At 43.3% G+C, this 144179-nt stretch overlaps 3 protein-coding genes and 1 non-coding gene across 8 annotated transcripts; 1 reads left to right on the top strand and 3 right to left on the bottom strand.

Moving 5' to 3' along the window:
- Positions 1 to 37425: 37425 nt before the first annotated feature.
- Positions 37426 to 39417, top strand: DLX2 (distal-less homeobox 2). The gene is made up of 3 exons (XM_026490613.2): positions 37426 to 37822; positions 38326 to 38510; positions 39001 to 39417. Exons 1-3 carry the CDS (start codon positions 37426 to 37428, stop codon positions 39415 to 39417), a joined length of 999 nt encoding a protein of 332 aa, XP_026346398.2.
- Positions 39418 to 51298: 11881 nt separating this feature from the next.
- DLX1 (distal-less homeobox 1) lies at positions 51299 to 54680 on the bottom strand. 2 transcript variants are annotated; one of them, XM_057316605.1, is made up of 4 exons: positions 53978 to 54674; positions 53100 to 53299; positions 52437 to 52517; positions 51299 to 51922 (listed from the first exon to the last, which is right to left on the bottom strand). In XM_057316605.1, the coding sequence occupies exons 1-3, from the start codon at positions 54288 to 54290 to the stop codon at positions 52449 to 52451; spliced, it is 582 nt and encodes a 193-aa protein (XP_057172588.1). In that variant the 5' UTR covers positions 54291 to 54674; the 3' UTR covers positions 51299 to 51922; positions 52437 to 52448. The 2 variants fall into 2 exon arrangements, with proteins under 2 accessions (XP_057172588.1, XP_057172583.1); XM_057316600.1 differs by having other exon boundaries at positions 51299 to 53299; positions 53978 to 54680.
- A 4565-nt stretch (positions 54681 to 59245) lies between these two features.
- On the bottom strand, positions 59246 to 143885 carry METAP1D (methionyl aminopeptidase type 1D, mitochondrial). 4 transcript variants are annotated; one of them, XM_048214241.2, is made up of 11 exons: positions 143798 to 143832; positions 87414 to 87524; positions 76752 to 76909; positions 74584 to 74733; positions 72989 to 73137; positions 72373 to 72415; positions 68850 to 69013; positions 62117 to 62214; positions 60769 to 60816; positions 59776 to 59854; positions 59246 to 59645 (listed from the first exon to the last, which is right to left on the bottom strand). In XM_048214241.2, exons 2-11 carry the CDS (start codon positions 87460 to 87462, stop codon positions 59567 to 59569), a joined length of 1017 nt encoding a protein of 338 aa, XP_048070198.1. In that variant the 5' UTR covers positions 87463 to 87524; positions 143798 to 143832; the 3' UTR covers positions 59246 to 59566. The 4 variants fall into 4 exon arrangements, with proteins under 4 accessions (XP_048070198.1, XP_026348342.1, XP_057174577.1 ...); XM_026492557.4 differs by lacking the exon at positions 87414 to 87524 and having other exon boundaries at positions 143798 to 143885; XM_057318594.1 differs by lacking the exons at positions 87414 to 87524; positions 143798 to 143832 and adding an exon at positions 123862 to 124033.
- LOC113250958 (U6 spliceosomal RNA) lies at positions 142864 to 142970 on the bottom strand. The gene has a single exon (XR_003314281.2). It is a non-coding gene; the product is annotated as a U6 spliceosomal RNA (small nuclear RNA).
- Positions 143886 to 144179: the final 294 nt, after the last annotated feature.

Below are 144179 nucleotides of genomic sequence, written 5' to 3'. Positions count from 1 at the left end.
CCTGCCCGCCCTCTTGTCACACTCGGATGTCTTGGCTACTTATCCGTTCCTCACTACCAGCTGTGGTTCCCACCACAACAACCAAATTTGGCAACCGGCCTTTGGACTGGCTCCTCAGGTCACATCCATGTCTAGTTAAGGCTGACCCTTTGGATTTGATGACCTAGACACTGGCCCCACCCGGGCTCAAATCTGGCCCCCCCAAACTTCGGTCTTGGTGTTGCTCGTGGACTCCCACCTCTGGTAGGACACACCTCACCCCTGGGGTAGTCATGCCAAAGATACACACGTCATGCAGTCCCCAGCCCCATCCATCCCAAGTAGTAAAACAGATTAATATTCAGTTTTCTCAATAAAGTAGCACAAATCAAAAATGCAGTTGCAAGTAAAGAGTCAGAATGGACTGTGTGGTCGCACCGTTTGAATCCAGCTAAACGAGCAGAAGACAATGATCTTTCCTGCAACCGAGCATCATTTCCTGCCCTCTTCCTGTAAATCCCCCCATGTATCCCCTCTTTGGCAGCCCCTCAATCTCTTATCTCCTGGTGTTCAGAGAGCTCTCTCTTTTCAATATGTTTCTCATTGTCTTCCATCTCCCTTTCTTCCCTCCATCTCTCTTTCATCCTTACCTAACCAATACATAAAACTGGTTAAAATAAATACCGTAGGTTTATCTTATGTATTGAATTTCTTCATTCAACTTGGAGTCCTAAGAAGAGCATTTGTCAGAATTTACAGGGGTGATTTCCTATAAAATTTTTCTATAAGACTGATGTTTCCATTCTCCAGCTAAACACTCTCTTAATGCTTACCTTCTGGATTATGGTGTTTATTATGGGTTGGACTGGACGCCCCCAAAAGGATATGTTGACGTCCTAACTCTTGGTACCCGTGAAAGTGATCTTACCTGGAAATAGGGTCTTTGCAAGTGAAATCAAGCTTTAAGGCAAGGTCATTTGGAGTTGCATGGGTCCCCTAATCCAGTACGACTGATATCCTCATAAGAGGGAAGAGTCACAAAGACAGAGACACAGAGGAAGAAGACAGCCGCATGACAATGGAGGTAGACTGGGGTAGTGCGTTTAGAAGCCGAGGAGTATCAAGGATTGTCAGGAAGAAACACCAGAAGCCAGAAGAGGCAAGGAAGCTTTCTTCACTACAAGTTTCAGAAGGAGTGCAGCTCTGCCAACACCTTGATTTGACCTTTCTGTCTTCCAGACGATATGAAACAATCCACTGATTTTCTTCTAAGCCAGCACGTGGTGCTACCTTGTTATAGCATGAACAGGAAACTAATACAGTGTCTCTCAAAGGCACTCAGTTGTTGTTTTGGGTTTTTTATACGCTTGGGGCTTTCTCAAGAATTATTATGGACCCTGGTTATTCACTCCTGATTTATTTTCAGATCAGGGAAGTGGATTATTTATATATCTCAGAAAGAAATGTAACTAAAATTTGTTGTAAGTTGATTTTATTTTCCTGTGAATGTGTGTGCTCAGTAGCAATGAGCATATCTAGTGCTCGGGCCATGGCTTAAAAACGTCATTCCTCATATGGATCCTTTGATAAAATCCTGACTCCAAGTCTGGAATAGGGAAAATACAAGTGAGCCTGCAACATTTCGTTGCACCAGAAAGCAAGGAAGGGCTCAAAGACTAACCAAGACTTGCCAAAAGGCTGGGGGGGGAGGCACCCTGAAAGGGCTCCTGCTACCTAAATTTGGTACAACTTGAGCAACAAATAGAATAATGGAGTAATGATGATAATGGATTATAACACAATGAAATGTTTTTGAAAAACAATCCATGGTCCATGGTCTTGATGATGAGAGAGAGAGAAATTTTCCTTACAGAGCAATATCAACTAATAAATATAGGAGTGATACAGGATTAAAAAATGACCACTTTTCGGGGCACCTGGGTGGCTCAGTTGGTTAAGTGACCGACTCTGGATTTCGGCTCAGGTCACGATCTCAGGGTTATGAGATCGAGCCCCGCCTTGGACTCCACACTGGGCATGGAGCCTGCTAAAGATTCTCTCTCCGGGGCACCTGGCTGGACCTGTCGGTTGGGCATCCTACTCTTGGTTTGGGCTCAGGATGGGATCTCCGGGTTGTCGGATTGACCCCGAGTTGGCTCCACACTTGATGGGGAGTCTGCTTGGGATTCTCTGCCTCCCCCTCACCCACTGCCCCTCCCCCCAACATGGGTGCAGGTGCTCACTCTCGCTATCAAAAGAAAAAAAAAAAAAAAAAGACTGCTTTGGAACCAGTGATGTAATCATCATTTCAAGCAATGACTAGAACTACAGGGGGCAGTATACTCACATGGACTCAACGTGTGACTACACAGAGGATTTACTCACTATAACCGGGAAATGGAGAGATATGGGGGACACCTCACTAACTGGCAGGTGACTGAGTGACAATACATTATGTGTCTACTTGTATGATGCAAAAAAGAGACACGCAATCTCACCTATGCAGTATTTTTGCCTAAAATGTTTCCCTAAAAATGATGAAGAGCAAACAGATCAATACAGGGTATGACACATTTTGCACAACAGCTGGCCTGGTCTCTTCCAAACTCCAGTGTCATGAAAATGGGAACTGGGCAATTATTCTATAAAGACCAAATATGTTGTAAGCAAATATAATGCATGAATCTTGATTGATCCCAGATTGAAAAAAAAAAGTTATAAAAAGACATTTGGGGGAAAATTGAATACAAAGTATACATAATAGTTATTGTTACTTTTCTTAGGTATGATCATGGTATTGTGGTTACATGGGGGAAATGTCACTGTTCTCAAGAGAAAGTCAAGTGTCCCAACATCTACAACATTCAAATGTTAACAATCAGTAAATCTAGGTGAAGGATGGGTAGGTGTCAATTGCATTAACCTTCAACTTTCTTGTTGATTTGAAATGTTTCAACTAAAATGTAGGTGGTGGAGACTGGAATATGGTCTCGATGGTTTTCTCATTCCCTCCGTGATCCTGGACCGCAAAGCATTCCCCATGTCTTTGTAAATTATCTTTTGTTTCAAATGCCTTCTACTCTGACCCTCCTGAAACACTTGAAGTCAAACACACACCTGTTCCAAGCAAAGCATTGTTTCCACTGCCCGAAAGTGCACGGGGCTGTCCTCTTCACAGCTGTACCACTGCGAGCACTTTTCTGCTTTAGCACCTCACATGTTTGTTATTTTCTCATAGCTGTGTGCAGCTTTAAGAATCTGTCGCTGTCTCTTTGTGACTTAAAGATGAATCATTCTCCCAGTCACTAAAGAAAAAGATACCATATGACTTCCTCATTGCCGTAGAGCAAGAAGGAGCCACTCCCAGAGCCCTGGCTCAGATCACTGGTGGATTCCAGGAGTGGCTTCTGAAGTTTCTAGCGGATGCCAAGTGTCTTGGGAACACCATGGGGCTGAAAATTGAGACTCCCCTTGGAAAGTCCTTCCATCTCTCAGGGCTTCAGTTTCATTAGTTAAAGGGAATGATTGGAAAGAATGCGTTTAAAGTTCCCTTCAAACTCCAACCGTTTATCATTCAAGTCCCTGCTTCCTGGAACGTATCGATTGCGGCCCAGGAGGCAAAGCCAAGGGTGAGTCCTGCTCCTTGAGAACAATCCTCAAATTCTTGGGTGCTCCCACAATGAAGGAACACTCTCAGCTCTTCTCCCAGCAAGCCGGAAACATTTTTTTTTAAGACCTAACCCACCGCCACACCTGGCCTATTCTTACCTTCCTTCTGAAAACAAATGTGTCGGTTGGCAACTTGTGAAGCCTCAGAAGAAGAATTAATTCCATATGTCCTTAGCATGCTATATAAAGAGAGCATCAAAGGAGGACACTCTGTGCGGAATATGGTTATCCGCTTCCTTTATTCTCCAAAGCTGACTGTTGTCTGTTAGCGATGGGCCCCTTGGAAAATTCTGACAGGGCAAAGGAAAGAAGATGATGGAGGATAGGGCAGAAACTGCAGAGGAAATCCATGAACTTTCATCCAGGGTGTGAACAGGGGGGGATAAAGAAGATGAAAAGTTTAAGAGATCGGTAATAAATGCAGAAGAAAAAAACATGCTAGAAAACGGTGTACTGAAGACTGATTCATCCCCACATTCAGTTCAACACCCTTGTGCTTCAACGGCATTTTCTATCCTGTTCACTTTTCTAAGAAGAAGGCAAAAACATTTAAACTACATCCTTCCCTGGTTGACCATTCAAGCCAAGCAGTGGCTCACAAAACTGATAGCTCAGTCGAGAACCTGTTGCACTCCTATGATTGACTACAGAGTTTAAACGTGGCCAGCTCGAAGCCCAGAAGTGGACCTGCCCCACCTCTAGGGAACACAGGCCAAACAGAACTCTCTGGTCTTTTGCATGACTTTTGTAAGAATGTATTTAAACAAAGTAAAAAGTGGGGCGCCTGGGTGGCTCAGTCAGTTAAGCATCTGCTTTCACCTCAGGTCGTGATCCCAGGGTCCTGGGATCCCTGCTTAGTGGGGAGTCTGCTTCTCCCACTGCCTCTATTCCTCCCTCTGCCCCTCTCTCTGCCCCTCCCCTTGCTCGAGCTCTTTCTCGCTGTCTCTCTAAAATAAACAAATAAAATATTTTAAAAAGTAAACAAATAAAGTAAAAAGAAAAGAAAAAAGATTTCCTTTTAAAGGAAAGAATGTAGTCTGCAGGGAACTCTGACCTCCATCACCGAGAACCGAGGCGATTTATTGGTACCCGGTTTACATATTTTCCTAGTTAAATTAGATCGATCGTTCATTGCTTATTTAACAAATTTGCTATAGTCAATGTATTTGTAGTAAAGACAAGTTTAAGCGCTTTAGAGACCTGAACCGGAGTCTGTCGGGAAGAGCTCCCACAGAAGTCAAAGGTAAAGGCCACTTCCCCTGAATGTTTACTGTGAGCTGTATTTATGCAAATATTTGTTTTGTTTCTTCTTTTATCCTCTATCTCTTCCACTCAAATGTAAATTCCATAAAGATGGGGACCATATCTGTGTTTTTCACTATTGAAACTCCAGCCCACAGGGCATAGCGCAAATGCAGTAAGTAGTTATTGAAGGAAGATATAGAGAATGTTTGTAATCCGAAAACGAACAAAGCATGGTATGGTTCCCCATTAAGTCACATCTTTTTTTTTTAAATAAAAGCTCAGATTTTTTTTACATAGGGATTTTTTTTTTTAACACGGAATCTTTACATAGATCCCTTAGCACATTCTCACGAAGGTCACTCCTGAATATTTTGTGAGCTTTGTTTCTAAAAATAGTGTCTCTCTCTCTCTCTCTCTCATTATACTTTAAAGCCCATCAATGCCAGTATGTGGGAAAGCTTTTGATTTGAGTATATCTATCCTGCTTGCAGCCAACATACTAAACTCTCTTATTAAATCCAAGAGTTGGGGTTCATTTTGTTTGATTCTCTTAGTAGGCTAGGTATAAAATCGTATCATCTGCAAATAATAAAATTTTGTCTTTTCCTTTCCAATGATCTAAATCTTGTTTCTGTTTCATCTTTAATTGCACTAGCTACAAACTGGGAAAGACATCAAATGATAATGGTAGTGGTGGGCGTTCTCTAATCCACTCCTCGTTCTAATGAGAAGCCTCTGGTGTTTCCTCGTTCTGATTTTCACAACTGGAGCCCTGCAAACCCTCATGTGCCCACTTCCTTTCACTTTACTCTTCTAACAGACCACTTAAAATGATCCTAACGTAAAAATGTAAGTCTTAGTAACACCAGGGTGGTTAGCTCTTCAAAGAAGTGTCCTTTCTGTCCCTAAGGCACAACGTAAGGACCTTTTTCTGCCTCCGTTAACCGCACGCGCGCACTCACAAGGCAGGTGTAGCACGCGCAGTCACGCCAGGCCGTCCGGGCTGCGGAGGGGGTGGGGCGAGGCTGATGCCCCAGGGGCCCGAGCACAGCACCGCACTTGCAGCTAGGGCAGCCCTGCTGCTGAGGCCCCGGGGAGCCAGCGCCCTTGGCAGACGTGCACATTCTCATGCTGAGTCCGGCAGAGTGAGACAAACAAACGGAGAATGACTGTGTTTGTCCTAATCAGCCTAAGAAGTGAACGTTGTATTGAAATGATACAAAAAGAATTACTTCTGCTATTGCTCTAGACCACGATGCTGCTGAATTCTGGGTCTTTCCTTGGTCCACCCACCCATCTGTGATTGAGCAAATTCTTCTGTCCCTTCTACTTGCTTCAAAGCAGATTGGAACTGGAAGCCATTTTAGAATTTGTGGAGAGACACTGCCCTTCTCTGGTCTCAGACGTCCTCCCTCCCGCAGACCTCTCCTCCTTTTCAGAATGAAACTCTTCCATTGTCCACAATAGCTAAACTGCGGAAGGAGTCAAGATGCCCTTCAACTGATGAATGGATAAAGAAGATGTGGTCCATATACACAATGGAATATTACTCAGCCATCAGAAAGAACGATTACCCAACATTTGCAGCAACATGGATGGGACTGGAGGAGATTATGCTAAGTGAAATAAGTCAAGCAGAGAAAGACAATTACCATATGGTTTCCCTCATTTGTGGAACATAAGGAATAGCAGGGAGATCGGTAGGAGAAGGAAGGGAAGAATGAAGGGGGGTAAACAGAAGGGGGAATGAACCACAAGAGACTATGGACTCTGGGAAACAAACTGAGGGTTTCAGAGGGGAGGGGGTGGGGGGATGGGCTAGACCGGTGATGGGTATTAAGGAGGGCACGTATTGCATGGAGCACTGGGTGTTATACACAAACAATGAATCATTGAACACTACATCAAAAACTAATGATGTACTGTATGGTGACTAACATAATAAAAATTTTAAAAAAGAAAAAGAAAAAAAAGAAAGAACCTCTTCCACTAGCTGCCTCCAGGTGATGAGGACCGTGGACACAAATACAGAGGAATAATCAGCAGGTGCAAGGGCATCAGGACCTCAGTGTATGGACTTGATGTGCCGCCTGGGCAAGGAGGGCTTCCCCCGAGAACCGCATTTTCTACAGGCCTTCATCCAAGCTCTGGTGCCATCAGAGCAGCCATAGAGGATTGGTGTCACTGCCACCTCTCTAGGTGAGAGACTACCCCTAAGGGATCCATTATGGGGAAGAGACCTGGCAGGTGGTTGACAACAGCAGGTATATTTCCCCTTCCACCAACCTTTGGCACCAGCTCTACTGCCAAAACCCTAACCCACGTTTGAGTAACTCAGAACCTTCCTTCGGCCCTCCTAGCTGCCTCCATGGCTACGGCACCCTGTTTAGCAAGGGGAGGCAAGAGTGCGTGCACATCCGCACTGGTGCTCATGGATTGGGAGCAGGAAAGCGGCTGCCTTTGTTCCCCTCACCACACCCCTGCCGCTGCCCCTCTCACCCCTCAGAGGAAGTCTGCAGCAAATGGCTGAATCAAGCTATATTCCAGAGCCAGCCCTAATCCCAACTGTTGTAATGTTTGCCCTCAGTTCTATGTCTCATTCCCTGTTTGGCTTCACTCCAGTCTCCAGTTCTGACCAGCACCTACTCCTAATGCCCAGCTCAGCAATCCAAGCCTCGGCCTTACGCTAATATTAGGAGTTGTAGCTAACACACACACACATACACACACATATATTTAATCTTTACAGCGATTCTCTAAAGTAGGTACTATTATTATCCCCCCTCTTTTACAGATGAGAAAACTGAGGCTCCAGGAGATTAGATGACTCCCAAGGCCACATAGCCTATAAAGAGCAGAGCTGAGATTTTTTTTTTTTAAAGATTTTATTTATTTATTCGACAGAGATAGAGACAGCCAGCGAGAGAGGGAACACAAGCAGGGGGAGTGGGAGAGGAAGAAGCAGGCTCATAGCGGAGGAGCCTGATGTGGGGCTCGATCCCAGAACACCGGGATCACGCCCTGAGCCGAAGGCAGATGCTTTACCGCTGTGCCACCCAGGTGCCCCAGAGCTGAGATTTGAACCCAGAATCTGCAGTTCTAACCTCTGAGCTTGTACCCACGCTGAAAGTTCTAGCCTGCTGTTCCCAGTCCACCCCCAGACTCTCCAGCTCTGATGGCAATCTGAGCCACTTGACAATACAGCTGAGCCCCATGGCCTGCCGCCCCAAGTTAGAAGGCAGAGTATGCCCACCCCATGTTGCATCATAGGCTCTCCTGACATACCCTTGCCCCTCCTACGGACAACAGAGCCCAAGTCAATGGGAGGTCAATACTGAGCCAGGTCAAGATGGTCAGCTCATGGAAGCCCAAGGAAACTCAGGCATCAAAGCATCCCAGTTGCTAATTAAAATGAGTTCCAGATATCCAGAACATAACCATGGCACCCTTCCAGAAGTGCCCACCTTCCAGAACTGCAGACGACGCTGTCCCATCAAAAGCATTCCTGTGTCTGGAATTGCCTGTGAAATCCAAGGAGTGAGCACTGGAAGAAGGCAGCTGTGGGAGCACTGAAGGCCTGAAGGTGAGAAAGTCCCCAGGAGAGAGGCCTTCACTTCCCCAGCAAGGAGCAGCGCTGGAAACCACCCATGGCCATTGTGGCAGAACCCCAGGCATTGACTTCTCTGAGCTGTGTGCTGGTGACTCCAGCTGCTGTTCTACAGCCTTCTGGACCAAATTCTGCTGCCCTACTTTATGTGGCTCTCCCCACAAACAGGTCTAATTTTATCCACACACTGATTCAGCATCCCTCAGCCCCATCCTGTTCCTATCCCCCATCTCCATGCTTCCAGCCACCTCCCTAAGCACTTCCTAAGGTATTCATCATTGTCGATTATTATTCATAGTCAGATGAACAATTTGTTTGGAATTTACAGCAACCAAGCTAACTCATTTAGTTCTTATATTCATAAGCTCCTTTTAGTTCTTTGAGGTGGCTATTTTACCCATTTTATAGATGGGGAAACTAAATCCAAAGCTCAATTGCCTTGAGGCAAGCCACTGACCTAATCACTTTCGGAGGGCTGTATAGCCAAGATTCAGAAAGTATTTTGTATTGAGATCAAGATAACTTTACTTTTGGAATTGTTGGGAAGGCAAAACAAAAGGTACCCGCTGGTTCCTCTGGCCTTTGAGTCACCAGCTTAAGATTCTTGAGTTCAGTAACAGAGATCAGCCTGGTTCTGGGGGTCCATGCTCTTAACACCTAGATATTCCACTTCTCTATGATTCCCTTTCTTCCTGTTGAGCCCGTCAGCTCTAAATTGAGTTGTGTGGGGAAATAGGCAAAGAATCAGTATCAAAGAGTCCCCAGCATAACCCAGAGGAGAATTCCCACTAACCTACCCGCAATACAGGTAACTCAGGTCCAAGACAGAACCTTGTGCAATAGTCCCCCCTTATTTGTGGGGGATGTGTTCCAAGCCCCTCCCGTGGATGCCTGAAGCTGCAGATAATTCCAAACCCTATATATACTATGTTTTTTCTTATACTACATACCTACGATGAAGTTTAATTTATAAGTTAGGCACAGTAGGAGATGAACAAAAATAATAAAATAGAACTATAACGGTATACTGCAATAAAAATTATGTGAATGTGGGGCGCCTGGGTGGTGCAGTCGTTAAGTGTCTGCCTTCAGCTCAGGGTGTGATCCCAACATTCTGGGATTGAGCCCCACATCAGGCTCCTCCACTAGGAGCCTGCTTCTTCCTCTCCCACTCCCCCTGCTTGTGTTCCCTCTCTCGCTGGCTGTCTCTCTCTGTCAAATAAATAAATAAAATCTTTAAAAATAAAAAATAAAAAAAGTTATGTGAATGTGGTTTCTCTCCCACTCTTTTGCTCTCAAAATATCTTATTGAACTGTCCTCACCCTTCTTCTTGTGATGAGGGGAGATGATAATACGTCTGTGTGAGGAGATGAAGTGAGGAAGGCGAGAGGTAGTATTAGGCTGCTACGGACCTTCCGATGCTACCTCAGGAGGATACCTGCTTCCAGACCGCAGCTGACTGCAGGTAACAAACCCCGAGCAGTGAGACCAGGGATAGGGGGCACTACTGGAGACCTAAACTTATGCATGATGGGGGGGGGGAGGATCCCGATTCTTAAATCACAATATGGAACATTTCCAAAGGGAGGCAAATTTGCTTTATTTTGTTGTTGTTGTTGTTGTTTTTGAGAGAGAGGGTGTGCGTGTGGGAGCATGAGTGGGGGGTGGGGAGGAACAGAAGGAGAGGGAGAGAGAGAATCCGAAACAGGCTCCACGCCCAGCGCAGAGCCCAGTACAGGACTCAATCTCATTATCCTGAGATCCGACCTGACCCGAAATCAAGAATTCCGTGCTTAACCAACTGAGCCACCCAGGCACCCCTGCAAAACTTGCTTTAAAAATTAAAAAAGAGGGGCACCTGGGTGGCTCAGTTGGTTAAGCGTCTGCCTTCGACTTAGGTCATGATCTTGGGTCCTGGGATGGAGCTCTGTGTTGATCTTCCTGCTTAGCCCCTCTCCCTCTGCTGTTCCCCCTGCTTGTGCTCACTTGCTCTCTCTCTCTCCTCTCTGTCAAATAAATAAATAAATAAAATCTTTTTTAAAAAATTTAAAATTAAAAAAGAAAAGCACAAAATGCCATCAGAGTCATTTTGTGTCTACTACAGTATCTCATTAAGACAATGCTTTCCAGCCACATTCAGTGGGCAGGTTTGGGGGGGGGGGGACAACAGCAAAGGACAAACATGAAACATGTTCTAACCTAGGGGCCATGGAATCTTTGCTGGGTTTCAGGGGGTCCATGCAATCTTGGAAGTTCATTCAAAATTTTGTGTATTTGTGCCTTTTTCTGGAAAGAAGTTTCAGAGCTATCACCAAGAAGCCTATCACTCACGAAAAAAACAACACTAAAAACACAAACTTAATTGTAGATATAAATATATTCTATAGGGGCGCCTGGGTGGCTCAGTGGTTAAGCATCTGCCTTCGGCTCAGGGCGTGATCCTGGCGTTCTGGGATCGAGCCCCACATCAGGCTCCTCCACTGGAAGCCTGCTTCTTCCTCTCCCACTCCCCCTGCTTGTGTTCCCTCTCTCGCTGGCTGTCTCTATCTCTGTCAAATGAATAAATAAAATCTTTTTTAAAAAATAAATAAATAATAAATAAATATCTTCTATAATCCAAAAGTATTTTCTCAAACCCAACTGCCCCTTCCTCCTGAAAATTGTGACTCCTTCCCCACTGGTACCAGAGAGTTGCTGGGGCTCCAGGAACTCAGTGCCACCAGGCTTGGCAGCCCAGCTAGTAATTCCTATGATTCCTGTGCCTGCCTAGCGATGCTGGAGACCCTTCCTCAATGGAAGGCCAGGTATGCTCCCATAGCACCCTAATTAAGCCAAATGGGGAACATTCAAAATAGCTGAAAGGGAGAGAGCATGGAAAACAAACATCCAGTCCCCAAGAGAACACAGCTCAAGTAAGCTGCGGAATTCCTGAGGGAAGGCTGGAAGGGCTGAAAGGCTGGAATCACTCAGGGAAGCAGATGAGATTTCTGAAGGTTAGGAAGGAAAAGCATATTACATGGGCTGGGCTTGCAGGTGTAACAAGCACAGATCAGAGGCAGGAACAGATTAAAGCAGCAGAGATGTGGGGAAGGAACAGATGGACTGGTCCAGGGCCAGGGCGGAAATGAAAGGCAAGATGAAGGCCATATCATCAAGCATCACTGAGAGATGAGGCTTGAACTTTTATATGGAAGGTGTCACAGATTGGGCAGATTTCAATGGGGAAGAAGACCATGTGACTAGGCTCTAAAGGAGAGGACTGGGAAGTGGGGTTTAAATGATAGAAAATAGAAGAGAGATATGATTACTGAGAAGATAAATTGGCCAGCACACGGAGGGTCAGGTATTAATTTTGAAGGCACATGGTAGACGAATGGACCAGTCAGCAAGGGGCGTACAAGACCAGATGCAGGTGTGGATATACGGGGTGACTCGGGTCAAAGGAAATTGAGGGACCCTCCCCATGCATGCTTGGGGTCCACCTCTGCAGAGGTCTTCCCTCAGCTCTAGCAACTGACTTTTAATGTAGAATTATTGTGAGTACCCGTGATGGTCCCAACATCCATCTCTGCCAACACTTCATCTCATACCTTTTAAGAAAAGTTTAACTGAGTAGCCAGGATTAAAGAAAAATATAAATTACAGCACAAGAAAGCCAGAAAATGACCAATAGCTTCCTAGTCCATTCTGGAATCAGTTCTACACCCTGAGCTTGGTGTGCATTCTTTTCCTTAATTTGTTGTTGTAGGAAATTGTGAAATCCCAACATCCTAACGACCATCAGTAAATGACCGGTTACATAAATTCTGTTTTATCTATACCCTGGGATATTATGCTGCTACTTAAAGGAAAGAACAGCATCCCGTTGTGCTAACATGAAAAAGTGCTCAAAATTCCATCTGGGAGGGGGGCGCCTGGGTGGCTCAGTCATTAAGCGTCTGCCTTCAGCTCAGGGTGTGATCCCAGAGTCCTGGGATCGAGCCCCACATCAGGCTCCTCCACTGGGAGCCTGCTTCTTCCTCTCCCACTCCCCCTGCCTGTGTTCCCTCTCTCGCTGGCTGTCTCTCTGTTAAATAAATAAATAAAATCTTTTTAAAAAAACAAAATTCCATCTGGGGAAAGAAAAATAAGTTGGAGATCGTACATATAATACAATTCCACTTGTTAAAAAGAATTATAAATCCCATAATAAAAAGAGTTCTTGATATTCATCCAACCATCCATCCATTCATTCAAGAAACATTTATTAAGCGTCTTCTATGTATCAAAATCCCTACCGCTACAGAATTCTATTCCAGTGGGGGAGATGGATAATAAACAAGAGAGCTCAGCCAAAGTTATGGGTGCCATGTAAAAAGGGCTAGGGGTAAAAAGAAATCAGGGGAGGGGAACAGAAGTGTGGGACAGGTACGATTCCTGATACCACCATCAGGTTCAGGAGACCTCCTGGAGGTGTACTGCAGTAAAGAGTGGAAGGAGGTAACGGGAGAGTCAGGCTGCTGTCTTGAGGGGGCGAAGGCTGTGAGGCTGGAGCATGCCTAGAGGGCTCGGGCTGGTGGGGAGGAGAGTTGGGGGAGCAAGCAGAAGTCCAAGTCCGGGGTAATAGAGCCTTACAGACAGGATAAGAATACTGCTTTCACTCAAAGTGAGGTGAATACACATGCAAAGAAAAGCTTCTAGAAAGATATTAATAGTGGTTAATTGAGAAATGGGATTCAAAATAGGAGTGAAAAGCCTTTTTAATTTTCACGTTATGAACGTTCATACGGGTTTTAAATTTTATTATGAGTATCTATGCCTTTTATCATTAATTTCTAAACTAGTTCAAATTGCAAGATGTCTTTTTAATATTGAAAATCATTATTCCATTAAATACTTAAATTCAATGAATTTGCTACTTTTAGAATATTCGATGTTTTCTTAGATTCTGTATTTGTCTTTTGGCATCCATTCATCACAGGATCCGTTATAGTAACTCTATTTTATTTTCTGTATTCTTGATACTCTGGTATTTGGGAGCCACACAGACTCAGAGAGAGACTGCCCCTTCCAGGGCTACTAATTCCTAACGATAATAACAGCTTGCCAAAGAGCACACCTTTCATATGCAAAGCAACCAATCCCTGAGTCTGTATCCCCAACTAGTTCCTAGTCTAACTCACGAAACCAGGCCACTGTCTCCACGGCCCTAAGTCAAACCCAAGGCCACATATTAGGCAATTTGGGACAGGCTCTATGCCCCAAGGCCCAACGGAATTATTCAAACTAGCCAGTCCTTAACTGCTTTCTCTGCCCTAACTTGCCTTTCCCCAGAAACCCCAGTAAAGGCTGTGGCCTCATGACTTCCCCTCCCTCCTGTCTTCTGCCTGCAGATCATCCTCGTGTTGGGGGCGGGGGGGGGGGGGAGCTGTGTACTGTTGTATAAAAGCTTCCTTTAGTGGCATGGGCCTCTCAGGTTTACCACTCAGTCACACCAACATAAATTAAACCCTGGGCATCATAATTTTAGAATATGCAGCTATATACCTTTAAAAATTCCAGAAATAGGGGATAAGCCACCATTTCGTTTTGTTTTTCATTTTAACTGTTGGATTAACTCATTCCCCAGCTCATTCAGACCTCAGCCTATGTCTTTGAAAAATGGGAAATGAAGACCACTGAAAACCACGAAGGAACAAAACTGCAAATCTGAAGTTTTTTAGTGACTGCTGAGCAGACTAGTACCTGTTCAAAAAGAAAAAAATCCCATCTTACCGCCACACTCAACGGTTGCTGTAGGTAGAAAGGCCTTGGAAATACAAAGCCAAAGGGTGCATGTGGTTTTGAATTTGAGGAAGTCTGTAGGAAAAGCCAGGATGGGGCTTTCAGCTAGATCTGAAGAGGGGTGGATCACAGAAGAGCACCTGCTACAGCCCTCAAAATTTTACAGAACAGAGATTGCGATGCCTAATTTGAGGTGTCAGAGTAGAGACTGCATTTTTATACAAAGGAAAGATTTGGAGCAGAAGTCATTGGAAACCTAAGAGAACCTAAAAGATGAACCAAATGTAAATCAGAAAAGGTGTATGAATGGGCGATTTACAAGTGTTTGTTGACTGGGGTCAATCTTTGAAAAAACAGTCATAAAATGCAAATCACAAGTTTGTATTAGGGAGGGGTCTGCAAATTTCTGGAAAGAGCCAGATGGTAAATACTTGTAAGCCATACTGTGTCTGTCACATCAACCCAACCCCGCCATGATAGCACAAAAGTAAGCACAGATAGTACATAAATGAATGAGCTTATGTGTCAGTGAAACCATACTGATGGGCACTGAAATTTGAATTTCACGTAATTGTCATGTCTCACAAAATACTATTCATGCTTCGATTTTTTCCAACCACTTGAAAATGTAAAAACCATCCTTAGATCCCGAGCTGTAGTTTGCTAGCTCCTGACTTAGGGACTAGAGTTTAGAAGGTTTATAAAGGTCTATAGAAGGAAAAACATGTTGGGCTTCGGTTCTTGTTCTGAACCTGCTGGTGTGGGGAATCTTGCAAAACTCCTTGACAAGGAGGTCCTATACCTCATTACTCTTAATCCTGAGTCTGTCCTGGTGTACCCAGTCCTCGCTCTCCCTCTGACTCATCAAAAAGTGTCCTAACCCTCTTTTCTCGGGTTGCTGTGGGTTTCCACTGTGTGTTAGGTCAATGTTACATCTTTAAGCTAAAGCAACATCAAGGTGGGCTTATTTATGAGCCATTAGAGAATTTTTTAGATTTGGGATCCCAAAAAGGCTTTAAAAGTATTTTATCCAGGGTCACCTGGGTGGCTCAATCAGTTTGGCGTCCAACTCTTGGTTTCAGCTCAGGTCATGATGTCATGGGTCGTGGGATCAAGCCCCACATGGGGCTCTGGGCTCAGTGTGGTGTCTGCTGGAGATTCTCTCCCTCAGCCCCTCCCCTACAGGCACACATGCGCGCTCTCTCTCTCTCTCTCTCATAAATAAATCTTTAAAAAATTATCTGATCCAATTCCTGTATTTTAGGAACTAAATAAACAAAGAGTCAGAGGGGATAAATGGCTTGCCCAAGGTCACCCATTTCATTGCAAGCAGATCTAGGACTAGAACCCACAGTTCCAACATCTTCATGTTCCCATGTTTCCACTCTACTACCTTCATTTGTATCCTTAGAAAAAAATTATGATGCTTGCTATGGGATATGGGTGGTGGTGGGAAGGGCTGGAGGTGGAGATATTGTAAACAATTAAACTCTTTTTAAAAAGAACATAAAACAGAATGCCATTACCACATCCATAGAATTTTTTGTACTGTTAGGTCCCAAATATAGTTTGAGGGAGAAATCATAAATCTCAGGTAGAAGGTGAGAGATGAGAAGTATTTGCAGGGGATCCTCCAATATACTCCTTCACTAAGCACTGCCTACACACTAATAATAATAATAATAATAATAATAATAATGTCTTCCACAGAGGTATTCTACAACATAGATATTCTACAGTAGTTCTCAAAGTGTGGTCCAGGAACCCACAGACATCCCAAAACCTTTCAGAGCCTTCACAAGATCAAAACTATTTTCATAATAAAACCAAGATATTGTTTGCCTTTTTCACTCTCAATCTCTCAAAAACAGCAAAGTTTTCCAGAGGCCACATGGCACACAATATCATAATAGAGTGAATGCCACAGTAGATATAATAATCCTGGGGTGCCTGGGTGGCTCAGTCCTTAAGCGTCTGCCTTCAGCTCAAGTCATGATCCCCGGGTCCTGGGATCGAGCCCCTCATTGGGCTCCCTGCTCAGCAGGAAGCCTGCTTCTCCCTCTGCCACTCCCCCTGCTTGTGTTTCCTCTCTCACTGTGAATCTCTCTGTCAAATAAATAAATAAAATCTCAAAAAAAAAAAAAGAATCCAGCTGTCTTCTATCAAGTGAAACATAAAAGAGATTTGCAAAGATGTAAAACAATATCACCCTTCTCACTATTTTTTTTTTTGTTTTGGAAAATATTGTTCTTTTTCTGACAAATATATTATTTGTAGTAACATCTGATGGATTTATTATTTTTAATGAATTAAATATTTTTAAACTTTTTAGTTTTATTTTCTAATACAATAAATATCAATAAATAAACAAGTGGCTTTTTTAAAGGATTTTATTTATTTATTTATTTGTTTGTTTGTTTATTTATTTCTCATCTATCTATTTGTTTGAGAGAGAGAGCCAGCGAGAGACAGCACGAGCAGGGGAACAGGCAGAAGGAGAAGCAGACCCCCGGCTGAGCAGGGAGCCCAATGGGGGGCTAGATCCCAGGACCCTGGGATCATGACCTGAGCCGAAGGCAGACACTAAACCAACTGAACCACCAAGGCAGCCCTGGGGCAGGGAATTTAAATGAGGTCCTCCCTCCTAAGGAGAACATCACAGGGAAAGAGAGAAACACTCAGGGCAAAACTCATACCCCAGGCATGAGTATAGCTCCAAGGAAAGCAAGTATTTTAAAAAGCCACCTTCAGAGGCCTCCTACTGTGGGCAGAACACAGGAGCTATGAAAAGAACACTTAGCTCCTGCCCAAGACACCTGCCCAGGTATCTACCTGTGTCTTACCAATCGATAAGTACACGATTCTCCCTTAAAAAGCCCCCAGAAGCACTCGAAGGGAGCAATACTAAATGTGGACCCCGTCATTTGAGCCTGAGCCCAACTACCTTGATCTCTTATAGCAAACAGTTCTTAAAGACAGAAATCAGCAGATACATACCGACGAATGATTTATTCCACCTCTTATTTCTCTACATTGAACACTTTTTTAAATTTTTTTTAAATCTTTTTTTAAAAAAGGAAAAAGGAAAAAAAAGCAGGGGTGTGGTGGAGCCTGGGTGGCTCAGCCAGTAAAGCACCTAACTCTTGATTGCAGCTCAGATCATGATCTCATGGTCCTGGGATCGAGCCCTGCAATGGGCCGCACTCAATGGGGAGTCTGCTTGAGGATTCTCTCTCTCCCTCTGCCCCTCCCTCTGCTCATATCTCTCTCTCTCCAATAAATAAATAAATAATAAAATCTGTTGTACAGATGTACACTACAATAACTTTGGAACACAGTTTCGAATTATTTACTAAAGTATCAAATACACATATCCTACGATCTAACAATTCCATGTCTCATTCCATATTCAATAGAAATGCATATATGTGCACCAAGAGACATGCAGAACATTCTTCACAGAAATGAAGACAACCCAATGTCCCTTAATAATACAATGGATAAATTATGATATTTTTACATATGGAATATTACACAGCAGGGAACATGAACGAATTGTAGCTACACATACTACATGGATGAATCTTACAAACATGAAGGTGAGCAAAAAAGACACATAAAGGAATACGTTCTGTGGTGTTAAATCATTATGTACTATCTTGGTATATTTTAATAAAAGATTGAGTGCTGAATGAGAAAAAATTCCTACCAAGCTGGGAAACCTAATGTAGCACAGAGTCTAGGCTCTGAGAAACAACACTAGGGGGTTAAGAAATGGGGTGAGTCACTTGAAAACTGAAAGACTAAGATCTTTCCATACTGATATTGGGCAAACAAAGCCTCATAGTGTTGCTGATTGGCCGTAGATATGCAGAATTGTGAGCTAAGTAAAAGGCCTGGGCTGGCTGGCAGAGGTCCCTGTACACATGGGATTACAGCTCCAACTTCAAGGTTATGGCTCGGATGCCCCTGTGGCATGTATGATATGCCACCCTGGGGACCGTCCTACCCAGCCAGGCTCATGCTGGTGTCAGCAAGCAAGGTAGTCAAGTCAGTGTTTATTAGTATTTTTCTATTTGTGTATAGAATTCAAAAACAGGCAAAACGTTAAAAATCAAAGAAGTGATAATCATAAAAATCAGGATAATTGTTACCTAGGTGGAAGGGGGAAGTTGAGAAGGAGGTGAGCAGGGTAGGACACATGAAAGGGGTGCTGGGGGTAACAGCAGAGTTCTATCACTTGATGTGGGTGGTGTTTTCATGGCTTTTTATAATTATACTTACTTTAAAATTATTCATCATACCCTGTGTTTTATGCACTTTTCTCTGTGTGTTATCATTCACAATAAAGGTTTAAAATAAACAAATCAACTTCATTTTATATAACTATAGAAGTCTGTCTGGAATTATTAGACTTGTAATAAGTGTATTAATACAGCGTAATTTTTGCATGAAGGTATCAGTTGAAAATGGAAGCCATCTATTTCTCACTGGGCAAATTATCATATGCTATTTTAAAGTCTCCTGCGTATTGATTTAAATACAGATGAGCTGTAGAATAAGTATGTTTAACACACTATTCTAAAATGGTGACACTGGGTTCGAAGGTATTCCAAGAGCATTCTAAGAACGACTTTTAAAAGTGCTGTATTATAACTAATGTTTAACTTGGATCCTCTCCATTTTGCTAAGCTTTACACCAATTGAGCTAAGGTTTACAGGCCATAAAAAGCAATCAGAACGAATTGTGACATTCTCAAAATATTAGAAAACTAGTGCTCTGGAGATCATACTCTAAAAGTTGGCTCAAGCAAATTCCAATATGCAAATGTATGCTTTAAAATTAAGCTTCATTAAAATGCACTTACGAATTTAAGTGGAGGCTGATTTTATAACCACATTTGGAATTTAGATTCTTACTACTTTAAAACCAATGCTATGTAAACATGAAAATTAAGTAATCAAATGATGCTTTGCCCTCCTTTTACAACAACTTCACTTGAAACGATTGATATACTTCAGGATATAAACCCTCAGAACACCCCAGTGAGGAAATGGAACCCCTCGGCTTGAGCGATGCACTTGGCCCAAGTCAAAAGCAGACTCCCTTGATCCCATGAAGATCACTGGCTCAGGAAACCTCGAGAAGGCCTTCTGCAGCTCATCCCAGCAGCCTTTCCCAGGCCCGAACAGGCCCTCCGCATTCTCCTGTCCGTGCCTGCCAGCCCCCGGAATTGGCTTACATTCTCAGAGCATGCCCCTCCTAGCCCTCCAGGTCCTCTCTCCCCCAGTTTGGCTGCAAAAGGGCCTCTCATCTCCCCAGCACCTCTCATTACAGACCCAGTTTGAGAAAAGGACAGAGCATGATAAAAGAACAGGACACAGATATTAATAACACTGGCCCAGCATGTAATGCAGTCCACACCCCTCAAAAACCTGACAGGGAAGTGTCATTAGACCCTCATTATACAGAGAAGAAAATCAAAGCCTGGACAACCTGTAAAATCTGCTTGAGGTCACACAGCTAACAGAGTGGAACCCAGCTAAGCCAGGCCTTGGTAATCGACTTCCCTGCCTCTTTGCAGACGCGGTGTCTTCGACTGCTCCACTCGGTGGTTCAGAGCTAGGGCTTTGGGTCAGACAGTCCACGCTGGAGTCTCAGGTCTATCACTTCCAAGCTGTGTGACCTCAGATGGATTGCTTAATCTCTCTGGTTTCAGTTCTCTAAGACAAAGCTCAGTGAATGGTAGCCATTACTATTTCATTCTCAGATGCTAATTTCGAGTGTAGACAGACCTCTGTTCTCAAACTTTCCTTTGCCTAAGGATCACCTCAGGGAACCAGTTAAAAGTAGATCTCTCCTCTGCCCTGGGAACCGCTGAGCCAGGTCCAAGAAGCACCACTTTAATGGTTTAACAAGAGTCCTAGAGATTCTGAGGCAGAGAGCCAAGATTCAGCAAAGAGCAACCAAGTGCTTCTATCCTCCATACACATCTGTACATACATTTGTTTCTCTCAGGGAAACTCTGGCTCTAAGAACTTGAGGTCTTTCTTCTGAAATAAATGCCACTCCATATGTGCCTTCTGGCTGGTGGCTTTCAAACATTTAGACCATAATCACAATAAGGAAACCATTTTACGTAGTAACTAAACACACACACACACACACACACACACAGACACGCATAAATTTTCCACGAAATAAGGTCTTCACTGTGCATATTGCATTTTCATTCTTTTTTTTTTAATCTTTTAATGCTAGGCACAACTTCCAATTTCATATCACAACCCCAAAAATAAGTTGCAACCAATAAATGAGCTGCAATCAGGAAAGACCAATAAACACTAGATGAATAAATAGAAAATCTAAGCAAAGAAACAAAACTATAGAAAGGTACCAAATAGAAATTGTAGCACTGAAAAAAATATGTATAGGAAATAAAAACTGCACTTAATGGACAGATTGAAATGGCAGAAGAGTCCAGAAACTGGAAATTATTCAGATTGAAAAGCATAGAGAAGAAAATTGAAGAGTCTCAGACACCTGAAAATAATATCACACAATCTCACATACACATAATGAGAACTCCAGAATGACCAAAAAGAGAGAAAGAAGCCAAAACTGTCAGAAATAATGGCTTCAAAGTTCCCTAATTTGGTGAAAGACATAAATGCAAGAAGATTCAGGAAGATTGAGCAAAACCCACGCAGGAGAAATAAAAACACACCTAGGCATAGCAAACTACTAAAAATCAAAGATAAAGAGAAGAATGTTTAAAGCAGCCACAGAGGGTGCCAGGGTGGCTCAGACGGTCGAGCGTTTGCCTTCAGCTCAAGCCATGATCTTCAGGTCCTGGGTTCAAGTCCCACCTGGGGCTCCCAGCCCAGCAGGGAACCTGCTTCTCCCTCTCCCTCTGCCTTTTCCCCTACTCATGCTCTCTCTCTGTATCTCTCTGTCTCGAATGAATAAATAAGATCTTACAAAAAATAAATAAATAAATAATAAAGCAGCCAGAGAAAAATGACTCATTACTACAATGATATATTTAATAGCTAACTTCTCATCTGAAACAATGGAGGCCAGAAGGTAGTGATGCAACACCTTTAAAGTGTCTAAAGAATAAAAAAAACTTCCAACTCAAGGGGCACCTTGGTGGCTCAGTCTGTTAAGCTCCCGACTCTTGGTTTTAGCTCAGGTCATGATCTCAAGGTAGTGGGACCGAGCTTCATATGGGGCTCTGCACTCAGTATGAAGACCGCTTCAGATTCTTTCTCCCTCTCCCTCTGCCCCCTCCTCGCTCATGCTCTCCTCTCTCTCAAATAAATAAAATCTTTAAAAAAAAAAACAAAAAACCTTCCAATTCGAAATTCTATATCCAGCCAAAATATCCTACAAGAATGAAAGGAAATAGAAATGTTTTCATATAAATGACAACTAAAAGAATTCACCAATAGAACTATACCACAAGGAATGCTAATGAAGAAAATTCAGGTGGAAGACAAATAATACCAGATGGAAATTCAGATCTTTAAGGAGAAATAGAGAGCACCAGAAAGAATAAATATGTGGATAAATATAAAAGACTTATTTTTTCTCTTAATTTATTTAAGTACATCTGACTATTTAAAGAAAAATTATATCAAAGTATTGTGGTATTTATAGCATATTTATAATAATGCATATGACAACTATAGCATAAAGCAAGAAGCAACAAACTTTCTCTATAAGGGGTCCAGATGGGGAATATTTTAAGTTCTATAAACCATGTGGTCTCTGTTGCAACTACTCAACTCTGCCATCATCATATGAAAGCAGACATAGACAACATGTAAATGAATGGGTATAGTTGTACTGCAATTAAACAAAAGCAGGTACAGGGCAAGATTTGGCCTAAAAGCCACATTTTGTCGACCTCTGGCATAAAGGATTGGGGTCAGTGAAACTGTATGGTTGCAAAATGTTTACATTTTATGTGAACTGGTACCATAACTCTAAGTAGACGCTAAAAACTTAAGGATTTATATTGTAATCCCCACAGCAACCATTTGAAACAAAACTTTAAAGAAAAATAACTAAAAGCCAATATAAAAAATAAAATGAAATTCCAAAAAATGCCCAATTGACTTACCAGAACACAGTGAGGGGGGTCCCTGGCTGGCTTAGTCAGTAGGGTATGCAACTCTTGATTTCAGGGTCATAAGTTCAAGCTCCACGTTGGGTGTAGAACTTATTTTTTAAAAAGTGAAAAAATAAAAACAGAGAACAATAACAAAAACTTTTTAAACTCATAGAACCAATAGGGAAAAAATTGTAAAAGGATAGACTTAAATCTAAATCTATCAATAATTTATATTAAAAATAAATGAACCAAATACTCCAATTAGAAGGCAGAGATTATCAGACTCAAACAAAAAAGTAAGACCCAACTATATGCTTCCTACAAGAGACACATTTGTACCAATTATCAATATATTGCCTCCCAGCCCCATATTCATATTTTATTGCAGGCTCTGTACAAATGGAGCTAGGCCTTTTAAATATCTTCTCTTTGCCACCTGGCACAATATTAAGCTTTGCAGAAACAGTGCAGGAAAAGAGGATTTTCCTTCCTGGTTAGAGTGCTTTCTCAGCAGATACCCAGCACTATCAACTTCTCTAGGGCCCAGTTTTTGCAATGCACAGTGGTCAGCAGCACACAGCAACCAGCAGCTTTTCCAGGACTTCCTGGGCAGTTTCATAGCAGAAATTACTGCCAGCGAGATACCTGCTGCATGAATAACTTTCCTCAACACCCCAGAGGGCAAGTTTCTGGCAATTTCCAGAGAGTAGATTTCCAGCAAGTTCTGTCAATGCAGCACCACACTGATTTCATGGCCATTCTGTAAGCCATGGCTCCACACTCTCCAACGAAGTCTAGCCCTCAGCTTTGGCAAGTGGGTGGGAATTATTAGGAGGAGGGAGAAGCTCTTCCTTGGGCACCCTATCTCAGCCTTAAGGCTAGTGGCTGACACTAACATCTGCTGTTCTTATATTCTTTAGAATTTTGTTCACTTCTTATTAGTTGATTTCTCATTTTCCCAATCCCCAATTTTACTTAAAAATTCTTTATATTAAACTTTCCTGGTTGAAATTACTATATAGTTTGTCTCCTGTCTCACTGATATGGCACTTCTAATATAAAGACGTAGGTTTGGGGCATCTGGGTGGTTCAGTCAGTTGGGCATCAGACTCTTGATTTCCACTCAAGTCATGATCTTGGGGTTGTGGGATCAAACCCTGTGATGGGCTCCATGCTGGGCATGGAGCCTGCTCTGAATTCTCTCTCTTCCTCTCCCTCTGCCCCTCCAACTCCCTGCTACCCTGCTAGCACACACATGTGCACTTCCCTCTCCAAAAAAAAAAAAAAAAAAAAACAAGTTTTTTAAAAATGTAAAAGGAAAATACCCTACAAACAATAATCATAAAAAGAGCTGAACTGCCTTTATTACTATCCTATTTGGTAGTCTTTAAGACAGAGTATTACCAGAAACATAGGTATATAACCAATAGCAATCATTATTAAAGATTTTCACACCCTTCTCTCAGTAATTATCAAAATGAGACCAAAAAAAAGTAAAAACATAGAAGTTCTCAACAATTCTATCAGCCACCTTAATTGGAATTTTAGAACATTTACTCAACGACTACAGAATGTGTGTTTTCTCAAGCACATAAATCACACTCACAGAAACAGACCATACATGGGCCATAAAACAAGTCTCAATAAACCTCAAAAGACTAGAATCCTACAGAGTATGTTTTCTGACCACAATGGAATTAAATTAGAAATGCATGCTGAACATATTTTTCTCTGAATTACTCAAGACTCATTATTCTGAATATTAACAATTTACCAGATCCATCAGGGCCTAATCAAACTGTGTTGGGACATTCTCCCCATGTCAATTAGCTGTGTTTGATGGTATCTATCAGCTTTTTTTTTTTAATATAATGATTTGAGTTTTCTTTTCTTTTCTTTTAAGATTTTATGTATTTATTTGACAGAGAGAAAGCACAGCAGGGGAGCTGTAGGCAGAGGGGGAGGGAGAAACAGGCCTCCCACAGAGCAGGGAGCCCACCTCGGGGCTTGATCCCAGAAACCTGGGATCATGGCCTAAACTGAAGGCAGATGCTTAACCGACTGAGCCACCCAGGCACCCCAATATCTATCAGCTTTTGGTAGTTTTTCTATTCCTATCCCTGACTATCAGTTTCCTTTTACTTTGTTTTCCTTTCATCTTGAGAAACTTTGAACTCCTATTTCCATTTGTAAAATGAAAAAGGACAGAGGTGCCTGGGCGGCTCAGTTGGTTAAGCATCTGCGTTTGGCTCGGGACATGATCTCAGGGCCCTGGGATCGAGCCCTATGTCGGGCTCTTTGCTCAGCAGGGAGCCTGCTTCTCTCTCTTCCTCTGCCTTCTGCTCCCCCTGCTTGTACTCTCTCTCTCTGTGTCAAATGAATAAATAATATCTTCTAAAAAAATAAAATTGAAATTAAAAAAAGAAAATGAACATTATATTTTCCTAGTAGTTTGTAAGGATTAAAATTAAGTAATTTATTGCATTAGTATCTGTCATTCAATCACTCAATAAATATTAGATAATCACACACACACACACACACACATACACACACACAATTATATGCCAAATTTATCTGCAGGCCTTACCTCTCTTCCAAGAGCCAAATGATACCTGATATTTCTGCTCGTATATCTCATAGGCATTGTGGTAGACGGATTGCAAAAGTGTCCCAATTCTTTATCCCTTCCTATAACCATGTCCTTTGCAATGTGACTTTGTAGTTCTTCCTACCACAGGGTGGAATTTACTCAGGGTGACCAGTCATTCCAATTTGCCCAGAACTGAGGAGTTTCCTGGGACACAGGGCTTAGAGTGCTAAAACCAGAAAAGTCATGAACAAACCAGGATGAATTGGTCATGCTAATTCTACTTTCCCTTTTGAATCTGGGCTGGTCTTGTGACTTTGGCCAACAGAATGCAGTGGAAATAACAGTGTGCAAATCCCAAGCTTAGATCTCAAGAGGCATAGTGAGGTTTTCCTCTTTCTCAGAACCCTGCCACTGCTATATGAACAAGCACAGGTCAGCCTCCTGGATGATGAGAGACATGTGGCCCAGTCACTCTGCTTGCCCCAGCTGCCAGTCATGTGAGTAAGCCATTCCAGACAAGCCAGCTTCCAACTGACCACTCAGCCCTACACAGACACATGAGCAAGCTTATGCAAGATCAGCTGAACCTGGCCCCAATCACCTGACTCCTAGACTTATAAACAATAATAAATGTTTATTGTTTGAAGCTAACAACTTTTGGGGTAGTTTGTTATAGCTAACTGATAGAGATACCTCAAAGTCAGCATGTTTAAAACTAAACTCAGAGTTGATCATTATGTGACATGATGAAGGTGATAACTATTGCTAAAATGGTAATCATATTACAATAAATAATGTGTCAAATCAACATGTTATACACCTTAAATGTACACATTATATGTCAAATACATTTTAATAAAAAGGGTATGACTGTATTCCAATAAATCTGTATTTAAAAAGTGAAATTCATACTGTTCTCCCCAGCTCCAAGGTCCTCTGTCTTGATAAAGAGTACCACCATCCATTCAGTTCTTTATGCCAAAGACCTAGGAGTCAGCCTTGAAACCTCCTTCTTCTTCGCCCTCACCAAATTCTATTAATTCTACTGCCCAAATATTTCTGGAATCCACTCACTTCTCAACATTTTCCCTCTCTCCGCCTAGATTAAGCCGCCATCACACAGCACCTAAACTATAGGGAAAAAATTACCTAGCTTATCTCCCCACATCCATTCTCATCCCTTCTACAGTCCATTCTCCAGACAACAAAATGTTCTTTTTAAAAAAGAAAGAGAAGAGAGGGGGCAAAAAAACAAAAACAAAAAAACTGTGGGAAAGACCCTGTTAAGAAGATGAAAAGACGGCCCGGTGCCGGCTGCTCTTTCCAGGGGGAGGAGAGGGAAAAAAAAAAAAAAAAAAGAAGAAGAAGAAGAAGAAGAAGATGAAAAGACAAGCCACAATGGGAGAAAATATTTGCAAATAACACGTCCAACAAAGACTCTCAAAATTCAACAGCAAAAAATGAAAACAATCCAGTTAGAATATGGGCAAAAGATGCGAAGAGACATTTCACCAAAAAAGATGTGCGTGTAGCAAATAAGCCCGTGAAAAGATGTCCAACATCCTTCGCTGTTAGGAATATGGGAACTAAAACCACAAAGAGATACCACTATACACCCATCAGAGTGGCTAACATTTTTAAAAAATGGCAGCAGGAAATGCTGGTGAGGATGCCGAGAAACCAGATTTGTACCTTGCTGGTGAGAACACGAGATGGCACAGGCACTCTGGCAAACAGCCCGGCAGTGTATTAGTTCGCCAGGGCTGCCATCACAAAGCATCACAGACTGAGTGGCTTAAACAACAGAAATTTATTTTCTTACAATTCCAGAGGCTAGGAGTCTGAGATCAAGGTGAGGGTAAAATTGGTTTCTTTTTTTTTTTTCACAGCTTTATTGAGATATAATTGACATACAACACTGTGTAAATTAAACATATACAATGTGTTGATTTGATACCTATTGCAAAATGACTACCCCCGGCCCCATGTTGGCCAACATCTCCATCACACAGTTGTTTCTTCTAAGGCCTCTTTCCTGGCTTACAAATAGCCATCTCTTCCCTCTGTGTGTGTGTGTGTGTGTGTGTGTGTGTGTGTGTGTGTCCTAATCTCCTCTTTTTATAGGGATACGGTGATATTGGATTAGGGCTCACCATGATAACCTCATTTTAATTTAATTACCACTTTAAATGCCCAATTTCCTAGTACATTAACATTTTCTGATACTGGGGATTGGGGCTTCAACATATGAATTTGGATTGGGGGCAGAATGCAGCTCATACCAGAAAGTTACTTTTAAAATTAAACATATAACTACCATATCACCAGGCACCTGGGTGGCTCAGTCAGTTAAAGCACCTACCTTCAGCTCAAGGTCATGGTCCCAGGGTCTGGGATCGAGCCCCACATTGGGCTCCTTGCTCAGCCTGCAGTCTACTTCTCCCTCTGCCTGCCATTCCTCCTGCTTGTACTCTCTCTCTGTCAAATAAATAAATAAAATCTCAAAAAAAAAAAAAACCCACGTAAAAAAATATAACTACCCTGTGACCCATCAACTGCACTCCTGAGTATATATTCCAGAGAAACAAAGACTTATGTTAACACAAAAACCTATACATAGATGTTCACAGCAACTTCACTCATAATATCCAAGATCTGACAACGCAGATGTCCTTCAGCAGGTGAGTGGCTAAACAAAGTCTGGTACAAATATGGCATGGACTACTACTCAGCAATTAAAAAAAAAAGGATTAAACTACTGATACACACAATCTAGAAGAAGCTCCAGAGAATTGTGCTGAGAGAAAAAAGCCAATCCCAAAATCTTTCATATCATGTGATTCCATTTATATAACATTACTGAAATGACAAACATTATAGGAATGGAGAACAGATTAGTGGTTGCTGGGGCAAGGGGACGGTGGAGTGGGAGCTAAGTGGATGTGGTTTTGAAAGCGCAGCACAAAGAATCTGTGGTGATAGAAATAGTCAGCATCTTGACTGTATCAATGTCAATCTCCTGGCTGTGATTTATACTATGACTTTTTAAAACATTGCCATTGGGGAAAACTGAGCGTGGAGCGCCTGGGTGGGTTAAGTGTCCGTCTTCCGCTCAGGTTGTGATCTCGGGTCCTGGGATCGAGCCCTGTGTTGGGAGCCCTGCTCAGGTGGGGAGGCTGCTTCTCCCTCTCCCTCTGCCCCCCTCCCTGCTTGTGAGTGCACACACTCTCGCTCTCAAATAAATAAATAAATAAATAAAATCTTTTTAAAAAAACTAGTAAAGTACAAAAGATGTTTTTCCATTATTTCTTACGACTGCATGTCAATTTATGATTATCTCAATACAAGAAATTTAATTTTTTTTAATGTTTTAAACCTTTCGATTTTACCATTGTTCTTATCCCAAAACCCTATTAGGTCCCATGATCTAGCACCTGCCTACCTTGCACCCCTGTCTTGTAGACTCTTCTCACTCACTGTGGGTCAACTCAGCTGGCCTTCTTCCAGGTCTTCAAATGTGTCTTTCAGACTCTGAACTCTGCACATGCTACTCTTTCTTCCTGTAATGCTCTTCTCTCTCCTTTTAACCCAGCTAACTCTAATTGATCCTTCAAGTCTCTTTTCATTCGGTCACTCACAGGTGATGAGGATCTGGCACTCAGGATACCCATGGTCTATACTAATAGAGTTTAGAGCATTTGCTTTTCTGGCTCTGGGTTCCTTTTGAAGTTTGTTTTCCCTTTTGCTATCCCAAAACTTTAGTAAAACCTTGTTTAAACATCTCAGAATCCCCCTAGCTGTTCTTTGGGTTATGATCCTAAGAAGGCCAGATGGTCAAAGTACCAAAAGTGTAATGGAAAAGAGTGTACTGGAATCCTCCACTGAGCTCAGCTGGGGCAGATAATTACATAGGGAGAAATGCTCAAGGTAACTGTTAAGACACAACAGTTGAGGCTGTGAAGTCTAGCTGCCACTTTTTTTTTTAAAGATTTATTTATTTATTTATTAGACAGAGAGAGACAGCCAGCAAGAGAGGGAACACAAGCAGGGGGAGTGGGAGAGGAAGAAGCAGGCTCATAGCGGAGGAGCCTGATGTGGGGCTCAATCCCATAACACGGGGATCACACCCTGAGCCGAAGGCAGACGCTTAACCGCTGTGCCACCCAGGCGCCCCTAGCTGCCACTTCTTTCACAAGATGTCTCCCTTTGTGGAGAGTGTCAGGGTTTGGATATTTATGTTATAATGAAGTTCTGTTTTGTTTTATTTAATAAACAAACAACACTTTCCTTGTACTAACATGTACAACGTGTTGGCTCTACTCTGAATTAGGATGATGTTGATGAAGACCGTGAATGACCACTGGGTGTCGTCGAAGTCTTATACACGGCAACAGTCTTGGTTGGCATGGCTCCTTAGTGGTCTATCTTTTCTGGAAGGTGGAGATAATTTGTGCTCAGCTCTAAATGGAACCAAAGCACATTATCAATCTAGAACTTAGCTGTGTGGTGACATGGGCCAGGAGAATATAGCTGAGGACTGGAAAATAAGCAAAAAATAATGTCTTGAAATCATCCAAAACAACATCCCAAAGTCCTTTCACTTGTATTTGTATACTTTCTTCAAAGTATTAGGACAGCTATCTGGGCCCTGTTAGTGGGAAATCTACTGTTTTGTTTTGTGTTTCTATTTTAAATTATTTCATTATTAGTACTTTTAGCCTTTATATTGCCTTTACCTTGGCTCATCCTATTAGGTACGGGTACAGACTAGTTTAGGTACGGGTACAGACTATAGTAGGAAGTGGGCTTATCCCCTCGTGACAACTCTAAGCATAATAAGCATGTGTCCTAAGGCAAGAGTGACACTGACATGGAAGGGAGCGCCCCACATGGCCAGGTGACAAACCTCTGCAACATGTCACCTTTTAGGAAATACATATGATTTGGGCTTAGACCTGCCAGAACCTCACTAACGATCATTTCAAGACTTGTGTTCCTGGGGCACCTGGGTGGCTCAGTTCATTAGGCGTTTGCCTTCGGCTCCAGTCATGGTCCTGGGGTCCTGGGATCAAGCCCCCATTGGGCTCCCTGCTCAGTGCAGAGCCTGCTTCTCCCTCTCCTACTCCCCCTGCTTGTGTACTCCCTCTCTCTCTATGTCAAATAAATAAATAAAATCTTGGGGGCGCCTGGGTGGCTCAGTCTTTAAGCATCTGCCTTCAGCCCAGGGCGTGATCCTGGCGTTCTGGGATCGAGCCCCACATCAGGCTTCTCTGCTGGGAGGCTGCTTCTTCCTCTCCCACTTCCCCTGCTTGTGTTCCCTCTCTTGCTGGCTGTCTCTCTCTGTCAAATAAATAAATAAAATCTTTGAAAATAAATAAATAAATAAATAAATAAATAAATAAATAAATAAAATCTTGAAAAAAAAAAAAGATTTGTGTTCCTAATGACAACCACCAGCTGTGCTAAAACCTATTTCTATCCATGGGCTGAATGCACCTAGGAATCAAATCATTTGAGTTCTATGCTCACCTCCCAATAGAAAGTCTGATTTTCACAGACAAAAGACATTCTGGATTTTTTTCTATGCTTTGCTGACAAAGTCATCATCTTCTGACTCGAAGGTCATATTAGTTTTAGTAGTTAAGCTTATGTATCTCCAATGTGATGATGCAAGGCCATGATAGAATTTGCTGCAGTCCCAAGTTAAGCATTCTATTAGGTGACTCCAAAGAAAGCATTTGTTTTTTTTTAAATATAGATACCAAAATTCAGTAGCTTAAAATATCAGAAGTTTATTTCTTGGTCCGGTAACCTTCCAAGACAAGTGTTGGAGATTCCCCTAAGTGACTCCCTAGGGCCACATCATCCGCATAGCTGGGGCTGGTTCCCTCCAGTGGATGGGGAAAAAGATCAGGGAGGAGTCTCAATGCTGTGTTAAAGGTTCCATCCTAGGAGTGGCACACATGACTTCCGCTCAAGTTCCATTCATTGCCTCGAACTGAATCACATCATTAATACCTAACTGCAAGGGAAGCTGGGAAATGGTGGTCTAGCTGTGTTCTCCCAAAAATCAGATTTCTAGAGGCAGCACTTGGTCCACAAGTATCCATTACTAGTTCAAATCATGAAGTTTTACTCTGATTAAACATTAAATTGAGGCACAGAGCAGTAAATTTTCCCAAGATCATACAGCTAACAAATGGCCAAGTTAGGATTTAAGCCTAGAGTCTCTACTTTTAACCACTCTACTATACTTCTAATACTCTTTGATTCTCTAACAACCACTCTGCATTACTTTGCAATTTTTTAACAATATTTTTTTAATTAAAAAAAGGATGCAAGGAGCCAGGGATAGCTAACCAGAGGGACAATTTCCTATGAATAATTTGCAGGGCTCCTCCCCACCCCTACCCCCTCTGCATTTTCAGAGAGGTGAGCAGAAGCAGCCTGGGTATGCCGCACGTGGAAACCGCCCAAGACCTCACATAGTGGCACTCTGCCCAGCGGACTGCAAGAGGTTAGGGCACTGCTGCATGGGTTAGAAGCTACTTTAGAACCTTTCCTAAATTCAGTGCTGCAGGCAGCCTCACCAGCACCTGACCTCTTCCCAAAGCGCCTGGACCACGCATTGCCGCCCTCTCCCCTCTCCCCGCCCCCCCGCCCCCGCCCCAGGCCCGGATCCCCTGCTAGCTCTGGTCCACTGGAGCCTGGAGGCCACATCTGCTCTCAGCGCCTGGAGAAGGCTTTCTCTCACTGGAGAAGAAAGTGAGCAAACACCCTTGCCTTGGCCTCTTAACACCTGTGGAGTCCAGGTCAGAGAATGCTGAGTTCTCCAGATAAATGAGGCAGCAGTCAAGAAAACATGTAATGGTATGTTCCCAGGCAGTAATCCCATGATGGGGGTACTGTTATTATTACCAGCATTCTACAGAGGCAAACAATGAAGCACAGAAAAATTAAGTCCTTTTCCAAAGGCCAGACAGAAACCAGTGGTTCACCTCAGCGGAATCTGGCTCCTACTCCACGCGTGAACACATCCTCTTTGCAAGCCTATGAATTGGCCCAACTCTAGTGGGTGAAGAAGTAGCATGGGGCGGGGTAGGGGGAGGGGAAAGGGAGTGGAGAGAAAGGAATCCGTGTACCCAAAAGTTTCAAAGCGTTCCTTACAAGTTCTCCCCGTTTGGTGGGGTTTGTGTGTGGATAGGAGTGCGCGCCCCCGCACGCTTTAACCACTCAACAGACAAAGTAAAAGGGACCTGACTAGGATCTAAGACCTGGAAGGCAAAAGGAAAATTTGGTTCTGAAAGTTCCAGAAGTGTGCCATAACTGACAACCGAGCGCTGTGAGCCTCAGGCGGTGAGGTTTCACCCTCCTCCGCTCTTTTGGGAGGGGCTGAGGTTTCAACCTGACAGCCTGGAGCCACACGCGAGGACAGAAGGTTCCAGCACGAAGCCGTGCTCCCTTCCCGGCTCCTGGACGCAGCCCGGGAGCGCCCCGCACCTGGCGGGCTGGCGCCCAAAGGTTCCCTGGGGCGTCGGGCGGTGCAACCAGTGCGGGGAGCTGAGGCTGGGAGTAGGGGTGGAGAAGGTCGGGGATTGTTTTCTCCCAGGTTGGAGGAGGAATCTTGCGGTGAGCCATTTGCACACCTCCCTGTCCCTTACGCAAAGTAAGTGCTGCTCTAAGTGCAGAGTGCCCATGCCGGCGGTCTCAGTGTTTGTCCTGGGGCGGGGTGGGGGTTGTAACTTATTCCGTCAGTGTTCGTGGCCCTCACCACCTGGACACCGGGGTCTGGCAGCTTTTAACCAACGAAGGAGTATGCGTTTCCCTCTCCCACTGCTGCTTGCCCACCTGAGCTCTTAGTAACCAGGCCTGTGAGCTCGGACTCAAAGGTGAGGCCACCGGCTTAGCACCTCAGAGTCTCGACCCATGCTGAGTACCCTCAAGGGCCAGGAACCCTAGCTTTTGTTCTCTTTAACCTTTGAGTAGTCTATAAAGTGAAATGAGCCTGGGCGGGGGGAGGGGGGCCGGTAAGACCGAGAAGGCAGAGGCTAAATTGGGTCTGAAAATTCTAGAAGCACGCTGAACTAAAAATTCAGCACTATAACTTCCCTCGGAAAGCCCATGGCTGTGAACATCGAGTATCGCCTTATTCCCATTCAAGTCCTTTTGGTTTACTCACACTAGCAGATGGAAAGGTATTCCTCGGCAGCAGCGGAAACAGCAGGGTCTCGGGTTGAAGAGCAGGGCCAGGCGGCGCCTGCCTTCAGCCCTCAGTCCCTCACGGTTGACCCTGGAATCTGTTTCAGGATCTTCCCAGGGCCGCCCATCGATCTCTCCCGCTCAATGCCCGCGCTCCTGCTAGTCCCTGGGAGAAAACTCTCCTTCCAGTGGGCTCCTGGGGCTGGAGGGGTGCGTTGGAAACTGTCAGTACCCCCTTCCCACCTGCCCCATGGCGCTCAAAGCACCTGGCCCAGGAAAAATGGGGTAGTGCGGCCTTCCCCCATGAGCCCCAGTCCAAAAATCCAGCGCGAAGTGCCAGCAGCCTTGCCCAGACCTGAGTTTGAATGATGACTCTGCTGGGTGTCCCAGAAAGTTTTCTCGAGGTCCCCACATCAACAGTGGGTGTGTTTCCATTACGCCCTCTTGCGGAGTTTACACAAGAAAAAAAAAGGGGTCCAAGTACGCAGACCCCGGAGTCAGAGACGCCATCTGCTTAAGAAGGGCCAAAGGGGCTGGGAGGAAGCTGACTGCACCCCAAATCCCTGGAGGTTCTGTTAGGGATTGGGGATCCTGGGAGCAAGTTGAGAACACTAGCAATGTGAAAGGATTGGGCAAAAGTTGTCCCCAAGAAGACACAATGGCCAATGAGGAAGGGACAAGAGCAGGCCAGTATGGTCCTGGAAAGGTGGAGATGGGAGGCTCTTATAAACTTCTAACCTCTCCCAACATCTTTGAGTTCTAGAAGGAACCCAAAAGAGATTCAAAAGCTCAGATTCCTAGAGCTACTAGGGGGACGAAAACACAAAAGAATGCCTCTAGGACCAATGGCCAGAAACCAAGTCCCCGGGAAAGTGCAAAGTGGGGACAAGGGGCAGTCCCGCAAGAGTGCATGTGACACCCCCTCCCCCCAGGAGAGTAGGCTAGTGTAAATGAGCCTATCCCTCTGTGCATGAAAGGCACCCCACCTGCCTACCCCTCGCTCCCTCCCCACAGGGGGCATCCTCTCCCCCACTGAATCCCTCAGTGTAATGGAGGATGCCCAATGGTAGAGGGGAGGCAGTGCCCAGCCCTGCCTGGGGAAGCCCAGGCCAGCGGTAGGTCAGGGGCTGAAAACAAGGCGTCGCAAACCTGTTCTCCAGCTAGTTTACCAAGGCTTAGAGTAAATACCCTGTGATTTGTGCTACAGCAACAGAGAAAGGAGGGGTACCTGACTCAGAGAATGTCCTTTCTACCATCGACCTTCAGTGTTCCTCTGTAGAATGGAAATGATGATTCTGTCCATATCTGCTAAGGGTTACCTCGAGGCTATCATGGGAGGACACGGTGGGACTCCGTGACCAGATAAAGCGCAGCAGCAACAACCTGATGGGCACGGGATTCGTCGGGAATGTCTTAGCGATGAGACTGGGACTAGGAGGCCAGAGCAGAAACACTGAGCTCCCCTACTTCCCCCATTCTTCTCTAGTTCTCAGCAGAGTAAAAGAATGCCTCCACGGAGCAAGAAAACCAAAAGCAGAAAAGGGGAAGGAGAGCGCTCTGAGGCCGAGGAGGGAGTGTGCCATGAAGTGTTCCCCTAAACTCGGTCTGAACGCCCCTTCACCCTGCTCAGATCACTGTGGAGAGGGGTGCCCCTCTGCTCTGAATAGTGGACAAATGTGTCCATCCTCTAGGGTACTGTCTCCCTGACTTTAAACCAAAATGAGGAAATCATTAGGATATTGTGATGTGGTGACCAGATCATTTGGGCAAACCCAGCTTTGTGCCTGGGTTATCAGATTTAATATTTCAAGTCTTTACTTTATTCTCCAAATGCAGTTTTAAGTTCTGCTTCTCTGGTTCCCTCGCTCTTGCTCTCTCTCCTTGCTCATTGCCTCTGGCCTTTTCTCCCACATACAAATACAGTCCCTTGTTTTCTAGTTAAAGGGAAACTGGAGCCATATTTCCTTCCAGGAAGATGCCATTCTCCAGATCTCAGCTGACCTAGACTTCAGGCTATTAATGAAGGTTCTCATAGATAACAAAATACAACAAACTTGCCACCATGAAAAAGCCAAGAGGACATGCTTGGAATGGGAACAAAGGAGCAGAGAGAAGGCAAAACCAGGGCAATTGTCTCTTTTATACATTTTCAGGGGGGAAATTTCTAAATCAGACCAAAGCAGCTACCACTGTGGTGACAGAAAGACTCGGAATCTGGAGTCAAGACACCAAAAGGCAATATTGATTAAATATCTAGAGGTTAGCTTTGTAACTGGGGCCCACAAAGCAGCAGGCTGAGCACGGCGGCAAAGCAATGCAGTCCCAAGCATTTCTCACTAGTTCACCAGCCTCCATCAAGAGCCTTCCTTAACCAAAAGGAAGGCTGGGAACTAAATCCAGGCAGATTTGAGGGTGGATTACCTTCTTCATTATTCCGTAGAGAGTGAGCTGTGTGTGGATGCTGGAGTTTTAATTACACACTTGCTTTTTCTGGGGAAGAAGACCAAGATCATATTTTTCAAAGTATCAACTTGTTTTCCATTAGGCAGCTGTTGAAACAAGTTCTTTCAGCGACATGTTATGTCTTTAGGAAGGGGTGCTTCAGATGGCTCGCACTAGCACAATTTTGTGGCTTTTAATTACTATTTTGCTCTTTTGGGGGGTTTCAGAGACTGGCGCCTCAGCGTGATTAGACCGTCTACTGGGCCCGCTGCAACCATGCACACCTCCAGCAGGTGGCGCCACAAGGCAAGCACTGCCGCGGGAACCGCGGTCTTGGAGAGTCCAGTAAAGGCGAGTGTCCCTCAACTCCGGACCACGGTCCCCAACCACTAGGAAATACTGATGTGGAGGAAGTCGCCAATTCAGATTTAAAAGAAGAAATTGCCGTGACAGTACGAAATAGGGTCCTAAACTGAATGAACTGTAAAATAGGGTTATGTGCTTGAGATAAAACTTTTTTCTATTTGTTTCTGAAAGTTTACCAAGACTTCTAGTATCGAGACGACTCTCTCACCTAAGTATTATTCCACTTCTTTGTCGTAAACATACAGAATTTAGAATTAGAACGAACGTTGAAGACCATCTGGTCAAGCATTCCAACCTAGACAGGAAATAACCGGGATCGCTTTTCTCCTGTCAATTAACCACCAAATATACATAATTGCTCGAAGTGTCGCCCTATCAGGAAAGTACAAGGGAAAAAAATGGTTTCAAATATATCATTAGTAATAATACTTTTGAATTTATATAGCTTTTCTCACAAGTAACAAGAAAGAAATCGTTTAAACATTATCTAATTAATTGCCTAATATTCCTGTGGGTTGGTTAGGAAGTATGTGGAAGTAGGTATTATTATACGAGTTTTATGGATAATTTAAATCAATTGACTTTGTCAAGTGCCGAGTGACTGACAAGAGTAACCGCCAGACACTTCGAGGAAAAGCGGAGCTAGCCCTGGCCCGACTCTCGGCACCGCTTTGATTAATGTATGAACGCTGACCTCGGACAGGAAGATACGAATCATTGGAACTGGCTGGCGCCTGTACACAGAATGGGATGGGAGACCCCATGTCTTCTTCCTCTGAGACGAAATGCCAGTCTCCGTCTTCACGCCTTCAGTCCTACTGCTGCCGGCCGCCCTGACTCCCCACCGCGCCCCTTCCCCAATCCCTCGGCTCGCCGCTCACATTCAGCAGCGGCCTGTCTGCGCCCGCAACCACAGCAGCCGCAGCGCCCGCCCTGTGACACCAGCCCCCCGGCCGGGCGTACCCGAGCGCCTGTGGCCCCGCGGCCCGGCGCTTGGGATTGGCTGTTGCTAGGTGACGTCGCCTGCGCTCACGTGACGAGTGTTAAATGCCCACCCTGCCCGAACCCGCCCCGCAGACAATCGTAAGGCCGCTCCGGGCTGCTCACCTGCTCCCGCCTCCCGGAGCCCTGGCCTGGCCCCGCCACCCCTGCCCCCTCCACGGCCCGCCCCCCGCCCGAGCCAGCGGTGGGCAAGAAGCCGAGCGGGTAGAGAGGCGGAGAGAGGATGCGGCCGGCGGCAGCTGTCCCGAGCAGTGCACGGTGATCGCCTCCCCCGGAGGAGGAGTTGCCCAGACCGTTGCCACATTTCTTGTTTTCCTCCCCACCCTCTCTCACCCCCCGTAATTACATTGGCTGCCGGAGGGGACAGGGAGAGACGGAGGAGGCGCCTCGCTTCCCCCCTAGCGCCCGCCACCCCTGCTCTTTCCCGTCCCGGGCCAGGATGACTGGAGTCTTTGACAGTCTGGTGGCTGATATGCACTCAACCCAGATCACGGCCTCCAGCACGTACCACCAGCACCAGCAGCCCCCAAGCGGCGGCGGCGCTGGCCCCGGCGGCAGCAACGGCAGCAGCCTCCACAAGCCCCAGGAGTCGCCCACGCTCCCGGTGTCCACAGCTACCGACAGCAGCTACTACACCAACCAGCAGCACCCGGCGGGCGGCGGCGGCGGCAGTGGGGGCTCGCCCTACGCGCACATGGGTTCCTACCAGTACCACGCCAGCGGCCTCAACAACGTCCCTTATTCCGCCAAGAGCGGCTACGACCTGGGCTACACCGCCGCCTACACCTCCTACGCACCCTACGGGACCAGTTCTTCCCCGGCCAACAACGAACCTGGTATGCACAAGGCTGGCGTCAAGGGGGACAAGTCAGTCTAGTTACTGGGATGGGTGGGATAAAATTGTTTGGGGCGGGGATCCATCCGGAACCCTTGCCGTTTACACTGTCTGCTCCCTGCCCGCCCTGCGCCTTTTACCTTTCTCAACCACCAATCTGCCGAGGGTCACTGGGTACGTCCCTCGGTGCTCGGCTGGTGGGACCGGTTGGCTTTGGGGGGCTGAGGAGGCGCGCGGTGCATGCTTCACGGTAACCTCATTTCCTTACCACCTGCTCCTCCTTTCTCTCCGGTTGGCTCCTTCTTCCCATTCCCGGAGAATCCAGCTCCCGGGTTCGATAGCGGCGCGAGTCCGCACTTAGCGACGTTCCCTCTGAGCGCCCCGCTGCGTCTCCGAGAAGCCGCTTCCCGGCTCAGGCCAAGTCCCACGCCAGGCCCTTACGCCCAGCGGGAACTGTTTGGGGCCCCCTGATTGCGCTGTTCTCACGATTGCTTTGCGTTGCAGAGAAAGAGGACCTCGAGCCTGAAATTCGGATAGTGAATGGGAAGCCAAAGAAAGTCCGGAAACCCCGCACCATCTACTCCAGTTTCCAGCTGGCGGCCCTTCAGAGGCGTTTCCAAAAGACTCAGTACCTGGCACTCCCCGAGCGAGCGGAGCTGGCGGCGTCTCTGGGCCTCACCCAGACTCAGGTGAGTCTCCCGGCCTGGAGGGGAAGAGGAGCGCGCTGGCCCGGGATAGCTGGAAAGCAGGCGGGGTCAGGACGACGTTTTAAAAAGTATTTTTAAAGTAATTTAAAGGATTACGAGGCCCGCGCCTTGGGGGGCCTAAACTTCTACGCCTGAAGCTGAAATCCCCCAGGGCGCCGCCGCGTGTGAGAAAACGAAAGGACCGGGGTGGGCAGAAATCCGCTTCCACATAGGCTTTCCGCGCGATACTGATTAAGCGGGTAAAATAATTGGCCCTCCTGACCCTCTCCCGCTGTCACGATCACCACGGTGCACCCACACCAGCTGTCTCCGACTTTCTGAGATTACCTCCCAGTAGAGTGGAAGCCGGCCCAGCCTCCAAGGCCTCGCCACGTGATCCGCTTACCTGCCCAGCGTGCTTTCTACCCCTCCTCCCCTCCCCTGCCCCAGATCCAGGTTCTTCCACTAACGCTTGGGTCCCTTTTCCACAAAGGTCAAAATCTGGTTCCAGAACCGCCGGTCCAAGTTCAAGAAGATGTGGAAAAGCGGTGAGATCCCTTCGGAACAGCACCCCGGGGCCAGCACCTCGCCACCTTGTGCTTCGCCGCCGGTGTCGGCGCCGGCCTCCTGGGACTTCAGCGCGCCGCAGCGGATGGGGAGCGGCGGTGGCCCGGGCAGCGGCGGCAGTGGCGCGGGCAGCTCGGGCTCCAGCCCGAGCAGCGCGGCCTCGGCTTTCCTGGGCAACTACCCGTGGTACCACCAGGCCTCGGGCCCTGCCTCACACCTGCAGGCCGCCGCGCCGCTGCTGCACCCAACGCAGACCCCGCAGCCGCACCACCACCACCACCACCACCACCACCACCACCATGGCGGCGGGGGCGCCCCGGTGAGCGCGGGGACGATTTTCTAACCCGAGGGAGACTACGCCAGAGACTGAGAGAGCAGAGACCGGTGATCCTCAGTGCTCGCCCCAAGAGCCAGAGGGTCCCTCCAACCGGCCCGCAGACGCCTCCCACCCTCAGGGAGGAGCGGCCCGTGATGGCCTGCCACGGGCCCTGCTCCCTCGCGCGGCCACCGAGCGGCCAGGAACTGGAAGGTTCTTGGAGGCACCCCCTCCCCCCCGCCCTCGGCAGGGCCGCCTGCCTTGGCCGCCTTGGCCGCCTGAGCCCCGCCTCGGACATGCCTCCCCTCCCCTCCGCGCCCCGCGAGGCGGTCGGGCGCCTTCCTCGCCGCGGGCCATGAGCTGAGTCCAGGGAGGGACGCCTCCCCCGCCCGCGAGCCTTCCTGGGTGCTCTGAGGCTCCTTTCTCCGTGCCCACCCCCAGGCCCAGCTCCAGTCGGCTGGGCTGATTGACCTCCCCGGCCTGCGCGCCCTCCCCCACACGCCCCCGTGACCCGGGCGGCCCGCCGCTTTTTTTCTGCCCTGCTGTCTCCAGCCTTTGGAGCCCCACTCTGCCCCGCCTTAGATCTCCCCCAGGAACGCTCCCTTAGCTCTCTCCTCATCCATCACCAGTGGAGTTTTTTTATTTTTATTTTTTTAAAAGTTTAGGTGCCTTTGCGGATGACCTCATTTTGACGTTGGGGAAAAAATGATTTTTTAATATGTGGACACTGCAAAAAATGTGTTTAAATTATCTTTTTTAAAACCTATTCAGGATTATTAGGCTGGACTTCGACATAGAGTTTGTAAATAAAGGTGTCTGTGCAGATTTTCCCACTGATTTATTTGTATAAAAATACTTGTCTTTTCAGACTTTTTTTGTAACCCCCACTTGTGAAAACTGCGGTTTAGCAGTGACCTCAGCAACCCCTCCATTTTATTTTTCCCTTTGAAAATTTTCTCAGTTAAACTAAGCTACTGATTTGGTTTTGTTTTATCTTATCCTAACGTCTTTGTTCTTGAAATGAAAGGTATTTTGGGGTTATTTATTATGAAAACAACATGCTCTTAATGTTGATTTTACAATATGAAGAGATTATTTAAATAAATTATTGTTTTCATTGGATGTGTGCGCTTGTTCCTTGGTGTCATGACCTGGAACCTCGAGCCTCTGCCCGGGCGGGGAACCTGGCCAGCCAAGAGTGACATTTACATCTTTCAGAGGCTTCGAGAACGGTGAGGCGCGGCCAGGCGAGAACAGGCGCGCTCCGCGCGGGCCTCCCCGAAATGTTCACGCTCTGCGGGCACTCGAGTCTCGGCGCGGGGTTTGCCAGCTCGAGGCGCGGTGAGTGACTCAGCGCCGGGGCGGCTGCAGCCTCCGCCCGCCGTGCCCCTCCAGCGCCGGCGCCACTGCCCTGCGCCTGGGCGGTCTCTGCCGCCCCCGCACCCGTGCTGTTGGCCAGGCAGTGCTTCCGAGCCACAGCGGGGGACCTGCAGTCGCAGCCTGAGCGCTGCCCAGGCCGGGGTCAGACCCCTACGTTGGACCCTTCCCTCTGTTTGCCCTGTGGCCCTTCTGGGGCTGGCTGAGCTGAGAACTCAGTGAGTCACCCCGGTCCTCGGGAAACTCGGTTGGCTGCTCTGGAATGTAGGGCGACCCCGGCACACAGGGCTGCGCTAACACACATACAATCACACACTGACTCTTACAGTTACATCTATACTATCGCATACTCTCATTCACGCACACACCGTGACACACTCCTGCGTCACACACATAACACTGACAAAAATTCATGCACGCGCATCTTCTTGTACTCTGACACACACACCCACATAAGCACACTCATGCATACAGGCACATTCACACAGAGACTGCTGCACATCACGGTGGAGTGGCACCCTTCCACCACGCATTCTCCGAGGGGAAAGGCCCACACACCATTCAGCTCTGCCTTCCACTTTGGGTCCCACCCAACCAGCTTCAGCTTCCAGTTTGGGAAGTGACCTTACTTTCGGTCGTTCTCTGCAAAGGCCAGGGGCAGGTGGGTAATGCAGGCCTGAACTAAAAGTCCCTTTCCTTCAAAGCACTGAGGCCTACAACAAAACCATCTTAGTTTTAGTCACTGACTCTGTGACTTTGGGTACCCACCTTAACCTCTCTGTGCTGCAGTTTGCAGATCTATAAGATAGGAGAAATAGTGACAGCTATCTCAGAGTTTTTGTGAGCATATGATGAGACAATGATGTGACAGTGCCTGGCATATGGTAAGCACTCACTTTTGCTATTAGCAGTACATCGTTTTATCCCAATGCCCCCCAAACAGGGAGGCTTTACTCTTGGCTCCGATTATGAGGCCCAGAGCTACCCAGAGGCCTTCCCGGCTTCATGTGGAAGAGCAGCGCTCTAGAGCTGAGAGAGCTCAGCTCCAGGCCCTTCTTGCATGAGAAACTGAACCTCAGCCATCCGCTCTGAAGGGACCAGCCTCTACTGGAGAGGAAATTAGGGGCAGGCCGAAGAGCCCTGCTAGCCTCTCCTCTAGGATGACTATTCAGGCCATCCTTGTGCGTCTTCAGATCACCTCTGCCAAAAAGCAGACACGAGATGGGGGTGACTTTCTAGGTGCAGTGGCATCATCCTGAGAAAAATCCTGTCTTTTCTGGCCAGTTTGGAGGCCTGCACGGAGTCTAGCTTACAACAGAGTGTGGTCAGGGAGTGAGGCTCTGGGAAGGACAGGGAGGCTACAAATCCAGTGTTCATTCCCATTCCTACATTGTTTTCCCAGGCTAGGATAGGCCTGAGCTGAAGCTCATTGACCCCGTCATTCTAACTTCTCTAAGCAGCCGCTGCCTAGCAGACCCCCATTCCTGCTCTCCCTCCCCCCAGCTCCAAATTCCGTGGTTTTCTTTGAGTGCCAGTAGCTGGTGCCAGCCTTTCTCCCGCGGTTGAATGTGCCCTCCCCTCCTTTGCGCGCATTCCCCTCCCCCTCCTGAAACCAGCGAGGAGAGACGGGGCAGTAAATTGGCTGGTGTCGAGGATCTGCAGCAGACAAGATGATTAAGAGGCCTACGCTGGAGCGCCCGGGGCAGGGAATGTCAGCCCAAGTTGGAATCACGCAACAGGCCTTGGCATGAGCGAGCCTGGGAGCCGGGAGGGCGGGCGGCCCCAGCTCCGGGGTGGGCCGAGGCCCCACAGACTCGCTGGAGTCACCGAACCTGGCACCCGGCGGCGGCGGGGTCGCGCCAGGCCACGGCGCGTCTTTCCCCGGGAAGCCCGCGAAGCAGAGAGCAGGAGGGTACCGGGGCCAGAGGAAGGGGGCGTTTCCGCAGACCCGGAGAAGGGCAAAGAGATGCGAGAGCGAGGATGCGCCCAGGTCCCAGAATTGAGGGGGCGGGGAGGGGGAGGAGTGAGCGAGGGGACAAACAAAGCCCGGCTGGGGGAGGCAGGGGCCGGCTCCAGCCCCGCCGGGGGCAAGGAGCTGGCAAGTCTTTCTCACAGTCTCACGGCCCGCCGAGAGACGCGGAGCCCTGTGATCAGCCCGCCGCCGCGCAGACACGCTCCCCCCGCGCGGGACTGCGCTCCCCAAAGCGCGAATGAAAAATGGAAATGGGAAGCCGCGATCTCGGCTCCCTACACTGGGAAACCAGTCGCGCTCGGAACACACATAAATCTTCATTGTAATCCCCTTCCATTTGCTCGCGTGAAATATCAGGCCAGAGACAGGATGTGACAAGCGCTGGGAAACAGGGGGAGGGAAGCCGAAGAGTGAGGGGTGCCCGGCCCTCTCCGTTCCACCCCCTGGCAGGGTTGCTCAGAACTCTGGCAGAGCGCTAGTATTGAGTTCCAATTCCCGAGGCTGGCAGCCTGGGCGCGCCCTCTTCCACATCTCCTCCCATTCCCGCCCCCCCTCCCCGCAGCGCGCGCAGGGCTGCAGGACACCCAGCCCCGGGTGCTCCGCGGGGCGTAGACACACCCCCCTTCCCGCTGCCCCGAATTCCCGCCGCCCGCCCCGCGGCTCCCGGGCTGGGGAGAGCAGAGAAGAAAGGGAACGGATCCCGGGCCTAATCAGCGCGGCTGCAATGTGGGACCGTTTAGGAGGTTTCCCCCTCGGCTTTCTTTCAGGATTACTTGTGAAAATTGTGAATATCCGTCCTGTGTAAGAATTTCCGAGACTGGTGGGGCGAGTTTGGGGGAAGTATCAGGTTTGATGGGGGCGGAGAGAGCGCAGCAAAACTGGAGCTTTGTTTACAAACAGTTCAGCGGTAGAAGGGGGTAGGAGGGAAAGAGGGGTAAAGGGAGGAGTGCAGATGTGTTGGAATGGTCCCCTCCAGTGTTAGAAGCCCCTCGAAGGGGAAAGATGTTGGGGACCAGAAAGCCCCCTTGCCTTTAAAAAAAAAAAAGTCGCACACTGACGGTAAAACCTAGGAGCAACTACCCCACTCCCACGCAGCCCACCCCCGCGTCCCTGTTCCAAGCACTAGCTCAAAAGTCAAAAGCCGCTCCTTTCCCGCCAAGGAGCAGCGACCACCAGTGCCTTAAACCTGTTTAGGATCAGAAACCTCCTTGAGAATGAAGCTACGGATCCTCTCTTCCTCCTAAAATACCTCCCTTGCATTCGAATTTGGGGTCCCCAGAAGCCAGGGGGTGGGGCGTGATGATCCTGAGGTTCCAGTTACGAGCGCCCCTGGCCCTGTCCGACCAGGCTTTCCGGAGACTGGTGCGCTCTGGCAGGGTCATGACACCCAAAACAGCCCCAGAGAAACCTCCCTCTGCCTGGACCTCCTTCCCCACCTGGGATCTGCCCAGCGTGCCTTTCCTGCTGCCCCGCCCCCTCCCTCCTTAGACACACCAGCAGGGGCGGATGCCGAGGCCCCAATGCGCTCCGAGGCCCCCCTGGCGGGAGTTCCCCTCGCAGGGACGGGTTTGGCAGTGATTGCCACATTACAAGATGTTACATTCCGCCCTGGGGCCTGGGGCCGGGCGGGGCGGGGGAGACAATATGTTTCATGAAAAGAAAGAGCAGGCAGGTCTTGGAAGAGCAGCCACTCGGAGCCTCCACGTGAGAACACAGGCACAGTCTCTAGAGACCTTTCTTCCAGGGGCCGCCTCTGGCTCCGACTCCGACTGTTCACTGGTCCTCAGGGTCGGGCCAGACCGCAAACACTGCTGAGTCTCAGCGATTTGCGGGCAGTGTGGCAGCGCTCCGGCGATTGTCCGGAGGCCGTTTGCGGGATCCTCAGGAGCCCTGGCGCCACAGGCTGCGTCCCGGGTCGGATCCCGCCAGCAGGATTTGGGGCAGGGGAGAGCTAAGATCAGGTGTGCAGCCCGGGAAGGTGGAGAATTCTCAGCGACGTGGGCCAAGCGGGGTCTGCAGGACAGAGGATTAGAACTTAGGGGACGGAGAAGAGGCGAGAGGGAGGGAAGGACTGGAGTTGGAGAGCGCGGGGTGATCCCAGGGGGCAGACTTGGGCCCGTACGGCGCAAACATGGCGGGCTTCCCACACTCCCGTTCCTGCCCTCCTTTTGGTGGTGCAGGAATCTCAGACACCCTAGAAATGAAAACGTCGCTCACGGAACAATGGGGATTTCTGGCCCTGGAACTCGACCGAGTCTAGGATGCTGCGAGAGGTGGCCGCACACCGGGTGGATTCTCCCGCCCGTAGCCGCCGCTTTGCCCCCTCCTCCGGGGCAGCCCCCGCCCCGCCCCATCCCTCCGCGGCCCTGGCCTCAGCTTCTTAAAGTCGCAGGGTGTCTCAGCGCTTGAGAGAAGCGCCGCCCAAGTGGGGAGTGAGTGTTTCTGGGGGGCGCTATCTCGGGATGTTGGAGACCAAAGAATGGCATAGGGGACCGTGGGGTGGGCTTCTTCCCTCCTCATCCCAAACCCTCCAAACAGCAGGCTCGTATTCACATCAACTTCTCAATCCGACCGCTGCTCCTGCACCCCACTCCCCGCCTCCCACCCCCTGGCCTGCAAATTCCAGGGCCCAAAAGGGCTGCACTGTGAAGGGGGTTTGCGAGAATCTGGGAAATGGGCCGAAGGAAGGGTGGTAGAAATGGAAATAAGAAAGGACGGAGTGTCGGGATGAGGGTGCAGGAGGTCCAGCTCAGTCACTTTATTAATAGTTGCCGCATTTAAGGTGGGGGCCCGGGGCTTCCGTCTCATCCAAACCGGGAAAAGCAGGCACGCGGGGAAAGGGATTCTCTTCTCGACATGTTCACGAGGAGAACAGTGAAAATTTGCCTTAGGTGGCCAATTTTCTCATTTGCCCCTATTAAAAGAAAGAGCCCAAGAAATTCAATTAAAGCCACCCTGGCCAAGGCGCTATTTGAGGCATGAATGTCTCCCCTAAAGCTGCAGCAATCATGTGGCATTAGACACTTCCGGAATCCTATAGCCAACCTGAAAAATCCCAGACCCCCTTTTTCCCTAATTTTTGCTCTGATCTGTAATTTTATCCACATTTGCACTAGTTTGAGCATTCTGGCTCTCCCATCTGAAAGCCTGCAATTACTATATAATTCTTCGCAATTTCAGATGTCCTAATATGGACTGTAATTTTTGCGCAAGACAATTTCCTGCTATTTCAAGCATCAACATTGTCAAAGTTGTATGTACATAATAAATGGGAATATCAATGCATAGTTTTTAGCATAACATCTTGACTCCTCGATAATTATATCCGTTCGGAGCCTACGCAGAATTAGCCTGAATTGCATGGTAACTGCTGCTGCTTTAAAATTTTTAAAAATTACTCATAATTTTCCCAAAGATTACCAAGATCTCGAGTGCACAATGTCATCAGCGTAATGAAGAGTAAACATTTATGCTAATAATCTGCAATTTTTTTCATCAGCTATAAAGACAGAGGCTATATAGCCGAAAATTTCAGTCCTATTCTGCAAGCGCAGCGCTGCTAAAAGCCTGCCGCGCTCGGAGGCGCCTGGTCCTGGAGACCTCTTTCCACTCTTTACTCTCAGGATAGGAGGATGGGGCTGGGGGATTCTTTTTGGTTTTCTGGTTTTGCTTCGATCTGGTTTGGTCGGTTTTGTATTTCTTATTTTTCTTTTTTTTTTCTTTCTTTTTTTTTTTCCTTTTTTGCCTTTTCTTTCCTGTCATTCTCCCAGCCAAATGCCGCCTTCGACCCTTTTGATTTGCTCTAGCAAAGATTGTGTCCAGATTATCTGAAATTGACACTGAAGAAGGTAAGGGTGGAAACTGGTTTCATTTTTCAGAGGGTTGGAAGGCTGCGCTGCGCCCGCCGCGGCGGCTCCCGCTCCGGGAGTAGGAGGGTGGGGGAGTGATTATGTATGCACCAGCTAATTCTTCCATCAAAACTTCTTGTCAGCGATGTCAGGATTATTTTTTTTCCTTTTTATAAAAACACTTGATGTTTCAGGAAGTGTTAATCCCTGAAGGTTGGGGGATGAGGGCGGGGGTAGCAAAGGAGTGGGTGTGGGTGACAGGTTTCTTGAGCCTGGGGAAGGCACCCTTTAGAGCCGTTTGCCTGTCTACACTGGAGTTGGGGTCTGCTGTGGAGCTGGGGACCGAAGGAGGGTTTCTTTGAGTCATGGGAGGGAGAGACCCTTACCCTCCGTACTGCATTTGATGGAGGTGCCTATGGCTTGTGCGGGATGAGGAGCAGAAAAGTTCGCTTCAGCCTGTGATTTCAGGATGTTTACCCCAGATGGTGGCTTGACAAAACCCAGATAATTCTGAAATCAGTTTTTAAAAGATAAAGAATGAAAGAGATAGATAACTGGATAAAAAAAGAGTACAACCGGGGACCTGGGTTGCTTCTTTCCTCTCAAATTTTCTTGGGATCGAGTATCTCAGGTTCTATATCCAGCACCCAGACCTACCTTTCCATAGGTGACAGAAATGGACAATTTCTTCAAGAGGAGATATTTAGTTAATTTCTCCACCAAATAATTCTAAGAATAAATTCATATTTCTGTTCATATAGATAGAGGAATTTTAAAACTTTTTGTAGCTCTTAAAACTAGCGCAGAATAGGGAAGGCTGAAGAGCCATCTGACCCAGCCCAGGTTCAGATCCCAAAAAGAAAGAAATAAAAATAAAACCTAATAATCAATGAAGGAAAGCTGTGAACTATAAACACATTTCCAATTTCATATTTTTAAAATATAGCCTAGATTTAGAAACTGGATTCTTGCACAACTAGACTACTACTTGCAGGACCACTCAGTCCCAGGCTAATGAAAGCCAAGACCAGTGAGAAGGGGGCTGGGGATTGTTGCTTGTGCCCCTACACCCCCCACCCCTGCCCCTTTTAGAGCTAGTGTGTATGAGAGAAGATATTAAAGAGGTATCTGTTGTTTGGCAATTTTGCTAAGTCTGTCTTCACTACTTCGATGCTGTGCATTTGCTAATTTGGAGGCCTGGCCATTGACAAGCTTGCTCCATACACCTGCAAGCAATTTGCCGGCTCCGGTACCAGAGAATTGCAGAGATGGCAGCTCGCACCTATTTGATTTTTTTTCCCTTTTCTCAATGCACAGCAAATTTGGCTTTCAGTGCGTTATCTCTTTTGTTAATGCAAAAAGATTCCCTGGGCGAAAAAATTGCTCATAATTACCAGAGAGATGGGGAAACTGCATTAGAATAAATAAACCTGAAATTACTGTAATTATGTTGTGTTTGATGGGCCCGGCTTGTAATCAAGAAGAGAATACAGTGAAATGATGCTGACCCTCTTGGGTTTGCAGCTGTACGCGCACTTTGGGGTCTTTTTTTGCAGAAAAGAGTCATTTTGATAATCATTAAGCTGTGTGTAACCTATTTCAGAAGTGTTTTAAAATGAGGTTCACATTTTTTGAACAAGGGGAAAAAAAATCCCAAAATTGCATTTTGCCATTACAGACTCATACATAAGGAAAGGTTGTGTTTTCTAAGTGACAATTGTTAAGACATAATATTCGAAATCAGTATTTAATCATTATAATGAGGTATTGTTTAAATATAACCACCTTTAGATTATTCATAGTTTAATTAATATACTCATTATGAAAATCTTTGAATCAGATATTTGATGAACTACTTGTCAGTAACAAGGCAGCATTAATTAGGCCTATATTGAGATTAACATTTTTTAAAAGTGCAACCGCTTATAATTATAATAGAGCCTAACTAAAGACCGCCTTCGTTGAGCTAAAACTAATAATTTCTCTATTTGAACTGTTAGCAAGAGATTATTAAATTAGTATAAGCTAATATCTCAAAATATTAAAATCCGATTGACCAAACAGATTTTGCCTGTGGCTTCAGGCGCTGAGCCCTGGCTGCCGCACCGGAGTTGAACGTGTGAAAGCAACCCACCAAAACCTCCCCTCTTGCAAAGTCACAACTCCTGGGAAAACCAAATCCGGGAAGGTCCCTACCCCGGCGGCGGAATCCAGCCTGGGAAATCCTGTTCCCTCTCAGCTTTGAGATCCGTCCGCTCCCGCCTCCGAGATTTGATCTCCCCCATTTGCCTTCCGGGTTCTGGAGACCTGCGGGAGAGGAAAAGTCCTAATCCCAGGCCCTGAAGGGGCCTCGAGGTCCCCGGCTCCATCCCCCACTCTTTCCCCAGCTCCCTCCATCACCGCCCCTCCACCACTTCCCCTCCCCTTCCCAAAGGGCGTCAGAAGAGCCTGGAGCATCTGCTCTTTCACCAGCACCAATTGAAAAATGGGTGCTTGTCACAACACAGATCACTGCCTTCCCCGCTTTGCTCCCCACCGCGCGCTGCAAAGGGCCCCCCAAAGGCGGAGGCCAGTCCGCAGGAAGCAGTGTCGCAAGGCGAATGAGAGGGAAGCGGGAATCGCTCAAAGCAGTCGGTCGGGGCCCGCAGCTTCCCCGAGCTTCCTCCGCTCGGCTGTGGGGTCTGGGGTTGAGGTTGGGGTGAGACGCCCGGCACCGGGTGGAGGGAGCCAGGCTGGTTCTAGTTGCTCGGAGTCCACTTTCTCCTGGAGAGAATTCATCAGAGCGTTCCACTGGAGGAGCCCCCTTACCGACCTGGCCTCAGGGCCGTCGGGCTACGGTGGGGGGTCTTGACTCGGCCAGCTCCTGGGTTCCAAGGAGTCAGCGAGCCCTCCTGCCCCTCCCTTGGCATTTCCATCTGAGGCGCGGAGAGAAGCTGGGGATCATTAGGAGGGAAGGGGCTTCTCGTTGTGGACGGGCCCGACGGGTGGGAGTGACTGTGGAGGGGCCCAGGTGGCGCCTTGGGAGTGTCCCCCGGAGCTCACTGATTGACTGGGTGTAGCCTGACAGCAGAGTCCTTCCGGCCCCTTTCCGGTGTCTGGCCGCGTCTTTTCCGCGTCGGGATCGAGCGCCCTGCGGGCAAGCGAAAGCCGGAAGGCCAGATCTCGGCGGTGGCGAGGGGCAAAGCCCGGCGTCTCTGCTTTCAGCCCTCTAGGCTTCCGGCGAGGTAACGGGCTGTGGGGTGGCGCTCACGTCTCCCATGCCCAAAGCCTTTGAGCTCAGCTTTCATCTCCCAGCCAGCTTTCACAGTCCCTTTGGTTCCTGAGACCCGGCTCTGTCACGCAGCACCTGTTCCTGATCCCCCCCCCTTCCAAGGACCCTTGCCAGACAGTCGCTGCCCACCCTTCTAACCCAGGTAGGGATCAGACCCCTTGGGGATCAGAAGCAGAGCAAGATGAACGGGCCCAGCGGCTCGGGAGGGCCTCGCCCGTTATTCTGGTTCTGTCTGGAGCCGGGAGTCGCTACCTCTGCATTATCTGTCCCCAGAGGTGGAGGCCCGGCCCAGCCCACAGCACCCCTTCACACAGCACACCAGACAGCAGTTCTTTCTCGAAACCATAATTTTACTGTTTCAAAGAAACTTTATAACTTATTTACAAAGTTCTTTTTCCCAAGATACAAAGCAATAAGTTAACATTCTCAATATAAAACTAAACTTTGACATAGAGAACACAAAACACAGTTGATTTCAATTGATCACATTTTCCAAATTTCACAAGTAAAATGTCAAGATTCCCATTTCACAAAGCATCAGGCTTTACAGCCACACACAACAGAACGGAAAAAAGCTAAGCTTGTGCAACATGTTTACGGAACAATAATAATAACAATAATACTTAACAACAATAATAATATGTACAGCGATTAGATCCTGCACTGGAGACTGGGCGTCCAGGGTGCTGCCTGGCATTATTCTGTGGTCGAGCCTCTGGGGATTAATGCTGCTTTTGTCTTACTTTAAAGCTCACTGGCTTTAGGGCGCTCGTTTATGCCTGCCTGTTTTCTCTTCACTGCCCATCGGTCCTCTCGTGCTCCCCAAGCAGGGAATTAGGATTTTTCTTCTTGTCCAGGCAAAGCGACCAAGGGTTTTTCCCGAGATGAGAAAATTGTGTTGGCTTCATTTCTTTTTTTTTCTTTTAAAAATAGTACGGAACATGTAAAAATGCAAAGCATTAGGTTCCAACCTCTCCATACCAGCCAAGTACAAAAGTTACTGTATTAAGTTAAAAATCACCAGGTCCTCCTTGTTCGTTTTTCCGGGTGTGTTTGAAGTAATCGGTACTTTCGGACCATGCGCTCCTTGCGCTCCACAGAACTGCGACCTGGCCAACATTCACCATCAGGCGAAGTCCATTTCTCAATAAATAAAACCCCCTCCCTCCAATTTCCCCCAATTCCCGACCGAGCTACACAGATGGTTAGGCAGGCCCAGGAGAAGGTCAGAAAGGACAAAACGTCCCAGCATGCGGAACTGGGCGGCCCGGCGGACCGAGCCTCTTCCGACCTGGTGACTTTTTGCAGAGGCCGCAGAATGAGGACAGCGGACAGACGAGGACCTCGACTTCGTCAGCGCACAGATACAGAGCGAAAGGAGACAAGAGACAGACAGAACAGAAAAAAAGCTTTTGCTTTTTCTACATTGTTTTTTGTGGGTTTTTTTTTTTTTCTTCTTTCTTCCTGATAGTCCCACACAGCTGAGGGTCGGCGAGTCGGGTCCATCTGGCTCCTCTTGCTGCTCTGGCTGTCTCGGGAGGTTGTGCCTGCGTTCGGAGACCGCTGTCTGCTGTCACCGCGCGGCCTAGGCCGGGGCGAGGGCGAGGGCGTGGGCGCCGCGAAGTCGCCAGTCCAGACCGCGCGGGACTCCAAGGAGGTGGCGGGCGTCCTGCCTTCGCTGTTCCTTCTTCTTTGCCCCTGGGGCCTTCTGTAGGCCCAGGGCTTGCGGACGGGGTGGATGGACCGGGAGGCGGGAGGGGCCCGGGCCAGGGGAGACGGGAAGGAGGCGGGAGGGTGAGGGCGGCAACCTCACATGAGTTGGGGTTGCTGCATAGCTTCTTGGTGCGCCGAGGGGTACCACGACGTGTAGCTGGGGATGTAGGAACCCGCGCTGCCGCCTGAGCCCTTCCCAGATGAGGAGCTGGGGTTCCAGCCAGGCGGCACTGGCGGGGAGCCGGCAGACAGCGCCCGGCCGTTGGCCAGCGCGCTACCCTCCAGAGCCGCCCCGCCCTGCTTCATCAGTTTCTTGAACTTGGAACGCTTGTTCTGGAACCAGATCTTGACCTGCAAGAGCGGACAATAATGTGACTCGGCTAGGTCCATTGTGCCTACCCTGGTCGTCGGGGAGATGAGGGGGCCGTGGGACAGTGGAGAAAGGATCCCCTTCGCCGCCCTGCGCTACTGGGCAGCTCCCTGCTGGAGGAGCAGAGCCCCACCACCACTTATAAGAACCAAGGCCTCGAGGCCAGGCTGCCAGCCGCTGTTTGCCCGCAGAGGCAGCTCTCAGAAAGCCAAGGGGGCGTGGTGGTGAGGAGTTAGGGGAGATCCAGGCCTTCGCTTGTCAGGGACTCAGCCCGACCCTGGCAATCGTCTGGGGGAAGAAGCAGCGCCTGCACACCATCGAGTCTTCAAGTCCAATATGAACATCAATAAAAGAATCGAGTGGAGGGAAGGAGTGGAGGAAATTTATTTGCAATGCCACCTGCTTTCTCTTTGCTCCATCCTTTCTGCCCTTGAGTGAGTTGGGGGCTGAGTGAGGAGGCCAAAAGGTTTTGTTAAACTTTTCATTTGGACTTACATCAACCTTTCCTTAGTGTCTGTTTGCTCTCCCCAGCTCTGCTCCAAATCCCGGCCCAGACGTTGGAAACCTGCGCCAGTCCTGATCAGAAAGCCCATGGGATCCCCAGAGTCTTAGAGCAATCCGGGAAGGAAGGTCCCATTCCTCCTCCAGGGTCTGGGACTTGGGAGGTGAGAAGGCGGAGGAAAGGATTTCCCCTTACCCCAACCCGGTGAGAAGGAGGAGGAGGGAGACAGAGGCTCCGGCCCAGGCCCTAAGCGATTAGCCACACACTTTAAAGGCAAAGAAGGGATTAAGCCCAGCGTCTATTGTTCCAGTTGTTCGGGCACGTGTGACCTCAGAGTCCCCAAACAAAACGTCTAGGGAAATCCTTCCGCGCCCTAATCAGATTGTCCAAGGAGTGAGGGCCGGGCGGCAGGCAGCGCCGAGTACAGAGTGCAGCGACAGAGCCAGGGCAGAGAGAACTGGGGAGGAAGGAGAGACGCAGGGAGAGCCGGGGGGTGGGACGGGGACACACACACACACACACACACACACACACACACACACACACACACACACACACACAATCTCCGACCCAGAGGCCCAGAGAGCGAGAAATGAAGCTCCGGGCGCAGGCCGGCCGCGGGAAGCCCGCTTGGCAGAGGGGCAGCTGCAAGGTACCTGCGTCTGCGTGAGTCCCAAGGAGGCCGCGAGCTCCGCCCTCTCGGGCAGAGCTAGGTACTGAGTTTGCTGGAACCTCCGGTTCAAAGCCTGCAACTGCAAACTGGAATAAATCGTCCTGGGTTTGCGGATCTTTTTCCCCTTGCCATTGAAGCGCACTTCACCGCCTTCCACCACCGTGCTCTTCTCGGAGTCAGCCCCTGGAGGGACAGCAGAAGCGGGGGCTGCTGTTAATGCAGGGACAGCCTTTAGTGCGGGGAGCCGAGGGCGAGTGGCAATCAAGGGGTGGCAGAGGCTGGGCCGAGAGAGAACGCTCAAGAAACTCCGAAAGCCAGGGAAGTGTCCCGTAAAGTCCGAGGGCCGGACCCGGGCCGCTGCAGGCGGACTGGGGCAGTTCCCAGGCGTGCAGTTCCTGCCTTTGCAGAGAAAGTTTGCTATTTTTGCAGGCGGTAGTTGAGGTTTAATTACCCTTAATTGCATACATTGTTTATAGCGCTACGCAATAAATAATTACTGAGACTAATACGTGCACATGTGGGTTTCTGTTTTCCAAAGGGGCATTGTGTGCTCGGCGCACAGAGCCGCCCAGAGGCCCAGACAGTGCCAGGGGACGCTCTCGGATTTATTCTTTGCTGGATAGATGTGAGTTGGGTGGAATTTTTTAAAAAATTTTTTCTTTGCTATGACAAGGATCCATACATAGATTGATAGCCGAAACCTCCATTACTCCGGCGCCCTCCCCACCCCCACCTCTCTCTCCTCCTCTCCCTCCTCTCTCTCTCTCTTCCTCCCCCCCTTCCTCCCTCCCTTCCTCCCTCCTTCTGTCCCGCTCTCCCTTCGTACCCTTTCCTCTCCCTCTCCGTGGCGGGCGCACGTACCTGGGTCCTCCAGGCGGCTCTGGGCGAGGCTGGCGCTGCCCGGGTAGGACTGCACCGAACTGATGTAGGGGCTGGACGCGTGGCTGCTGACCGAGTTGACGTAGGGGTAGCCCAGCGGTCGGGAGAAAGACGAGGCCGAGCTGTAGGCGCCGTCGGGCTGCGAATGGCCCGCCGAGTGTAAACAGTGCATGGAGTAGTGCCCGTGGGACATGGGAGAAGGAGACATTTGCTGGTTGGGTGGCCCAAACTCCATAAACACCGCCTTGCCCGACACGGGGCTGTTGAGACTTTCTGGCATGGTGGTCATGGTCATCTCTTCTCGCGGGGTCTGGGTGTGGGTCTCTCTCTCTCCTCTGCTTCCCTTTTGGGGGTCTCTGTGTTTCTCAGGACAGGAAGGAACCCAATTTAAGCGGAACAGGGGTTTTCACTTTCCATTCATAAGAAAATGGAGTTTGTCTCTTTGAAAAGTCTAAGCATGATGCTGCCGAGCTCCCCAAACTCGCTTCAAAGCTTTGACTCAGCCAAGGTCATAAATATTCATGAGCTGGCGGAGCTGATTGGTCCGCTGTCTTGCATAATCACCGGGGATTGGTCCGAGGCGCTCCGGCTCCGCTGGACTAGAGCGGGAGAGGTGGCCCGGCCTCGGGAGAAACGCGTCCACACTTCCCGGCCGGGGCTCCTCTGCAACAGAGCGCGCCGTGCGGAGCGCACAATGGGCTGCAGCGCCCGCTCCGGGACCTCAGCGGCCCGTGGCTCTTCAGCCTCCCGCCTCCCCGGCGCGCCTTACTTCCCAGAAACCCACCAGCGGTTCGGCGCAGCCGCCCTCCCCCCACTACTGTCCCCACCCTCCGCCCGCCCCCAACACCGGGACAGGGGCACCGCTTCTCCTAGCCGCCGTCACCCGGTCCAGCGCTCAGCGTGGGCGGCTCTGGAGCCCTGCCGCGGCCTCGGAGCGCGAAGTCGGGCACTGGGGTGGGGTGGGGGGCACCGGAGGCGGCCAACAGAGCGCTGTCCTCTTGAGAGTCGTGCGCCTAGCGCAGCGCTCTCGTTGGCGGCGCCTCCCTGGCCTGGGTCCGCTCTGCCACATCCCTGGGGTCGGGTTTGGGGCCCTCCGGACAAACTCACTCACTCGGCCGCCGCGCCGCCGCCGCCGCTCCCTGGGGCCCGCTCGCATTGCTCCAGGCCCAGCTGGCCACTCCAGCTCGAGGCTGCACCGGTCTGATCAAAGCAGAGCGCGCGGAGAGCCAGGAACCCGCGCTTCTCCTCCCAGGAAAGGCGGCCGCACCGCCCCCTCCCCCCAACACACACCCCCTCTTTCCCTCCCAACCTTCCTCCGCCTCCTCCTCCCCTCCACTCCCTCTGCGCCGAAAGCCCTGGACTCACTCGCCCCAAGGGCGAGGCGCAGAGTGGAGCCGAGGAGCCGGCGGGCTCAGTTCGGCTTGAGCCTCAGATACCAGGTGGTCATTTTCCGGCCTCCTGGGGTCTGGCAAGAGTACCCGGGGTTTAGGAGTCCTGCGGACCACCGAAACCCGCCGCAAAACCAGGCCAGTGGTAGGCACGCAGATCTGGTTACAGACACGTCTCTCATTGTCGCCCCGGATCCTCCTCATCTCCAGTGGTCAAAGCGAGCGCCACTGGGCCTGGGGGCAGGGCTGGCAAAAGCTGCCACGGCGCCTTCTATCTTCTGGGGCGCTAGGTACAGAAAAGCGCACAAAAGCCCCCCGCCGCCGCCACCACACAGCCACCCCCACGAGGCGTGGCGCGCACCACGCTGTCTGCGAGGGGCTGTTGGTTCCCCATCCCGCCAGCCCCACGGTGAATCCCAAATTACTTTGTTAGGTAATTAGAAAGTGTTGATAATTATTTCTTTCATAATTTAGCGGTGTGACGGGAACGGGGAAATGATCTTGTGAAAGTTCACACGTGCAGATGTATTAGTTACTGATTCATTTGATTAAATGGTAGTCTCAAGTGCTCGGATCCGCAGCTGAAGGCGCCCCATTAGCATAACACTGATGTTTAATTTTCATACGCATAATTAGCCATATATTTAACACTAATAGCAACATGCAGCCTTTCAGCGTTAAACAGCCCGGGATTTGATCTGGCCTGAGCTGAACCTTCGGCGATGCACCTTCCCCTGTCTGGGGTGCGCAATGAGCACAGGACAAACCTCTGTAATCAAGCACATTTGGGCAGAGGGAACACCAATAAAAATGAACATTCAAAACAAATTACATCGGTGCTGTCGTTACAGATATTAGTGGAAGGGGCTTCTCTCTTTTTTAACTTCTGTAGCCGCAGCTGCTGCCGGCGGAATTCCTCTCCTTTGGTTTAAGGGCATGATATTGGGGGTAGCAATATTTCAGGCAGCGTGGTTGGAGCAAAAAGAAAAACAAAAACAAAACAAAACAATCTTTCAAACCAATAACTGGTTTGCCAACGTTTAAAAAGATTTCCCCCCCCTTAATCACCGAACCACAGGGTGATGCTTTGTAGCAACAACCAGCTAATGACTCCGCCACCAGACTACTCCTGGAGCCGCTCAACTCCTCTTGATTTCCGTGTTGCACTTGTGGTTTTAATTGCTCCTTCCTAGCTCCCGGTTCGGGGTGTGGAGTGCGGTGCGGTGCGCCCTGCACAGCAGCACGCATGCCGCCCTGGCCCCTGGTCTCTTGCGCGCACCTCTAGCGGGCCCTGCCCACGTAAGTGATCGCCGCGGCTGGCGCCGGCTCGGGGTTGGGACCGAGGGAAGTGGCTGTTGACTTCTGGCGCTCAGGGCTACACGTGAGGAAAACCGACGGCTGGGCGGCCCATGGGCCAGTTTATTCCAGAGAACTGTAAGGTGGGGGAAGGCGAGAGAGGCGGCCGCGGCTCGCGACCGTCTACGGGGCTCTCTGTCCACATCTGGAAGGGGGAATCCAAGCCTTTCCAGTGCAGGGGACCGGGCTGGCTCCGTGGAACAAAGGACTCGCACGCGCCCCCTCAGGAAACGGTTTCAGAGCCTTGTTTATTTTAGAAATGAATTATATGTGGGTGAGGGAGTGTCTACACTCGGGAATTATTTCTTAGCCCTAGAGAAGCAGGTCGGGGAGGGGCGGCTGAGCCGGGGTTCTCGGGCGCTGAGACACCCGGCCTTGAGTAGCTTCGCAGTGAGCGATCTTATCTCCACTCTGTGAGCCCGGAGTGAATCCCTCCCACACACCCCACCCCACCGCACCCCACCCCCACTGCTAAGACGACACCTGTTCTGAAACGTTGGTTTGCTTAGATCTTTGCCTGTCCCAACTCTGACAGGAAACAAAACTCTCGCATTTATCCTGAGAGTCCCGGATTCCGAGTAGAACCCGTGGGAGACAGCGCAGGACCCGAGTCTGGTGGTGGTAGCCGTAGCCACGCGTGGCCTGAAACCTCGGCGGCCCCGGGTGTGGTTTGGGTCCAGTTCAGCTGAAAGGTGGCGGTGGTGGTGCACAAAGTATTTTAAAATCTGCTTTCTAACTTCAACTTCAAAGCATGTTGAACGGAGTTCGTTCTGAATCAAGTTTGTTTCCTATGGAGCTGCCGATACTGGCTGGTGCTGGTGTATATACATACATGTGTGTATAATGTTTAAACGAGCCTTAGTTACTTTAATAAATAGGATTATAAACCTGTCCCATAAATACTTCCACCTCAGAATAATTGCTGCACAAACAGCATGTTATCCCAGTGGTTGGTAAAACCCTGTGGTCCTAATGAAATTATTCTTGGGGAACTTGGAGTAAACTGATCCGTAGATAAGATAAGCAGCTTACCGTTGCATTCTGATTGCTGTAGGAGAGAAGCGAAATCATTCTCTGGCAAACGCCTTCCAAGGCCATCTGGGCCAGGTTCCTTCCTAGAGAATCGGATTGTTCAGGAGCAGCCAGTCTCAGTCTCTAGGCCTTTGCTTGGCCAATATCTCAAACACCCTGAAAAGTTTTTCTATGGTCCTTGTAAATCTTCAACCCCTCCCTCACCTTTTCCAGCTCTCAGATCCACTTGAATTGGAATCGCCTCTGTCCAAATTCTCCATCCCTGAGCACGGAGAAAGTGAGCTGGAAGGGTAGGAGGATGCCCAAGAGAATCCGAGTCCAGGGAAAACCTTGAACTAGCCACTTTTCCAAGTGTACTTATTGGCCTGTTTCCCATCTCTTCTCCCACCAGTCTGTGTCACAAAGACAACTGCCTCTTGGGTCCTGATCACAGAGACCACCTGTCATGGCAACTACAGGTGCTTGCATTTCCCTGGTGCTCTCCAGCCCAAGCTATATTTAGTGGGCGGCAACTTTGTAAAACCCGCTTCAGTAGAAACAAAAGTTAGCACAACCCCTGGCTGCCCGGACACCCTCAGCGAACTTGTTTCTAAAACCATGATCAGAGGGGGTCTATTCTCTATGTGGCCTACTAGACGCCCAATACCTCTTCACCTGAGCCCAGGTCTGAACAGGTGCTCAGGGGGAGGTAATGAGTGCTGAGGAAGGGAGGGTATTCCGATCAGAAATGGGTCTTTGGGAAATGCAGAATGTCGGTGGTTGGATTTTCTGCTTCTGAAGCAGGTGAAGCTGCAGGCTTGCCGGCTTCAATCCCAGCTAACTTGGCTCTTGCCCTCAAAAGTTTCCATATCTCCCCCTGCTAGAATCCTCTGGGTCTCCAGCAGGAGAGCGCAGTCCAGAGGGGACCAATATGGGGACAGGTCGGCTTAGGAGCTAGACAGATGAGCTGGACACTGTTCACATATGGACGGGGGGGGGCAATGTTCTAATTTCTAGTGCAACAGACTGTGTGTGTGTGTGTGTGTGTGTGTGTGTGTGTGTGCGCGCGCGCGTGTGTGATGGAGGGGTGAGAGGATCCTTCAAAAGTAACCTCAGGGATGGCCGCTTGGGGCAGGATGAGGGATGTGAGGAGGAGCCACAGGGGCCGGGGAAAGTCATGTTTGTGGACTGCTAAAGCACTGTAGAGGCCAGACCCAGGGTTCAGGGGCAAGGAAATAGCTGTAACCAACCCCACCGTTTGTGGGCTAATCTTTTCATCACAAAGCAGCTATGAGGGGGAAAGAACTGGAAGGGCTACTGCCAATGTGGGATCCACAAGGGGGAAAGAAGAGACTTTTAAAAAATTCCCATCTAACATCTAGGCTCATTCTTTCCCCCACGCGCCCATGTGAAAAGTTCAGAGGCTCAAAAATTAACCACCTACCCTCTCCCTCTAGTAACTGTCAGAGACACAAGGACCACAGACACAATGGGCTTAGGAGGGGAACGCCTTTTACTTGGGCAGTCAAGACAAGGGAAAGAGAAAACAATGCATCTCTAGAAATCCCTCTTCTTCCAAACGAGGGCGCCCCCCCAATCTCCCCTCCCCCCATCTCTCTGAAGCCGCGCGGCCAAGGCATGGCTTGAGATCTGAGTTCCCAACTGCCCCCAATCCCCACCGGGTTTTTCTAAGACTAGAAGCTAGGTTGGTTACTGCGTGACCTCCCGTTCGCCTGTGTCTTCTAAAAGTTCTCCAGCTGGATTTCAGCAATTCAGGATAAAAAGCGCCTGGCCTCTGCGACCTACGGGCGGCTCCTCAGGCCTCGTGGGGCAGTTTGGTCAGGATCTGCACGCCCCCCGACGTGATGAGAACTGTGTGCTCGAACTGGGCGGACCTGAAACACACACGGCGGCGGTAAGAACGCGCGAGAGCGCCGGCGGGGCGGGGAGCAGCAGCTCGGAGAGCCGTCGGACCAACCTTCCCTTCCCATATCGTTTAAAAGCAACGGCACAGAAAGCAAACACCTTTGATTGTCCAGGGAGACCACAGTCCAGGCATCTTCCAGGACTTTAAATTCCGGGGATCCCTCAGTTATGATTGGCTCTGTAAGACGGAAAATATTTACTGCAGTGATCTAATCAGATTCCTGTCAAATATTGTTTCAGCTGATTATGAAAAAAGAGTAAGAAGGTTCTCCTCCCCTCCCCCCAAAAGCTTCCCCCTCGGGTTCCTGTTGTCATCTCACAAGGGCTGATAATTGATGTTGCTTACATAGTCGACTACAAACTAAACAGTAGGAAGAGGAAACACTACCGCATTAAAAAAATGTATGAAGTTGCCTAGTTCGTAATTTTTTTGAGAAAAAAGGGCATTTTAATCAAGCCTTAATTAGGACCCCGTGGATAATAACCACCCAAACACCAGTCCCTCTTATAAATACCAGTCAGTTTTTAAAAATATTTGAATTTTTAAAACATGCTTAAAATGTTCATTAATCAGCAAATAACAATTTTCTTATTTCACTCTAATTACTTCTCCATTAAGTACCACAGTCAGAAATATGATGCCTTTAGGGTCTTAGATGATTGGAATTTGGGGGCGATACCAATCACATGATCAGCCAGGAATGGGCCGCCAGACAGTACATATCACTTGCTGACAGGGAGCAAGGGACATGATCAATTCTAGTTACTGGGTGTTACTGAAAAAAACAAACCAAAACCAAAACAAAACAAAAAACCCAAAAACAAACCAAAACAAAAAAAACCCAAACACCACATTATGCTGGTAACAGAATTAGAGGTTGGATGGCTGTCGTCTCCTAAATGTGTCGGTAAGTATCTGATTTAGGAAGATGGGGCTCGAGGATATTATTTAATCAGATTTGCTATGCATCTGAATTATTTCATTACGCTGATTGGCTTTATTATTCCTTCACGGGACTGCCTGGCCTAGGCCAGCACTGCTGTCTCCATCCAGGGAGCCATGGCTCTCTGAATGCGAGCTTGGGCACTGACCTATGGTGAACGCCATTCCTTCTTCCATGAGTAGATCACTGTCATTTGCTGCAAAACAAAAAATATGGGGTGGGGGGAGTGAGAAATGGAGAGAAAGAGAGAAACAGAATTAGAGGGGCAGGATTGCTCAAAAAAACTTGGTCATTTTATTTTTTTCTTTTAGGGTAGAAGGAAGGATGGAGATTTCTAGAATCCTGGTAGTGGCTATCACCAAGGGGTTATACACAGTGGTTCTGAGCTTTAGCCTTTGCATTTTCTTTGCTTGGGATCAAGGCCCCTGAGAAGGGTGCACCAAGGCCTAGCAGAGGCAGCTGGGGTGTTTTAGACACCTGTTGCATGTTTTAGACAACCTCCACAGTCCCCTGGCCACTTGCTTCCAGGTCTCCTGGCTTCACTGGTTCGTAGGCCCTGCCTGCCACCCCAAAGAGAAAGACATCTTGGGGAACTGATACAAAGGGAAGACAGCCCCTTGGGGTGCAGATTAAAGTAGGAGGCTAGGACAGTGGTGACTTGAAATAATTCCTAGTGTTGGTGCAGGGTGGGGCACACATCTGACATACTCTGCACTCCTGCCTAGACCTCTTCTGAGCTGCTTCAGGTGGGGCTCTTCGGTGCAAAAGGAATTCTGACATGCTGGGTCCCTGGGGATCTTCCAGGGAATGGGTTCTTGGCAGTATTTCCTCTAGGGACTGCTCTCACCCCAAGCACACAGGTCAAGGTCCAACTTTCCTTCAGTCCCTGTCCAGGTGTGCAGCCCCCATTGGGGGCACTCTATAGAACTGCCTCCTACCCTAACCACTGCTTCTGGCCCACCCTCGCCTTCTCATTGTAGGGTGCACACCCAGGCAGTAAAAAGCAGGAGGTCCTGGGGAAGGAATACAAGGGTGGGTACAATCTAGAAATCACTAAAGAGTACATGCTGCTAAATACGTCAGCTGTCAACGCTGTGTAGGATGTAATGAAGTTTAACCACAACAGTCAGCAGTTAGAGAAGGGGGTAGAAAAAGAAAAACAAAACAGTCATATGTGCATGCTGCTGGGACATTGATGCAGTGGCATTTTGTTTTCAGTAACTTTTTCTAGACAAATATCCCTTGTGCCTTCAAGCCATCACCCTTCAGGGGAAGACAAAAAGCGAAATAAACCCTATTCTGAGATTGAAACTGCTGGGCTCTAATCCAGTAACATGGTAATGTGCTGGTTACAATTAAGTAACTCCCCCCCCATACACACACATGCATACACACAAAAGGATGATCATATGAATTCAAAGTCAGAGGAACATCAGGACCAAAACTGCCTTATTCCGAGTACGTTCAATAAATAGCTCGCAAATCAACCTCCTTACCATGATGCCAAATTTCTGGATGTCCATGAAAGTAAGATCCTATCCCATGTCCCACAAAATGTGGACAGACGTGCAAACCGTTCTGATGAGTTATATGGCTTTAAAAGTGACCAAACAAAATATTTAATTAAATTAGGTAAGTTTTTAATGGACATTTAGATAAAGTCACTTTAAAATAGTCTCTGAAAGAGAAAAAATCAGTTATATTTAGAGTCAGATGATAACATTAACGTTTTCATTATTCTGGAATAATTAAATTTTTTGCCATTGCATGCAACAACTCCCTTTGGATAAATGAAGAAAACAGGTATGTATCTAACACAGTAGTTTGCTTCATTTACCTTAATACAGCATTCAGACAAGGCCACTTTTAGACAACAGATGAGTGCACACGCACACATATACCGATCTGTATGCATCACCAAGATACAGGTGCATAGAATGCAGTTCACAAAAACTTGCCTGGTTTGTATAAAGTTGCACAAAAAACCATGCAAATTACTACTGATTTGGGAAATGAACAGAGAAATAAAAATGCAATCTAGAAATGTGACCTCCTACTTTTATAGTTCCCTTATTCTGGCGTATTTCAAAACATTATACATTTTAGAAGCAGACACACCCATACAAAAGGTCAAATCGTGTTGTCAATATTCGTGAAATACTCCAAAACTTTGCGATCATTTGGGATTTCCACTCAAGACATATGTCATTAACAAAATCACACAGAATGCTTTTTAATCACCATGATGCTTAAGAGAAGCTAGTATTGTGATTCCTAATTCTTAATACTTTATTAGTTCTTTCTACATGCAAATGTACTGGGTTCCATGTATTCCATATAAATGAAGTCTGGCATATAGAATCCAACCCTAAAATCTTCACCTACAAAGTTAAGAAGTTATTTTTGAAATAAGGTGAACATACTCATTTCTAGGGGCACCAGAAAGAACATACAAACCATGAACAATTTATATTTTCATGTGGATGAGGGGAATAGTGCCCTAACCCTAACCATACAATGGATCAGGATTTACAGGACTACTATTTAAATTCTTATCAAAGTCAAAGTTCTTAGACCCCAAACTAGAGTTTCCAACAGACCGTGGGTTTAGTTGAACACGAACTCAAAGGCAGCATCTCTACGAGCATTCATGTCAATACACTTATCTCTGAATATGTTTAACTTTCCTCTCCAGGCCTGCAAGATACCTTCCCTTAGACCAGGATGTCACCATAAATAGCAGGTGGACAGCCTCTCATTCAGATTTAATTTTCATGTAACCGATAGCGCAGAAATAGGTAAGCTACGCATGTGTCGATGACAGGAATAACAAGTCAGCAGTTTTCTCTCTTAAAGTTGTACTTTATAGTTACAGTTATCTCTGTGCATCTTTGCAGTTGGGGCAGGAGGTATAAAAACTTTTTCAAGGTGTTTCTATTTGCACCACACAATTTCTGAGTAAAAACTGAAAATAGAGAGTGGATAGAGGGTGGAAGAGAGATGATTAGATAAGATGATAATGATCTAGACTTTTTTTTTTTTTACAAGAATGGGTTCTACCTAAACCTGTAAATTATGTGACTTCAGTCCCAACAAACCTCAATGATTCTACGAACATTCAATATAAACTGTTCTCCTATTTTCTTTCCTTAAAAGAAAAAAAAAAAACCACCCTAGGATCTAACTGATTGGCAGGCATCACGGCTACATCTTAAATGTGTGTTACAATGGCAATCTTCATTTTAATTTCTGATGAGAGGAGAGGAAGAAAGCCCACTCTGAAAAAACACTCGGGGTCCCTCCGCCATCACACCTCTCATTCCTCTTCATAAAAGAGGCTGTGCAGTTACAAGGTGCCTAAAGATATTTGAGTGCATTCTCCTACAACAATTTACTGCCTGGATCCTGCTGGAACTTATGGTTACAGGAGTATCATAGAATGTATGTGTCATGAATGCAAAGGTCAGGATTTCACAGCCGGGTGGAAGGAGGAAAAGCACAGGACAAATTTCGCTCAGGTCCTTGGCTGAGCACCCATCTCAATGCTTGATTCCCAGGAGCTAAGTATATATTTCTGTCTGCATCTCAGGGTATTTCCCTTTTGGATTTGTAGTGAGCTTTTTAATGCATACTTGCTGGGACTAAATGGGATCAAATCTCACTAATGTTCTTAATTACTATTTAAAATCATGCCCCTTCTACTATTTTGGAATATATGGGAAGCACAAGATTATTTGCCCTGATTCTAGGGTTTTGCAAGTCTAACTTCGTAAGAGACAATCCGAGTGACCTGTAGTAGCCAATTCCACTCGAACATGGAAGCAAGTGGTGGTAACCCTGTCTGTGGCATGGGAAGGTGGGGCATGTGTGCTTCTCTTAACTGGTGTGGTGAGGGAGATGGAAACAGCTGGATGGTCGCTCCCCAGCACCAGCCGTCACAGGGCCAGGACCCCTTCTGAGCACGAGGGTCTTCTTGCCCTGGACATTCCCACTCAGGAGATCTGCCTTCTTTCTGCTGAAACCCACCAAAAAGAATTCTCCTGGTATTCGCCGTTCTGTTCTGATTTTCTCTAACTAAAAATCCTCTCAGACAGTACAACACTTAGCCATGAGCCTGAGTGCACTTATGATTTGAAGTCACAGGGACTATTTGGGGAGGGAGAAGAGGGGAGAGGAAGAAGAAGGTGTACAAATGTAGTTTCTGAACTTACTCTGGAATCATACTATTTGTGCAGTTCCTGTTTCAGTTACCGTTCCTCCCTTAAGGAATTTCATCTTGTGACCGTTTTCTTCCATTTAATTACCTTTCCTGAGGTAGTTTTCCTCGATTGAAGTATTGTGTAGATAAATTAAAATTCTTAATACATTTCAACTACATTTTGTGACTAAGAATACATTCCCCAAGAGGGCAGAGGAGTACTATGTTTAAGTGCATACTCTCCTCAAGAAATAAAAATGCACATGGAAATAGTTTATCACCATTTTTACATGAATTCTATAAACAGCCCTAATTTCCAAACGGTCCCATCTCTAATTAAATGGCCCCTGATTTTCCAAGTTCGGTCTTACCAGATTTTAATTTTAAACGGTAATCTTTGAATGAAGGAATGCACAAGTCCAAGGATTCATTCTAAGGACGAGGAATGTTTAAGTACAATTAGTAATATTTTTAAAGCCAACAACTGTTTTCCAAAAGAGTGGTACATTTTTTTGTTTCAAGCTGGATCACAAATTACTGTATTTTTCTTACAATAGTGCTGAACTTTTATTTGAGGTTTTCTGTTTCCGAAAAGCAGACATGATGGATTGAAATAAAAGATAATTTATTGCAGTGCTTACTTTCATGTGCAGAGAGAAGCAGTGTAATTGTAATTTACAGTAGCTGTCAAGAAAAATCCATCACAGATGACATTAAAATGACTTATTTTGCCTGAGCCACTTATTGTTTAAATGTGCATAATCTAATAGAAAGAGATTATTTTTAAAAATCTGCTTTATAGTCTTCTAAATTAATATCAAAACATATACTTATGAATTAAACATTAAAAACCATTTATTGATACTTTCATCATGACATTTACAACTATAAGTTTAAATTATTTTTTATTGAACTGTCACATATTTGGGATGCATGAATCTACACATTCACGATATTCTCATATGTACAGATCATATCATCTAGAGATAATTTGAATATACAGCTTTAGAAATAATTTAAAGCAAATGGAGGTACAGCGAGCATAATAACACTGTAATCTAAAGATCACTAGCCATCCCTCATGAAGCAAAAGGGCACACAGAGAACTCTTTTCATTAAACTATTGTAGCCAATACTTCTTCAGAGGTACCCTCCTACCCTTACAGGCTTCAGAGAATTTCAAAATTTCCTATAAAGATCACTAGGTTTTTGGTAACATACTACTAATAAAAGAAGCTTGAATGTTCTTTTCATGGTGTATCAGTAGAGGGAGGCTATGCAAAAGATGGTGAATATCTTAAAATAAATGAGACTGAGTTGAAAGATGTTTGTAAACCTTCAGTCTGTAATGATTCCAAGTACTTTTGGCTTAAAGGTGGAGCTTGTTTGTTTATTTACTCCCTTGAGATTTTGCCTGAATAAGAAAGGGCAAAATAATAGAGGTCCGGAAATACCGCCTTAACACTGGTTAGTCCCCGGTGGCAGACAGAAACCATCTAAATAATGAAATGTATCAGGCTCCAAGTAAAAACTTCATTGTCTTTTATTTTTCACATAGTTTTGTAAGTGTAGCTGTTGGGACTGATCCGGTTTTGAAAGCAGCTTGTACATGCAAATTCATACTCTTCGAAACTGACCTTTGTGTCCAGATAGCTAAAATCCAATGTCACTTTCAATTCTACTCTTCTTCTTCTTCTTTTTTTTACGTAGCTAGAATTAATGTAGTGAATATGTAATGAAATGCATTATCCTGCATGGAGATTTATCAGATTTTCCGACTGAATGCTATGCTTTGCTAGTACTAGCTGGAGTTCACCTGCATGTTGGTGTGGCGTGTGGCTCTTTTTTGTAAAGAGTTAAGTCGTACACAAAAAAAGGGAACAAAGGTCAGCACCCAGCCGCCACTTGAATGTGAGATTTTTCTTTTTATTCCCCTTGATGTATACTAGGCTCTGTGTTATTAGTCTTAATGATGGAAAATTGTAGTGTTGATACAAATCTTTTTTTCAAAGTAGTAGGCGGGAGCTCCATTTGTTAGTAAGTTTTTTTGTGACTAAAAGCCACGGAAAGTACATTTATGTAGCAGTAAAAGGCCTAGATGCTCTTTCCATAGCAGAGCTAATTATTCCTACTGTGACCTTACTGATCTAGCCTGTTCCTAGCACATCTCATCTGCACGCCTGTTCCTCTGTGTAGATGGTGTCAGAGAATATGAAAAACCCTATAATGAAACCATTTTCATGATGGAGAAAGGCTACTGGAGTTGCACTTGCTACAAAGAGGCTCAATTATATGAGTAATTGTGATAATTTTCTACATTCATAGCCTTCAATGGGGAAAAAAGAATGAGAGCCACAAAGGAAAATTACTTTAACAAGAAAGTACAGAGAGTAAAAATGGAAGAAGAGACAAAAAGGGGAAAAAATAACCAGAAAAAAAGTTTAAAAAATAGATCTGGAGGGAGGAATAGCGAGACAGGGAGAACAACAGAAATGCTCAAAAGCCCATGTGCAGCTGTGTTGCACAATTAAATTGAATTTTTTTTTCTGCAGTTGATGAATGTGACTACTGCAAATGTGCCTCTGTAGTTAGCTATCATTTGTTGTTCCGTGACAGGAAAAGGATAATTACCTCTCAGAGAGAATCAAAGGCTGACATGCCCTTTAGACACAGCCATGAATGCAGAGCTCGATAGAATGCTTGAATAAGAATCTAGTGTTCTCTGCCCCCTTCTACTGAAGAATAAATTTTGTTAAAATGCAAGAGCACCACCAGTAAATTTGTTGAACCCTAGGTGTTCAAAAATATGAGATCCATCTATCGACTCATCCCATTTGCAAAAATAAAACTGCATTTTGAATTCATTTCTATTATATTCATGGACAGTAAGATAGTGAGATATGCATTAAATTTCTTTTCCCAGTAGGGGTCTGATTCAACATTTCCTATGAAAGAACAGAGAGACACTATCCTTTTTTCCCAGGCTAGTTAGCCTATAATTTAAAACTGTCAAAAACACAATTTTGTTCAAAGTCTTCAATAAAAGCTTCTCAGATATAACCCAAAGAGATTTTACTAAAGTTTGATTCAGACATTGTTACAATATTTTTAAAGCCATAAATACATTTAACTGATATTTTACTGCCTTTTTTTCTTAAAGTATTTGAGGGCTTACGAAGAAAAAAGGCAGCATCTTTTCAAGGTGACTAAGCCTTCCATCCTTTAGACAAACGGGAAGTATTCAATGGTTCCTATTAATGAGAACACTACTTTAAAAGGTACTGATGTGATCATCTTTAATAAAATGTATTACTTTTGAATGAAAACACATATTCTGCGTGTCTACTTCAAAACAGTTATGGGGGTAAAAAAAAAAAAAAAAAAAAGACCTAAAAGTAGGTAACAGATCACGGGGAAAAGTCTTGAATTCAGAAAATACATATACACTCAAAAAGCAAGCACAGAATACTGTTTGGAAAATAAACAACGGTTTACAGGAAAAAATGAACCAGACAAGAAAAGGACATAAGCTCACCCTTTCGGCCTGTTTGCTAATCCACTAATTTGAAAGGTAATTTGAAAAATTGCTTGAGGCCATTTTTTTTAAAATCTTTGTATCACAGGAATATGTTTCACTTCATTCCTTTATAAAATTTAGCTTTTCTCCTGTTTCATTATCCAAGAGTTGGGATGCTTACCCCCTTCTTAGGTACTTTCTTCCATGTTTGGTGTGATTTTGAGTAAAGGAACACTACAGACCAATATGTCAAGCTAAAACTAAAGCAGTCATATAAATATTGCTTGCCGCTCCTCTAAGTTTCCTGCTGACCCTAGTATAATTCACTGTTTTAAAATCTCTCTCTCTTTTTTTAAACCCAGGGAACAACATTGCAGCTTGGCAGTTCACATACTGGTATCAGACTGAAATGATGGTTCTGAATCATAAAACATGTCATCAACTTTATACCAAGCCACCAATAACCTTTGTACCATTTGCCAACCCTCCCTTTACTTGTCAGTGTAAGGCTTACCTGATTGTGTTTCCAATTACAGAGAAGGGAGCCCCCGCTCTGCAAGCTGCAATTGCTTCATCTCTACACCTCCTGGCAACCTCCACTAACTTTTTACCACATTCATCCACATTGCCCACCAAAAACGTTTCAGAGGTGTCTCCATGGTAGCCATTGTAATAGACCTAAACACAGGCAAACATTTTAAAATACGTCCTGGTTTAAAAATGTACTCTCCGAAAGTATATATTATGTTCATTTATGTATTTAGTAGACTCATACGTTTCACCCTTCCAGAACCACTCTCGTTTCCCTACAAAAAAAAAAAAAAAAAAAAAAAAAAAGGCTATGCTAAAGCCTTACAGAAATTAAAAAGATGAAGCCATAAGATGATATTACAAAATTTAAAAATAAATATGTAGCTAGCATGGCTATTTCAGCATTATGATTAGCAATGCTAGTATAATGTTCTGATTCCTCATTTTATTTCTGAGAAGACAAAACTACACACGCATAAATTAGTGACCAAAGACACTGACCCACAATTACTACAATAGCTCTAGAGAACCCGGAAGTATTTAACATAGTGAAAAGTTTCTTCAGTGTCATGAAGATACTTGATCTTTTATTTGCCAATTCTACATTTGGAAGTGATAGACAATAATAAGAAGAAATAAAATAGACATGTCAGTATTAAACAGTAGGAGAATTTCATTCCAAGAACTGAAGTGGCTCAATATGGGAATGAAATATGTTAGGGAAAGATCCTCTCTGGAAGGGAAACCTTAGTCAAATGTTCCAGATAGCAGAATGTCAATAGAAAACACTATACATGAGGTTTTTAAAGGATTAAAACATAACAAAATAGGCTTAAGAATAAAATACAGAAAATACAATTTCATCAGTTGCCAATGATTCAGCAGGCCCTATAGGATCTTGAAAGACACAAGATTCATTATAAAAATCAATAATTAACAAACACTATAATGAATATAGAAGGTGGAAGGGGCTGGTTGAATCCTGATGCTTAGATATAGCATGGAATTTGCTATTTTGCATAAATTTGACCTATGTAGTTATTTTTCACATTTCTCTTTCTCATGAAGCAGAATGCAGAAACTTATAAAAAAAGATATTTATCTCAGCTTTCTATTTTAATACTGAGTTAATGTCTTAAATCTGTGTACTATTCTGCACTAGAACAATATTCTACTACACTCTTTAAGGGAGGCAGGAAAAGTCTTTATTCAGTCTTCACTTTATAAGTCAGAAACCTGAAGCATAAACAGGGTAACTGGTCTAAGGTCAGTGGCCAAAATACAGAGGTAGGTCCAGATGGATTACTGGCTTCTAATCAAATGTTTTCTCTACTATGTCAAATGACCTTAATTACCTTGCAACAGAGTAGTATTTTATACATTTTTTTCCATTTGCAATCCAAGAAAGTACAAGTTTGATTTTATACACAAATATATTACAGTTACTAATATAAGTGTAATTGTTTTAAAAATGTATAATTCAGTGTTTATGTAACTGTTATTTAAGTAAAAAATATTTTTAAAAATCTTTATTTGCCTTTTTATATTACTTTTTGCTAGCTTTCAAAAGGACTATGTGAACGTTTCAATATATATGGGAGTAACAATACTTCTGAAAGTCTATGACATTATCTATAATTAGGGTTTATGCTCACAAAGTATTCTTGTTTTGTACTTCATTTATTAAACAAATATTTATTGAGCAACTACTCTAGGCATCTCACAGTCTGTTTTTTTAACATTCAACTTTCAAGGGGGAAAGAAGTGTTTTCTTCTGATATATACTAGATGTAAACAATGACAAAATGCGTAACGAGTATTTTCTGATAAAATTACAGGATCTGATAATGGAGTCTTTCACTTAATAACATACCTCACAAGAAATATAATTTGTGGGGAGGGGTAAAAAAAGAAATATAATGTATTAAGATAGTAACCAATATGTTTTCTTGACTCTCATATTTCTAGACATTTGAAGTATTTCACCTTGCTTTACGAGTTTTGTAATTGTAAAATATTTGAATGTTAAAAATTTATTTAAAGTCTTCAGGAAACAGAAAAGGCACGGAATATTCTCTTTGATGCGTTGGGAGCAGTAGGAAAGCGTGTGCTGATTTCATTCAAAGCAGCAATATTTTATTAGGGGGTGATTAGGTGAGATAATAAATGTAAAACCCCCAAATCAGTTACAATTCAAAAGAAAAGTGTATCAGGAAAAATACTTTATTTCAGGTATACTTCATAAAATATCTCCTCCTACATGATTCTGAGTGGGAAAGATAAACCAACAGAATATATGTGGAGCAAATGTTCAAGTACTCTAAGTAGGACAAAATGATATATGAAAGAGTAGCAGCAATAAAGGAATCGTTGGCTATGTCACCATCCAAACCGATATGAAGCAAATAGGGTGCGTTAATTTAAACAACTAAACATTTGGCTGAACTCAACTATCGGATGCCAATTTCCACCTCATTCCCACACCTACCTAAGTTCATGGTCTAGATACAAAATAACTATTATGGAAAATATTTCCTCCTTCATAGAAGCTATACTCCTTGAATGTGGTCTATCTCAACTAGTTCTCATCAGATGGTTAAATTTTACTTATTTATTGAAAACTTACTTATTAATCATTAGATGTATACAATTTATTTACAGTCTACATAATCCAAAGGGACCATTACAAACTTTTTTAGTAAAACGAACTGCCAAAAGCGCAAACAAGCCAAGTCTGAGAAAAGTGAAAGGCTCAGGGAATTAGAAAAGGTGAGAGCTTGCACAATTTGAAGTTCCCACGTGAAATCACTTTGGGTTGTTATTTAAAAGAAAGGCTGTTAACCATTTGGTAAAAAGTTAGGTTCAGAGAGAAAACCACTCTGCTCGTATGCTCCAAGTTCAAGGCTCTCTATACCCTCTATGCCGCAAATGGAACACGACGTTACCTTCAGGGATTTTAATCAATCTAAGGAACACTGCTAGCAAAAGAGTTGCTGTCCAAATAGACTGACACACACAGGCCAATGTAGCCCCTAATGACAGAGTAAGATAATGACAGGCCCCACTCAAAATCAGCAGGAAGAGGAAGATCAATCTTGGCAGAGTGAAGGAAAAATGCTGGCTTTCTTCGCGTTAGCTCATCTCATACATATCTAGCTTCAGCAGCTGCCCAGTGCTGTGGTGCTCTCTGCATTAACCACACAGTGGATCAATAACAATTACACCTTCTCAAAAACATGACACATAGCAGGATTGGGCTGACATTTCACTTAGGCCAACATTGATCTCAGTGCATCTGATTCCAGCCCTAAATTCAAGGCAGGCCTGGGTTTCCTTGGAATAAACACGGAGTTAAAGACAAAAAAGGAAACCAGCTGCTTGCGTCTGGGTCTAGAAGTAAACAGCACTTCCCTTGGTGCAGCTCGCATTTTCAATCCACAATTCTTCCTGGTGCTACCAGCAATTCTGAAGTTGATCAAAGACTATTTTTTATATTATTTACTCACCGTGACATCAATGTTGATAATATCTCCATCCTGAAGAGGTCGACTGAAACGTAAACAGAATAAAAGTGGTGATAGACAGATCTCAATAAGAGGAATGTAAAAATAAATACCTAAGACTATCACAAAGCCAGTGAATTGCAATGATAATCTGGAGTGGAAGAGGAATAAATGGAAAAAACTACATCTGATCTTTATGTTAGTCATGTCCAATTTTATAAGAAATACAGAATATGAACACATTGCCATTGTTTAAAAATCTATGAAAAATTCTTTAAAAAATGTACTTATCAGTTACCTTAATTTTGCAAAGAGCTGAAACAATAGTTGATAACCTATTTTGCCTACGTTTGGATTTCTACCACTTACATGGTTAAATGCTAAGAAGGTAAGAGAAATATTAAATGAACAATGACCTTTTTGGATTACGCACCACTGTAACAAACATTAAATTATGTCTACTTAGAAGCAAAACACTTCAAAATTTTTGTCTTACCATAATCAACTCACAAGTTTGCAGGTGGCTTTCAATTAAGCTAGTGTCTTTCAACATGTGTTATAGATCTTAGTCTCATGTTTTAGTTTCCAAAGGAACAATATGTTATTAAGCAATAAATACCTGTCAGGAATACCATGACATAGCACGTTGTTTACAGAGGTACAAACAGATTTTGGAAAACCTCCATAGCCTAGAGGTGAGGGATAAGCATCATGACTGATGATTTCCTGATGGACAAGAGCATCTATCTCTTCGGTTGTCATGTCAACCTAAAATATTAAATAAAGAAATTGTGCAGCCACAGTTGAAGACATTTCCTGCCCTCGCCGACCACGTCTATAGCTACAGCACTTTCAGATGAGACGGTACAGATTTACTGATAAACTTGTGATACAACATTTTAATTAATGGTGATTAACATTCAATATTTAAATTGTGCCTTTTTGACAATTGTTTGGGTAGATGATGGTGTTATGGGCTGTTAGGAAATGGAAATTGTAAGCCCTAAGACCCCTTAAATTATCTGTGAGTCATTAAATGACATGACTCCTTTTGAGCCTGAACACTTCACAAATATGTTCTTAGGCGATTCCTTCCTCTTCCTCAGGGGTTAGTACCTCAGGCTAGCTGAAGCATATAAATAAATTCTCGAAAGTATCTTCAGTTTAGATGACACAGCTTGAAAAAGTAGGTCGACCCACACCTTTTTAGCCCAGTGAAACCTTAAATGGGCTTTGCAGCCAAGATGTGAAGATTATGGATCATTATTTTAAAAAACTTGGTCTGATACATATTGTAGAAATTTGGTTTTCACAAATCTTGATGTCTTTCATGCCTAAATAAATCCACTGTTTTTAAAAATATTTCTCTCTTATTACAAGGCATCCAATTGCTCCCAAACTAAAAAACAAAACAAAATAAAAAAAAACCTAAAATTGAGTTTTACGAGTACATGAAGATACCTCCATAAACTCATAAGTCATAAGTACAACTCTAAAACAAAATCTTTTATTAAAAACTACCTATTTCTTTATTTAAAATTACCAAGTTCTGCATTATTTGACATTCACATTATGCTTAGTTATGTTGCTATAAAAGTTTATTACACAGATGATACCCTGTGTTTTCACCATTGAGGCTCACTTCCTAAATTCTGCCCACCTTCTGGAAACTACAGGACCATATATATATATATATATTTTTTAATGATCCTTATAAAGCAGAGTGTTTCAGATTATTCTGGAAGAACTAAATCTTGCAGTAAGATAGTTGTCCGTAATTACATTTCTATATTATCCATAGCTTTGTGTATGTGCTCTAATCTTTCTTTGCACAGCTAATGCAAGAAAAAAGGAGACAGAGGATGAGGCAGAACAACTCTTAGGCACACAGAAGTAATGTGGGGAATAAAAGCAGAAACTACAGGCAGGAATAAGGGGGCAGAAGTCAAAGCTGTCTGCCATTGATCAAGTTGGATAGGCTGATTGGGCCCAAAGTATCACCAGAATCTTGCTACTTAAAATTGAATTTGGATTTTAAGTTACCTCTAGAATAAACACATGAAATAATAACATCCCCTTCCCCCATCCCAAGGCCTGACTTGATTTTTTTAAACAAATTAGATGTGTACAAAAGAAGAGTGAAAGGGAGAGAGGGAAAAGAGGAGGGTTTGTTGCCCCTTATGTAAGTCCTTCTGAGGCTTGGTGAGACGCCACCTTTAAACTCTTCCCAGCCAGGAGGAGGACATGACGGGCCAGCTGACAAGCCTGACGAAGCCCTTGAATCTGATCTTCATTCTTAACTTCTATGCTGTCTCCCCAGTCGGGTACAATGCCTGTCGTCACATAGTCTGGCTTCTTTATGTGCTTGAGGAAAAAGGATTGAAAATGAAGATCAGAACCCAGCACACGACAATGGGATCATTTTTTCGGACACAGCCTCCTGCTTCATGGAGCTCTGCCCTTCCTGCCGGAGCACCGACCTCCGAAGCCAGCACGACAGACCCTCCAGGCTGCCCCCAGTTCCTTCCCCTGCCCTTTTGAACTTAACATTGCCTGTTAGTGCTGCCTCTGGATGGTCTGTTAACCTTACTGTGCTTTGAGTCAAACTGGTCTGAAGTAGACTTCTGGTCAAAACAAACAGTAGTTTTCTTTTCTTCCTCCTCCCAACCCCGTAAGCAGCATTCTTGCCATTGATGGAAAAAGAGCACCAAGCTTCCAAATTGCCAAATGGCTAATTAAGAGCACTTTCATCTTCTCAACACAAAGATAAGATTTATGCAAAGGATAGCTCACAACACCCTCTCCGAATGAATATATGTAAAAGGCTGACTGTCAAGTCCGCTGAAGCCTATTACGTATACACTTTTCTTACACTCTGCAACTGTACCCAAACTAAGAAGGGACTAGAGAACAAAACCCAACAGCTTTCTTTTCTTTTTCTTTCTTTCTTTCTTTTTTTTGAGTACATAAAAAAATACCTAGAACATTTCCATCATTTGTCAAAAACAAACAAAGAAACCCCCCAAACTCAAAACATTCAACTCTGATCGCCCTTGTAGAACATTCCCCACTGCTTACTCAAACCTATGGGCCGTATTCAGAAAATAAATACTATTTTACACCCAGAGCTTCTTTCAGTCCCAAGGTTGTGCCCAGCTCTTTACAATCTATTTATGGAAACTGCCACATAAGCATTGTGGAACCGTACCCAGTAAGGGTACACAGCAGTTGGGGACAGGAAGCTGAGGAGACAACACTCCTCAACTGACATCACAGCGACTCTGGAAGGGCTGACGTTAGGGTCTGCTCTTTGTGAAGCGCAACACACCTTCACTCATAAGACCTTCACTTATTCTTGTGCTCAGACGGGCCCTTCTGACACAGGTCGCGCCAGTGCTTGGGTAGCCAGAGCCGAGCCCGGGCCAAGCGTCTACTCCTACAGCTTTGCCACCAGAGCCCACGAAAGCTCACGCAGTCTCCCCCACAGACCGTGCTCCTGTCTCCACTCTGCTCTGTGATGTGGCCAGGTTACAATTACAAGCAGAAGGGCTACTGGGTTGTCACTGACATTCTAAAACAATACATTCAATTCTCTGGAGACTTCTTTTATTTCCTACTAAGGAAACACCAGGAACATACTCTGGGTTCTGGTAGCCTGTCTCACTGGCCTATTTCCATACACAAAAAAAGTGCCACTCACCTTCAGAGAGTATAATATACTTAATGTGGGTTTACTGTTAAAAAAATGCATCAAAGGGAGAAAGCAGGTGACTTTTGTGACAAATCTAGACTTCTTTCAGCTATTCTCGTTCTTCCTACATGACCCCCACACCTCCTTTATATTGCATTTCAAAACATGGATAGATTGTCTTTCCAGAGAATTGTAGTCTCTGAAAAAAAATCAAGAATGCTCTGAAGCAAGAGGTTTTATTTAATTACTGTAAAGGAGGATTCAAAAACAGCAGCATTAATACTACGGAAAGTATAAGAGCAGGCTTTAGGAAAAAACATCCAGTGTACTAGTTTCAAGTAACCTCTCTTGAATGATCCCAATGTAATGGTCCATTTTTTTCTCTAAAAAAGTTAAGAAACTATAGACATGTACTTTTACCTTCATGTTAGAAATTTAATATAGAAAATTTCATGATAGAAACGATTTCTAAATGAGCTAAGCAGCTGTAAGCTCAGAGCTTTATTTAAAAAAAAATGTTATAGGACGGCGGATGTTACAGTTTCTCAAATCACAATTTTAGATCATAAACCAAGTTTAAAAATCTTGATTCAAATGGCTCAGAAATCAAAGGTGCAAAGACATTTGATCGCTTCTGCGGTTAAACTTCATCTTGGCTGGAAAAAGCAGCAGATAATAGGCAATGCGGTACCTCAGGGACTGGGTGAGCTGAAGAAACTGCAGCCGGCAAAACTATACTGTGGGAAATCTCTCTTTGTCTCCGGAAAAAGAAATTTCTTCTTTGTTGACTGCTTGACTGCTTGTGTAAGTAGATATGATTGAGTGGTGAAGAGAAAATTCTGTGACAACCTATGAGCAGAAATGGGCATATTTTAAATTAAAAAACCTAACATAGTGCTACATTTTAAGATGTTGCATTGTTGTCTATTAAATCATTATCCTAATCCTTCACTGGCTCAAAAAGGAAAAGCCCCAAATAGAAAGGAAAGTGGTGATATTCTGAGTTCTAGTACGATAATAGCACAGCATATCTATGAGCTAATAATATGTTTACATAAATGTTTGACAATGGAAAACTCGACTCTAATGGGAAACAAATGTATAGAGCATCTGCAAAAAGAACAATTTCTGCTGTGGTACCTTCCCCAGCAATGTCCAGGATGACCCTAGATTCAGGGCACTGTTTGGGTGGCTTTATATTCTTTAAAGCTGTTTTCCTTTCAAGAAATTGCCAGCTGCACTTTTTGCCCTTGATAGGATTACTACTCTGTGTTAAGTTCACGTGCAGCGAGGCTTTATACCGACATCCACTATGATGAATGCTCAAGTCAGATAAAGACTAAAAAACAGAAATGTAGGGTGTGACCCTGAAACAAAAAGAACGTAGGGTCCTAAAGTGCCCACAACAGGAATTTAGAAATAGCTACCAAAATTTTAAATGCACATATCCTTTGACCCAGCAACCCATCTCCTAGGACCTTATCTTGCTGATATTATGCAATAATGGATGTAAGAAGACGTACCCTCACTTTGTGGTAGAAAAAAATGGGGAGTAACGCAAATGTCCATCAATGGGGGACTGGTGAAATATAGTATGGTATATCTACACAACAGAAAACTATGAAGCTATCAGAGAATAAGCTAAATAATTTATTTCTATGTGTTGACATGTAAATGTATTGTTAGGGAAAAGACAAATGCTGCACAATATGTATAAAAAGCCCACCGATGTAAAAAAGAATTTATACATTTATATAAGCTTGTATATCCCTATAAAATTTCTGAAAGTTGGTAGTCATCAATAGTGGCTATTTCTGGGGCATGTGATTGGGCCTGGGGTGGTGAGGAAGACTTCCTGATTCATTTTATTTTCTGCTATACTGTTAGTTTTTTTTTTTTTTTTTTAAGATTTTTATTTATTTATTTGACAGAGAGGTACAGCCAGCGAGAGAGGGAACACAAGCAGGGGGAGTGGGAGAGGAAGAAGCAGGCTCCTAGCGGAGAAGCCTGATGTGGGGCTCGATCCCATAATGCCGGGATCACGGCCTGAGCTGAAGGCAGACGCTTAACGACTGCGCCACCCAGGCACCCCTATACTGTTAGTTTTTTTTAAACCATCCACTTGCATGTATTACTTTTATAATTAAAACAGTAGTTTGAAAATTCCCCAACATGTCACAATTGCATGTCAGGGGTCAGCAAACTACAGCCAAATCTGGCCTGCTGCCTGTTTTTTACAGTCCACAACCTAAAAATAAATTTTACATTTATAAACGGGCAAAAAAGAGATAAGAAAAATAGTATTTTGTAACATGTGAAATTACATGAAATTCAAATTTCAATGTCCATAAGTAAAGGTTCATTGCAACACAGCCACACTCAATCGCTTACGATGATCTATGGCTGCTTTGAGCCACAGTGGCAGAGTTGAGTATTTGCGACAGAGACTGTACGACCCACAAAACCTAGAATATTTATTATCTGGTCATTTACAGAAGTTCGTCGACTCCTGGTCTAGAGGACTGGTTCTCAAAATGTGGTCCCCAGACCACCATATCAGCATCACAGGGGGAAAGATGCAAATTACGGGGCCCCTCAATTTACGTACTCAAACTCTGGGATGAGGCCAGCAATCTGTGCTGTAACAAGCCCTTGGGGTGATTCTGATGCCCGTGAAAGTTTGAGAATTACTGACCTAGAGTAACATTTCAGCTGTGAAACATAATAGAAACATGAGCTGCACGTGAGTACTGGCCTCCAAGGTCAAGATCTCCAAGTGAACTGGAAAAAGGCACGGACACAAACAAATCCCCAGTGTCAGTGATTCAAGGTCGTAAGTTTCACTTGATTATGTTCTTCCATAAAGTTGAATGAAATAGTGTTGAATCAAACTTACAGAGGTGTTTTGGTGTTATTTTAAACAATTCCAAATACTAGACAAATGCAGGAATATGACTTCTTTTTAAAAATCAAAATTTGCTTGATAGAGGCAGATACATATTTCCTGAAGCTTGCACATTTCCCTGAGACATCACCACCAGCTCTAGGATTGCCAACTGGTATATGGAGCAGGGTAGTATCCTAGGAAAAGCAGATGGTTGGAAAGCAGAAGCCTGAACATTCATTTCAGCCCCACCATTTGTTAGCTGTGTGGCCCTGATCAAGTTTCTTGAGTCTCAGGTGAGAATTAATTGGAATACGTGAAAAAAGTATGTGAAAGTATGTGAAAGCTCTGTATTCAGTAGATGCCTAATAAATGGTAGTTCCTCCAAGAACACTTAAAAAGATTTTAATGAGAAAGAAATTGTGCACTCCATCATAGCTTTATTACTGAGCACTTAACTATGTGTCTATTATTGTTCTAGGCACTTTACATACGTTAGCTCCTTAATCTTAATGAGAGCCTTCCACTGCACTCCACAGTTGAGGATACTGAGGCACCCAAAGGTAAGTAACTTCCCCAGGAACATGCAGTAAGTGCCAAAGCTGTGGGAAAGCACTTCAAGTTGCTTCCACAAAGTATATTCTTTTTCTCATACACATGAGAAAAAATCACCTAACACACATGGAAACACCCAGAAAACATAAAAGGCATCATAAAACTATTAAAAGTTACCATCGCTAGGTTATTTTTCCCAAAGTGGTGATGGGTTTGACCTAATCCATCCACTCTCTCAAGCCAAGCTCCCTTTGCTGAGCAAACACATGCTTCGGTGAGGTGGCCGACAGAAGTTGGCTGGCAGTCTGTGGTTATGGGTCCCAGTTAAAGCAAAGACTTAGCTGGAATCAATCTATGACTCCAGGCTCCCTAACTGCATCCTGAGGTAGGACCACAGACAAGACACAAGTTCACAAGCATTTCCCTTCTGAGGAAAGTATATATTATGATTACTATTAATAATGATAACACTAATAGAATTAGTAACAATAATATTGGTTAACATTTAATGGCCACTTTCTTTGATGAAGCACACAGTGCTAGGTGCTGTACATACGTTATCTCTTACCAACTCTGTCTGGTAGGCAGGCAGCTATTAATGTCACTATTTTACGGATGAGGAACTAAGATTCACACCTCTGGTGGTCAGTGGGAGGCCTGGGCTCCACGTCCGGTAAAACCAAATCGAGGACTGTGCCTGCCACTCCAACCTGCCTTCCTCCAGTGTGCAGGGGCTCTAGTAGATAGCATGCTTTCCCACAGAATGTGTTTGTTTCAGGGATTAGGTTTTTTTAAAAAAAGATTTATTTATTTATTTATTTATTTATTTATTTATTTGAGAGAGAGAGAGAGAGACAGAGTCAGGGGAGGGACAGAAGGAGCAAATCTTTAAGCAGACTCCCTGCTAAGTGGGGAGCCCGCCTCAGGGCTCAATCCCACGACCCATGAGATCACGGCCCGAGCCGAAACCAAGAGTTGGATGGATGCTCAATGGATTGAGACACCCAGGTGCCCCAGGGATTAGATTTAAAGGAAAGTTGGTTTGTGTGTGTGTTTTTTAAAGATTTATTTATTTATTTAGAGCAAGTGAGAGCACACGAGCAGGGGGAGGGGCAGAGGAAGAGAGAGAGAGAGAGAGAGAGAATCCTCAAGCAGACTCCCCGCTCAGCATGGAGCCCAATGTGGGGCTCGATCCCAAGATCCTGAGATCATGACCTGAGCCAGAATCAAGAGTTGGCTGCTCAATGGACTGAGCCACCCAGACACCCCTAAAGGAAAGTTAAAAAAAAAAAAAAGAAAAAAATAAACATCATAGGACCATCCAACATTTAGAATGAAGGTACCTTCCATGAAAATTCATAGATCGGATCTAATTGGGAGGTACTGTAGTAGTGAAAACAGCATGAGCTTTGAAGGCAGATAGATCTGAGTTACCACGGCTTCTGAGCCCCGCGTTCTTCACCATTACATGGGAACAGAAGTGTTTTCCTCACCACTCCGTCGCTGTGAGCATTAGCTGAGATAACATACATAAGCAAACCGTCTCAAAAGCGGGTGCCCCATAAACATTAATTTTTTTCTTCTCCCTTCTCAACTCTTCAATAGGTTTACCTGTGGGCCTCTAAATTTATTTATTCTTTTATTCAGCAACTACTTACTGAGCTCCTTCTGTGTGCCATGCTTTGGATGCAGGGTGACCCAGATGACAAAGTCCCTGCACTCATGGAGCTTATATTCTACGGTGGGACACAGACAAGAAGCAAACCAACAGGGGCGCCTGGGTGGCACGGCGGTTAAGCGTCTGCCTTCGGCTCAGGGCGTGATCCCGGTGTTATGGGATCGAGCCCACATCAGGCTCCTCCGCTAGGAGCCTGCTTCTTCCTCTCCCACTCACCCTGCTTGTGTTCCCTCTCTCACTGGCTGTCTCTATCTCTGTCTAATAAATAAATAAAATCTTAAAAAAAAAAAAAAGAAGCAAACCAACAAATACGTTAGATTGTATCAGATAGTGATATGCGTGGTGAAAAAGGGGCCAGAGCCACACTGCAGCGGATGGCACCTTAGAACCATGGTTCTGCTCCTGGTCCTGCCAAGGGCTAACCATGTGACCTCAAGTAGTAACAATAACAATGAACACTGGCTGAGAACCTCCGGGGGCCAAGCTCTATGCTGAGCACTTCAGACACTGCCCACTGATATAGAAGGCTTAGGAAAATGAGGGAGGTCTCTTTCAGCTCTGACATCTGTGCCTTCATTCAGCAGCATCTGATTGTCATGCTACATCCCAGGCAATGGGGTGATGTGGACGACGATCAATTTTAGGACTCACGAAGATTTTTTTCAATGCAGCTGATTACATGAAAGACAGATCATCTTTATCAGCATTATCAAGTTCAAGTAGACAGTCATTATAGGGGGAATCTTTTCTATGTACTTAAACTTGAGGCATGAAGTCACAGGCCTCTACTAGGATATCTGGTTGAGGCTTTTGAGACATTCACTTCGAGGATGAACAGTGTTGCCAATGTACCTGTCCTGCCAAATGATAGGCTCACTGCCGAAAAAGATGCAGGCACACCCACACACGACTTAAACGTTGGGAACACAGCCTGAACGTATCCAATCTGTTGACAATTACGGTTCTGCAGTGTACTCAGAAATTCCACTTTCATATGATACTTTTTTATTTGAAGCAAAATCTTTTCTTTCAATCTCGTAAAAGACACCCTATAAACGCTGTCACAAGGTAACAGGATAATAAGGTACCACACCGTGTTTATTCTACTAACTATTCATTACAAACCAGAAAAAAAAAATCTAGTGTTTTCACAGGTGAAATGAAGAAATGGGCTTAAGAAATACATGCCTTTAGAAGATAATGGTCCTCCAATTAATGTGGCAAAAAAGAGGTGGGGCAAAATCCTCAGTTTTGTTTATCATACTGTAATTAATAAATAGTAGTTAACAAATTTTCTAAATGCAGAGTGGATAAAACTAAATTCTCCAGTACCCATTATATTCAGGGTCATAGGATAACCAAACTACAGTTACTGCCACAGATCATTCTAGAAAAGGTTTGTTGGGTTTCCTTTATATTTCCTTTCTTTATAAAAGCACTGTTTTGTACACCAAAAGCTGATACAATACAAATATTATATGTCAATGATCTCTTGATTAAATAAATAAATAAAAGCACTGCAGATACCATAACACAACTGTATCTAGCTTCCAATTTGCTATGGTCAATGTTACAGCTAATGGATGTATGACATCCATCATCAGAGGCAGGGACACCAGCCAGGCTTCCATTAGTCACAAGACTGGCCTCTCTGTCTCCTGGGCACCACGATTTACCCGGGATGCACACCACACCCCCCTTTTTTTAAGGTTTAATTTTTTTTTTAAAGATTTTATGTATTTATTTGAGAGAGGGAGAGAGAGCACGAGTGGGATGAGGGGCAGAAGGAGAAGCAGACTCCCCGCTGAGCAGGGAGCCTGATGCGGAGCTCAATCCCAGGACTCCAGGACTGTGACCTGAGCCGAAGGCAGGCGCTTAACTGACTGAGCCACCCAGGTGCCCCAAGGTTTTATTTTTAAGTACCCTCTACACCCAATGTAGGGCTTGAACTCAAAACCCCAAGATCAAGAGTCGCATGCTGTACCGACTGAGCCAGCCAGGCATCCCAGACCCCCTTTGGTTAAAGCTATTTTCAGGAAACAAGTTTCAGGTGTGTACTAATTATTGCAAGGGACAAGCTGATCAATCTGAAGTTAAGGAGACGCAAGTTGAAAATCATCCGAAACCTTAGGAGGGAAGAGCCCCAGATCAGCCAGGAGCTGCTCTGGACTAATCTGGATCTTCAAAGACGGATTATAGTGAGTGTTGTTACTGTTGATTATGTAACAGAAACTCTATCTAGGGCCTCCTTGGGCAGTACATCTATACGTGATTTGTTATAAATACTAGAATATTTACTGTTATCAAAGGTAATAGTAAGAATTATTTTCAGTGTCACAAAAATTCCATCAGCGTCTAGTTTCAGCTGAATGTCGAAAATTATAGGCAACTGCTTCTTTCACTCCATGGAGAAGCACACTGTGCAGCCTGAATGTCTTTTGAAATTGGTGTATGTCCTCTGGATCCTGCAGCACAGTTTTCATATTTTAAATTTGTATCTGCAGTGGAAATCTAAGTTATGGTTTTAAATATGAAAATATTCGGGAATAACATCAATTTCTAAAAACGGCATTTTATGTTCCCTTTCCAGATTAAGTCTGAAAGGTGGGATTACAGAATTCAAGTATGATGGAGGGAGGAATGCATTTTAAATAACTGATGTTGGTGCACGCAACATGCCCTATATTTACTGGCCTCTTACTCAGGGTCCATTTTAATTGTTATCTGCTCGTGCATTCTATACCACATAATGAAACGCTTCCATTTCACCCACTGAGCCCTGGGTTTTTCTGTGCACCTCTACTAATGACCCTTAATTAAGCCGACTTATCCTTGAAAATGTGAGTTTTCTTTTGGCCAACAAGTATTTTTAAGGAAGAGGCCTGAATGAACTTTCAAAGAGACATTTAAAATGCTTATTATTTTAAGCAGCTGTAAAGCTGAACAAAGTATATTTGTACTCAAGTGTGGGCCACCAACACCTCTATTTTTCATTGTATGTTTCCAGGGAAGCACGGTCACCCTGAAGCAGGGCATCAATCCTCAGTTATGTTACATTTCAGAGGTATTAAATATCTGGGTAGACAACAACACAAGAAAGTAGCCTGTACTACTTTACATTAGTTAACAATGTCAACCAGAGATAATATGTAATTTAAAAGATACTCTGTAAAATGTCTTACTGAATGTATTTTTTCATAATGATCAAATGCCAAAGTCTAGTAACCAAACTATTATTTATAGCATATCAGCATCTAATTGATTTTACAAATGGAGGCAATTATTTTGGATGAAGGGGGGAATGTGTGCCAGATTTAAATGATTTATGATTACTAAGAGAGAAAACAATGTTTTGCTAATTCATTTTCAAATATGGCTCTTACAGTCATTGATAATTTTAATTTTAAACCAAATGATTTGGTTAAATAATACATTAACTTAACAAAATAAGTAACTTACTTTGTGACAGCAAACTGAGATAGTTTTAACTGTTTAGAAACATTGCTTCCTACAGCAGGCTCAAAAGGGACTGTACCATAGAAATACATTTTCGAGGTGCTGATTTAGAGCCACAGAAAGATCACACTTCATGAACTCCAACGAATTACCGAGAGCAGGAGCACGGGCTTTTAGAGCGCTGTGTGCTCCAAGTCCAAAAGAGAACACTGCAAATGCATCCGTGCCTTATATTTCTTGACCTAAAACACCGACTGTCTACTTGATAGGTTTGATAACTTGCACAAATGTTATGAAAGGAAAATTAAATAGTCTGCATCACTTGATATAACTCTCATCGATTTTTATAATCTAGTACTAAGATGTACCTGTTTCAAAAGTAAATGAGAAAGATTGAGGGTTCCTTCCCATTTCAAGGAGACTATAAAACAGAAGAGAAGCTCACATTTCACAAGAAATAACCTGTGCATTTGTTGAAGAAAAAAGAAAATCAGCTCAGGGAATGCCCCAGGCTGCAGCAGATACTGATTGGGCAAAGCTAAAGGACAAGGGCCCTTGAAACTAAACAAAAGCAAATTCATTCTGTTGACAGATGTTGATTACATCAAAGCAACAGGAACTCCCCCAACTCCCCAATTTTTTTTAGACAATTAATACCTCTCTACAATTTACACAATAAGGACAAAGTAAGTTTCCAAACCAATCATAATAAACATTATTAAACTTATTTTTTAAAAGTCTCAGTTCAGTTGAAGACTGTCCTGGTGTGTTTTTAGCTCTGGGCTTCTCCAAACAGTGGTTTATTCATTCCCATGGACATGTCGGGGAAGCCAAGCTGGCCAGGCCATCAGCCCCTTCCTTCCAGGGGTTAACTGTTCTGGCTGCCAAATAAAATACAGAGTGAGCCATGTAATTATGGAGACAGTCAAAGGGCAGGCTCTATTTTGAAATCTATTTGCACAGACAAGGTCTTCCAATTGAGCTTACAGGAAACAAGCTGGTAAAGAGTCTCCTTTTCCCCAGATGCTTTCCACACTTTTTCTCCAATTCAGGAAATCATGGATATGGACACCATATACCATTGCTTCCAGGATTTCAAGCTAAGATACCACGACAAGAAGAAGAGTGGATGTTTTACAAACTCGTAAAAAAACCTTTTTTTTCTTTTTCTTTTTGCCTAATTAACAGCATTTGGCAATAGCCTCTGGATGATAAAGCAACAGTGTTTATTAAACAACATTTCTAAAGAGGATGCAGGCACAGTTATGCAGGTGTTGGAAAACAGATTCTTTTCTTAATGCTCAAAATAAAGCATAAAGTCAAGTCTAAAATATATTGGCATAAACACTTGTCTGAAAGAAAGATTCTACTTGACACCCAATAATGTTGTCCTTGAAGTTATTCACAGCTAAGACTGCTAAAACAGTAACAAAGATTCCAGAGAAATAAAAAAGAAATGTGTAAAATAGTTTAAGTGAAAAAAAAAAATCGCAAGTCACTTTATGCTGCAACATAAGCGTTTGTCCTAGTTGCTTAAAGCTCTAAATTTGTAATTGCTATGAGACTTCACCAGGCTCAGATTAAAATAGAATCAGGCCACTACTTCCAATAAAATGAAGTAGTCAAATGAAGGTGACATAGTCGTCTTCACCGATACTAGCCTGTGGATGTCAGCACTCGTCATCAAGCCATAAACCAAAGCCTGGGAGTCCTGATTCTAGAGAAGATGAGTTGGAAAGTCCGCCATGGTTACAGCACTTCTGGGGAAAGGAAGGGCGGTGGCCTGAGGGCACCCTCTTCCAATAATAACAACATTCAAGAATGATGCCCAGGTCATGGCAAAACATGACCTTCCCCAAGGCTCCATCAGGAAGTGGGCTCCACGCTACATCCCTCCTCCTTTTTAAAAATTTAGCAACAGCAAATGATAGAGTATAATGACAATGACAAGCTCAGAAATGGGGTCAGGAAAATACTGCCTTTTCTTTTTTACAAAAGTCAGTAGGATAATATGTGTTATTCATTAATGTATACTACCAGCACCCAGGGATCTGTGGTTTAAACAAAAAGCATTCCCCTCTTCTTGGGAGACAAAAATACCCACCTACTCTAGAAACACATATCAATAAACAAAACCTAGTTAATAAAATAGACTTATGTTTGTGAGCTTAGAAGAAAATTCCTTTAGGCTGGCCCAACCACAGGTGGGGGAGGGGAGTCAAAGATTACACTAAGAACTCAAAATCTAAAACTGAAAGCAGATCATTTGATGGATAAATGGAAGTTACACAGAAATGACTGATGTGTAAAAGGAAATGGGGCTGTTGTGTGAAATTTTTCCATTTAGGGTAAAAAACGTTTACTTCAAAATTTAAATCTAAATTCATTTTTATGATCATAAAATATTGAGTCACACTGTAGTATATGCTTAGAAAATCCCATTGTCTCTCAGCTAAAGTTTAGAGAAAAGCAGCTTTTTAGCACTTCAACAATACATATACTCAGGCAACTTCCTGGACAAAGAAATATTGTGTCTTTCCAGGGGAAATAAAGGAGCTGTTTATTAGGGCTGTGGTTAAAATGTAATAATTCATTCTAGTTGAGCCCTGTGGAAAATGTCATCAAAATATCATTTTCTTTGCCAGATTTTCTGGATGCCGTGATATCGTTTAAATACAGAATAAAAGGCACACTCTGATTAGAGTAGCAGTATATCACCACCACCCAAATGAACCAAAAGTAAATGTTCATTCCATCAAAGGAACAGGAAAGAAACTCACACAGTCCTGATACCCAGAGAACGCACACTTGGAGGGTAGCACAGAACATCTGGCAAACTTCAACCTCCCAAAATTTCTCAAAAGAAGCATTCCTGTTACCACACACTTTGGCTAAAGAAGAGGAACATAGAAAAATTTTATATTAAAGCACATACATAGTAATCACAAAGAACAACTTCAGAGAAATCATACATGGAATTCAACTTAAGAGAAAGTTCATATAAAAACAAATATCATGCGTTTTTTAAAAATGAAATAGTAAGAAAGCCCTTCTTTAATTAAAAAAAAATCCTTCATAAGTACCACTGTCATGTAAAGCACTACTCAAAATATTAGTTATTTGGATAAAAATACCCTGTAATAGAAGACAGTGGGACTTACGATTTGTGATCAAAGGCACGGCTTTTACGTGAATATTTTTCCATTGTATTAAAGCATTTGAAAAGAATGTAATTTTAGTCTTCATCCCACAACAGTGTCACCTGAATTCTATATGCAACATGCTCTAGTTACATTGCTGGATGTATTTCTTTCTCTCCTTTAATGAACCACTTAAAGTCATTTATGCAAACAATTGGTATAAAATAGCTCAGAGCTTTGACCAAAACTGCAGTATTAATACAAAAAACAAAACAAAACAAAACCCCACAACACTACATTGTAATATTTTTTCTGAGAATGTTTTCACTGTACAATACAATTCCAAGTGAAAGGCATGAAATAAAAAGAAAACATTTAAATATAAATTCTACCATTGGCATTTTGACACATGTGGGAGTTTTGTTTCTGCTCTGTAACCAGGCAATAGGAGTGGAAGGTAGGTAGGGAGGTCAGTAATCACAACCCAAAATGAGGAAGCTAAAGCTCCAGGAAAACAATATATTTCTAACCTTCTGCAGTTGAGATTACATAGATTTAAGACAATAGGAGCCAAGATCACTCGTCAAGGGGTTATTTTCACGAGAAAAATAAAGAGAAAATAAACAGTAGCCTCTGAAGTAAAAGAAAAAGTTCCAAATTATCTAAAAGTAGCTTTTTGGACTGATGTAGTCATGTTGCCACAAATAATTTTATATTCAATTAAACTGTATGGACTTAACCATGTGAGTAATCACTCCATAGCTTCAGGCATTAATGCAAAAAGTGCAATGTATTAAAATGGTACAGGCTTGAAAGGGGAATACCACAGAAGTCTACTTACAAACTGACCTTTGTCTTTTTTTTTAAATGGATGCTCAACTATAAGACCATTATTTTTGTACTGAAGATTGAAAATTGGGGTGCCTGGGTGGCTCAGTGGATTAAGCGTCTATCCTCGGTTCAGGTCATGTTTCCGGGGTCCTGGGATCCAGCCCCAAGTCTGGGCTGTCTGCTCATCGGGGAGCCTGCTTCTCCCTTTCCTTCTGCCCCTCCCCCAGCTTGTGCTCTCTCTCTCTCTCTCTCTAACAATAAAATATTTTTAAAAAATCAAAACTATCACATCACCCCCAACAGAATGTGTACTCTATCTGTACACTCCATCTGTATAAAGCAGGCTGCTTCTCATGTCTGAAAACACAATTATCACTTGAAAACTTTAGTAGACCAAGACTAGTCACACTTGGTGGAATGACAAATTCATCATCTCATTTTTAGACCAAAGTCTTCAATATAACCACAATACTAAAATATGTGATGTGTACAATATTTGAAACATGTTTATTGTCTAATGTGAGGTGTACTGGACATTTCTTGAACTATACTCTTAGTAGAGTGTTACACAAAGCAAAGCAACCCTAAAATGCCTAAATAAAACAGCAAATTTGGAGGTAAAAAGAAGGAAATAGAATGGCATTTAAAATATTTTATATTTGGCTTGTGAAGGCACCATGGGATCATATTTACCTGACTGAGTTCTTGCTTAAATTGGTTTTCCTTCTCTGAACAATAGTTGGATCACTTGGACAAGTTAGTTAAACACTCCAACCTTAGTTTCCTCATCTGTTAAGAGGAATAATAATACCTTCCTCACAGGGTTGCTAGGATAATTGTATGACATGAGGTATGGAGAGTGACACAGGGTAAGCACTTGATAAATTATAATCAAGATCATTAGTTGCGTGATGGAGAGAGGTCACTCTAAAATGGACTAATCAGTAGGTAGAAACCAGCCTGAATTTCCAAATATGCATTGGCTAATTCACAAAGCATTCATGAGATCCTCGGCTGGGTCCCAGAGCTGCTACTTAAAAAGCATGTTATCCAAAACACTGGGCCTCTCCTGCCTGCATCATAGGACCACCCTGACCATCAAATGAGACTGCAGATGTATTAATACTTTACAAACTGGATAGCATCTTGTGATTGTAGTATATTGAGAGAGGACTCAAACTCAGTAGGGTGAAGTATGCACAGCCTAATTTTGACATTTTTCTCAGAGTTCTTGGTGAGGCCTTGTCAGAATGCTGATGGCTAATGGTGAAGTCTAAGGAAAATCTCTTCTTCCGTTCAGAGGCATAAAAGACCCCAGCTTTTCTCAAGAATCATATCCTTCCAAACACATTAGTATATGGAATAGTTTTTATATCTGTGCAAAAGGTGAGATAGGAGAAATCACGTTTTAGAAAGATTCCACTTGGCAGTGAAGACATTCCCTGTAAAGCTCATTATCACAAGCAATTTTAAAAGTTAGAGTAGAATGGGGGCGCCTGGGTGGCTCAGTTGGGTTAACCGGCTGACTCTTGATTTTGGCTCAGGTCATGATCTCCGGGTCGTGAGGTCAGCCCTGTGTCAGTCTCCTCACTCAGTGGGGAGACTGCTTGAGATTTTTTTCCCTCTGTCCCTCCCTCCAACTTGTGCACATGCACAACACATGCTCTCTCTCTCTAAAATAAATAAATAAGAGGCACCTGGGGGGCTCAGTTGGTTAAGTGTCTGCCTTCAGCTCAGGTCATGATCCCAGGGTCCTGGGATTGAGCCCTGCATCAGGCTCCCTGCCCAGTGGGGAGTCTGTTTCTCCCTCTGCCCCTCACTCTGCTCGTGCTCTCTCTCATCACCTCTCTCAAGTAAAAAAAAAAAAAAAAAAAAAAAAAAAAAAAAAATCTTTAAAATAAAATCTTAAAAAAAAGAGAGCAGAATGCTATCTTTATTCTGTTACTAAATAGTGTTCAGTCCATATTGTGCTTATCCATAGTTACGATGTCCTTGGTAAACTCAGGAACTTAAAGTTTATAAGAATTATAAATATATTTGTTTCAGTGTGCAACTATTTAGTAGAGCTATTCTAGAGCTCACCAAACCTTATTGTTTAAATGTACCAAGAAGTCTTCTCTGCATTAAAAATTCCTGTTTATTAAACAGTGATACAGGAGAACTTATTTACATGTCAAGCACCACCAACATACATCATTTATGACAAAAAAGGCAAGCACTCCATAAGAAATGCTCAATCACTGTCAATCACAAACACCAAAATATACATAAACCAAAGCAAGCCATGTGAACTGTATTAAATTCAGCTAAACACAGAATTACTAACCAAACAAACAAAAAAACAAATAATTATCAGTGACTCACAGACCTATTTACACAGTACACAAAATAACTTGGAAAGGTGTAACCATGGAAACCTGAAAGCCTAAATTTAGTGCCTTTAAAATTTGCATTTATTTAAACACTGTGCAAACGATGTCCTTACAAAGTTTAAATATTTCAAAAGCAGTCAAAGCTTATCTTTGTTATCTGATCATTGATCAAAATAGTTTCAACTATAAATTAGCTGCCTTTAAAATTATTCAGGGACCAATTTAATGAAACTATGATAAAAATGTCAAACATTTTTTTCTAATTTTTCAGCAAACTGTTATTTTCACAACCACTGATTAACAATTGAAAAAATTCAATTATATACAACAAATCTCCTAATAGTCAAATAATATTAAAACATGCTTTGACATAAAGACTTTCCTTAAACTCACACTGTTGCATGCAACCACCCCCACTTCCTCTAATTAACTACTAAAGCAAAAATGTTATTAGCTGTTTCGGTTTACAGGTGATTTTCACTGACAGTTACCATTTGAATAGTTTAATATTTAATGCTATAGTTAGTCGTAATGTCTTATATTTTATATTATAAGCTACATGAGTAAAACATTATTTTGTAGCTCGCTGGCTCCCACACTCAAGATAGAATGTTCAGTGTGTATTTCATTATGTAGATGAGCAATGGATGTTGTTTGACATGATTTAAATGGGTCAACAGTATTTTCCTAGTCACATTAATCATTCAGACAGCTGGAATTAAAAAAAAGGGGGTCTTGAAAACTAAAACTAGAGAATCTATTCACACAAATGACACTTACCATTGGCGGGTTATCTAGGACGTGGTTAAGCAGAAGGAAGAGCTACAGACTTTGAACACATGTTTCATTATTTATTCGGAAACCACCTCAAGACCTAGCTCTATTTTCAGAATCCAAGTGAACACCCACAGGGACAGATTTCTGAGATACCAAACTGTAATTTTTTTTTTTTAAAAAAGCATCAGATGGAAATCCGTAAAAACTCATTCAATTTCAAAAATTTGGGGAGCCCAGCTGCAAATGACACTGGGCCTACGGGTAGGGTCAGGAGTATGTTGTCTATAAAAACATACAGCAGCACAAATGAGGGCACAGCCCTCACTGTGGACAACAATCCTGTCTTCACCTGCTGATGGCTCCTAGGAAATGAAGAGGAGAAACAAGAAGAGCAGAACCAGCTCTTAAGATTAGCTGCAAATCACCTTGCTCCAGGCTGAGTCAAAAGAACCTTGTAAGGAACACGGAAACAACAGGTGTGAGCTCACAACCAGCAACTCCACAGTCCTCTTTCCCTTTCATTGTCATGACCGACCTTAAACTGTGTCTGACCGAAGGATGACTTTGTCTACTTGGCTAGTCAGTGTGCCGGAATACTATTCTGGACAGTCGTCCTACCACTTTGTTCCATATGAATCAGGGGCTTCTAGTAACAAGTATGGAAGTGACACACAACCTTTGCGAGGGAGGCTCCTTAGTGGGTCTTTGGCAGCTGTGAAGAAGACAGTGTCTAGCGTTAACGTTTTCTTATTTGTTATTATTTTTTATTCTGTTCACTTAGCCACTGTATAGTACATCACTAGTTTTTGATGTAGTGTTCAACGATTCATTAGTTGCATGTAACACCCAGTAGCATTCACTTTTTCATTCTGAACCAACTTCTCAAAGGTCATTCTCTTGAGTGGATGTGCTCTGTCCTCTCCTGAAACCACGCAGAATGAGCCAGAGTTCATGGAAAGCCCATATCTTGTTCTGTTTTATTATGAAAATGGTACATGTGTGGTAGTAAATATTTTTATAATACTAAAAAAGCACAAACAGTAAAAAGCTTTCTCAAATGATTGCTGTTAACATTCCGCCAACACACTTTAGAACATTTCTCTAAGTATGCACTAATACATTATATTTTATATTAATTTATCATATTTTATAAATATTCAGTTTGTGTATGTAGTTTTGTTAAGCTTTTTTTTTTTTTTTTGAGAGAGAGAGAACATGCAAGCAGGGGGAGGGGCAAAGGGACAGGAGAGAGAGAATCTTTTTTTTTTTTTTTTAAAGATTTTATTTATTTATTTGACAGAGATAGAGACAGCCAGTGAGAGAGGGAACACAAGCAGGGGGAGTGGGAGAGGAAGAAGCAGGCTCATAGCGGAAGAGCCTGATGTGGGGCTCGATCCCAGATCGCCGGGATCACGCCCTGAGCCGAAGGCAGACGCTTAACCGCTGTGCCACCCAGGCGCCCCAGGAGAGAGAGAATCTTAAGCAGGCTCCCCACCTAGGCTGACTAAGCCACCCAGGGGCCTCAAAGCTTCTGTTTTGAAAGCACTTAACTTCTCTCCACAATATATGGAAGATACCCATCTTTACCAAAAAATACAGATCTACACAATTCTTTTTAGGCCTCTTGGGTTGTTTTATTGGTTTCATAGTGTTCCTTTATATGGATGGGTAACATAGCCCTTTATTTAACCAATGATAAGCATTAGGTAAGTTCTCTTTTTTTTGTTTTGTGTTTTTGCCTTGCATAATATACTTTTTACAAATAAAGTTGCACATTTGACCAATTAGTCTTTTTAGCTTAAGCTCCTAGTAGAATTCTTAGGTTAAGAAATATGCAGAATTCATGGGATGTCTGGGTGGCTCAGTCAGTTAAGCGTCTGCCTTCGGCTCAGGTCATGATCCCAGGGTCCTGGGATGGAGCCCAGCATCAGGTTCCCTGCTCAGTGGGGAGTCTGTTTCTCCCTTTCCCTCCACCGCTCCCTCTGCTTGTGCTCTCTGTCAAATAAATAAATAAAATCTTAAAAAAAAAAAAGAAATATGCAGAAGTCTGCCATTTGCAAAACTGTTCTCCACATAATAACGATTTATATTCCCAATGGTGCCAATTTCCCTACACCCTCACCAATATTACTAACGTTAAAATCTTTGTCAGTTTGATAAATGAAAAATGATTACCTTGCTTTTACTTATTTCTCTTCAGATACTACTAAGGTTGAAGATCTCTTTATGTTTTTACGGTTTTTTTGTGACATCTCTATTTAGGCCTCTTGGGTTGTTTTTTACTTGACTTATTTTTTTTATTTTTATTTTTTTAAAGATTTTATTTATTTATTCGACAGAGAGAGAGACAGCCAGCGAAAGAGGGAACACAAGCAGGGGGAGTGGGAGGAAGAAGCAGGCTCCCAGTGGAAGAGCCTGATGTGGGGCTCGATCCCACAATGCCGGGATTACGCCCTGAGCCGAAGGCAGACGCTTAACCGCTGTGCCACCCAGGCGCCCCCCTTACTTGACTTATTTTTAAGAGTGTTCTGTGAATTAGAAATATTAAACATTTGTGTACTCTATTGTTTCAAATTTTTCAGTCTGTCATTTGCATTTCAACCTTGTTTAAAATGTTTTTGGCCACACAACTGGGCTTACATTGAATTTATGGAGTAGTTGAGGGAGAATATGACTCTTTAAAATACTTAGTTGCCTTATTTAAGAGATATCTTCAGGGGTGCCTGGGTGGCTCAGTTGGTTAGGCGTCTGCCTTCAGCTCAGGTCATGATCCTGGGGTCCTGGGATCGAGCCCTGTGTCAGGCTCCCTGCTCAAGGGGGAACTTCTTCCTCCTCCCCACTCATGTTATTGCTCACTCTCTCTCTCAAATGAATAAATAAAAAAATCTTTGTTTTTTAAAAAGAGAGGTCTTCTTGGGGCGCCTGGGTGGCACGGCGGTTGGGCGTCTGCCTTCGGCTCAGGGCGTGATCCCGGCGTTATGGGATCGAGCCCCATGTCAGGCTCCTCCGCTATGAGCCTGCTTCTTCCTCTCCCACTCCCCCTGCTTGTGTTCCCTCTCTCGCTGGCTGTCTCTATCTCTGTCAAGTAAGTGAATAAAATCTTTAAAAAAAAAAAAAAAAAAAAGAGAGGTCTTCATAGGTACTGCAGTCTTTTTAAACATCCCTCAGTAGACATCTCATGTTTTTTTCACACAGGTCCTATATATTTGTTATTTGTTTATTCCTGGGTCTTTTATATTCTTGGTTGCTTTTATAAATGGAATTTTTTCCATATTTTCTGCCTAAATACAGGACAATTTATTTTTGTATAATAATTAAATTTTTCTCTTAAAACGTTAAGTTTAAAAAATTGAAATACTCCAGTGTCATATTTTTATGACATATTTTATTTTATACAGACTCACACATTAATTCCATTGGAAAGAAGTAAGTTGGGCCTGATGGGTTAACTGGACTTTTCTTTCCATCATTGCCAATTCACCTTTCTTACTTTGGCTCTCCCCAAAACTACCCTCCCTCTTCCCAAATATGAAGTGCTGGACTGGGTAGGCTAATAGGTGCTGGAAGCACCAATAAATTAAGACAAAAAAGGGACAGATTCTTTTGGAAGGGTTTGGTATTTAAAATATTTCCCCCAAAAAGCAATGATCTAATTATGGCAGGGAGGAGAGGGGGGAAGTACAACTTTTTCAGACTTATGTATCTAAGTTTATTGCTTAGTCTTGCTTTTGTTTTGGATTACACGCCTGGGTTGGCTTGGAGCGACGGTAAATCTTTTTAGTGCTGCGGTCCTGTCTTGATTCAGCCCTTCTATAACTGTAACTACGCCCACAAGTGCAGGACCTGAATGCATCAAGCAAATGGTGCAATTACGAAACTTCCCTCGGTCTTATAACAGTGAAAGAGACCAGGAACTTTAAATAAAAACAAATTTAAAGTGAATCTGCCAGCCTTCTGAAAAAGGATTCAGTGTAGCTCTAGTTCCTAGGATCCTCTCGTATTTAGTGACTTCCCCCTGAGAAGAGCAACTACGTCTTGAAGTTGTAGAAGAGGGGCCAAAAGGGGAGAGTCCTCTATTGCTCTCTCAAAGCAAATGTTCTCCTGCTGTATTTTCTTTCATGAGTTTCAGAATACTACTTCCAACTCCACCTACGAGTTTGGAAAATCATGATGCTATACAGATGAGAGAAAAAAAATGACTAATTTTTTCCATTAAAAGTATCTGATCCATAGGTAACAGCATGGAGTTCATTATTTGCTTTTCCCTATATTTGAAATTTACAATAATAAAAAGTTTAAAAAGTATTTGAACCAGCACTTTAAAAAAATGTATCTTTCCTAGAGAATTCTAAGAAGTGTAGGAAATGGAAGGATTGTTTTAAAACTAGATGCCTTTTACATGTGAAAAAAACCAAGCATTTAAAATGAGCATTGACCTGCAGTTGCTCCTGGGCTGTAAGCTAGGAACAGCCCCGGGACTCCTGCTTCTTGATGGTGGAACCATACAGTTATTCACACATGTCTCATTTGCATTTCACAACCACATGTGCGTCTTGGGAGTGATCCTGGGGTCCAGACTTTTAGCTGCTTCCATACTGTGCAAGTCAAACTCTAAAAGTACACTAGAGCACAGGGCTGGACACTTAATTGTTTCTGAGTGCAGTGTGATGGTAGGGGCTGGCCGGGATCTGAAACGTGTTTGGAGCTTAGCCATGGTGATGATGTACAGACAGGCAGGAGGTCTTCACGGCAGTTCAACACTGGAAATGTTGGAGAAACACTGCGGGGTGAGGGGAGTTCTCTTCCCACCTCTGCCTTATAAAACCTTAGGCAGCAAGGAGATTTTTGCATGATGGTGTGGGGCAGATAGTTTGGAGATAATATATCAAATAAGAAGGCTATATAATCCTGTAAAGGAGGTAGTAGGGGACTGACGTGGACAGAATTTAGACTTACAACTAGTGTTTCATCATTACAAATCCACCCTGCCGTGACTAGATGATGCTGACCTCACTGAGTAATCTGAAAGACTAGCAATATTTGGGTTTGGTGATTGCTAACTTCAGACCTCATAAATATTATGTAACTCTAGTCTTTTTGCCTCTAGCCAACCAACCTGACTGCAATTTTCAGCCACAAGTGGCAAACCGACACTGAGAATTTATGAGCTCTGCTGTATTAGTAATGCACATTTCCTTTTGAATTATGCTAGCCTGTAGCCTGAAGCAGATTATTAATTATCATTCCTTTTACCACGCAAGTCTGAAGTTCTGCAAGTGGCTCAGAAAGCGACATGAATATTGCTCAATGTTTTAAGTAGGTTGGTTGGTAAATAAAAGTCCACGTACGACAAATGAAAAACAGATGAATTTTTTGTATTGCTAGAATTTGTAAGCTACCTTAGCTAATTAAAATTTGGTCCCACTGACAGTGTGTCCACAGAAAATGATTCCCTATCTTATTAGAGATGATTTTCACTTTACTATAAAAAAATGCATAAGGTACAGTTTTCTTGAAGCACAGTATTCAGGTAGTCAATCTATACTATGGATAAAGTTAGTTCTACACCAAGATAAATATGTGGTCTTAGCTGTTTGGAAAACATGTTCCTACACAAACAATGTGGCTAAGTTCTCAGGCTACCCCTTTGCCTATAATATAACTGAAATACTACACATCTGCAATGAAAACAAAAAGCTAGAAACAATTCAGCTGCAAGCACCTACTATTTGAGCTACGTTATGGGTTTTCTGAGCTACCCTGGGAATGCTGCTGCCATTTACAATGTAGTTTTTCTAAAGAACGATGGGTTGCACATGGGTGGACAATTAGGGAAAGTAAAAAGTCTACCCTACTGCCTCCTACCTCCCATTCTCAGCATGGTCCTCTCAAGCCCCAACCAGAAAGGAGATGGAGGCTGGGTGGCCCTGAAAACACTAGAGTAAAGAGAAGGCCAAGTTTCATCCCTTCCCATAAAACCTGTACCTGCGCAAGAGCCAGGATTCTCATGTTGCATCAGCTTCCAACTTCTAGAGCAAGTGAAAGGAAACAAGCCTATTCTGAAGTTCAAGCAACCCTTTTCACCTATTCCTTAGTCCCAGAATGCACATCTCAAGCCCCAGTATAGCCACCCTGAGAGAGAAACACGTGGAGCTGGAGGACTACTGTCACTCTATCCCAAGTTCACCAACATGGGCAGGAGGTCTAGTTAGTCATTGTTTGCAAATTCGAGCCAGTGGAACTGGACTGTCTGGCGTCAGTGATGGCTCTAAGATTCACCAGCTGTCAACTCTCAGCAAGTTACTTGACCATTCTGCACCTCGGTTTCTTCATTTGTTAAAAAATGGGAAAAACTGTTATAAGGATTAAGTAAGTTCATATGTCTTAAGTACTTATTAGCATGGCACCTGGCACAAAGCGATCACTAAGTTATCACTCAATATAGGTTTAATATCACTATGAATGAAGAGTTACAAAAATGCTCTCTCTTTTTTTTTTTTTTAAGTAAGCTCTAAGGCCCAACGTGGAGTTTGACTCATGACCCTGCGATCGAGATTTGCATGCTCTCTATTGCCTGAGCCAGCCAGGCACCCCTCTCTCCTTTTTTAAAGCTATATATATATTTTTTCTAGTCTTCAGAGTAGTCGTTAGGAAGGAGGGTGTAATTCAGCAAGTAGACATTAATAACCAGAAGGAGTTTCCGTACCTCTGAAATACTCCTATACCCCCGCTCCACATACACACTCCTCAAACAAAACTCAGATGTTTTTTGTTTTTTTTTTAAGATTTTATTTATTTATTTGACAGAGATAGAGACAGCCAGTGAGAGAGGGAACACAAGCAGGGGGAGTGGGAGAGGAAGAAGCAGGCTCATAGTGGAGGAGCCTGATGTGGGGCTCGATCCCATGACGCCGGGATCACGCCCTGAGCCAAAGGCAGACGCTTAACCGCTGTGCCACCCAGGCGCCCCAAAACTCAGATGTTTAAATTACAAGTACACAGGGGTAATAAACAGTAAACTTATTTTATGTATGTTGTTTTTACTAATAATATTTTAAAAGAAAGCATTTTAAAATTCAATGCAAGTACAGATGAGAAAGTGGAGCAACAAAAACACTCACATTCTACCAGAGAAAGTGTTGACTGGTATAACCACTTTGGAAAACTATCTGTGAAGTTGCTGGCTCACTCTTAGGTATATACACAATAGAAATGCATACAGAGGTGCAGCAAAAGACACACGCAAGAATGTTTGTAATAGAAAAAAGTGCAAATAACTCAAATGTCCATCAACAATAGAATGGATAAATTATGATAATTACGTAAAATGAAAAGATTATACAATAACCAAAATGAATGAACTACAGTTACAGACAACAATATGGATGGATCTTTAAAATATAAAATAAGGGGCGCCTGGTGGCACAGCGGTTAAGCACCTGCCTTCGGCTCAGGGCGTGATCCCAGCGTTATGGGATCGAGCCCCACATCAGGCTCCTCTGCTATGAGCCTGCTTCTTCCTCTCCCACTCCCCCTGCTTGTGTTCCCTCTCTCGCTGGCTGTCTCTCTCTGTCAAATAAATAAATAAAATCTTTAAAAAAATAAAAAAATAAAAAAATAAATAAAATATAAAATAAGTCAGAGGTGCCTGAGTGGTGCAGTCGTTAAGCGTCTGCCTTCGGCTCAGGGAGTGATCCCGGCGTTACGGGATCGAGCCCCACATCAGGCTCCTCCGCTAGGAGCCTGCTTCTTCCTCTCCCACTCCCCCTGCTTGTGTTCCCTCTCTCGCTGGCTGTCTCTATCTCTGTCAAATAAATAAATAAAATCTTAAAAAAAAAATAAGTCAGACACACAAAAAAGAATACCTACTGTATGATTCTATTTATATAAAGTTCAGAATCAGGCAAAATTGAATCATACTATTAAGGAATTATACATGGGGGTGAAACTATAAATGAAAGCAAGGAAATGAATACTATTAAGGTCAAGGGTGTGATTACCTAAGAGATGGAAGAGATCTGAGCTGGAAAAGGCATGCAGAGTTCTGGGGTGCAGGCAAGTTTTTGTTTTTTTAAACTGGAAAGTAGTCATATAGCTGTTTGCTTTATAATCACTTATTAAATTGTACATTTTTTACATGTTTCTCCCCATGCATTACAATAAAGTGCTAGAAGGACAGGATGGAAGAAGGCAGAGAAAGAAGGAAGAAAGGAAGGGAGAAAGGGAGGGATAAAGTCAGAACTAGAAAACAAACAAAACAAAAAGAGAGAAGCATTGTAACAATCAGGTTTCTGTATGTTGTAATGCAAATAATCTGAAATACTTATTAATGTGACATTAAAGCAATTTTTTAATCAAGGAAAATTAAAAATCAGAAATAATTCTTACTATGTAGTGAAAAAATTAATAGCATAGTTGTCTATATTACATTGACTAGGCTATGAGAAATTTATATTTGAAAATTTTTCAAATGAATTCTTGCAATTACTCTATTACTTCAAACTAGTTAATAAATACCCTTGATGACCATGTAACTATATTCTTATTCCAGAGCTTTTTAATTGATATAATGCACATGGGACAACTATACTACTTGCTAAAGCAGAAAAAGCTGCAAATTTTCTTAGCAGGAAAACTATCCTTTCACAAGCTATATAATAACAACAATAACAACACAGCGGACATGTTGTAGCAATTTACACAGTAACTTCATACATATTTAATATGGTCCAACAACCTGTGTAAGGTAAACTGGTAAGATATACTTACTTTACAGGCAAAAACCCCTGAGACTCACGGAGCTTCGAGATTTGCCCAAGATCACAAAAATTTTAAGTGGCAGATGTGGGTTTCAAACCTAAGCCTATTCTTTTTAAAGCTCTTATTTACAGAAAATTTCAAACATACCCAAAAGTAGACATGAGTATAACAAACTTCCATATACCCATTATCTAGCTTTAACGATTATACACTCATGCTGATCTCGTTTCATCTATAACCATCCTCCCCTCCCACAGAATTTTTTGGAAGCCAATCCCAGACATTATATCATTTCATCTTTAAATACTTCAGAATGTGTATCTAAAAGATGAAAACTCTCTTTAATGATCTAAGAATATAATCTTATCACACCTAAAGAAAATTAACAGTAATTCCTTAATATCATCAAATATTTGGACAGTCTTCAGATAGTCTCCTTTGGCATATTTATATGACAATTACATATATGTTATATATAAAAATATATAAAATTATATATGTACAGTTTTTTTAGATTAAACAAATGGTTAAAATAGGATCCAGGAGCCCCTGAGCGGCTCAGTCGGTTGAGTGACCAACTCTTTGGTTTCCATTTAAGTTGTGATCTTGGGGCCTTGGGATTGAGCACTGAGCTCAGCGAGGAGTCTGCTGGAGTTTCTCTCTCCCTCTCGCTCTGCCCCTCTGCGCACGTGTTTGCGCTTGCTCGTGCTCTCTCTCTCAAATAAATAAATCTTAAAATAAATGAATGAATGAATAAATAAATAGGATCCAAATAAGGTCTACCCATTGCACGACTGACATGTCTCATGTGTGTTTTAATCAATTCCTCTCTCTTTTTTTTTCTTCCATGTGATTTATTTGTTAAAGAAATGAATTTGTCTCTAGAATCTCCACATTCAGGAATTCACTAGTGGTACCTCAGTAGTGTCATTTAACATGTTTCCCTGTCCCTTGTATTTCCTATTGACTGATATTAAAATTGGGAACTCATTTTGACTCAAGTTCGGGTTTTTTGGCAAGAGTATTTCATGGGTGGTGGTGTTCTCTGACAGCTCTCTTTTTGTGTTGTCGGAAGCCATTGATGGTCAGTGCTTAGATGCATTAATTCATTAGGGTTTTGCCAAGTGGTGACATTTTATCAGTCCTTCTTCATTTGTTGGCAAGAATACCTCTATACAGAAAACCTTTCTTTGATCAAAGTAGTTGGTCTAACTGATGTTCAGTTCATACATGAAATCAAGCCTAAGACTTGATTCTTTTCCTCTACTTAATCAGTTTTCAGAATTAGCTAGTAAAAACCTAGAGCTTTGAACAACCAAATTCAGTGTTCTTAATCAGAGATTAGATAAAATTTCTTTCTAAAAAATTTAGATATAAAATTTTATATATTTCTATGGAAATGATCTCTATATGAAATTGAGTCAATGAACTTCACTTCACTTCACTTTGAAGTCAAAATACTGGTCAGAGTCCAGTAAAACAGAAACATTTTACTTATTATTATCATAAAGTAAAAACACTAATCACCCAGGCTTAATATGACATATCTTCTCCATCCTTCTCACACTTTCATTTTGGGGGTGGGTGGGGCTGGAAGATTAGAGTTAACAAGACTGCAATTTAAAGGGAGGTAAAACCCGATTCCAAATGGATTTGTCTTTAAGAAAGAAACCCAAAACCAAAAGAAAACAGGTAAAATTAGCTATTGGAAATTATGGCCATGTGAATCAACCCTTGCTCCCCACATCTGGCAGCACTTAGCTCCCCGAGGGCATGCTTGGTGCCCTAGGGCCCCAGTACATATGTTTGACCAGCCGGGCAACAACAAAGGACACAGAGGCTAGAAAAAGAGGCAGCAGGTAACCATCAGGCTGGCCAAATGGCTGAGGCACTTTGACAAAACACACAATGAAGCAACTGGTTATTCCCATGGCTGAGAAGTCAACGAGGGAGGGCTTTTATTTTAGGATTCAAATTCCACAAGCTGCCTCTTTAAGTCACTGGGTTACTTCCTTGTTTTAATCAGTCCACAAATCCTCCCTTTTCTTTCAGACACTCAGTGAAAAACATCGGAGACAAACTGTATAAAGCCACCTTGTGTTCTTGCCAAAAACCCATCTGAGAATTCAACTGGACTGTTCCCTGGACTCTACTTCCAGACTGTGGAGGAAGTGAAGGTGCCAAGTTATTCTGCACACACACTGCTCAAAAAGAGACAGAAGCGTTCCTGAATGGCATAGTCTATCTTAACATAGCCATTCTACAACTTAGATGAATACAGTACTATCAGTTTTAAATATGGCTCCTGCCTAAGCAGACATTTCATAATTATGAAGTAGGGGCTTTGCCTTTTCCACAGCCTAAAGTCCTCTTGGTTGATTATCTCCCTTATCTCGAACCAAGAATCCCTACACTCCCCTCCACCTCTTCACCAAAACTATTAAAAACATACCAACTCATTCCTTATAATTCATCCTTAGCAACACAGCACTGATAACTCCTATTAAACTAAGGCTTTATGGTGAAATTCCTTTAACCCAAAGGAATGATTCTAACAGCTGGAAATTTTAGGTTCCAAACAGTGTGGAAGGGAGATATTTTGGGGCCAGTGGACCTTTCCAATGATTTTAGTTACATCTTTGTTAATAATCTGTCTCATAAATATGAAGCTCTAGGGAAGGAGGAGATGACTAGCAATGTCTTTAGTCTCCCTTTCCAGGGAATATTTCTGTTACAAATTTTTGAAAATGGTAAGCCCTTAAGATAAAATATTTCTAAGTTGTCATTCAGTATTTACTCCTCAAAACAACTTCTTGAAACTAAGCAAGAGGAAGATTTTTTGATGTATGACATATACATACATACACACATATATGTGGGTGTGTGATGAATTGTGGAATTAAGACATCTTTTAACAAATGGATCACATACAATTAAATATTTGGAGAAGCTAAATATATTTTCATTTCTTTTTTATTATTTTTAAAAAGATTTTATTTACTACATCCAATGTAGGGCTCAAACTCACAACCCTCAGATCAAGAGTCACATGCTCTGCTGACTGAGCCAGCCAGGATATAGGGAAATTACAGGGATATTTTCATTTTTAAATACAGGAGAAAGTTAAATGAAAGGTTTTATTAAGAAACAGAATATTTCTTGCTTATTGATATTACTCCAGTGTCTCCAATTTAAGATAAAGGCAGAGGGTAATTGATGAGTGCATTACAACTGCTCATGACTTTATTATAAAACCAGAAGCATATCCAGGATTTGAACTGGGAATGCTGAAGGCTGGGGCCAGGGTTCATGGGTTAAGAATGCACAGGGGTTTTGTCCAGGGCATGCCTCCTGTAACGTGACAGCAATGTTGTGTCACACATCTTTAGATCCCCTTACTTCTTGCCTGCTTTTTAGCTCATTTCCACCTCTGCAATATGGTTGTTTGTTTGTTTTTTTTAAATGTAGGCTTAAAAATGAACAAAGCTGGGGTTCATGAGTTTGAGGAGGTTATTTTTGTGGGCTATAGTTTTTTCATTCACCTGCTATTTTGGAAAATGTTTGCCATAAATGCCCGTACTATAGCGGACTCTAAAACCAGAAAACACAATCCCCATCTGTGCTTTACTGCAATATAGACAGTTTCTCCTATGCAAGTTTGTGCTTAGATTTTACAAATGGGCAAGAACTAAAAGGTGTTGGAGTTTTTACAGTTCAAGGATTTTTAGTTATATTTTTCACAAAATTTAAATATATTTTAAAAGTGAATAAATGAGTACATTTACAATTATTGGCAATAGTAAACTGTACTTTTGGTTACTAATTTTTAAGTTTTTATTTAAGCAATCTCTACACCCAACGTGGGGCTCACACTCATGACCCCGAGATCTGAGTGCCTGGGTGGCCCAGTCGATTAAATGTCCGACTCTTCATTTTGGTTCAAGTCATGATCTCAGGATGGTGAGATGGAGCCTCGTGTCAGGGCATGGAGCCTGCTTAAGATTCTCTCTTTCCTTCTCCCTCTGCCCCTTCCATCCCCTTCCCACCCCACGCACCCTAAAAAAAAAAAAAAGAGTCACATGCTCTTCCAGCTGAGCCAGCCAGGCACCCCAGTAGACTGTACTTTTAAAGGTGACACATTCTCTGTGGAGTTTATTGAGCTTCTCCTGGTTTGTTATGGTTTGAACACACACCTGTTGAATTCTTTTTTGTTCCTTTAACAATAAATACATGATTAAAGTAAATACTAATCATGATAAGTTTATGAGAAAATCAAGAATCAAGTTAGAATATGTTTTTAATGTTCTTAAATTATTGAAGTGAATCTGTATCTATAATAGACATTTAAAGACAACCACTATCCTTCCTTCTTCACCCCTAAGAAACGGATTTTCCTCCGTGGCTTCAATTTTTTTTTTTTTTTTTTTTTTTTTTTAGAGGGAGAGAGAGAGTGTGCAAGCACAGGGATGGGGAGAGGGAAGGAGAGAATCTTAAGCCGGCTCAGGCTCGATTCACATAAGCAAACCATTCACAGTGGGCATAAAATATAGTTACTTCATTCGCTACCTGAAAAGCTGGAAATGAGAAAACCTCACACAAACTTCACCACAAATGACATATGTAGATAAATTAAAAATGAAGAAACTGATTTTTTGAAAAGTATAACATAAGTCAGAAGGAAAAATCAAATAATATACAAATATATATGTGCCTATATATGTATAAAATTATATATATATAATCAAATATACATATATACATATATATACATACATACACATACATATATATTACCTATAAGTACAAGATGACATCTGATGGCTAACCTAGACTCAGAGATATGTGGTTTTATGTGTCAGGTTGGGAGTTCTCTAGTATTTATCAGCTACCCCAGTGCTGGCTCAGTGCCAGGCAGAGAGCTGACAATCAGTACGTTTGTCGAATGAAGGAATGAACCCTGGAATGATCTCGGCATTCTTCACATTGCTCTGAAGGAGAACACTGGGATGTAAGTAACCACTTACTGCTATGAGTAAAATTGTCTGCTCCGATCCAGAAATCTCACGCTTGCTTTCAGGACAAAATAGATAAATACAAGTATTAAAAACTCATCTCCTCTGCCTCAGAATGGGATGGAGGTACAGAATTGGTGGCTCTGACTCACTTGTACTTATGCCAGGTCACCCTGCCTGCAACTGTGGTTTCATTACAGAACTCCAAACTTCTTACTCAATTGTGTGGTCATCCATTCATTAAGATGAACATGTCTCAGAAATGGAAATAAATGTTGTAGGCTCTAGGACAAATTTTAAAGATTACTACATTGTGAAAATGAGACTAAGACATGAATGCAAGACAGCCTTACTGCTTTTGGTAGCAAACAGTGACCTAGTATGCAGCTACGGGTTCACTGCGAACACTTTAGAAGCCTAACTTAGAAAATGAAAAATCCATGATGAGAGGGAGAAGGTTCTCCCATGAGTTACTTACTAAGTTAAAATATGGAGCTTTCCCTAGGAAACAACAGATCTCAGCAACGGCCACTAATAGGACAAAAGAGAGAAAACGAAACATGTGCCTCATTATGGAAGCATATGATACCACCTATGATGTATTCTTGCCCCCAAACTGAACTTTAATCTGGTCAAACTCCATGATGGAAGTGATGGAGTTTATAGGAAATACAGGGAAAGAAAAATGGTAAATGACATCATGGGGGATCCAATCAGAAAATCTAGACTGAGAAAATCTACAGAACAAATGAATTGGTTTCTTCAACAAATAAATCACAAGGGGGAAAAAAAGAGGGAGGGGGAACCTATAGATTAAAAGATTAAAGAGACACATCAATCAAATGCAATATGTGGACTGTGTTTGGTTCCTGATTTCAACAAATCAACTGTGAAAAAAAGGAGAGAGAGACCATCAAGGAAATGTAGACACTGACATATTTGATACTAAAGAATTCTCAAATTTTATAAGATTTAATAATGATATATTTCTAGAGTACTTATATTTTAATATTTTAGAGTTACCTACTAAAATATTTATTAATGTAATGATATCTAAGATTTACTTCCAGAAATAATTTGTGGAGGAGGAGTAGATGAATATAGAAATGAATCAAAATTGTTGTAGTTGGGTGATGGGACCATGGAAGTTCATTACACTATTCTCTCTAATATGTTTTAAAATTTTTCCCAAGAAAAAGCAAAAATAACCCCCATAAGATTCTATCAGTTAACTTAAGACCCAGCAAAACACATCTATACTGATTCTCATGTGGTCCAATAATTGCATCAGTATCAGATTTCTAAGCTCTGTCCCAGACCCACTGATTCAGAAAACCCAGGTATGGAAGTTGGAATCTCATTTTTTTTTAAGATTTTTATTTATTTATTTGACAGAGAGAGACAGCCAGCGAGAGAGGGAACACGAGCAGGGAGAGTGGGAGAGGAAGAAGCAGGCTCCTAGTGGAGGAGCCTGATGTGGGGCTTGATCCCAGAACTCTGGGATCACGCCCTGAGCCGAAGGCAGACGCTTAACGACTGCGCCACGCAGGCACCCCGGAATCTCATTTTTAACAAACTAAATGATTTTTATACACACTGAAATTTCTTACATAAATGATTCTTATAAACATTAGAGTTTGAGAATCACTGACTGGGCATTTTGTGTCAGGTTTCATTTCTCAATTTCCAAGTGAGAAAATCAAAGAATGGAGATAAATTAGTTAGCCAGAGTTCACTTTGAGACCCTGAAAGAGTTCGAGATCTTTGAGCCTCTCAAGTCTTGCCTGTCTAGTCTACTGTTCAAACACCAATTGAGCAACACAGCCACATTTAAAAATATATTATCATTAGCTTTTAAAAGTTTGGTTCAGGGGCGCCTGGGTGGCTCAGTTAGTTAAGCATGCCTTCAGCTCGGGTCATGATTCCAGGGTCCTAGGATCGGGCCCCTCATCAGGCTCCCTGTTCTGCGAGGAGTCTGTTTCTCCCTTTCACTCTTCCTCTATGCTCTCCCTCTCTCTCAAATAAATAAATAAAAATCTTGGGGGAAAAAAAAGTTTGGTTCAAATTCCACCAGAATCAATTTACCCTTTTGACCCTTCAAGATTAAAAAACATGTGCACACACAAGTATTGCCAGAGGCCCATATAAGATATCTTTGAGAAGAGGGCTCTACCAGGATGTAAGAGATAGTCTGGCATTCTGATGAAATAGAGGTGTTCTTGGTCAAATCCCTGGGATTTGGCTGAAACTGAAACCCCATTTTCATTTGATAGGGCCTTGGTATAAGGTATATAACAGGAGAGTCACCTGCTTGCCATTTGGTAAAGATTATGTGTCAGGGCAAGTCTTTCTCCATGGTTAGGATTCTGGAGGCCAATTCTTATCTGCCCAGAGAGGTCACGGACTGGGCTTCATGGTTTGGATTTCTCAGAGCTCTTCTTGTTTGTAAGGACACCCCTGGCTTCCATGCTTGGTAATGGACTTTCAAAAGGTAACTGGAGAAAGTATGAGGTGGGCACATTTTTCTATTTATCCAAATGGCTACATTCACACCCCTCCCCCCTTTTGGTATTAATTCAAGTGGTCTGATTTCAAATGGGGGTGGGGATTAGAATTAAAAATGGAGGTACACAGATCCTTTACTGAGCAAAAACCAGTACCTTCATTTCCACCCCCCCAACATTTAAGAAAAATTTTCAAACATACAAAAATGTTCAAAGAATTTTAAGGTAGATAATCATATTACCTAGATTCTACAATTAACATTTTACTATATTTGCTCTTTATCACACTTCCAAACATTGCACCATTCATCTTTCCGTGGCAGGGAGTGTATTTCAAAGTAAGTTTCAAAGCTCAGTAACCCCTTCCCCCAAATTGCAACATGCATATTTAACCAAACGTCAATATGTGTTTAGAGGTCCTTTTTTTTTTTTTTTTGTATTTTGAGGTAAAATTTACATATTATGACAGACACAAATCTTAAGCATATCATTTGATGAGTTCTGACAAATGTATACACCTGTGTAACCAAATATCTACCAAGATACAGTCTATAATCACACCCCAAGAAGTTCTCTTCTCTCCCTTCCCAGCAAACCCCACCCTCACCAAGTGCCTATAGACATACATATTCTGATGCTTCCACATCAACTGGTTAGGTCAGGGACTAAAATTATTGTAACACTTCCCAAATAGGCTAATTTAGGCCAGAGAGAGATTAATTATTTTTCTTATATCACATGAATATGACATAAGAACCAAAACCTCAAACGCTGAACAGTTTCATGCTTTTCCTATTTGACTATATTACAAAGTTTCATTTAAAAACTTCTAAATTTAATTTAAATCAAATTCATGACTTCTGACTGTTTCCAAGCAGATAGACAATTTTTCCATAACCTTTTATCAAGGCAAACCTACAGGAATAGCTAGTATAGAGAAAAACAATCATAAATGCATTTTAAAAAGAGACTAAAAATAATTCACATAGGAAATGCAATTAAGTTTAATTACATTGAATGCTAATACTCCCCCTGCAATCATAAAAAAAATGTTTAAAATATGGTCTAATGAAAGGAAAAGCCCCTAGTATATTGCACAGCTAAAAATAATACATTTGCTTAATATCTGAACTTTTGTTATTACTCTAAATCTAATACAATCCACATTTCAAAAATTAATGATTCTGTTCATTCTACAATTTTCTACTCATGCAAGCAAAGGCAGTAATGTTATAAGAATATTCTTAGGATATCTGAAAACTACCAATAAACAGTATCTTTTCTCGTATTTGTTTAATAACTGCTGTCACTCTTTTGGTAAGCAGCAATCACAAGATGTCAAACAAATTCTGCCTTGACTGTGGGTACTGATAGATGTCTTTGCTTGTTTTTATTAAAAACAAAAAAATTTTCCCTGAATTAATTACCACCACTGGAGAAGTGGGGCACTGCTGGGATGTGCACCAGCCTCTGGACAGGCAGAGAGGCAGCACAGACAACCACAGGGCAAACTCGAATCCCCGATACCACCGGAACACATTTTTCTCGAGCTCCCTTGGGGACGCAGGGACTCAAAGTCTTAGATTCCCTTAAAGGGAAAGGCAGGCGCATGCAGGGGGGCAGGGTGGGATCATGTTTATCAGTCCCAACAGTTCATCTGGGCCTGGATCCAGGTAGTCTGCGTGTCTAAACGTGATGAACTATAGGCGCCACCAGGTAACGGTAGTGGTCAGGGAGCTTGCCAGGAACCTGTAACTCAAAACTGAAAAATGAAATGAAGAGACTACTTTGGCCAGGCAACTTCTTTCTTCAGGGTGCAATAACTGCAAACTACAAAGCTGAAGGAACAGACAATTCTTTGTATGTTTTAAAATTTCTCCTCCCTCATGTGACACAGCATCTGGGCCCAAAAAATATACACAGATAATTTCCAAACCTGCATTTTAATACCAAACTGTCCTGTTTCTGCAGAACATCCCCCTTCTCTTCCTCCTTTCTTCTTTCTCTTCCCCACATTCTGCAGGGGGGCTTGGCCTATGGCAGGGAGCCAAGGCCGGCCGAGGTCTCGGGTGTATCCGGAGGGCAGGTACGAGGGGCAATGGCGGCGGAGCAGAGGCCTGACCCTGTCCTGTCAATAAACCTTAACCCCGACCTGCCAGGCCCCTGAGCCAGCTATTCTCTGTCTAGCCTCTGTTCTAATTGCTCTAAAAATGACTCTTCATTTAAAAGTACCTTTGTGTAAACACCCCACAGGAACTGACAGTCATCAGAATTACCACACAGTTCTAGTATTTGAGGAGAGCAGGAAAAGTCTTTCATTGTGGGAGGACTTTACCAACAGTTTCAACTGCTGTGCGAAACAATGCTCATCACTCTTTTAGCGAACTCTGCAGGTGACATTAATTTGACTTTTAAGACTGTTTACAGTGAAACGTTAGATCTTTTGATTAAGTTATTTGAGAGTAAAGATGGATAAGACGTTTTCCCCACAGAACCAGCCTGTTTTTCTTCTGAGCATCCCTGAGAGGTAAGTAAAGCTCAAGTCCCGTGCTTCCTCATCCACGGGATGAAGCTTTCCTATAATCCTGAAAGGACCAATGCTTTTTTACCTAAATATGAAAATCCAAACAAAAATTTAAAATGGGGAAGTGAGGGAGATAAGAAAAGAGGTTTGGGAATAAAGTTTTTTAAATAATAAAATTAAACCAGTCTCGTAGGTTAGTATAAAACACAAACTTCTCTTTACTGGTTTGTGGCTTAATTCTTTTTCTCTTTCTCTTTACAGTAATAAAACATTTATATCACATAATTTACCTAGGACTTCTTGGAATCGATCCCTAAATTATTTCTCTCCTAAGGACAAAATGGGAAAGCCAGTTATTGTCCATTTCATAAAAGGAAACCAGACTCGAATTTTGCAAATCTTCAGCTCTCTTCTGATTGGGTACAGGTTAAATTCTGCCTTTTAAAGTATAGCTTATTTAAATAGTTCCAATTAAATAAACTATTATCTCTAGTAATTTATTACTAAGTCCTGACAAAATTAAAGAAAGCCCCTCCTTTTCATTTTCTCCTCCCTTTCCATTTTCTCCACAGTCCTTATCACCTTCTAAAATACTCTGTGATTTATTTATTTGTTCATTGCCTCTCAGCGAAAGCTCCTTGAGGGTAGGGACTGTTGCCTGTTTTGTCCATTGATGTACTCCAAAGTGTCTGGCACATAGCAAGCCCTCAACAATAGTCTTAGAATTAATGAATAAAAAGTTGAACACATTAAGGAAACACTCTTAAATAAGGGTATTTATCTTATTTCTACTTATCTACCTTACCCCATATTTCAGTATAATAAGCTATCTAACTTATTATACTAAAGAAGATTACATATGGTTTTTTTTCATCAACTCAAAAGCTTCCCCCCACCCACAACACCAGTTAAAACGCAAGAAGAAAAAGGGTTGATATTTCAGAGTTGAGGTAGATCTTAGAAAGCACTTAAAACTGAGGTCTGAGCCTACAGAATCCCCCAAGGAGCTTGTTGAGCATGCAGATTCCCAGGCCCCACTCCACACTTACTAACAAGGAATCCCTATGTTCAAGTATTTTATCATCTAGAAGGAAAAAAACCAGATAAACTGATTAATCCACGGTTGTGATCAGGATGCTGTTGGAACCAGAAGGCAGTGCATATAAATCAAAGTGTACTTGAGCTGAATTCTAAAGTATGAGCAGAAATGTATTCGACGAATATCAGTGGTGGTATACGCATTTCACACAGAAAGTAGTCTTTGCAAAATCTGTAGGTGCTATGGCTTGAGGGAAGAATGTCCAGTACAAGATTAGAGAAGGTGGCTGAGGGTCAAAATCCAAAGAGCTTTGTATTCTAAAATAAGGAGGTTAAATTTTATCTTAAAAACCGGGGGAAGATGGCGGCCCCTGGGTGGCTTGGTTGAGCATCGACTCTTGATTATGGCTCAGGTCATGATCTCAGGGTCATGGGATCAATCCCTGCCTGGACTCCATACTCAGCATGGAGTCTGCTTGAGATTCTCTCTCTCCCTCGCCCTCTGCCCCTCCCCTGCTTGTGCATGCTCTCTCTCTTTTTATTAAAGATTTTATTTATTTATTTGACACAGAGAGAGTGCACAAGCACAAACGGGGCACTGCAGGCAGAGGGAGAGAGAGAAGCAGGCTCCTCACTGAGCAAGGAGCCCAAGGCGGGGCTCGATCCCAGAACGCTGGGATCATGATCTGAGCTGAAGGCAGACGCTTAACCAACTGAGCCACCCAGGTGCCCCTCCTTCTGTCTTGAAATAAATAAAATCTTAAACAAAACTGGGGGAATACATTGAAGCCTTGAACAAAGAAAACTCATGATCATATTTAAATTTTAGAAATATCTTGGGACACCTCGGTGGCTCAGTTGGTTAAGCTTCTGCCTTCAGCTCAAATCATGATCCCAGGGTCTTGGGATCAAGCCCTGCATCGGGCTCCTTGCTCAGCAGGGAGCCTGCTTCTCTCTCTGCCTGATGCTCCCTCTGCTTGTGCTCTCTCCCTCTCTGACAAATAAATAAAATCTTAAAAAAAAAAAAAGAAGAAGAAGAAAAATAAATTTTAGAAATATCTGGAGAATGGATTTATTGGGGTGGGCTGGGGTTAGGGACAGATTAAAGGCAAGGAAATAAATAAAAAGGCTATTGCAGTACAGAAGGGGACAAGTGATGTGGCCCTGATTGGGAAGTCATCCAGGAGGCAGCAACTACATACAGCATCCACAGTGGCTGTGTGAAATGAGTAAGAGAGTCTAGAAATTGCTTACTCCCTTCTCTACTTCCCCCGGGTTTCTGGCCTAGGACCTTGGGTGAATGCTGGAGTTATTAACCCAAACAGGGAAAAGAGGAAGAGGAGCAGACTTTTGGACATGTTGACATTGCAGTGGTTCTCAAAGTGTGCTTCTTCTGACTAGCTCCATCAGCATCACCTGGGAACTCACCAGAAATACACATTTTGAGGGGCACCTGGGTGGTTCAGTCCGTTAAGCATCCAACTCTTGATTTCGGCTCAGTTCATGAGATCGAGCCCTGTGTCAGGCTCCACGCTGGGCATGGAGTCTGCTTAAGGTTCTCTCTCTCCCTTTCTCTCTGCCCCTCCCTCTGCCTCTCTCTCTCTCTGAAAAAGGAAGGAAGGAAGGAAGGAAGGAAGGAAGGAAGGAAGGAAGGAAGGAAGGAAGGAAAGAAATAAATTCCAGGAGTTGGGTGGAGCTCAGCTATCTTTCAACAAGCCCCCCAGGTAATTCTAATACACACTTAAGTTTAGAACCACTGGCATAGCCTGATCTCGGACTCCAGAGGAGAGTTAGCTTTGGGGAATGAATAGATCATAGATAGATAGATAGGTAGATAGATAGATTAGAAAGGAGTGTAAAGCCTAAAGCCATAGGCTGCCAACTAAGAGACATGCCTAAGGTCACATGACAAGTTACAACCAGAGGTAAAGTTACCACTCCTCCAGTCTCCTGTTTGCTACCTCTGTACAGCATGCAAGTGTCTCTTAAGTGAGACTCTTAAAGGAAAGATTTCAAATACAATTTATCTTATTTGCTGTACCTTAATATAACAAGATATCCTTCAAACTCTGACTGCAATTCATTATTGGAATCCTTGCATTCTCATAAATGTGTCAATAGCCAGGAGGTCAAGTTGATCACCTTTGCCATCTGTGGCATGAAAGGTCCTCTTATTTCCCAGATGCACATATTTTATAATAACCTTTTTGCTTTTCTGCTTTCATATCTTAATCATCACAGTAGGTCATCTGCATAATAAGCAGACACGAATGTAAAGGTCTCAATTCTATTTACTATCCTGAATCTTCTCACGCCAAACATCCTATCCAACGGCAATTCCATCTCCCCCATAGGACACTTCCTTGTATTCAATGACACCAGGACCATTTACAGGCTCTCTTCAATGTTGGGAAGGAGTTATTTATAGCAAGATTCTCTTTTTTTTCTCAAGTTTTCATTTGGGTTCCAGTTAGTTAACACAGAGTGTGACATTAGTTTCAGATGTACAATATTCAACACTTCCATACATCACCCAGTGCTCATCACAAGTGTAGTGGATTCTCAATTAAATTTCTATTTTTTACATAAAAACCCTGAATTTTCCCCTAGAGGTTTTTTATATACCCTTCTAATTACTACCTTATCTTGTCTTGGGTTGATATTAAAAGGTTCTCCCTTGTATCTAAGTATTAATGCTACTCTTGGCAAGATGACTAAATTTCACTCATTTAGCAAATAGTTATTTAGTTCTTACCCTCTTGTGTATTCACTGGGGACAGAGAGAGGTGGTTAGGAATTACTTATACACATTTTCTGCCCTAGCTGTCTCGATAATCCAGTAGCATGCCAAGGTTAGTGTGAAAACCATTACAAATATAACAGCTCAGGATTCACAGTAAGTGACTACGGAAGAAAAGATGGACTCATTGCATCTCATCCCATTCCAACCTCTTTCTAAGTGGTCTTCTGTACTACAGAGACTGCATCGTTAAAAACTACATTTCCCAGACTCCTCTACATAGAGGTTCTACATCTGAATTTTGCTCTACCAATTAGATGCACTTATGGGATATCTGAAGGGGGAAGTGTGGTGAAGGCCTCATTCCTGTTGCTTCTGCTATTCTTTTTTCTGGTGGGGAGCATACTTGTGGAAATGTTAGGTTTTTCTGAGCAGCATTCTGCTGTCCCATAGTAGCTCTGTGAGTACCGAGAAGTAGCTGGAAGTGGTGGCAGCTTAGCTGCTCTGGTAGGCTAGCTCCACCTGCTCCCTTGGTGGGTCAGTTCAGGGGAGCTGTTCCCTACATCAATCCTGCAGGCCCAGCCTATAGGCTGTTTCTTTACCCTCCCAACAATTAGGAACACCCAATTCCTACACTAAAGGCATTTCTACTTGAAATTGCTAGAGTGACTGCAGTATTCTGCAACTTAACTCCAACTGGTAGGGTTCCAATATTGGTGGAAAAAAGGAAGGGAGGGAGGAGGGGAGGCAGACAGACAAGATCACAACTATTAGGGAAAATCAAGAGAGGCTCAATTGAGAAGGTGGTGCCTGACACAGTCCTTGATATACAGACAGTACTTTGACAAAATGAAAGGGAAGGGAATTGCACACTAGACTGAAAGTAAAGTGTGAACAAAAGTATAGAGTTATGAATGCCAGGGTATGTTAAGGGTTGAGTGGTCTGGTTTTTGCTAAAATATGCTTATTTGGAAGAGTAGAAAAAGACCATACTCTGAAAGATTAAAAAGTGCTTAAAGAGTTTAGATTTAATTCTGCAAATTATTAAAGTTTTTGAGTAGGGGAGTGCCAATATTAGAAATGACTTCTTAGGGAAATTAAAAGGGTAACAAGGACTGGAATGGGGAATCAGGATATGGTACAATTAGGTGGCTTTTACAAGAGGACGGATGAGAAGTAGTGAGGGATTAAATCTCTGTGGTAATTAAGGCAATGTAAGAAAGGGGATGGACACAAGAGACTGCAGAAGTATAATTTCCAGAACTTGACAACTGATTAAATATATACAGATTAGGAGAGAGTAGTCAAAGATGACTCTCAGGACAGGGTCGCCATTAACAGAAAGAGGGAGCACTGAGGCGGGAGGATGAGTTGGTTCTGATCTAGGGAAGACTTAATTTGGCTTTGGATTTACTGAATGTGAAGTAGCAGCAGGACCTTATGTGAGGGTGTCTAGAGAGGATTTGAAAAGGCAAGGTTAGTCCTGAGAAGAGAAGTCAACCATATTGAATCTGGAAACTTCTCTCATTATCTGATGACACTTTATCTAAAGAATTACCTAGAAAGAAACTAACTGTAAAGGCTTCCTCCTCCTCTAGCTACTCCTCACCCTCTTTTGCAGGCTTCCCTTCCCTGATCACCCCTTACAAATCAGTTTTCCTTAGAGTTCCATTCTCACTCCTCTTCTTGACAACCTACCACCTTCCCCTAGGGAGCTTATATTGTCACCACAAGTTTATGACTTCCAAATCCGTATCTCTAACCCAGATCCTTCCCTAGAACTCTCCTTATCTGTTTATCTCCTCTGCTCACTACAATCTCTACTTGGCTGTCTCCAGGCACTTCACACTCAACATGTTCCAAGTTAGACTGATCACATTCTCCTCCAAACCTGGTCCCTACTCCAGTGTTCCCAATGAATGGCACCATAATCCAATCAACTGCCCAAAACTGAAGCTGGAAATCAGTGGGTCACCAGCAACTTATCCTTTTCCATCACCACCGTCCCCAAATCCAATCAATAACCAATTTGTGAGTCTACCACACAAATATCTACTAAAACCATTCACTTCTCTCCACCCCCACTATCCTGGTGCAGACCCCTATAATCTTTTACCTCAAACAGTTGCAACTACTTCCCTACTGTTCTCTCAGTTTCTAGAGTCATCATCCTACAAATCATTCTCCTCCCTGAAGCCAGCATGCAAATTTACCATGCAAATTTGAACATGTCACTCCTTCACTTATGATTTCTCACTGGACTTCCTAACTGCCATTGTTGTTAAAACCTAAACATCACACTTGTGTCGGTTAGCTTTTGCTTTGTCAAAGTACCCCAAACATTAGTGCCTTAAAACAACAAACTTTATTTCTCATGACTCTGTGGGTTGAACAGGCAGTTCTTCTGGTCCGGGCAAGCTCAGCTGATCTCTGCAGTAATCAGCTAGGGGCTCTGCTGAGCCTGAGATGACCTCATTCCCATGTCTGCAGGTTGGCTCAGCATCAGCTGGGAGATGGTGAAGACTCTACCATATGTCTCTCATCATCCAATAGGACAGCTTGGGGTCATTCATATATGGTGGTCACAGGGTTCCCAGGAGAAGGAAGTAAGCTCCAAAATACCATAACTTTTCAAGGCTCTGCTTAGGTCATCCCAGTGGCCAAAGAAGTTACATAGCCAAGCCCAGATTCAAAGGGTAGAGAATAAGAGTTGACCTTTGATGGGAAGGTCTTTGAAATCATACTACAAAATAACATACATACATAAAGGGGAAGAATTTGTAGCCTTTTGCAATCTACCACACACATGTACTTTACAAACTTCTTATGATCTGGATCTGATTACCTCTTATGCCTCACCACTTAAAACCTGACCCTTGTACAGGACTCCCATCTACTTCAAATATAACAGGCTCTTTCCCTTTTAGGTCTTTGCACATGTTGTTCCTCTACCTTGAATACTCTTTCACTTCACTATCATTTGTTCTTCAGGTCTCCTCTTAAATATCACCTTCTTTTTTTTTTTTAAGATTTTATTTATTCATTTGACAGAGAGAGAGAGAGACAGCCAGCGAGAGAGGGAACACAAGCAGGGGGAGTGGGAGAGGAAGAAGCAGGCTCCCAGCGGAGTAGGGAGCTCGATGTGGGACTTGATCCCAGGACCCTGGGATCACGCCCTGAGCTGAAGCAGATGCTTAACGACTGAGCCATCCAGGCGCCCCTAAATATCACCTTCTTTAGGAAGTCTGCTTTGATCCCCTAAGACTGGTGTAGGTATCGCTATGCTTCACAGACTCTGTGCTTACCCCATCACAGCACTTAACACGTGTAAAGCCAATACCCTCAGATCTGTCTGTACTTTCCACTACATTATAAGCTCCCTATAAGCAGGGACTAGGTCTTCTTTATCATTGAAGCCCCATGCATTGTAAGTAACTGACAGATTCCTGACCAATGAAAATACCAGGTATGACGTGTTAGGTAGGGCAAAAGAAAGTAAAGTAAGGAAAAAGAGAATAAGGAATATGGACAAAAGGCAATTCATGGGTAAATCAGTTTTCAAAGATTAACACTGTGGGGCACCTGAGTGGCTCAGTCAGTTGAGCGTCCAACTCTCGGTTGCAAGGTCAGGTTGTGATCTCATGGGTCGTGAGATGGAGCCCTGAGTCAGGCTCTGTGCTTGGTGCAGAGTCTGCCTGAGAGCCTCTCACTCTGCCCCTCTCCCTACTCACGCACACACACACTCTCTCTCTTTCTCTCAAATCAGCAAATAAATCTTTAAAAAACAAACAAACAAAAACTTGAAGATCAACACTGTTATCCTACCCGGGACTTAACAGAAAAATAAAAAGATTTGCAGAAAAACATGAGACCCCTTAGCTTTCATCATATCAGAGGTGGTAAGACCCTGAGAACTATTCAGTGAGTCTGGGTAAAGGAAAAGGATGGAAAATTAGATGAGGGTTACCCCTAATTTCATAAGAAATTATGAAACTGAAGTAAAATGAAACAAAATATGACACATACCAGGGCAATATTTCTGGCCAACATGCATTAAAATTCATTTCAGAAGTCAATAAAGAGGGGTGCCTGGGTGGCTCAGTTGTTTTAGTGGCTGCCTTTGGCTCAGGTCATGATCCCAGGGTCCTGGGACTGAGCCCCGCACCAGGCTCCCTGCTCAGCAGAGAGTCTGCTTCTCCCTCTGCCCCCCCCACTCATTCTCTCTCTCTCTCTCTTTCAAATAAACAAATTTTTAAAAAAATGAATAAAGATGGTGAACTGAACGTACATCACCTACTTTTACTGCTTCTCTTGTAGGTTAAAGCATGAACCTATAAGACCAGAGATAATAGGAGAGCAGATGATGGTGGGGGAAGAAGGCTGGAAACTGAAAAGCAGATGACAGGCGGTAGATGACTTAATGGAAGCAAGAAAACGGAATCCTGTGTAGGTGGTGGAGAGCAGTGAGAATCCCCAGGAGTCAACTGGTGGCACCAGGTTTCTCTAGATACAAGGGTGAAGCAGAACTCAAAAAAGGAAGAGTGGCCAAAAATCTGCTTTAATTTAGAACAGCTGAATCCCTGGATCTCATACTCTGCTCTACAAAGTGGAATGACCACCTCTGGACACCACCATTTTTGCAAAAGAATTATTCTCAAGAGAAAGTAAAACAGAAGGTCTCTGGCTGGAGAGCACCAGGAACATGAAAGGGCAGAGTGCTATAATATATCCAAGTATACTATTGACTTAATCCCCTGTATTCACATTTGGGTGCTGAGACCCACTCCTCCTCACCATGTAGCCCTCCCACTTAGCTTCCAGAATACTGGCAGCCAGGCCTCCACCTTTCAGGCAGGAAATTAGCAGAACCTGATCTGGAGACTCTGAAGAGCCTAGGAAAGATGACCTGAACATACTGACTCCTGATACTGATTCCCCAGGATGACGGCCCACCAGATCACTCCCTAGCTCAGAGCTGACCCATAGCAACCCACCCCCCACCACTTGCTCAGAGCTTTCACTCAGTTTGCCTTGTTTTTACTTTTTATTTTGAAATAATTTTAATTTACAGAAAATAGTTCAAAGGGAAACAAAAGTACAGAGTTCCTATACATCCTCCATGCAGCTTAGTTTAATGTTAACATTTTCTATAACCATAGTTTTATCATCAAAACCAGGAAACTAACATTAGTACCTAAAATATGGATAGTTAATAACTAATTATTATATATAATACTAAACATAATTACCTAAAGTATAGATCTTATTTGAATATCACCAATTTTTCCACTAATACCCCTTTTTCTCTTCCAGGATCCAATCTAGTATTCCACAATGTAATTAGTTATTAAGCCTCTCTAGTCTTCTACAATCTGACAATTTTTCAGTCTTTCCTTGTCTTTCATGGGCCCACTCAGCTTTTTAAATCCCCTGCTCACAGAGAAGAAACCAACTGTGGATTTCCAATTATCTGAGAAACCCTCTTCTATAGAAGATAAATACCACACGAAAGAAAGAAAGAAAGAAAGAAAGAAAGAAAGAAAGAAAGGAAAAGAAAGAAAGAAAGAAAGAAAGAAAGAAAGAAAGAAAGAAAGAAAGAAAGAAACAGGACACACAGAGAAGAAAATGTCTAGAAAACTATTAATAACATGCTCAAGAAAAATACAGCAACAGTGAAACAAGAACAGAATACTATTTAGAAAAATTTCAGGCACACAAGACAGACTCTTAGAGATTAAAAATCTGTAAAACCTCAATTGAAGGGACAGAGAATAAACTTGAGGAACTCTCCTGGAATGACAAAGTCCAGATGGGAGCTGGGCATTAAAAGAACAACCACACAAATGAACATCTTTTAAAATGTGGTATGCGGGGCGCCTGGTGGCTCAGTCGGTTAAGCGTCGGCCTTCGGCTCAGGTCATGATCTCCAGGTCCTGGGATCGAGCCCTGTGTTGAGCTCCCTGCTTAGCGGGGAGCCTGCTTCTCCCTCACCCTCTGCCTCTCCCCCTGCTTGTGCTTGCACTCTCTTTCTCTAATAAATAAATAAAATCTTTTTTTAAAAAATGTTATATGTGTTATAAAGGAGAAGCATGGACCACCGCATTGAGAGAATATACTAGAGGGTAGAGTGTGGGGGTGCTAGAGGGGGTCAGGAAATCCCTCTGATGAAGTTAAGAACTCAAGAATGCGCAGGCATTAGCCAGGTAAGAGTGGGGAAAGAACAGCTCAGTATAGGGAACAGCATATGCAAAGATCCTAAGGAGGCAATGGTTTAGGGAATTAGAACACCTGGAAAGCAGGCCAGTAGACAGGAGTGGAGGGACCAGAGAGCTGGGATGATAGGACAAGGCCAGTGGGCATTAGGAGTCAGGATTTTCATGGTAATGAAATGGGAAGCCAACAAGAGGTTCTAAGGGGGAGTAAATGACCCTGTGTGTTTTTTATCTATTTAATTAAAAAAATTTTTTTCACTTTAAGTAATCTCTACAACCAATGTGGGGCTCGGATTTACAACCCCAAGATGAAGAGTTCCATGTTCGCCTGACTGAGCCAGCCAGGTGCTCCTCAGGGTGCTTTTTAAAAGGCCACTTGACTCCAGTGTGGAAGTAGTTGAATGACTGTTCACAGTTCCTCTCATTTTATAGATGTCTCATAATTTGCTTAATCATTCCTCTATTTTATTGGACATTTAGAGTATTTCCAGTTCTTTGCTAATATAAGCAACACAGTAATAGACATCCTTGAAACTAAATCTTTGCCAACATCTCTGGTTATTTTCTGAATGTAGATTTGTAGAAGTAGAGTTAAATAATTGAGTTAAAAGGTATGAAATTTTCTGGCTATTTTTTAAAGTTGTTTTTTGAAAATAAAGATTTTTATTATTAAATATGAAAAATATATTTCACAAAACGGGTATCTCCCCACCTATTCAGTTAAATGATATCCACAGATGATAAAAAGTTGAAAAACTTGCATTTATATGTAAAAAAATACCCCCATTTATTTGTTTTTAAAAAATGGTAAGCACTTAAGTCCTCAAAATCAATACTGTCCAACTTCTTGGTTGGAATGAGCCACATTTAAAAAAACCAACCTGACGGCAAGCAGGCCAGGCTTTGGAATCAAATGACTACATATTTGGGACATCCTAAAATAGTCTCAATGTAATGTAATCCTCCAAGGGTATATCTATTTGTGTTTGTTTGTTTGTTTTTAAAATATTTTGTTTATTTATTTGACAGAGAGAGACAGCCAGAGAGAGAGGGAACACAAGCAGGGGGAGTGGGAGAGGAAGAAGCCCAGCGGAAGAGCCTGACGTGGGGCTCGATCCCAGAACTCCGGGACCACGCCCTGAGCCGAAGGCAGATGCCCAACGACTGAGCCACCCAGGTGCCCCCTATTTGTGGTTTTACTTTTTTATAACAATACATTTTTTTGGTGTTGTTAAAAATACACTCACAAATCTGAAAGAAAAGCTTTGTCAGACCATGTTTCCCCATGATGTGTGTGGTCCTGCTCTGCCAAGCAGAGCTGTAGTTTTGCTCTCCCCTTTTTCTCTTCTATTCTCTCTCAAGTGGCCCCTTTCACACGCAGATTTACCTCTTGTGTCTCATCTCAGCGAGTGGCATCACCAACACAAGCTCCTTTCATTTTTTACCTTCTTCCCACTTATATTCTGTCTCTATGTACACATACCTCCTTGCCTTCAAGTTCTTACATATTTATTTTCTCTTCCAGGATGTGAGCCTTTCCCTCTTTTCCCCCACATCCCTTCACCCTCACTTTCGGCTTCCCTCTGATTCCCTGGGCCTCTCATCTCTCCTCTCACACACTGGAGCAACTCCTGCCCCGGGTCCTAGTTCAGGGAACTCTGCCCAAGTGGCTGAGGGGATAATTGGGGCAAGGGTGGGGGTGCAGATGCATGAAGGCTGGGTGTGAGGAGACCAGGTGGCCAGCCAGGGTTTCCCAGGCCTCTGCGGCAGGAGGGGGTAGGCCTGAACTATAGGATGGGGCCGCCAAAGCAGGAGACAGCGGCCGAGTCCTGCTGCTCGACAGCCGGAGCACATACGCAGAAGCCACTAGAAACGCTCTGTGCCCTGGATTGGGTCTGAGAGTTGCCAGTTGGCCATACTGACCTAGACAGCCAATTAAGGCATGTTCAAGGTCTGCTGAACAGAACAGTCTTTTAAACTAGGCTAAATCCCCCGTTAAGAGTTGCTGATTTTTCTCCCCATAAATTAGATTTACAGTCATAGTAAGAACTGAAAGACAAATCAAGCAAGGGTACTGAAAACTCGGACACACACTGAACATTAGAGTTACTGTACTTGGAAACAAACCACGTATTTGGTGAACACTGAGGATCTAGTAGGTATGTTTGATGAGAATTTGTACTGGGAAGAAATTTAAGATCAAGGTCAGGAATGATTAATATGCATGCAGGAAGTCATCAACATTTAAGCATAAGCAATATGAATCTCATTAAATCTTCAATCACTTCCTATTGCCTGAAGGAACTGGTGGTAGTCTAATGATTAAAGCAGTAACATTAAAGTAGAAAACAGTAATAGAAAATGCATCTGACCCTTATAAAAGGAGCTAGCACAAGGACCGATGCACCTGAGCCGACTTTGTAAGACTCTCCGCGGCAGCTGTGATTTTTCTTTAACTTGCACTGTCTCCTTGTCCCCTGAGCTAGAAGGCTTTGCTGAAAAGTGACTGCGGAAAGAGATGTTCAAGGGCTTTCTGCTTTCCTTTTTTTTAAATCCAGGTAATTGATAATCTTTCACACGCTTCCCAACAGGCCATCATAGTGCTGTTTGTCGCGTCGCCCACTTACTGCCACTATCAGCAGAGAACAGCACCTCCCTACGCCCCAGCCTTCTCCTGCTGTGTCGCTCACTCACTTTTCTGATTGCTCAGCAAGGCCCTGAACAGCTGCTATTCACAGAGCATAAAGTAGGGGAGAAATGACAGAAGACAACAGAGCTGTCTTTTGAAATATCAATTCCTAGAGGGGCTGGTTTTCAGCAGCATCAGCCAGTTGGCAGCGAGCGTGGTAAGGGTGTTCTTTTCATCCCTGACCTATTTTTATTTGATCTTATAGGAAAACCATAAACTTACTGATGACAGAGACAGAGTATGATGCCCCAAATTCAGAATTATCACAGTGCCCAAGAGAAGGATAAACAAGAAAAGATTCCAAGTGTAAGAGATAAAAGGACCTCAAGTTTAACTTTCCTAAGTTAATATTTCAGGAATTTATAAGCTTTGTCTGTGGATGTGGTAGAAATTTTTTAAAATCATGGTTGTATTACTAGTAGCCCTTCTTAGGGAAAAAAAAAATCATTTTAGGAATGCCTACTCTATCAAAATGGTAAGATTGTAAGTGACTTTCACATTCTTCTTGATACATCTTCATAATATCTTAATACTACCACTACACACAGTTAGTAAGGGCTTATTACGTGTCATGCACTGTGCTAAGAGCCAATGGCTTAGCCATTGACCCAGCCTCCTGGCATTCATACCTTGGTCTGCCACACTGTGCTGTTCTGTGTGACTGACAGCATGTGGCAGGAGTGATGGAAGTCACTTCTGAGATCAGGTTATGAAGGACTGTGGATTCTGTCGTGGGCACTTTGATTCTCTCTCTCTCAGATCACCAGTTCTAGAAGAAGCAGGCTGCCATGTTGTAAGCAGTCCTGTGTGTAAAGACATAGGTGGCAAAAACTGTGAAGTCTCCACAAGTACTGAGGCCTGCTATGCGCCATGTGAATGAGCTTGGAAACAGGTCTTCCAGCCCCAGTCAAGTTGGGAGATGACTGTATCTCCAGCCAATAGCTCAACGTCCTGCGAGGTCCTGAGCCAGAGGCACCCAGCTAAGCCACGCCCAGGTTCCGGGCCCTCAGAAACTGTGACGTGGTAAGTGTTTGCTGTTTGGGATAATTTGTTAACACAGCAGGCATTGTTTCTTAAATCCTCATAGTAGACCAGTAAGGTCGGGGCCTGTATCATCCTGAATTTAAAAATGAAGAAACTGGGGGCGCCTGGGTAGCTTAGTTGGTTGAGTGGCAACCTCTTGGTTTTGGCTGGGGTCATGATCTCAGGGTCATGATCTCAGAGTCATGGTATCGAGCCCTGGGGCAGGTTCTGCGCTCAGTGGGGAGTCTGCTTGAGATTCTCTCTCTTGATCTCCCTCTGCCTCTCCCCCACCCTGTCTTCATGGAGCTTACATTCTGGTTATGAGAGACAGACATAAATACCTGGAAAATAGTGATTTATGTTATGGAGAAAATACAGGGTGATTAGGGCCTACTGCTAAGGTGACATTTGTGTAGAAAATAAAAGAAATGAATTTGTGAGCAGTGTAGATATCTCAAGGAATAGTGTTAACACGCAGAGGAATGGCAAATACAGAATGTGCAGAATGTACTGTTCAGGGAACAGTAAGGAAGCCTCTGTGACTGAAAAGGATAGCTTGGGGGGATGACGTGTCTGGAAGCCAAATGATGAAAGTGTTTGAAGGGGAAGGAAGTAGTCAATTATGTCAGGTGTTCTGCTGGTTGCTGGTAGTTCTCATAACATAAGGACTCTTGGGATTTAGTGATTTGGTGATTTATTTTTTTAACAAGAGAAGTGATGGAGTCCTAAGATCTTTTAAAAAGCAATTTAAGAGAAATTAAGAAGAGAGAAATTAAAAATGGAGTATAGACTGTTTGGTTTTGCTCAGAAGTGGAGTTGAGAAATGGGCAGCTAGAGGAAGACACAGGATAAAGTTAGAGAACTTTATTTTTACTTTTTAAAAAGTGTAGAATTTACATACAATGAAACACACACTAAGTACATGATTCAGTGAGGTTTGAAGTCCCCCCTCCACATAAATAGCTGCTTTTGGGGGTTTGAATTTAAAAATCTATTTGTGGGAGATTGAGACATGCAACAGATCTGGTGGGCTGCATTCCTCTGTTTTTTTTTTTTTTTTTTTTTTTAAGATTTTATTTATTTATTTGACAGACACAGCCAGTGAGAGAGGGAACACAGCAGGGGGAGTGGGAGAGGAAGAAGCAGGCTCATAGCAGAGGAGCCTGATGTGGGATTCGATCTCATAACGCTGGGACCACGCCCTGAGCCGAAGGCAGACGCTTAACAACTCTGCCACCCAAGCGCCCCTGTTTTGTTTTTGAAACAACTGCAAACTTACAGAGAAGTTGGAAGTATAAGTACAAAGACCTTTTTTCCCTGAACTATTTGAGAATAAATTGCTGACTTGATGAACCATCACCACGTACTCTTTTAACGTATATTTACTGTGAACAAGAACATTATTATACATGACCAGAACAGAATCATCAAAATTAGAAAATTAATATCAATACATTATCACCACTTAATTCTCAGACTCTGTTTATGTTTCCCACGTGTCCCCAAACACCCATTATAGCTGTAGCAAAGGGGTCCAGTTTAATTAGGCTCAGGGCTTACATCTGGTTGCCTTGTTTCTTTTGTCCCCCTCCGACTGGAACAGTTGTCAGTCTTTTCTTGACTTTCATGACCTTGACACCTTTGAAGATGGCAGACCAGTTATTTTGTAGACTGCCCCTCGGTTTGGATTTATCTGATGTTTGCTCATGGTTATTTCAGGTTCTGTATCTTTGGTAGGGAGATCACAGAAGTGATGTGCCGATCTTACAGCACCTGTCCGTTTTTCATTAAACTTTCAATTCTTTCATTTATTTAGTTCCCATTTTATTTAGTGGATTATAATCTGTTACTATCCTGTATTTTGGTCCTTATATTGTCCCTGATTTGGCCAGTGGGAGCCTAGTTCATGCTGGCTTCTGTGTTTTTACATGTCCTCCTCCTTACTTGATTACTTCATTCTTTGATTACTTTCTGGAACAAGATATTCCAGGCTCATTTGTTATCTCTGCCACAGCTCTGGAATCAGCCATTTCTCCAAAGAGTATTGTTGGGTTTTTTCCTTTTTCTTTTCTTTTTCTTTCTTTCTTTCTTTCTTTCTTTCTTTCTTTCTTTCTTTCTTTCTTTCCTCTTTCTTTCTTTTCTTTCTTTTCTTTCTTTCTTTCTTTCTTTCTTTCTTTCTTTCTTTCTTTCTTTCTTTCTTTTTCTCTTTTCTTTTCCTCTCCTCTCTTTTCTTTTCTTTTTTTGGAAGAGGAAAATGGCATTTTGAAGCCAAGATCTTCTCGGTGAGCAGGTGAGCTTGTTGCTGTTAGTGTTCTAACCCTAATGAGAATGGGCCTTCTCAGTGGACAGAACTTTATGCCTTCCCTTTCTTTTTTTTTTTTTCCCCCTAAAGAATTATTTACTTACTTGAGAGAGAAAGCACGAGCAGGAGGGGCAGAGGGAGAGGAAGAGAGAATCTCTAGCAGACTCTGGACTGAGCTCGGAGCCTTATGCAGGGCTCTCTCTCATGACCCTGAGATCATGACCTCAGGCGAAACCAAGAGTTGGATGCTTAACCGACTGAGCACGCAGGTGCCCCAAATTATGCACTTTAAATAGGTGAACTGTATGGTCTGTGAATTATATTTCAATAAAGTCGTTGTTGTTTGTTTGTTTGTTTTAAGAACTAAACGCCTCCATACTTCTCTACAGCCACCACCATCACTTTTCATCAGTTCCTTCCATTGCTAAAATTTTCGTCCAAGTCACCACGACTTCCTTGTGGCCAAATTCACTGACCTTTACTGAGCCACCCAGGAGCTTCCTCCTGAGCCTCTTGGTTTCTGCCAATTCCTGTTCTGCTTTGGCAACTCCTCTCCTTCCATAAGTCCCTTTCTATCCACCAGAGCCTGTGGATTTCTCCCCTGCATCATTCCTCCTGCATCCATCTCTCCCCTTTCTTCCTGTAGTCACTGCATTAGTTCAGGCCCCCATTTCTCTGTTTCCGCCACTACCTCCCAACTGACCTGTAATGGTTTTTCCTCTCCAATACACCCAGAACACCACCAATAGCACATCTGAACAGAGACCCCACTCCACTTATTTGTCGAAACACTCTGCTGCCCATAAGACAGACCCTCAGCTGGCCCTCACTGCCCTCTACAACCCGGCCCTAACCTGTATTATTAATCATCTCCTGTAAGTCCCCTACACAAATGCTCAGCTCTAGCCAAACACTCCATTCCGGAGCCCTCCATGTCTTGATTTTTCCTGTATCCACATGGTTTTCCCACCACTGCCCTGCCCTACCCCCTTAGAAATGGCCCCACCCCCAGGCTCCCTGCTGACCTCCTGACTCATCTGTCAAGGCGCAATTCAACCATCATCTCTTCTGTGAAGTGAGCACTCCCCCTCCAAACGAGCCTTTCTTCCTCTTATTCTCAGAGCCCCATTATACGTTTTGCACTGTTAAATGTATTACGCTGCTTCCTCCAATTAAATTAAAAACTGTATGAGTCCGCTCAGAAGTCACCTCCATCATGAAAACTGCAGAACTTTCCAGTTCTCTCACTCTTCATTCCCACTATACCTGTTCTTTGACCTTGCTGGTAATTATCATCTTAGAACAACTCCCTTTCCCCCCAAACCATCAGCCTCTTCTCTTTTTACTTCTACATCCTAGATTATTCATTATAATAATAATGGACCCAGAAACAAATGAAACAGACAGGGTCCATGTCTCTAGGAAACTTACAGCCTAGGGTAGACTCTAGAATTCATTAAATCAATCCCCTTCTTGCCAACCACCCACGTCTCTTACTCCTTGGTCTTTCCAGGGCATCCAACTGGAAAACTCCAGTCAATTCCACTATCTACTTTCACTCTTTCATACACACAAGATGATGCCCATTTGGAGAAAATCACACAGTGGCAATAAATGGGGCCATTACAAATACACGGTCTCTAATTTCACTTGGATCTCAGCACTGCTGGGCAATCCTTCTATTATCCCTTATCAGTTTCCTCTCCTATTTCTCAATCCCTTACCTCATTTCATCTCCAATCTCTGCAAACATGTACAGAAAGAAATAGAAGTCACTGGGGGAATGAGGAGCTTCTTCAATTTTCTGTTCCCTCTCCCACTTGAAGAACTATCTACATGCATACCTACCATTTCCTCTAATCGTAAGGGAGAAGTCTAGTATCTTCACCCCTTCTCACACTTGTGCTCAGCTGGCCCATTCAGGTGGCCCCCAAATCCTGCATATTTACTGCCAAAAGTAGCTGGCTCCAACCCCTAGCTCTCACCCTCCTTGCCTACCATATTAAACCAGCAAAGCTCCCAGAGGCTGCAGAGGTGCTCACCTCTGTCTCTGCCTTTGGATAAGAGGGTACCTTTGGACACCCTCTGTCTCTAGACTTCTCTGACCAGCCCTCCTTGCACAGCAGGACTCAATCCAGTCTTCTCCTCTGTGAAGCTGAAGATTCCTCAGTCTATACTGGATGATCCCATTGCACCATTTGGTTACTTCTGTCTGTGCCTCTATCTTACTCTGTTGCAGTAACTGACTTACATGTCTGGTCTCCCTAAAAGACTGTGAACTCACAGACGGCAAGAAATGTGGATTCCAAGTCCACTGCAGTGCTAGTGTCACAGTCTTCATTATTTAGGTTCCTTATTTGTGTTTCTACAACATGTGGGTCAAATCTCTTCTTTCTCCCTGTTAATTTGTACACTACTCCTTTGTGATCAGAGAATGTAGTTCATATAATTTTTCTTTCTAGAACTTTTCGAGGTTTTTAGTGTTATAACATCAAATTTTATCCCAATTTCATGTATATTTGTAAAAACAATCTTTAATCCAAGGTATCAAATTTAGTACTAAATCAGATTTACTAATTATAACATTCTGAACTTCAGTAATCTTATTATGTCTACTGAAATTGCCAAATTAGAGGCATGCTAAAGTTTCTCACTATGATTGTAGTTTTATCCTTTTGCTTTTAACAGCTCTTGCTTTATGTATTTTAACATGTTATTTGATTCATAAAGATTATTAATAACTATATTGAAACAACATTAACAGCCACTCTTCATTCGTTCAAAAAAATCTTTATGAAATGTTTATTACGTGTCTGGCACTGTTCTAGGTACATGGGATACACTGGGAACAAAACATACTCCCTCTCCTTATGGAACTTGCATTCTGGGGGGGGGGAGATGGGCAACAGCAACAAAAATGAAAAGTAAGTAAATCATACAGTGTGTTAGAAAGTGTTATGAGTAGGGCCTCATAGGATATTATAAGGACTTTGGCTTTTACTCTGAGTGAAATAGGTGTTGAACAAAAGAGTGACATGATCTGACTGACATTTTTAAAAGTTCAGTCTGGCTGTTGTGTTGAGAATCGAGTTGAGGAGGTCAATGGTAGAAACAGGGAGACCAGCAGTGGGTTATTACAGTAATCCTGGAAAGAAACCACAGTGGCTCAACTCAGGGCGGTGACAGTTGGGGGTGTGTGTGACAAAAATGCATTCTGGGTATATCATAAAGTTAGATTAAACAGGATTTCTTGGCAGAGAATTATAGAGGGAGAAAAAGAAAGGGACTGGGGGTGATTCAAAGGTTTATGGTCTGAGAAACTGACCATCAACTACCATCAACTAAGGTAGGGAAGTTTTTGGAACGGAGCAAATTTTAGGGAAGAGATTATAAATCCAGTTTTGGAGTTTTGGACATGTTGATTTTGAGATGTCTATTAGACATCTAAGTGGAAATGTTCAGTAGGTGGTTGGATGTATGAGCCTAGAATTTAGGAGAAAGGTCTTGGCTGAAGGCATAAATATGGGAGTTGACAGCTTAATGGATCATGGGACTGATGAGATCATTAAAGGAATGAATGGTGAGTGTACAGAGAGAAAAGGTGCATGAACCTCACTGTCCTGTTTGATGCTTTTTGCCCTAAATTCTCTTCTGCCCAATGGTAATATTGCTACTTTGCTTTTTCTCGATGAATATTTCCCTATTGACAAATTTGACCTTGGGTTAATTTTCTAGCTCAGTTCTCCTGGAAACCTGGTAAAAATGGAATGTCAGCCATCATATTAAGTACTATCACTTATGATAAAAATTATTCCAGACTGATAAACTTCATCAAGGCTATGAATAAATTTTATATCTGGCGAGAACCTATACTTTGTTGTGTGTGGTGACTCCAAGATTTGCAGGAGACAGTACATGCCTGCATGTACTCCCAAATAGCTCTTTGTAGACTTTCTATTGACAATTAGTTATTGCTGGCTATTAAGTATTATAAACTGTTCCAGTTACCATTGCTGTATAACAAGTTAATCAAAACTTGAAAGTATAAAAGAAGAAACCTAATAATTTTATTATGCTCATGGATTATTTGGGTCAGGAATTCAAAAATGAATGTCTGAGGCTGTCTGAGGTCTAAGGCCTTTAGTCAAGAAGACATGAAGGCTGAGGATGACTCAATAGTTGAGGCTGGAACCCTCTGAAGGCTCATTCACTCACATGTCTGCTGATGCGATGACTCAAAAACTAGGTCTCCTGACCAGACCACCTTCAAGTAGCCTCCCCAAGTGACTTGGCTTTCTCACAATACGGTCGCCCCAGGGAAGTTGGGTTTTTTACAAGACAACTCAGGCTCTAAGCATGACTGTTCCAGTGAACAAGGCAGAGACTGCGTCCCTTTTTACCCCCTTTTATGACAGCCTTGAAAGTCAAATAGCATCACCTCCCCCATTCTCTTTCGGTTGAAGAAGTCACAAGACAGTGTAGATTCAAGGGGAGGGGACAAAGACCCCACTTTTCCATGGGAGGAGTATCAAAGAATTTTGACAATCTAAGGGAAAACCTTTTTTTTTTTTTTCAGATCACATCTTACTTTAGGAAATTAATGAAAACCATGCATATTATCTTCTTTCAGAAATCTCCTCATATAGACAAAATTTTGCATATATCTAGAAAGTTCATTCCTTCTCTTCCCATTGCATTCAAGAAACAGCCTTAGATTGTTGCAACTGACACTTATCCCATTAAGAAGGACTCCTATGTCCACTCCCCTGATTCTGGGCTGCCTTGTGATTGCTTCAACCAATGGAGAACAACTGCCACAAGGAAAGGGGCTTTTCTTACGCTAGGTGTTGTCACAAGTTCTCTCACTTAATTTTCATTTGACTTAGATGACTTTATATACCCCTCCTTTTTTTAACAGATGAAGAAAGTGAAATTCAGAAAGTTTAAGTTATTTTTTAAATAGACTTAATTTTTATTTGTTTTTATTGTTTTAAAGATTTTATTTACTTATTTGACAGAGAGCGAGAGTGAGAGTACAAGCAGGGGGAGCTGCAGGCAGAGGGAGAGGGAGAAGCAGGCTTTCCACTGAACAGGAAGCCCACCACTAGGCTTGATCCCAGGATCCTGCAATCATGACCTGAGCCGAAGGCAGATGCTTAACCGACTGAGCCACCCAGGCACCCCTAGACTTAATTTTTAGAGCAGTTTTAGGGTCACAGCAAAGTTGAGTAGAAAATTAAGTTACTTTTTTTCATTCATGTGATAAGTTGTAGAGACAGCATCCCAAATCAGATCATTACCCAGTTGCCTTTCGTCTTATATACAATGACCCTTTGGATATTAAGAAGCATATTTATTGTAAGCACAAGATCTGACATTTCACTAGATGCAAAACTGAGTCTCTTGCTATAGTGTGAATGACTAATACTATGAGACTCAACTTGCAACAAGCTCTGGAGGACATTCAACCCTTTCTTACCTTATAGTCTTCTACTCTAACATTAAGTTATAGTAAGAATTCCCTAAACTCATTTTTAAAATTGCTAATTCTGTCAATAACTTTTGGGTTTTCTATCTTGAATCTTGCAATCCTGCCTTAGGATTCTGTTTCAACACTGCATGATCCTTTCATATACTTTCATAAAATTAAAGAAGTAGATACACAATTAAAAATAAATCCACATTATTCTAAACAACAACTCATTGGTCACTTTTGGAGGAAAAACTTGTTATTTAAAAACTGGTAAATAAAGAGAACAAATCAAGCATTTAACTTTCCAGGATGAGGTCTATCAGGGTAATTAATACTTGATGAGAAAGTTTCTCTCCGTAGACATTTTTCAACAAGAAATCAAGAGGGAATGATCGGATTAAAATACTGCCATTTTACAAACTCCAATTACCTAAAGGAGCCAAGTAATGATCACCAGTGGCCACTAACATCGCAAAAAGCAACACCCTATGAAGTATTCGTGCCGCTGTTCCCCAAAAAAAGTCTAACCTAAATCAGGTCAGGCCTTAGATCTAATGGTGAGTTTACAGAGGAACATTTTTAATGACCCCATTAGATATATAACCCGCAAAATCCAGAACGTGGATTCAACAAATAAACTCAAGAAAAAAAGACCAAAAAGTGGGAAAATAAACCTATAGATAAAAAAAAAAAAAGTGACTTTCTCTTCTGGCCGTGTTGACATAACTGTTATTAGAATTCCCTCCTGTCCTAAACAACTAAATTAACTAGACAAAACATGAAGGAGCTATGTTTTAGCACTGGATATTGAACAATGCCAACAGTGAACCTTGAGGGCAAACAAATACACAGAGTGAACCCAGACTGTCCCCAGTGTTCTGCCAGGGGAAACCGTTCCAATTGTGGCATTTGCAGGTGGAGGATGGGCCAACCACAGCACCTCGCTGCTTCGTCAGGGAGGCAGACAGCAGAGGTCTGGCTGCCGGCGCAGCGGGAATCTGTGTGTCACAGTGCTGGAAGGGAGGCACAAGGTCTACCAGACAGTGGCTGCTGTAGGCTGAGTGTGAACTGAGATTCTAGAGGTTGCGGGGCTGCGGGAAGTTGGAGTCCCAGCTCAAACAGAGTTGAAAGACCTCACTGAGCTGAAAAGTCATTTAACTAAGACCTCAGAAAGACATGCCTTAGGAGTAAGAACTACACATTAGCAGAACAAGGGTGGGCAAATTAAGACCTCGCTCGCTGTTTTGGTAAAGAAAATTTTATTGGAATATAGCTATGCTCATTTGTTTAATACTATCTCTGCAGCTTTTGCACTACATTGGCGAGCTAAAGAGTTGCAGTAGAGACCATAGGATCCACAAAGCCTAAGGTATTACTACCTGGCCCTCTGTAGAAAAAGTCTGCTGAGCTCTGCACTAGAGTGAGGACTACACTCTAGGTCTAAGGGCAAAACAAACAGATCCACCCTAACAAAGAATAAAACCAAGGCTGGTGAAACCAAAAAGATCTGCCAGTAATTTAACTGCCTGTCACAACAAAACTCAATGTATTTTAAAGGAAAACAACATGATCTGTACAAGGTATTATTCATTATGTCACATATACAATTACATATTAGATAACATTTAAAGAAGCAGAAAAATGGGACCTGCAATCAATGGGGAAAAAAAAGCAGACCTCACCCATGCCCCCCGTCCCCCAAGCCAGGGGTTCTTCACACACCCTGCACTCAGTGAGATGCACCCTGCACTGATGGCAATGCAGCAGACAAGGGCAAAGAGATGGTGGCCAGGCTCAGACTGGGGCCAATGCTTCCGGCGCGGTGCCTACCCACACAGATTTATTCAAATCCAATAACTGTTACAACAATTTCGAGTAGCTCCTCCCAGAACAGCGTGGCTGCCCCAAGTCCAGCTAATGCCACCGCCAAGGTAACTGGTGGTGCTCTGCAGTCAACAGCTAGTCTCTTTATAATCTTGTTATCCCTTCTATATCTATCCTGTTTAGAGAATCAGGCCAAGAAACACCTATATTATCCCATCTTCTAAACCCAATTCAAATAGCATCTAGACATCCAGTGTGATAAGGAAAGAACAGGTCTTCATCAAATCTGCTAATTCCACACCTTACTGACACAGAAAATGCTGAGGATCACAAATTTGATTGAAGAGCATGGGAAGGTTTTGACTAGATGATGAATGTCAATATTAACATCCAAAATGAGTTAAGAGATGATTAATGTGGCTTAAGAAATATGGACATGTAAAACTCTACTTTGAAAATGAGAATAGGGGCACCTGGGTGGCTCAGTCAGTTAAGAGTCTGACTCTTGGGGCGCCTGGGTGGCGCAGTCGTTAAGTGTCTGCCTTCGGCTCAGGGTGTGATCTCAGCGTTCTGGGATCGAGCCCCACATCAGGCTCCTCCACTGGGAGCCTGCTTCTTCCTCTCCCACTCCCCCTGCTTGTGTTCTCTCTCGCTGGCTGTCTGTCTCTGTCAAATAAATAAATAAAATCTAAAAAAAAAACAAGAGTCTGACTCTTGATTTCAGCCCAGGTCACGATCTCAGGGTTGTGAGATCAGCCCCACATTGGGCTCTGCACTGGGCATGGAGGCTGTTTCTCTCTCTCTCCCTCTGCCTCCCCTCCCTCTCTAAAAAAAGAAAAGAAAAGAAAAGAAAAGAAAAGAAAAGAAAAGAAAGAAAATGAGAATTTTTTTCCTACCTTAGAGACAAAGAATGGAATGTGGCAGAGAGATTCAATTTTCATTTGGTTCATTAAATCTTTAAGGCCATAAAACAGGTAATACAAAAAGCTTTCCATGAGCTCCTTTAGAAGAAATTTCTAGGCATTACTATAAATCCTCAATACACTGTTGTACTCTGGATACAAAGTTTTACATTGCTAAGCTATCACTGTTCTTTTTGAGAAATGAACTCTTCCCCCTCTGAGGCTTTGGGTTTGACATTGCATTTGACTTTTTATCTAGTTATTGACATGTGCCAGAGCAATGGATTGGAATCTACCCCAAATCAAAGCATAACGAGTGAATTTTGTTTATATCACCTATTTTTGTTTTTATCACCTATTCCTACTCAACAAAAGCACGAGATTCATGTAGCTAAAGTGATTCCAAAGAGTCAAAGTACATTGACCTCAATTAATTTCAAAATACTTTTTATTTCTGCATATGTTGAACACTTTTTACAAATTAAAAACGTATCTGTTTTGAAGGTAAAATTGTCAAGTCTTGAAATTAAAAAGACAAATATGTGCAGAAGCCAAAACTGTAAATCAAGTATCTGGGAAGTGAAAACTGGAAGCTTACTTACATTAAATTCAGAAAGACTTTTACACTCTTTCTGTAAATTTTTTTTTAAAACCAGAGAGGGGCCTAGGTGGCTCAGTCGGTTAAGCATCAGACTCTTGATATCAGCTCAGGTCATGATCTCAGGTTTGGGGGAGCCAGCCCAGCACTGGGCTCTGTGCTCAGCAAGGAGTCTGCTTCTCTCCTTCTCCCACTACCCCTCCCCCTGCTCTTGTCCTCTTGCATGCATTCTCTCTCCCTTCTTCTTCCTCTTTTTTTTTTTTTTTTAAGATTTTATTCATTTATTTGAGAGAGAGAGACAGAGATAGCGACATAGAGTACAAGCAGGGAGGAGGGAGAAGCAGGCTCCCCACTGAGGAGGGAGCCCAACACAGGGCAGGGCTCAATCCCAGGACCCTGGGACTGTGACTCAAGACAAAGGCAGACGCTTAACTGACTGAGCCACCCAGGCAACCCCCCACAAAATAAATAAATAAATCTTAAAAAAAAAAAAAAAAACCCTCAACCAGAATACCCATATTTGGAATACTTTCTGTTCTCAGTCAGTATTTTTAGATAGTTAGAACTTGATCCTAAGCCTAACGTGGGCTTGACTCTGGAGAGTAAATCTTTTCACAACTGCCTCAATGCACAGAAAGCTTTTTAAAAATAGACCCTCTTTAAGGTCTTTTGTTTGCATGATCACATGCTAATGCTTAGATGTTCCAATATCTAATAGGGGCACAGCAGTCTTAATAAGCAAAGACATGTTCTCCCATCTTCAGGAACCTACACTGAACTACCATACCCAACAGATCTCAAGCTGCTGTGTGTGTGTGAATGAACACTCCCTTTTGTTTCATATCTGAATGCTGTACATCTGTTTTGGGTTGTACCTTGTGTTTGTGTATTTATGCTTTGATTCATAGTAACTTCTCATGTTACAGGACTGATCTGCATTGAACACAAACTGTAACTAAAAAGAAATGGTTGAAAGAATAGAAAACCAAGCAGTCAGTAAAACAGGAACAGACCCAGAAATCACTGAAGTGACAGATTAACAGATAAAGACTTTAAAAATGGTTAGTAAAAATATGTATGTTCAAGTACTTAAAGGAAAAGGTAGACATAATGAGTGAACAGCTGGGAATCTCAACAGAGAAATGGAAACTATAAGAAAAGAAACAATTGAGGGGCGCCTGGGTGGCTGTTGTTAAGTGTCTGCCTTTGGCTCAGGGCGTGATCCAGGGTCCTGGGATCAAGCCCCACATCAAGCTCCTCCACTGGGAGTCTGCTTCTTTTTCTCCCACACCCCCTGCTTGTGTTCCCTCTCTTGCTGGCTGTCTTTCTCTCTGTCAAATAAATAAATAAAATCTTAAAAAAAAAAAGCACAACTGAAAAATCTAGAACTCATATGTAGAATATATGAAGAAAATAAAAAGAGCTCCCTGTCTTTCAGGGAACATAATGAAATATCTACAGATGAAATTATATGATATCTGGGATGTGCTTCAAAACAATCCAGTTTCAGGGAGAGAGTGGCTAGAGATAAAGATAAAACAAGAGTGGCCATAAGTTGGTGATTATTATAAGTAGGTGATGGGTATGTGGGAGTTTATTTTAGTGCTCTCTCTACTTTTGTGTATGTTGGAAATTCTCCATATTCCAGGGTGCCTGGGTGGCTCAGTCAGTCAAGCGTGTGCCTTCAGTTCAGGTCAGGTCATGATCTCGGGGGTCCTGGGATTGAGCCCCAAGTAGGGTGCCCTGCTCAGCGGGAAGTCTGCTTCTCCCTCTGCTCCTCCTCCCACTTGCGTGCCACACACACACACACACACAGACACACACACTCTCCCTCTCTCTCTCAAATAAGTAAATAAAATCTTTAGAAAAAAAAGAAATTATCCATGTTCAAAAGCTAAAAAAGAAATCCCATCTCCACAAGAAAAAGCTATTTTAACTGTAAAATAAGATGTTCAAGTGAAGCTCTACACACATATTATTCTCCTTCCATCTTTGCCAAATTCCCTAAGATATACAGCATCCACTCTGCATTTTCAAAGATCTCCAGTGCTTGGGGAAAGTGGGCATTTCACAGAAACTGAGTATTCAATATTTTCTCTTCCTCTCTCTGTATGTTATACACTTAGACATAGATGAAGATACTGGTGTTTCATTTTACAAAATGGGATTATATTAAACTGTTCTATAACTTGCTTTTTCCAAGCAATATATGTTGTAGATATCATTCCTTGTCAACACATCCAGGTCAACATCATGCTTTTTTTTCTTTTGAATGACTGCAAGGATTCATCAGTGAAGGTCTATATAGCCTACACTGTGCACTGAGATTTTATAATTTCAATAGGAGACAGGAGCTAATTGCGTTATAGAAAGCTGTTTCAAGCAGAGGAAAAACATAAGAGCATATATGGCTTTAGGGACATGCCTGACTTTAGAGAATTTACGGCCATGATTTGATTATTAAGTATGTCTTAATCTATACGTAACAAGCTGTATTATAATAGGGTTGGACGGTATTTGTTAAAAAATACCATATTAGCAAAAATCCATTTCATTCTCTGGCTATCAACACGAGTAGAGTTTAAGTCACAGGAAGCTCCTTTAGCATTTTCCAAATTGCACAAAGACTACATCCTAAAACTTAATTCTAACTTGGCTTGGCAAAATTGAGGATACATTTTCCTAGCACAAGATAGTAAAGGTCTCAGGTCAGTTGACAAAAGTTTGAACTACTTAATTCATGAGGTAAAACAGCCCTCCCCTACCTGGAGGTTAAATTTTTGAAAAACCACTATGGCAAGAGAATTCTCAGTGGAAGAATCAATGGCCTTTGAGTAACAAATTAGCAGAAGCGCTTGTAAATATTTTTACATTTGTTAAACTAAAAAAACCCCAAGAATAATGAAATATTAGTATAATTATATGTATCTTAAATGATAGTATAGTAAGGAATAATAATACAAATATTCTATTTGGATATATTACATAATATTTGGATAACAAATGCTCAATATATAGGGGCACCTGGGTGGCGCAGTCGTTAAGCATCTGCCTTCGGCTCAGGGCGTGATCCCGGCGTTATGGGATCGAGCCCCCATAGGGCTCCTCCGCTATGAGCCTGCTTCTTCCTCTCCCACTCACCCTGCTTGTGTTCCCTCTCTCACTGGCTGTCTCTCTGTCAAATAAATAAATAAAATCTTTTAAAAAAAATGCTCAATATATAAAATTTGAACACATCAAGTACAAAAAAGTAAAAATCAGTCCAATCTCACCATCTAGAAATAACAACTATGAACATCTGGGTGAACATCATTTGAGATATCTCTTTGTGCACAAGAAAGCAAAGATATGCACTTTTACATAAGTGGGATAAACTGTTCTATACCCTGCCTTTTTTTTCTCAATATGTGTCAATGACTATTTAGGTCTACAGTACATTGGTATCATCTTTTTTTTTTTTTTTTTTTAAGATTTACTTATTTATTTTAGAAGGAGAGAGATCATGAGCAAGAGGCACAGAGGGAGAGGAAGAGAGAATCTCAAGCAGATTCCAGCTAGAGCGTGGAGCCCCACACAGGGCTCGATCTCATGACCCTGAGATCATGACCTGAGCTGAAACCAAAGTCAGACGCTTAACCGACTGAACCACCCAGGTGCCCCTCGACATCATCTTTTCTAATGGCTGCATAGCACTCTGTGCATGGAGGAACCATAATTTACATAGCCATTCTCTTACCAATGGCCATTTCAGATTCTGTCCAATATTACCAACATAAAATCTTATTCAAACACCTTTGCATACTCATCCTATTGTTCTCTTAGGATAAATTCCTAAAAGCAGGATTGTTAGGTAAAAGGCACGTATACTTTACATCTTGACAGACATTGCCACACAGCCCTCTGGAGAGACCAGACTATTTCACACACCCACCAGCTGTGCCTTTCTTAGAGTTTCTGCCAGACTTGCCAACAGTCTGCCCCCTCTCCTCCCACAGTGTCAACTCCTTCCACATGGCTTGTGGAAGTACAGCAGGATAGTGCTTAGGTGCAAGGGTTTACTTCCATCAGCTTCCTTCATCTCTCCCATGGCTACACTGCTTAAACTTCAAGCTCTTCTCTTTTAGATTTCCTCCCTTCCCCCATTTCAACTTCTTTTTTTCTAATTACAAGTCTGATTCACAATTCAAATAACCCAGAATAAAATTCTCATAGTTGCCAAAAAAGATACACAGAAGTAAAATGGCCTTATTTTTGGAGAGAGGTGCGATATAAAAAAGAAAGAGAAGAAGAGAGAAAGGAAAGAAGAGAGAAAGGAAGGAAGGAAGGAAGGAAGGAAGGAAGGAAGGAAGGAAGGAAGAAAAATTCACTATCTAGGGCTGTTATGTGAAGAAAACTGACATTTTGAGGTAATTATTCTTTAGGCTTACCATACAACTTCGGTTCACAAATATTTCTATAGGAGGTTGCAATCTAAAAGGGTTTTCATTTAGTTGTGAAACAGAGTACTTACCATGTGCAGACACTGTGCTCCAGGCTTTGGGGAGACAGATAAAGAAGGTAAGACATGCCTGTAAGAAGCTCCCATTCTAGTGGGGAGACAGAGGGGTAAACTAATATTTTTTAGAGAAGTATACATACTTTGATGCCAGGTGACAAGTGTTCTGGTAAACATACGCCCCAAGTGCTATATAATAGTTTGGCTGGGCAGAAGCAAAGAAAGCTTAAAGGAGGGATGGCACGTAGGTGTGGCCTTAAGGGATGAATGGTTTATCAGGTGAAAAAGGACACTAAGGAGCACAATTAAGGAGGCACACAATGGTAAACCTTAGCAGTGATGTGAGGAAAGGGAACTGACAGGAGATGAGGCTGAAAAGACAAAGTGAGGCCAGACTGTCCTAGAGTTGGCTTTCCATGCTAAGGGACTTTGTCTCAGCAATGAAGAGTTCCCAGAAGTTTTTCAGCAGGTAAGCATCATAATCAGAGCAGAATTTTAGAGAAAGAACTATAGTTGTGGGGAAGAGGATAGACAGAGGTGGAGACCAGTTACAAAGGCCCTGTCTAGCTAAGGAATGGTAAAGACTTATACCTAGACCATGCAGAAAACTGGAGGGATCCAAGAAATGGGATTTACTGGGCGTAAGAGTACATTTATCATGATGTGTACCAAGTAATGTACAGAATTGTTGAATCATTATATTGTATATCTGAAAGTAACATAATACTATAGGTTAATTATACTTGAATTAAAAATAAATAAGTAAATAAATAGTTGTGGGAGGGGGGAATGGGATTTACTGGGGCACCTGGGTGGCTCAGATGGTTAAGCATCTACCTTTGGCTCAGGTCATGATCCCAGGGTCCTGGGACTGAGCCCCGTGTCGGGCTCCCTGCTCAGAGGGGAGGTTTCTTCTCCCTCTCCCCATGCCCCCTGCTTGTGCACTCTCTCTCTGTCAAATAAATAAATACAATCTTTAAAAAAAAAGAAATTGGTTACATCTTAAAAAAAAAAGAAAAAAGAAATAGGATTTACTAACTCACTGGACAGAGAAATTTTTAAAAAATGGTGGGGACCAAGAGAACTCAAATGCTTTTACTTAGATACTGACTGGATGGTAATACCATTGATGGAGATAGAGTCTATAGGCCCAGAAGAAGATCTGGAAAAAAATATTCATTTCTATATTGGATCTGTTGAGTTTAAGGGGCCCAGGAGACATTTAGGAAAAGATATCCAACCGAGAGCTGGCACTGAGGCTGGTGCCTGGTTCCAGCAGACACTCTGTTCATTTTTTAAAAATCAACTAGATTTGACAGTCATTGAGGTAGATAAATCTGATTGGTGACAACAAAGACAGAAAGCAGGGATGAAAGTTTAGGACAAAATCCTGGGGAACAATAATATTTAGAAACCTAACAGCAGAGCACAGTGAAAGTTTGGGAAAATCAGATAGGTAAAAGACAAGCCAGGAGAGACTGGCTCATAAAAGTGACCAGAGTGTAAAGGAGAAAGTATGTCTCAATTACTTGCCTTCCCCATTCCTTCCCATACAAAGAATCCTGTGTAGTGCCTTCAGGAGCTGGATCAAGGATTCCTGTAAGTGGGGTTGGGAGTGAGACTAAGCAGAGTTCTTGGAGCCTGGGAGTAGGCATTATGTGCCATGATCTGGGATTTCCTGCCGGTACTAATACCGGGGAATACTTTCACTCCTAAGAGGCTCTCCTTACCTTATCTCTTGCTTTCAAGAGACTGATCTGTCCTTTCTTCTTTCCAGTGTCGCTACTCATAGTTTCTACCCATCCCTTAGCCCATGACGGCAGAGAAAAAGTCTTAACAGCCTCTCAATTCAGTATGTTTAATAAGTATAACTTTGAGCCTGTTACTGTGCCTATTGAACGAGACAGGTAAGACATAATTCCCCCTGAACAAGAATTAACAATTAGGAGTGGGGATGTTGAGACGAGGTTTGTAACTACTCTATGCGGTATACAGTGACTAAAGCTACAGTGGGCTGGAGAGTCATGAGAAAAACCTCGTGCCCTTTTTTTCCTGTTTTCCAGGAGGGAAAGATGCACATAGATGATGATGATAAACCCTGACACAGAAAGACTTATAGTGAATTGACTGACATAAATTCGAGTCTGTGAAAGGAAGAAAAGAGAGGAGAGGAGCCTTCCTGAATTTACCCTTCGTTTTCCATCCTAGGGGTTTGGGGAGCAGGTGGTACAGGATGACGTGTCTGCAAATTAAAACTAGCTACGGAGAGTACATAAAAGCAACCTTTTTTGGTCACTAAACCTCTCCCTGATGACACGTTTTATCTCCCTTTTCTAATCAGAAGATCCCTCTTTTAGTTGTTGCAGCACTGTGGGATATAATGGAATGGGTTATGGCTTCCCTATAGCAGTCTTTCCCAGGACTGTCTGAACCACCATTTGTCAAAATCATTAGAGACAAAAAAAAAAAAAAAAAAAAAAAAGAGTTATTTCTGTAATCTGTGGGGATTATATAGATATACACACACATATATGTGTAGATACGTAATATACACATATACACACACAGTGGTTCCATCTCCACTTTGACTATCTCCCCAGATCCTCTTCACCATTACCTGGGGTACACAAAAAAGTCTAAACACCATTATTTCTTGCCAAAAGAGAAAACAGAAAAGTAACTTGATTAGTAAACAGAGCTTGGCCCGGAGCCCAGATCTTAAGAGATGTAAATTGGGGCTCTTTTCACAGGGCTGCACTCTCATGTTGACTTCCACTCTAACATCCAACCAGTCCAAAAATACTGCTTACATCACCTTCTTCTTGCACATCTCTCACTTCAGATCTTCCCGTGGCTCCTCTTACAACCTGTGTGACCTTAGTCATATTACTTAACCTCGCTGCCTCACTTTTCTCGTCTGCAAACCAGGAGTAATGCCTAAATCATTGGGTTTTATTTATTTTTCACAGTACAGTGTTCCTTTATTTATTTGTAATCTTAAAATTTTAATTCCAAAAAATATGGAACGCTTTATGAATTTGCATATCATCCTTGCACAGAGGTCACGCTAATCTTCTCTGTATCCTTCCGATTTTAGTATAGGCGCTGCTGAACGGTGAACTAACTCATTAGGTTTTAAAACGTAGCTAGCATATGTAAGATGCTGACACAGTATCACGTACTTAAAAAGCACTTAATAAACAGTACCTATTTACTATGAAAATAATATTTACCTCACAGGACTGCTGTTTCTACATGCCTGACACCTAAGCAGTTCCTCAAAACACGTTAGTTCCCCTCTTTCCCAATCCTTGATACAACTTCCCAGTTCTTTCTAACCAAGAATGAGAAACTAGTTCAATTCCAACAAGGATTTCCCTAATTTACCTGCAAAAGTATCTGTACATTTACTAAAATCTCACCACTCACGCAAGGATAACACCTACTGAGAGTTACCCAGGCATGATTTCTCTTCTTCGCTTTAAGTCACTGTAACAGAATAATCACATGTTGCAAGTTCCCCAAAAGACGTATTGTATCATGCCAACAGACACAACAAACACCAATTGCTTTCTCTGTGGCAACTGCAGGGGCATTGCCGAGTTACCGAAGATTCATCGCTCCGCAGCCAAAATAAGTAAGTTTGCTACACTAATCATACAACGGACGCGGGGGGAAGAAAACTTCAGAAAATGTCCCATAAACCTCAAGGAGTGACTGCGAATGCCACGCAGTAACGCGGTGCAGGCAAATGACGAGTGAATAAATGTGTATATTCCTGTGGCGTGTCCCTCTGTCAGCTTCTGTGTCTGCGTGTATTGGTAGAACTGAAAGTACATTCGTGTGCGCCGAAATGTTTGAGCGCGGGTGTGTAACCCCTTTGAACCCGGGTGCTTAGCGAGTGAGCTACCGTGCAAACCCCCACCGGGCTGTTCTTCAGGTGCTTACCTCTGCGGACGAGCAGGTGGACGCCGCTGGGCGCCGCCATGTTAGCGCCGATCACGTGGTCGCGGAGCACTCCTTAGCCGTCCCGCCCCGCCCCACCCGCTGGAACTGTCCAGTCGCAGCCCTGCCGAAGGCTGGAGGCGCCGGGGCCGCCCCGGGGGAGCGCGCGTGCGCGCGGGGGGCTGACTGCGGGAGCCCCGGCAGCAAAGCGGCTCCGGCACTGGGGCCAGCAGGGGAACCCGCGGCCCGCCGAGCCCGCTCCGGCCGCGAGAGGCGGGCTCCAGCCACGGTTCGCGCGCTCGCTCAGAGCCTCTGCGCCCAGGTGGGATGGAAGAAGCCTGTCAGGTAAGCGTGGCATCCAATATTTGTAGCATCAACATTTTGG

The sequence above is a fragment of the Ursus arctos genome, unplaced genomic scaffold (assembly GCF_023065955.2).
Source record: "Ursus arctos isolate Adak ecotype North America unplaced genomic scaffold, UrsArc2.0 scaffold_1, whole genome shotgun sequence".
NCBI lineage: Eukaryota > Metazoa > Chordata > Mammalia > Carnivora > Ursidae > Ursus > Ursus arctos.
Note: the sequence above shows the minus strand (reverse complement) of the source record. Positions and strands in the feature narration are given on the sequence as shown.

What these genes read in the sequence shown, in the direction of transcription:
- DLX1 (XM_057316600.1), bottom strand. Translation starts at nt 54,290, where the DNA reads ATGACCATGACCACCATGCCAGAAAGTCTCAACAGCCCCGTGTCGGGC. An exon ending in GAGCCGCCTGGAGGACCCAG is followed by an intron (nt 53,300 to 53,977) that starts GTACGTGCGCCC and finishes CTGTCCCTCCAG; the next exon opens with GGGCTGACTCCGAGAAGAGC.
- METAP1D (XM_048214241.2), bottom strand. Translation starts at nt 87,462, where the DNA reads ATGTTCTGTGCTACCCTCCAAGTGTGCGTTCTCTGGGTATCAGGACTG. An exon ending in CAGCTCACCCAGTCCCTGAG is followed by an intron (nt 74,734 to 76,751) that starts GTACCGCATTGC and finishes TTTTTCCTCAAG; the next exon opens with CACATAAAGAAGCCAGACTA. An exon ending in TGGCTGGGAAGAGTTTAAAG is followed by an intron (nt 73,138 to 74,583) that starts GTGGCGTCTCAC and finishes TTAATATTTTAG; the next exon opens with GTTGACATGACAACCGAAGA.
- DLX2 (XM_026490613.2), top strand. Translation starts at nt 37,426, where the DNA reads ATGACTGGAGTCTTTGACAGTCTGGTGGCTGATATGCACTCAACCCAG. An exon ending in CCCGGCCAACAACGAACCTG is followed by an intron (nt 37,823 to 38,325) that starts GTATGCACAAGG and finishes TTTGCGTTGCAG; the next exon opens with AGAAAGAGGACCTCGAGCCT. An exon ending in TGGGCCTCACCCAGACTCAG is followed by an intron (nt 38,511 to 39,000) that starts GTGAGTCTCCCG and finishes TTTTCCACAAAG; the next exon opens with GTCAAAATCTGGTTCCAGAA.